The sequence below is a fragment of the Acipenser ruthenus genome, chromosome 20, assembly GCF_902713425.1.
Source record: "Acipenser ruthenus chromosome 20, fAciRut3.2 maternal haplotype, whole genome shotgun sequence".
NCBI classification, from domain to species: Eukaryota; Metazoa; Chordata; class Actinopteri; order Acipenseriformes; family Acipenseridae; genus Acipenser; species Acipenser ruthenus.
In genome coordinates this window covers 28,408,408-28,530,303 of record NC_081208.1, presented here as the reverse complement: position 1 = coordinate 28,530,303, position 121,896 = coordinate 28,408,408, and the positions used below count along the sequence as shown (strand labels likewise).

Genomic DNA, 121,896 nt, shown 5'->3' with positions numbered 1-121,896 from the left:
AGGCATTATAGCAGGACTCTTCTAATGCCATAGTGTGTATTGTAATTTGTATTTCACAATGTAATGAGCTGAGAAGCCTGCAAATATGACTTGTGCAATTACAGATCCTGCATTTTAAAATGGCTATATACCTCCCAAGACTGGGGACAGCATTTAATGATCTTCCCATCTTAGCAGAGTCACCACTGACAGAGACAATCATGTGCAGTCCTTTTGCTACCTGCAAGAATTTCAATAGATCTCAAAAAAGGGGTATTGCTTTTTTTCCAAATGTTATTGTAAAGGAATACCTACATACCTTTTGAAACATATTAAACTGTATAGGACAATGTGCAACCATATCAGATGATACTGGAAATCTGTTTTATATTGTTGGGTAAACAAATGAGGTCTAATTGGTATAAATCACCACTAATTGATTAGATTGAGTGTGAACGAAGTTCCACTCCACATTTCATATGCAATACATAATGAATGTGTTAAGATGAAAATGTTTGGTGTGCCTACATTGATTCCTCGCAATGTAAATCATATTGATGGAGATTTTTTTTTTTCATGTCAATTAGGACACTCAGATCTCATGAGCTTCGGTGTAGGTCCTGGCGGGACATTGCCCCTCGGGCACTGCCTAGTACAGTATGTCCTTGTCTTGGTAATGGGCAAAGTCTAATTTCCAAAGACCCCTAATGTGCACACGTAGAAGAACGGCAGTTTAACGTGTTGAATATAGCCTCTTGGTTTATTTTAAAAAGAGAGCAAATTTGAAATCAATGTGTAAAAAAAATTAGTTTTGGACAAGAATGTAGTGCAGTATTTGCTATTATTATTATTATTATTATTATTATTATTATTATTATTATTATTATTATTATTATTATTATTAATAATTTTTTTTATCAACCCCCTCATTGCACCTAAGCGACACCAGAATATCATTCAGTATTCTCTTATATCGTTGTCTGGAGACAAATGGCTATTACAGGAAGTCCTCGTGAATTAATAGGCATGCGCCCGAGCTGCCTGCTCGGAGAACATAGATTATTAGATACCTTTGAAGGTTTAACATACACAGTATAATATGCTGTTATAGAAGACCCAATTTGAGTGTATTGTTGGTATATATAATGCAGTAAATGACGGCAAATGCTGCGGATTAAAGTTGTGTATATAATATATTTCATGCAGAAAAGCAACTTCTAATCATGCCACTATAGTATCATTTAGCTTATACCTTTGGCAACGTAATACATGCAGTTCTGAAACAACAATAAAATCATTTGCTAACATATCTTAACTAAGTTAGGATACCAGACGTGTATATTTCTTATCAACAAAATAGTCTACTGCACTTTGTGGATACTAGTAATGCTTTTGGGTCTGCATATTGTATGTTTAATGTGAACTTTTTAAAAGTTTATTATTATTATTATTATTATTATTATTATTATTATTATTATTATTATTATAGGTCTGAGTCTATGTAAACTGTAGGCTTTTGGTTTAATAGCACAGCACAATGCAGTAAGAACAGCAAAATACCATATCTGACTACTGCTGTAGATAGGCACAAGGTGACAGTCACGTGGGGAGGGGTTCCCCCGGGATTCCCCAGCTTGGAGACCACACCCCCTGACTGTGGCGCTGTCCAGCAGAGCTGATTCTGAATGCTGATAGAAATCCCAACACACTCAGCAGCAGTGCGCACTTGCTCTGAATAGGGAAAGACGACTTGCTTAAGCTAGTGATATGAGAGACAGCAGCAGAGAAAAGTGCAGTAGCTATGTCAACAAGAGCAACTTTTTTTTTAAATGGTTTTACGCGATAGATTAACGTGTCAATAATTTTGAAGAGGATCTGCATTTCCAGCAGGCGCCCCTGTGACGATCACCGTGGATAACCTTAGTTATAAACATGATCTGGACCATTTTACTGTCGTATTTCATATCCTCGGTTTTGGGGGATCAGACAGAATTGAGGAAACCCTTCTTCCATGGCCACGTGTTTGAAAACTCGCCACCCGGGTCCAAATTAAACGGACTAAGCATTCCTATTAAAAGAATCGACCCACAGAAATGGTGCTCAAAGGTTGGAGGGGTGCACCTGATACTGCTTGGAGAAGGTAGTGCTGCGTTTCATATGTATTACCATCACAAGCACGGTCACATTTTAATGAAAACCACTAAAAGCTTGGACAGAGAGGTCCAATCAGAATATGTACTACAGCTCGGTATATGCTGTCAAAGTTGTTCGTCAAAAGACAGTATAGTGGCCGCAGTTGCATTGCTAAAGGTTGATGTCTTGGACACTAATGACCACGAACCTACATTTAATAATACCAATATTAAAATTACTCTGGACGACGCCACAGCCTTGAGATCAGTGGTCTACAAAGTAACCGCATGGGATGCAGACACCGGGAAAAATGCTGAATTATTTTACTCTATCCAGCCTAAAAACGGAAATTTCTACGTGGTACCCAAAACAGGAGAAGTTTTACTGGTAGATTCCATTCTCGGCTTGGCAAGCCCGGTTACATTTGACGTTTTCGCAAGAGACCACGGCAAACCGGCTCTTACTAGCCCAAAAATGGAAGTTGAGATCTTCCCCCGGCGGTGGTCCCTGGCTGCAGCCGAGACCGAAGATCATTACCCGGGTTTACTGAAAAAGCGGAGGTCGCTGTTACAGTCAGAGAACCCGGTGGTCATAACAGTGTCTGAAGACGCCAGCATGGGTTCTGTTGTGATTAGTTTGAACCCTGTCCGGTTCAAGTCTGCTACTTTCGAGTTGATGTACCCTGCTGTCGAGAACCCTCCAGTCACTGTAACCAGAGACACCGGGGACATCGTGATCGCCAGACGGCTGGACAGAGAAACCGAGCCCGTGGTAGAGATTACAGTTAAAATACAGGATAAAAGAGGTCAGTTATTTTAAATAGTTATCAATCCTTACATTCTTTTTGTCTATGGCGTCTCTTATTTTTCAAGCAGGAGAGACCAGAGATTGCTGAAAATAGTCTTGGTAATACTAGGATTAGTGTGAGGTCGGTTACACTGCCCCCAAAAACTGTCAAGTGGGTTTGTATCGTTAGCTTTAGTTAAACGGGGTACTTTGCTGTTAGGATGCCCATTAAGATCGGCGTAATGGGGTGTGTGTTACAGTAGGTGCCTGAGACATCGTGCATTTCTCAAACAGTTGTATTATAAAATATAATCTGAAAAAAAAACGTTCAGATTTATAATAATTAAACGTAATGTTCATCTTAATATTTACTCTTTGCATAATATTTCACAAGCTGTGCGAGTTATTTGATCAGTATTATAAAATCGCAAAAACTTTTTTGTGTTAGTATCTTCAACACACGTATTTCTCCTTCGATTTCCAATGTTCATTAAAAAACTGTTAAAATATGACAGTGGTAGAACACACACACACACACACACACACACACACACACACACACACACACACACACACACACACACACATGCATTTTTTAAAGTTATAGTTATTCAAACTGATAATCAAGTTCTTCATAGCCACTCTATTTAAATTAAATTAAGTCCCTGTTCCTTACGTTCAATTAAACCTGTGATGTACACCTTGGTTAATATTAGCATAATTATACCCAGCGGGCAAGTTTTTTTTACAACAGCTTGTTAAGTGCTGGAATTGCTGCTGACATTGCTGTGAACAGACTGTGCAATTCCCCCAGGTCCACACAGATTCGGAGCTTAGGGTAAAAAAAACACCTTATTGCAGATAAGGCAGCATCGCGATGTACTGGATACTTATAAAAGGTGTGGCCCCCTGCTCACAGGGGGGTATATATATTCTGTGATATCTATTTTGGTGACACTTGTCTTTTTATGAGTCTAAAGAACATTCTCAAACAATTCAAAGAAAATAACAATATATACTTTGCATAAGATTTCTAAACATTTGGTTTTTGCAGTGTACTGTTTTTGAAATTGTGAATTAAACAGGATCTGAACTCAAACCTTCAATGCTGATCAGTGCATTAATCAACTGTGCCACCATCCAGTTTAAACATGTGACTCTCTTCCATTTGCCTGATATCAGAATGTTTTGTTAAAGCTGTTTAAAATGTGATCCCTATTGCATTGCGGTTTACCATACTACACCCATATGAAAAGTTACTACTGACATATATTATAATTGAATATGCTAAATATTATAGTACACAATTTTACCAGAACTATATTGTTTTATTTTTCCATTATTGAGGGTTAAAACTGACTTAACTTTTTTTCCCCTACATATCTTCAATTTATAAGCACATAACGACCTAGCCCAGTGTGCTCATAGCCATACAGTATTATTGATTCCTGGTAGGGAAATCCTAAATGACAGTAAAATGGTTTCAGAGCGTCACGCTAGCTTCAAATCCAACAAAGTGTCTTAAGGTTTACTTTCGGTCCTGGTCCGTTGCCACTGATGTTGTGAGGAGGCATGGTTTGAAGATCTTGTCTGCCTAAGACTCTTCAGCTCAGATCCTTCCTTCATCTCATGGCACCAGCCCTGTAATCCTCTCATTCAATTTTTCACATTAGGGATTTGGAATTGCCGGATGCAGTGACAGCAGGTGGACCCCTTAAATAGTTCAGACAAAAAAAAAATTGTAAACTGCAACATTTTTGTTTAATAAAGGCTGTTAATAATTCAATTCCCTTGCATTCCTTCCAGCATTTTAATTGTGACAAGTCAGGGGCATGTGTTGATTGTATTTTCTTGGATTTAAAAGGATCAACACAAAGATCAGCAAGGAACAGCTGTTTTCAATCATATATATTTATTTATTTTTAGTGTCTGGCTGTTTGGTAATGTGGGCTATTGTCCAATGATAAAATAGGACATCAACTAATTTCACTTGTGACCTCACTGTATTTGGATTTAACCCTTGGCCTCCACAACTGAAAAGCCGTAAAGTACCTCCTAGAGTTTTGATCCCTTTAAGTTGCCTGTCTGCAGCATGTGGTATAGCTGTTGTCAAAGCTTTACATTTTGAGAAAACCTTAAACCTGTTTATTGGTTACATTTGTCTCCAATGTGATGCTTATTTAACCTGCCAAGAATATCTCTTATCTGTACAATGGGGCTGTGAGCAGGAGTAAACCGAAAGAGCATTCATCAATGGCACAGACATCCTCTCTGAAATGGACATCAGATTGCAAAAGAGTTTCCTACAGAATAAGGGCTTTTAGCTTATTTCACCCTTCTATTAAGATTTGTATAAACCAATTTATCCAATTCTCTTTTTCTGTATACCTTCATTTTCTGCATGTGAAATATTTAATGCAGTTGAGTAATACCTGTGATAGACTGGAGCTGCAGTGTTATGGAATAAGTGCTTGAGGGGGATGCATGAAACACAGTTCACTCCAAGATGTTTCTTATCCCATTCTGCTTGCCTTGAGAACAGTCAAAGCTGTGTTTCTGTGATTTCTTTAAACATTTATCCCCACAGAAGTTACAGCTCAAATCGGAAGAGACTCCAACAAAATCTGTTAATCTGGTTGAAAGAGATAGGAAATTACATGGCATATGGGCTGCATCTTTCCTTAGTAATTCAGAGAGCTTTTGATGAATGCATTCTTTAACAGAGCCCAGTACATTAGCAGGTCCGTCTGCTATTGCAAGTAGTAGTGTAAATTATTCTTTAAACCAATATTTTAACAATATTCTATTAAAGGCGATTGGGTGTTGATATACTAGTAATCTATTCTCAACTATTAAAATTAACCTGAAGTTTTAATAATAATTAATTCCTGAAGTTTAATTTTAAATATATTTTAACAGTATAGCCAGTGAAATACAAATATATATATATATTTTTGATAAGTGACAGATACAGAATGATTCTTGGTGATAAATCTCTCTCCCGACCTGTGAGGGTGCTGTGTAAAGGGAACAGAGTGCTCTGGACTGGATGGCCAGGCAATTCATTCCCAGGGTTAGAAGGAAGGCAGTCATCTAGAAAGGGGGCGGAGCTACGATACACAAAATCATCGACCCAGAAGGGAAACGACGTGGCAGCCGTGGATTGGAGGAGTGGTTGCACTAGTTAACCAAGGGGTCATGATTGACGGTACAAAAGGGGGCGTAGCGAAGTGATCTATTTCTTGTTATGCTTAAGCTGAACCAGAAGGAAAGACGTGTGTTGTTATTGTGTGTGTTTTGTTTGTTTTGTCGTTATTAAATATACTGTTTAGATGGCTAACACGACCAGGAGCTGTCACCAGAGGCCAGCACAAACCCGGACATCACTGCACTATGTTTCACAAATAATTGTATTTACACCACAAGCACTTTAGCACTCCCTGTGGACTTGTGTTTGTGTTTTGTGTTACGTGTGCTATGTTAAGATCAGGACTATTATTTCGGGACCAACCCGTGGATTAAAACAGTGCAATATACCCCGCTGTATTGCCTGTTTCTCATTGTTATCGTTTACTGCCGTTTTGTCATCAGACTTTGGATTATAAAAATTAATAACATTGCACCAGGATTACCGTTGTCTGCCTGGTCATTGATCACTGCTGCATTCCTGCACCTGCACACTGTTAACCACTTTGCCACAGAAACTCTTATTATATATATATTTCCTTAAGATTAATTGAATACATTATAACAGGCTCATTCATTTTTTTCCAAATCATAAGACTTGCAATATTTCACATTGTAAATGCTTTACATATTTTTTTACATTCTCCTAACAGAAGAAAAGATACTTTTCATCTAAGTACTTCTTGGCAGTTATTATCACTATACCTCTACTGGGCTGCTAAAGCATGTTGGGTGTAGACCACATGATTCTTACCCAAATTCTATTTTCTGGGTGTTGTCAAGTAAAACCGGGGTCTACTGATCCAAGCAGATCTAAATACTGGAACTATAAAACTTGTAAACTTATTGCTATGTGCTTGTTGTTTCTCAATAAAGAGTTGCTTGGGTGTCTCTATACAGCACAGTACCACCCCATAAAAGTCTGGTTACCAGGGAAGAAGCTGACTGATTGCTAGTGAGTTTGGGACCAGCAACCGCGACCTACTAACCGCTGCCTTATGACTTAAGAAACAATCACCTCAGCCAGTCTGCTGCAAGACAGATGGAGATATGCTGTAGTCTCTTTACAAAATCATCTCTCATGATCACGAAATGTGGATGTTTTGAACACTCACAGACAATGCTTTTTGTGACCGTGGACAGTTTATGAGTTTCAGTCAGTTCGGAGCTGTAATGCATCTTTTAAAAAGCTTGGCAAGACTGTCTGCGTCTATTATGCGTTGTCAGATCCCCTATTAATGCTACGGATTGTAAAATGCTATGTCATGCATATCAGATAAGATATACATTCATTACTCACGCATGGCTTTTTTTTCTTTCTTTTTTCAAAGTTGGTTGTTTAAGCTATGCACATCATCTGAGTTTGTTTTAGACGCTTGTGTCTGCTGCTTCTACGTTCTCTTTTCTCTTTTAAAGAAGGTTAAAGAGGTTTCACATATTGTCTGGGTTCCTGTTACTGGCTTTGTCTATGGGCACTCAATGCATTCCACACTCCTGCGTTCAGAGAATGCACAGCAATTAAAATACATGTAACCATCACATGACTCTTTGTGCTGGTCTGTCTAGTGGTAAAGAAGTCAGCTAATTAGACGGGCTGCTTAGACAGGTTTTCCTTTTGAGCTACCTCATCTTGAGGTGTGAAAGCAGAGACAGGGGGCCTTCATGGCATTTCCTTTGGGAAGTCAGACTGATCACAGCAGGACCTTTGCAAGACTCGCATATGCCTGTGGGATCCTCATGTTCTGTTTGTGTGACAATCCGAATGGAATGAAAAGGTCCAAGTTATGTTGAAAAAAGGTTAAAGTAATGTTTAGATAACGCTATGATTCTAGTTAAGAATCCCTCTCATTTTCACAAACAATACCTTCTCTGAAAGCTTAGAAAACAAGTGATCTTAATAGAGATGTGGTTCATGCTGTATGTACTGCATTGGATTTCTGTGTTTTTGTAAGGGATAAATAATTATAAAAAGTGTTGGAATCTCTAAAATAACAGACTGTGCTTTTCACATTGATTCGTGATGTGGGGCACTGATTTCAAAATGAATGAAAACACTGTTGTCCTAGCCATGTATTGCAGCTGGATTTTTTATTTATCAGAAAACCTTGCGTTTAGAATTTTTTTTTAAATCGTACCTTAACCGAGAAGTATAATAACACCCACCGACACAGGGATCATAGTAGGAATACAAACAAAATAACGCTGAACTTAACTTATGTTTTTTTTTTTTTAAATGTTTGCCCTCACAATGTAGTTTGGAATATACAACTTCCTCCAATTAAAAACATGAGTTATGGTGGAATTAACGAGGTTCCTTGCCCAGGGACGCCTGTGTAACTCGCACATCACATTGATTGTAATTTTCACCTGATGCATCAGTCTCACAACCCAATAGTACAGTGTGGGGAGTGAAAATTAAAAACACTGTCATGGAGCTAAGGGAGCTCATGGCTCTATGGTGAGGTTCCTTTGGTCAGTTATTGCATCTCCCATCTATTTTTAGATGTTTTTGTTAGCGATGATCTGTGGTCAAAGTACTAAGCCAAACAAGCAGTGTTGGTGTTTATATCAAGAGTCACAGTTAAGACAAAAATGACCCTTACAAAAGTTTACCACAGTATTTTTGCATGGTGTTTTTGCAATTTTACCATGCTTTTCCCTTGGTCTTACTATGCATTTACCATAATACTCTTTACCATAACTCACTATTCTTTACAAAACAATATGCTTTCCCATGTTTTCCCTATGCTTTATTACACTTTGCTATGCTTTCACTAGGGTACACTTTTATATGAGTAGTTACCGAACTTCTAGCATTTTGTCTTCATGCCAGACATTTTAAATCTTCATAAGCAAGTTAAAAAAAAACTGAAATCTCTAAAATACATCAGAAAGCTGGGAAATGAGGCATATTCCCACATGGCAGAGATTTCACTATTTATTTACCACACATACAGCATATAAACGAGTTGTACAGAGCTAAACCAGTGTGTCATTGCTTTAGGGGATTATTAAACATGCTTTTCAAGGCTTGGTTTTTGCTATCAGCTAGATATCAAGGTACTATGGTCTAGATAAGTATCGATGCACAGCAGTGGGGTGCTAGCTGGAAAACTAATAATGCTAGTGACAGAAATAAGCTACACTGTTATCCATAATAAATGCAGATTCCTCTTGAGTAGAAGTAAACCCTGAAAATTGGGTTTAAAATGGCAGAAAATAGTTAACCTGAAATCGTTGCTTAACCCAAATTCCATCACATAGGCACATTGATAAATGAGGCTTGTGCTTTGGTTAACCATGCCTTAGTAGCGTGTAGTTTTACTCAATTAGTAATCTGAAGCCTAGGTGCCCATTTAGTCATTAGATGCTTTCTGGAATAGCCCTTATTGTTGTCAAAGTTCTGACCTGACTGGATATCTGAGGTCTCATGTGCAGTACCCTGCACTGAGTAGAATTTTGTTCACTAGTTTAATGTTAACCATTGTACTGCTGGATTCAGTGGTGAGTGGCAGATGACACTTCTAAGTAATGTGTTTAATTGGAATTATCTGAAATTATCAGAGGAATAATATCTCATACATTTTTTGTAAACCTTTAAATTTCGTTAATATCAATGTAATTACATTGTGCCCACTTTGTAATTACAATGTAATTCATATGAAATAAACATTAATCACAATACATTATGAACCTCACAGATCATCTCATCCAATCAGCAGTCATTATTCTATGATGCACTCCCTCTAAAGTTAACAGGACTTTTGTAATCTTGAAACTGGCTTTGAACAGTGGCATACATTTCAAGCAGATTAAAAAAATATTTTCAAACACACAAATATTTGTTCAGGTTATAATAGAAGACATTGTGTATAAGTACATACTTCACATGTAATAACATTATAAATTCTACGTGAATTTCCTGTTAATTGATGAAATAACATTCCTGAAATTCATATTGAATTCCTATAGAGCTACTGCAGCCATTATGTTAAAATGTTCCCATCATTTTCCTTCCAACATAACGTCACATTTCGTACAGATTATTCAAGCTTATGTATTAGTTACAGTGCTTTTTTAAACAGGGGAGCGTTCAGTAATGGAAGCAGATTATGTTTTTAGGTAGGCTCACTGCAGACAAAGAGGCTATAGAGGTTTAGCAAGTGCTCTCATGATTACTGTAGTGTAATTATTGGACTTTCTAAATGTGTCACATCAGTGCTGTTTTGCTGTAGATTTGCCTGTTTACTGGCAGCAGGTATGACTGAGTGTCACAGTTTTACACACGGCACTCTATCAGGGTCAGTGATTATTATTATTATTTTTTTGTTATCACAGTCAGATTGATTTTCAATTAATTTAGCCCACAGTGAATATACAACTAAGAAAATGACTTTATTATTATTATTATTATTATTATTATTATTATTATTATTATTATTATTATTATTATTATCATTATTATTATTATTATTATTATTATTATTATTATTATCATTATTATTAATAATATTTACTTTATAGTTTGCACATACTATATATGATGAAAATAAAGTATTAATTAGGTTGTTATATTTTACAAATGACTCATCCGAAACTTTAGCAGCAGTTTCATATATATATATATATATATATATATATATATATATATATATATATATATATATAAAGTTAAGTTACCATTGTAATCTCAGCAGAACTATAGTCAGGCCAGCACAAGAAAAATAATGGATTTGGAACAAATATGGCTGTAGGGTAGCAGTTATTGGAATTACCGCTATTTATTGGTTCCAATCATAACATAAAGAAGTTGGCTCTGTGGGACCATTGGAAGTGGAGTAGCTTGAAATAGTTTTAGCAGAATTTACGATTTGTGGATTTGAGCGTCACACGGTATTTATACAGGTGGATTTCATCAGCAGTGGCTTGCCCTATAATCCCTGTTCTTCTGACAGATTAAAACAGTGTGTGACCATTCAGGAGATTTGCCAAGACACTGATTTAAAACAGACACCAGACCATTACAGAGGACTGGCAGGTAGAGGTTCATGCTTTTGGAAGTGCAGGATGTGTTTAAAATGACAGAACTGATTACTGAAATACAAGAGTTGAGTTCCAGAGACATCAATGGCTTGATCAAAAGGTTTTATTGCCTTGTTGAAGCCAAATGCTTGCTGGAGGGAATGTAATACCATTTATTTATTTTTTTTGTGACAGGTTAAATAAAAAAGACAATCTGCAAGATTTAGAATGTACGTTTATTTAAGAATCAAAATGGGGAAACCAGGAGAACCTCATATGTACTATACACGAAAATCTGTATATTCTGTATTAACAGATACTAACCAAACTTTTAAAATAGACAATAATTGCCAACAAAAATGTTAATTAATAAAATGTGTTTGTTATGATTAAATAATAATAGATTTAAAAATAAAGGTTGGTTGACTTCTATAAAATATTTGAATTTTTTTTTTACATTGACTAGACTATGATTTTACCAAGATTATTATACATTGACAAAATGACAGTATTAGAAGTGTTATAATCCCGACATGGTCATCAGTAGGTTTGGACCATAGGCCTTCAATCAGAATCTTTTTTAGCAGTATGCTTGTTTTATACTTTAATTCAGATTTTTTTAAACACAGTACAGTAGAAAAAAATGTAAATGTTTATTTCTAGTATATAAATAAACTTCCTGTGCAGCCGGTCACATGACTTTGTTGATTTCCACATGATTTAGTACCAACAACTTTTACATAGACAGCATTGTCTTTAATATAATTGCATATTCCAAACTAATGTATAAAATACACATGCAAAGAACCAAAATATCTTTATGAGAAGAAAAGGAGGACAAGTAATTATGATACTATAATGCAATTAATTTTAAAATTTTGGCTAGCACTCCTTTGAAGTATGTTTGCAAGGCTGGTGTCTTCGGTGTGTGTGATCCGCTTGTTTTACTAATAGTTTACCAATAGTACTATTTTACTATTAAAGGGTACATAAGGATCTTTTATTTTATTGTGTTACATGTTCCCATGTGTTGCTACAACTGTTTACGTAAGGAGTGTGTATTGTTTTAATTTTTTTTTGTTACATTTTGACCACTTTTTTAAACTTTTAAATTGCATTCTCTGCATCAAGATGGCTTCCCATGTACCCGCATCGACCTCACAGAACTACATTTCCCATCATCCTCCTGCTCACATATGTAAGTGAGATGGATTTACCATGAGCATGATCCATCCCCCTGATTGTGATCATTGCCCCTAGGCAATTTATGTAATATTAAACCATTGATGACATTAATTGGAGTTGATAGTGGTTGGTTTATTGCTAGGTACCCATATACAGATCTTTCTGTGCAGAGTTTCTCCACGAGCCCCAGGAGTAGCCTTGTACATTATATGAAAGCACCCGAGAGGCTAGCCTTAGATCCAATTCAAGGTTATGCACAGCACCAATGTAGGCCTGGGTTCAAATGTAGCTTTGGTCACAAATTGTCTCAATTTAGTCTCTCTTGGGCAGGCGTGAGGCTGCCCTCCTAATGCAGGATCTGGAAGTCAAAGAGTTTTGTGATGCAGCTCGATAGAGAATACATTGTTATGTGTAGCATGAATATGATTGCCTGTGTCTAGAATCATATTGTATTCTGCTTGGATACATAGGGCAATGTGAAGAGGTGCACATTTTCATGGCCTATGTTATCCCCGTTCTGTGGATAAGCAAACAGAACTTTAGAGCCCCATTTTTTGGTTTATATATATATATATATATATATATACACACTGTATTTTAAGTAAGGACAAAATGTGATTACAGCACTGTCTCTTTTTAAAATCCCTTGTCAGATATGCACATCGCTAAACCAAATGATTTGGTTTCCTCACAAAATGGCCTAAAGACATTAAGTGCTGATTAAATGTTTTGCAGATTCCCACTTCAGATACAGAGCGGCATTGTCTGGTTCATGAGTGGCCGGTTTGAACAGATGCCCTTTTAATCATTTAAACATGGTCATCGTGTTCGACAGACCTTGTAATTGTTTTAATATGAAAAGATCACCAGGTTCTGAATGTGCAGGCTGAAAATACCTGTTATTTCGGGTCAAATTTCGCTCACTAAGTAACTTTTGCTGTAGTTAAGCTGCACAGTGTGCATTAGCAAGAACCAGTCTGATTTTGTTTGTATCGTGTTAATGTGCAAAACACTTTCTAGTGCATTTATGCAAAGTCCCAGGGGATTACACCAGCATTTATATTTTATCCCACTGTGCTCCATTGGTCTACAGATGAGGTTAACCAAGACCTTGAGGGATGTGTTGTTATTCAGAAGCAGACTGGAAAACAGTAATCAAATCGACTGAACAATCACATCAAACACCAAGGAAGGTTTTTCATATCCGTCAAGAACTTTCCTATCCTTTGTGGCTTCTGGAAGGCATCAGATGTTAATGTTAAATCACACCTTTCAAAATAGACGTTTCCCACTGGGGAATAACCAAACTGGTATTGATATTTCAGTTAATACTAAAGTCATCTGTTGATGGTGTTATTTATATTGGAATCAGCGCTCAGATTCAAAAGTAGAAGGTTTAACAATTTAACCGTTAGCTTGATAAAAAGAGATAATTGCCTGGAGTGATTCAAAGTGCAATGATCTGGATAAAGTACATTGCGAGGTCTCTTCACAGTAATTCCCCTTTATACATAAAACACAACACTCATACAACAATGGACTGTTTGGACTAACCACCATACCACAAATACACCTATTTAAACCTGCAGGGCTGTCTTTAATCACTGTGTTTACTCTATTGTACTTACAGTACCTGAGGGAGAATGGGTGCTGGCAGCGATGATTAATCCTGATGCCTTGTAAACTGAAAACAAGATGCTTAACTGCTTGAGCTAAATGGGCAGGAAGATCTGCAAATGATCACCAATAAGAATCATCTCTCTCTTTGACAGGAGAGGACTGGTACCTGATTCGTGTGGAGCTGATAGTCACCGATGTCAATGACAACGTTCCGGAGTGGGCTATCAAGCCGTCTCCGTTCCTCACTGTGGTGTCTTCTGGAGCTTCTCCTGGCACCGTGGTCTTCAGGCTCCTCGCTCGAGATGGGGACGAGGGAATCAATGGCGAGGTTGAGTACTTCCTGTCAGACGGTATGTGCTTTGGTGTTTCTGGGATCTTAACTTTAAAAAGTCAGTTATCTGCGGTTTCCAGTCTAATATCAACTGAATCAGTCATTCGGCGACACACTGCAGTGCATTGTTGTCAATGGAACCCTTTGTGACGTTTGTTTATTGGAACTGTAAAGTATGGAAGTCCAAGATCATGATTCAAATTGTCATATAATGTATTGAGACTTGAGCCACCTACTGGACATTAAACACAGTGAATACCTTGTCAGTTAGATAGCCTTTAAATACTGTGTGAGTATAAACATGGTTCTTGGTTTCAGGAGGCGACGGACGGTTTGATGTGGACAGGAAGAGTGGCTTGATTAAAACCACGGGCCTTCCCCTGCTAAAAGACAAGGAGTACCTGCTGAACGTGTTTGCTGCAGACAAGCTGGGTAACAGGGGGCAGTCGGCAGTGGTATCTGTTATAGCAGGACCCCGGGCTCCTCAGTTTACCAACACTTCCTATTCCATCTCTATCCCTGAAAACACTCCTGAGGGACAGCCGTGAGTATATGCAAGCAGGGTTTTCATTCTGTAAAAAACAATTTCATAAAGTTCTTTCGAAATGCCTAGCTAGGTGTCACATAATCCTTAAATCTTAACTACTTAAAGCTAAACTGTTAAAAGTCCTTAGGCAGGATAATATCCCGCCCAGTTCTCTTAGAGAGCAGTCAGTGCAGACAGGACACGCTGTCTTTTATAAGCTACCTGGCTTTATTCAGCTGTTAAATTTTACAATAGTAGTGGCTGTGCATGTTACATAATCTTCAATTTTTCAGTGCAGTATTTCTTAGCAATTGTGATTGAACCAAATATTTTAGAAATGTATGATATAATTGCCATCTGCTAAATATGGGTCAATATTTGAAAGCTGAAAAAGCTGAATTGAGTCAGTAAAAGCAGATTTAAACCATGTTGGTTGCTCGTAGTGGCACTGCAAAATCACGGTTACTTAGTCAACTCATGAGATATACTGCAGTGTGGTAAGAAGGGGTGGAGCTGTTGAAACCGAATGTCACTTCATCGAAATGCTTTCATTACTGCCTTGTTTGTTCAATCATTGTTTTTCAAGATGGTTTTGTGGCTCAGGCATGAAATTATTTAGTAAAGTTGATATTTTGTGTTATCAATCACATTTGCTTTAGATCAGAAGTGCAATGAATTATGGTGTTTCGAGTCCAAGGCCCTGTTCTGAAACAATATATTAGCATGGCCAGAGGCGGTGGATAGGGAACGAGCTCTGGAGATCAGCCAGTTTGCAGACAGGGCTTTCTGGATAGTGCAGGCTCATGTACTTGACAGATGCCTAGGTGCCTGTAGGACACTGGCCTGTGCTGATTCAGTCCAGATCACTTCTGTTATTTAGTATATTTGTCCTCCATATTGCTTTAGCAGGTCCTCAGAAATGCTCTGGGTTTTGCACAGGATAGTCCTAATTATAACTGTGATGCACATATTAGTATGCAGATTGAGACTAAAGCGTGGAAAGGAGCATTTGCTCCTGATTCTGCAGCTTTTGTAATTTTGACCTTGTTTGAATGTTTAAATATTCACCCCTACACCATAGTTTTTTAGTAAAACTGGTTGAGAATGAGTGAAATAAAGCACTGTGCACACTACTCTCCGCTCCAGGTTCCTGGTAGTGACAGCCAAGTCCTTCCAGGAGAAAGCTCTCATCTACAGCCTCCTCATCAACCCCAGCAGCCTGTTCAGCATCCAGAAGGAGACGGGGGAGATCAGACTGACGCAGAGCATCGACTTTGAGAACGACCAACACCGTTACCTGCTGCTTGTGAGGGCTACAGAGAGCCAGGACCAGCTGAGCAGTGCAGCTGAGGTAAACCAACACACAGAGAGGCAACGCAGTCTCGTTACTGCTGCCTGTGCTGCTACTGCTCTGTGGATCAATCAAGGACCTTGCTTTTCAGTTGCTAATAAGAACTTGCCAGAACCATTTACTTTAAAGCAAGCTATTACAAAGACCGATGCCTATAGCAAGAGGTATGATTGCTGTTGTTTGGTAGAGGTGATTTATTTTTCCGCTTCTTGGCAATAAATAACGACAGAAGTTGGAAATGGGCAATTTAGTGCAATGCTACCTAGTAAATCATTTAGCAGTGTTTTCTTTCTGCCTTTCCCCTTTTTTTTGGACCCAACCACAAAACAGCAGCGGACGCTGCTAAAGCCACTGAATTGGTAACTGTAACAGCAAAGAGAGCAATCCAGCAAAAGCGGCTTTTCATAAATGTACAAAATCCTCTGATAAATATCAGAGACGATTATTGCTTAAAAACGCTAGCTTCTCAACTGTCTCTGGAAGAGGACAATTATAAGCATTAATACTTCAGATTTTGTCCGTCTCCTGTACCCCGTCCCCCCTTGTTAGGTCCTAGTTATGATCATGGACGAGAATGACTGCATCCCAGAATTCCTGCAGTCAATCTACAGCAAAGAAAGCGTCCTGGAGACTGTAACCACGGCAACATCACTACTTCAGGGTGAGTGTAACTAGGCCAACAGCCTCTTGTGTTATATATAATTGCTCTCTTTGTATTGCATTGTACCGTTTGTTCTAAGTGAGTAATCATATATTTTGTTAATTAATAAATGCATACATATATTACTATAATCTGTACACTATAACTATTAGAACAATACTACTGTATTTGTTGGAGGGTATTGTGTCTATTATTTTGTTTATAGAAGAGGAAAAGAGGATGTTAAAATTATAAGAAGGACCTTCAATATTTTAATCCCCAGTATTATACACTCCCGTTTTCCGAGTATCATAATCCCAATGGAATTATATAGTGATTTAGTTTCACATAGCAGGGGTATATCAGATGATATACCTTACCTGTCCTTTCTTTCAGTGTCAGCCAATGACTGCGACTCAGGGCTGAACGCTGAGATCTCCTACTACACGCTGAGCCCTGATTTCACTGTCTCCGCTCACGGCACCATCTTCCCAGCCAGGCAGCTGGACTATGAGAGGCCCAATCACTTGTATGAGTTTGTCATCATGGCGGTGGACAAGGGGGATCCCCCCCGGACGGGGACAGCCACCGTCAGGATACGCATGTCCAACGTTAACGACGAACCCCCAGAGTTCTCGCAGACCATGTGAGTGGAATATAAGTATCATTTAGTAATTAACAGTTTATAGTCTGGAAGGAGGTTAAATTGGTTCCATTAAGTAATTTAGGGTTCAGATAGAACAAACACCAGGAGGGTTCCGGATCTGAGAAAATGAACTATGCAGCTCTGCAGGAGAATGTTGAAGCTATTCAGGTTTTGCAGTGGTTGTAATGTGACCCCCTATTTTGTGCGGAACTGATTATAAAGCAGTATAAAATGGGGTATTTTTCCCATTTGCTACACATTCACTCTTAAACTCCTAACTCCTAACCACTGTGATTTAATGAGTGAATATGGAACAGGTTGCATCTTCAGAATCATTTCCTGAATTGCCGTAAATGTAACCGACCCGAAGGCTATGTTTGTCCCAGGCTCCTTTAATTGGCCCATTTTTTGTCAGCACTGTAGAGTGGTGAGGTAGGTTCACTCAGCCATGTCTTTGACTGTCCTGGAGAAACACCCAGAGTCACAGTTAAAGGACTGTGAGAAGGGACTGTCAGCCTAACACACTGCCGATATGGGGTCACGAGACAAACCTTGAAGCTCTGTGAGGGTTAAATGGAGCAGTGAGCTCTTTATGTCAGGACTAATTCAATTAAACACATATCCTAGTTACTGTTTATGAGCAGTTTATGAGTTGAAGCAGACCAGGCATGAAAAGGGGACTTTTTCCACTTTGTGTGTTTTATTAGCATGATTTTCAGAATACAATGTCTTTCAAATTCAGAAGAGTTTCTGTGTTATAAACAGTGCATGTGATATATGATGTACGCAGTATACTTTCATTTTCTATATAGTATACTATATTTTGGTGCAAGAGGTGTTTGCTATACAAGAAATCTAACCCAAGGCAGCTCAGTCACAGGGTGCATTATATTCTAACTATGATATATTAATTTATAGTAATTCTGACAGGTTTTAAATGTTCTTTAAATATATTGTTATTATTATTATTATTTTATTTCTTAGCAGACGCCCTTATCCAGGGCGACTTACAATTGTTACAAGATATCACATTATTTTTACATACAATTACATTATTTTTTTACACCTTATTTTTTTTACATACAATTACCCATTTATACAGTTGGGTTTTTTTACTGGAGCAATCGAGGTAAAGTGCCTTGCTCAAGGGTACAGCAGCAGTGTCCCCCACCTGGGATTGAACCCACGACCCACAACCCTCCAGTCAAGAGTCCAGAGCCCTAACCACTACTCCACACTGCTGCCCTAAACATGCTGGGTTGTTTGCTCTGTCAGTCACTTGTCACTGCTCATCATGATAAATGCCAACATGCCCCGCTATGTAATTACTGTATGAAGAGAAATCTGCACTGTGGCTCCTGCCAGCGGTTTCATTGCAGTAAGCAGATGATGCTTAAAAACCCGTCATCACCTGAAGTGGGTTGACGAATAACAGCAGCTCTGAAAATCTTGAATAGATTTGGAGACACTATTTTGTTAGCACCAATTACTTAGCTCTGATATTTCCTACCCATACCAAGTTGCCCTTTAAGCACAAGTCAGACAACTGATGTTTATTATAACAGAAATCCACAGAATCTTAGTATCGGTTTCTTGCCTTTTATTGACTTGAGACCCTTGTTTATCTCAATAAAGTGTTGACATTTAGAAACAGTTCGATTCTCCATTGCTGTTTGCCGCAGCTATCGAACGTTTGTCTCCGAGGATGCAGGGCCCAACACTCTGGTCGCGACGGTGCAGGCGAAAGACCCCGACGGAGACGGGCTCACCTACAAGATCACCACAGGGAACGAGGAAGGAAACTTTGTTATCGACAGCCAGAAAGGTGACATCAATTTTTCTGCTTGAAGCTTGTCAGTTACTTCCAATATTGAACTGAAGTGGGCGATCTTAAAGCAGCCTTCACAATATTCTAGTAGTCACTAACTATTCTTATAGATGAAAAACTAACCAGGCTGAGTCCACTAAGGAGTCTGTGAGAGTCCGTGCTATTCATGGTTAAGACTTGTATTTGTCTTCCATTCCAGTAGGGGTAAAAAAGAGAGGATATTTTTCTGCATTAAATTGGCATTGCAATATTTCTGTTGCTCTCCATTGCACTGAAATACCTCAGCTGCAATGGCTAAAGTAAGCATTTTGTTTTCCGATCTGCATGTAGAGATGTTGAGAACATGTGCACAGCAAATTTGAGGGTCTCCCTTACATTTTTAGTCAATCCTTCAGCACTGTTAAGAATGACATTGTAAAAGAGGATGATATAATATTCATCAGAACCACCTCTATGTGCGTAGATGTCTACATTTCTTTACCTTTATAAAGAGATCGGAGTCGCCAGATGATTCTATGGCAGTTGATTGGTGTCTACAGGACAGACGTGATATGAGATGGCGTCCAAAATAGCACAGTGGTCTTGTTCAAAATAATCTGAGGTGATGTGAGTCATTTTGCCCAGGAGGAACTTCTTTCCCATCTTAATGGGGTCTGAAGTTTGTTGGCTGCCATGCTGCTCTCAAATGGGATGACCATTGGCACTATTGACCACATGGAGATGCCCGTCAGAAAGGTCGAGTGTGTGTAGAGTGAGTGCTGGTGTGTACTGCAAAGTTGGGTAGTAAGCTCTCCATGTCTCCAAAATGTATGTTTGTATACAGGAATGTCATCTACATGGTGTAAGAAAGGCAGACAAAACTTAAATGTGATAGCTAACCAGGATATCTGATTAGAAAAAAACAACAGAAGTATATTTTCCTATCACATCTAAATGGCTACATTATACAGTATCTCCTACATTTTCATAATATTTTATTTATTACCTTCTAATATCCTATTTCTTACCTTTTAACATTCAGTATGATTCGCTATTGTTATTTACAGTAGATAATCCTACAGATAGTCTGTTAAATTAATTATTGATGTAAAGTAGTCCTTTATGGTGTCAGAAGTCAGGACACATTTTACTGTACCAAACAACAATGATAAAAGGCCATCATTCTGCAAATCCTGCAGATACTGTACCCACCAAGTTTTGTAGAGATGAATGACTGAATGGATTAGTTACACTGGTTTTAAATAGATACGCGTGGATTATTGAAAATGTCCTTGCCCCTCTTCAAGAGCACACGACAGGCAGTTCCTCAAATTCCACTCTTTGATGTATTATTGTATTGAGCATGCAACCCTGCTGTGAACAAAATAATTATAATACTGCTCTGGAAATAAAATGCTTCTGCCATGCATTTCCTCTTCAAAGCATACGTCTCTGTAGATCTGTAGTCATCGTGGATCTTTGATTTCTTTCAGGATTAATCCGGCTCCGGTCCAGCCCTCCCCCAAGCCTTCAGGGCATTGAGTACGTTCTTAATGTCACGGCAACGGATGACAACGCATCAGGCGGCCCACACCCCCTTTTCAGCATGGCCCAGGTGATTGTGGGAATTGATGATGTCAACAACAACAAACCTATGTTTGATAAGGTATATATATATATATATATATACATATATCTGCCGGCTTACTTGTTTTTCACTTGACCAAACCAAAAAATGGTATGTTGACCATACCAGAGCATTCAGTAGTCTAAGAACTGACCGATGTGCCAACTTAACTAATAGTCTTTTTGACTGGTAGACCAATATATCATAGATTCTATTACGAGCAGCTTATGACAGATTCTTTTAGTTCATCAATACCACCCAAAAATCATACTTAGGAGAAGGAAATCGAGACATTTTTTATAAATCTGTATGCATCATTATGTCATATACTCCAGAAAACAGAGTCCCTCATGGGCTTGATGTAGTTTACCAGGGATTATTCATTGATGTAAGACCGTGTGGGGTTTTATAACCTTTCAGAAATAAGAATGATTGGCTGCTGTTTTGATGATTAAGGAGAGAGACATACAGCAGTTAAGTAATGTCACAGGCCACAGTGTTTTCTCCTGTTATTATGTATCAGAAGTGAGTTGTCTGAAGCTTACTCATGGGAAACGATGTGGTTCACATTTAGCTGATGCAGTCCACCTAAAGTTAGCTTGCCATTCCCCATATTGTATTGATCATTGTCTCTTTTCCACGTGTAAATCATTAGTGGTTTGTGTGTGTGTGTTTTTAAATGGGATTTTCTTTTCTAGTTTTAATTTGATTCATGTTTCTAGCCTCAATTCCGTCTAGCTAATTCCAAGAAACACACACGACTATTCCCACCACATAATTCTGTTTGTAAAAGTACAATTCAAAATGTTCACCTCTAACTGTGAGCTTTGGAACTAAAAGAAGCATGTGTGTGTGATTTGGCAGGTGAAAGACAAAAAGGAGGGTTCGTTCTGGAGACTTCATCTAAAGATTTTATTTTTTCTCCCGATCAGTGTCAGAATTACCGGGAGCACGCCTCTGTGTTGGAGAACCAGCCCGCGGGAACCTTGGTCCTGCAGGTCCATGCTGATGATGCAGACGAAGGTGCCAATGGGAAGGTCACTTATGGATTCATGCATAAAGACGGCACGGTGCCAGCTTTCCGCATCCACTCAGAGACAGGTACAGTAGGGAGGGGGCGGCCCACACTGGTGCTACCCACCAGCCTGAACTGCCACAACAATTCATGGGCTACATTCTCAAAGATATGGCTTCAAAATGTCATTTTCAGACAGTAAAAACACGCCACTTTAAAGTTACCAGACCAGAAATAAACAACGCAGGCATTCAATTTAGAGGCATGTCAGTTTTCAAAAGATGTTTCTTATTGATATCTGGAATTGTAAAATAAGTTTTTGTCTTGGAGTAAATGGCTTTGAGAATCTAGCCCTATGTGAACACCCTTGTTTCACTCTTAAGAGATTTTTAGCAATGAAAAAACTTATTTTTATCAATTCACATGTACAAGGTACAGTAATTCAATAGCAGTGAGTGTGGAGCACTATTTAAATCTATTCAATTACCAACTTCATCAGCAATGTATTAAATCTGAATTACTGCTTTGTGTCTGTGTGTATTTATAATGTCAAGGCTAAATTTTAACACAGCCTAAGAATGCATTCATCAAATGTCTTCATCATTTGCTTGCTTTCTACATAGTATCGCCAATGAGGATACAGTATGTACATCCTGTCTCCATGAGGTTCACAATTAAATTATATAAATAACACTACTTCAAGGATCTGTCTGGTTTATCTGTTACATTCTATATCTTGATTATCCATGTCCAGTGTAACCTTGCAGGTGCTAATTGTTTTGGTTCTTACAGGAGTGATCGTCACCACAAGGAAGTTTGACCGCGAGCAGCAGAGAGAGTATGCCGTCACCGTCACGGCAACTGACAAGGCCACAGAGCCTCTCATTGGAATCTGCCAGCTCAACATCCTCATCCTGGATGAAAACGACAACGACCCCAAGTTTGAAAACCTGCATTATGAGTGTGAGTGGCTAACGGATCTTCTCTTACACACATAGATGTGTACGTTGTCTTTATAAAGGGGCAAAAGCGAATGTTAATGTTACAAAAACATTACACAAAGGAACAAAAACAAACACAAAGGAACTGCATTTTTAGCTTTTTCTTTTCAAAAGAAGAAAAATGGAATAAACTGTGCTTAAAAGTAAAAAAAAAGCAAAAACATATTATTGGTATGTGTGAAAAACCCTTAAAAATGTTTAATTTAGTTCTGAAGGGGATTTTGCATAAGGCACACTAGACGAATTGACAGAGTGCTGTTTTCTCATCTAGATTTTCTGAGAGAGGACACTATGATGGGAACCAGTTTCCTGCGTGTTGCCGCTCACGATGATGATTACGGCACCAACGCTGTCATCACTTACTCCATGTCAGGGGAGCAGCCAGAGTACCTCCGGGTCAGTCCTGTCACCGGCTGGGTGTACGTGAACGAGCCCATATCCCAGGTCGGTGGTTTTACTGATAGAATCTGAAATATACGTCGGGACACCAAACTTAACTTTTAAGGGGGGATCCTATGGGAAATATACAGCAGCAGAAATTGAACCCAGTACAGTGTGAACCTAGGACAAGACCCTTGCTGCTTGGGCTAAAGCAGGAATTCCCAAGACCAACAAGAAAGTAATTACATATAACTTCTATGCACTATTGTTACTGTTTCATAGTTAAAAGGTACAAATTGCTAGCGAAAAAACAAACTCATTCTCGCATGATACACACACTAGTTTCACACCTATTGCCCATTTTCCATTTGAAAAACAAAGCATAATTGGGCACATGAGAATCTCGCTGCATACTTCTCTTCAAGAGCTGTGTAAACAGATGTGGTGATAGTTAACGAAAAGATAGTCCCAAAGGAGTCTCCTTCACTGAGGGATCCAACTTGTTCTTCTCAGAGGTCCTACATCACTCGTGAAATCATAGCAACAGATGGTGGGAACAGGAGCAGTGCGGTGGAGCTGGCTGTAACTATCACTAACGTGAAGAATCAGCCCCCTCAGTGGGAGAAAGAAAACTATGAGGTCGTCATTCCAGAGAACACCATGAGAGACACGCCTATTGTGGTTGGTTTACTGTCTTTTAGTATTTTTTGTATTTTTAGTGAATTATTTATACTTTTACAGTGAATTTAATTATTATTTCCCAAGACTGGACTGGTGTAAAACATTAGAAATATTATTGAAAAGTCACGTCACTTGTTACGTTTGGCACAGAGAATGTAAGGGGTGACATAATTTTCTGCAATTAATTCATCCTTAGACTATAAAAGCCATATCACCTCTGGGTGACCCGAGGGTGACCTACAACCTGCAAGACGGACTCGTTCCTGAGACCAACAAGCCAGTGCGTTTCTACCTGACCCCTAACCGCGAGGACGGCTCAGCCTCCATACTGGTAGCCGAGCCGCTGGACTATGAGATCACCAGGAAGTTCATGTTGAGGGTGCGGGCGCAGAACATGGCGGCTGTTCCTCTGGCAGCTTTCACCACCGTTTACATCAACATCACAGGTGCACCCACTCAGTACACTTCAACTAGGGATTCGTATTTGTCTGAATGATAAGGCCTGGGCTGTCAGTAAGAGATAACATTGAGATCGCATGGACATATGAAGCAGTATGTTGAAGGCACTGCTATCACATAGAGTTCAAAAAACAGCTTTCAAGAGTGTATAGTATTGAAGCTCAAACCAAGGATGTTTTTACTCAGATAACATCAAGCAGCTTTAGCACAAATGCCACTCTGTACATCTGTAAATGTGGATTACTTAAGGCAGATTGGTATAAATTGAGATTTCGCAACATGATCAAATCAGAAAGCTCAGCACCAATGGATTGATATTGTTTGGTGATTCTGACTGTAAAAGAATGCTGTTTTGTATGCTTGACAGCTATGAGAATATTCAGTTGTATATTCAGTTACTCAAGATCAGCCTCTTTATTTTCTCTTCCATCTTTTACAGATGTGAACGACAACGTTCCCTTTTTTACCTCTTCGATTTATGAGGCTACAGTCACAGAAGGAGCTGAATTAGGGACCTTTGTTCTTCAAGTATCTGCCGATGACCTTGACTTGGGCCTCAATGGAAAAGTAAGTCTGGGTTAGTAATTAGAGGCTTTCACGCAAGGCTAAACAAACAATTTTCTTATTTTTTTAAATGGCATATGGCACATCGGTCACCCGAAGTTTGCAAACAAAGAAAATCTTATACTGTATGAATAACTATACATACTTATTGTAAATACAACATATCACCTGTAATCTAGGGACCCTTGCTTTGGTCGTTTTTCAGATTTCCTATTCCCTGTTAAAAGACCGGAGTGGAGACCATCAATTTTTCAGAATCGACCCCGAGACAGGTGCAATCTACACGGAAGCAGTTTTTGACCGGGAGATGAAGGGATCCTATCTCCTGGAGGTGAAGTCTATGGATGGCTGGGAGTCAGCCAGACCAGGAAAACATGGGAAGGCTAATTCAGGTACATACACAGAGCTGCTTCCTGGGTCACCGTTGAAAGCATTATTCTCAGGATGGGAAAATAAAAAAGGGTGGGAGGGGGTTAAAAGGGAGGTCTGACATAATCATCCTGTCCTGAAGGCTGGCATATATGAAACTGAAAAGCATGTACATATTATAAATTGTTAAATAATAATTTAAAAAGTAATGCTCAGAAACCTGTCAAATTTGGAAAAGCAGTTGAAGCTTGCTCTTTAACATTCACGCAATGGAGAAACGGCATTAAACAACCAGAGCACTTCAAATTGCGTTATGTAAAAAGTTTAGGTTATTGTTTTTAGCTGCAGGCTAGCATTACCCTAGTGTGAAACTGTAAACTCTCTGTAACCAGCATAAATAATTGATCTTATCTGGTGAATTATATTGGAACTTATGTTCTTTTTGATACCCATATGAAACTTAGCATATTTTAGCAGGGTTGGCCTCACTCCCAAGGGTCCCCCTTCCCATTTGCCTGCTTGTTTGCATCAGAAAAAAAGCCATCTTTAAGAAATGAAGCTGACAGAATAGGAGCATCCAAGTTTCTCATCTCTCACTTATCGCTTTTCCAGACACGGCATATGTGCGCATTTTTATCAGTGATGTGAATGATAACAAGCCCATCTTTGCTCAAAGTGTCTATGAAGTAAATGTAGATGAGGACACAGACGTCGGCTTCGTTGTTATCACTGTCAGCGCTAATGATGAAGATGAAGGTAGGTTGCGAGAAAAGAAGGGTTTCGGGGGCAAAATATATTGCATTATGTATTGTTGTTCATCGGGTGTTGCTAAGCTCAGTGATTAGACTACTGTTGTACACATTATGAAAGTAATGGTCAGGTATGACATGCTACCTAAATAGATGTACATCCCTGATTATTTGAAGAATTTTAATGAAGGCTTCACATTACCTATATAGGATAGATGATTTACATTGCCATGGAACAGATTGCATAACCTGTACCATCCTGTGTCCCTTGTCAGTATGTAACAAAGAAGCAAAAAAGGGCCCAACTGTGGCAATTAAATGAGCCATCCAGAATTAGTTCCAAAAGAACCGTTGGGGATTACTGTTATGTTTGATCAAACCCTTGAGTGCTCTATCTGTGAAAGTCAGCATTGTATTTGTTACTGTGCATTTAATGGTGAGTTAAAATATACTGCATGAGCTCGGAATAACAAAATATTCTGTTTTCAGCTGCCACGGTATCTTCTATGGTATTATCGTGCCTGTCAGATTAGGAGTTCTGTTTCTGTCTACAGTAACCCTTCCATAGTTTTCATTGTTTGGTTGTCGTGTTTTAGGCGCCAATGCCAAATTGAGGTACCAGGTTACGTCTGGGAACACTGGAGGAGTGTTCGATGTGGAGCCGGAGGTCGGTGCTGTCTTCCTTTCTCAAACCCTGGACTATGAGCAGGTCAAGAGGTACAGACTTCACCTGCTGGCTTCAGATGGCAAATGGGAGGACTACGCCGTTGTCATCATCAATGTCATCAATAAGAATGACGAGGCCCCCATCTTCTCAATGAATGAATACTACGGGAGTGTGACAGAGGAGCTGGATGGATCACCAGTGTTCATACTGCAGGTAAAGTATTGCACCTACTGAATTCAGCAGCAAATTGCATTGTTATCTTACTGGGTATTCATTTATTGGTAGCGTGTATTTCACCTATCTATTTGCATTAGAAATACTGCTTGACAGCTAGACAAATTAGCTATGTCAAAAATGATTGGAAGTTAATGGGTCCCATTTGATCTTCCAGGTGACTGCAATTGACCCTGACAAGGATGCAGACCAGGGTGCCCTGAGATACTCCCTGCATGGACAAGGAGCGGAAAGCGAATTTATAATCAACGAGGTGACTGGAAAAATCTATTCGCAAAAGACACTCAATCGGGAGGAACGGGCAGTCTGGCGGTTTGTCGTGCTGGCGACTGATGAGGGGGGAGAGGGGCTGACAGGATTCACAGACGTGATCATTAACGTGTGGGACATTAACGATAACGCTCCCGTTTTCACCTGCATGCCGGACAACTGCAATGGGAATGTGCTGGAGAACTCTCCGGTGGACACTTCCGTCATGGAGATGACAGCTACCGATCTGGATGATACGACCGTGGGTCATAATGCCGTGTTGACTTATAGAATTGTTGGGAATGCAAAGAATGACATTCATTTTGACTTGTTCAGCATTAATCCTACAACTGGAACAATCTTTGTAGCAATGGGGGCTTTGGATAGAGAAAAGATGGACAAGTACTTTTTTGTTGTGGAAGCGAAAGATGGGGGAGGCATGACAGGAACTGGCACTGCAACTATCTGGGTGACGGATGTTAATGACCATGCGCCGAAGTTCACCCAACATTCCAGCAGCGCAAGAATCTCTGAGAACAGTGACCTGAACTCGGCAGTGCTGGAGGTTTCTGCAACAGATGCGGATATAGGTGAGAATGCCCAACTGACTTTCAGTATCATCGCTGGAGACCCAGAGCAGAAGTTCTACATTGAGAACCACAAAAAGGAACAACATGGGACGATAAGACTAAAGAAGAAACTAGACTATGAGAAATTAAATGAGCAGCGGTTTAATCTTACCATTAAAGTGGAAGACCTGGATTTTTCCAGCGTTGCTCATTGCATAGTAGAGGTTGAGGATTACAATGACCATGTTCCAGTTTTCATTCCCCAATTCTATCAGCTCAACCCTTTACCAGAAAATGCCCAGATCGGTACCAGTATTACCAAGATGACAGCCACTGATACAGATTCTGGTCCAAATGGACAAATCACTTACAGTATTCTTGCAGAATCAGACCCCTACGGGCAGTTTGCTGTTTACCAAGATGGACATGTCACGGTTGCAAAAAGTCTGGATCGTGAAACGGTTGCACAGCATTATCTTATTCTACTGGCCACAGATCAGGGAAATCCTGCCCAAACAGGAAGTGCCACAGTGCAGTTGCCCCTGATTGACGTTAATGACAACGGACCAGAGTTCGAAGCCGCCTACATGCCTGTGGTTTGGGAAAACATCCCGGGGCCTCAGATTGTTCGAATGAACCAGACCTCTTTTCTTCTTCACGCGGTTGATAGAGATATCGCTGAAAATGGCTCGCCCTTTTCATTTAGCTTGCCTCAGGAGTTTCGAAACAGTACAGACTTTATCCTGAGGGACAATGGCAATAACACAGCCACTATCACAGCACTGAGGCAATTTGACAGGGAGGAACAGAAAGAGTTTTATCTTCCCATCATCATGAAAGACAGTGGGCATCCTTCAAAGAGTGCTACCAACACTCTGACCATCACCATAGGAGACGAAAATGATCACCCCCATGAGCCGGGACACAAGGAAATCTACATCAACAACCACAGAGGTAGGACTTTGTGTGTGCTTTACATTGCTCCTGTATTTATGTTGCTACTTCCTTTGGTAATGTATTGTTTACAGAGACATGTATGTCTTTATTTTTAGTAAGGGACAGTTATACTAAACCAATAAATGTGAACGATTTCCCAACAGTGAATTAGTAGAGTATACAGACAAGAAGCTTATATAGTATAGTGGAAGGGAAATACAGGGATGATAAAAAGGATCTTTTTTAGGAGGAGGGATCAGAAAATGTAGTGCTTGTTTAAAGAATCTGTTAGAATATTGGGAACAGGCAAAACATACTGTGTATAAGAATGTGGCCTACTGAATACAGAAGTTCTCCCAATGTGAAAATGATCCTTGTTATCAAACTGTGAGTGGTGGTTTCCCTCGGTGAGTTAATGCTCCCCCAGAGTTCTAATACTGCAGTTACTGGGTTAGCCGGCCTTCACTGTGGCTGACAGTCACTCGCTGTGACCGAAAGGAAAGTACTACAGAGGGAGTGGAACATCTAACTCAATTAGTATCATCTTGCTTTCCAAACAGGGAGAATGTCGACAACTGTTCTGGGTAAGGTTTACTCTCCAGATCCAGATGACTGGGACAACAAAACCTATACCTCTGAGGGACATGTACCGAAGTAAGACACTTATTCCAACCAACTCAACAGAACGAACACAAGACAAACTCCCAAAGAGGAACTGACATACAGCTATTGTTTTTCTATGTACAGTACTACAGACTAGGAAAAAAAGTAATTCCCAGGCTATTATTGGAACACTTGTTGGAATAATTTGTATATCATTATAGTTTTGTACTGTAGATAAATGGCTAAGCCTACATATTACAGCTACTTTGTTAGCTTGTTATAAAATAGTACAAAGGGGAACTTCATAGATACACCAGTGTGAAATAAAATATTAAAGGTGGTCTTGTTTTATTTTAAGGGACTTGTTTAATAAGTGCATTTGGCCGCTTATTTCATGTATATAAATGTTACCCCTGTGTAATGTGTTAGCAAAGTAGTTGTCAGCAGTTTATAGAAAAGAAAAGCCCTGTGAACTAAAGAGGAACTTTAAAAGTGAATGAATATAGTGTTCATTTGGTATGTTGCTTGCTATTACATGTTGTGCTTTCCCAAATGCAGGTACTTCATTTTGAACAAAAGGACTGGCTTTCTTATAATCAAAGAAAATGCCCCTCAGGGTAGTTATGAGTTTAAGGTCAGGGTATCGGATGGACTCTGGCCCGATGCTGTATCGAGTGTAAAAGTCCATGTCAAAGAGCTCCGAGACGAAGCAATTTACAACTCTGGCTCCATACGTCTCTCAGGTAAGACAAAGCTTTGCCATTGTTTCCATTTATAAACCGTATGTCTTCGGTGTGCGTTTACTGCCATTTCACAGTAAACTCAATGAATCCTCAGATAGAGTTTTATTTGTTAAAGGATTCTTGTTTGTGTGCTCATTTGCTTCTGCTTGGCAGATTTTTTGCTTGTCACAAATGGATTCTGATAGGCCGTCTCAGCAAATATATTAACAAAAGCAAAGAACATGTCATTGAAAGGGAAGATCATCTGATTTGAAAGCTATTGTATAATTGCATCTGCAAGAAATCATGCTGATCAAACCTAAGCTTCATTAAGAAATATAATAAAGCTCTACTCATCTCTCGAGGCTTGGTTTCTAAACCAGCTTAAGTCCCTCCCAAAAGTGAAATTAGTTTGGTGCTTGCTTATTGTACAAAAAAAAAATCACTGTACAATTTAGCATAACTTATAGTTTATCGTTGACAAATGGTCAGCAGGGAATTGGAAAAGCTTCCATGGTGTCCACCTATTACCTATATTACTGTGTAGCCTGACTATTAGTCCACTAGGTTTTTTTGTTTGTTGGGATTAAAATAGACACAGCTGCTTTAACAAAAATTTTACCTGTGTCCTAAATTTGCACAATTTTTGAAAAAAACTGCCACAGAACTAGGAGGAAACACCCAAAACACGTGTAGGAGGTCTTAAGTAAAACCACCTGCTATTTCTGTGTATCATCAACATTTTGTTTTGAACACTGCATAGGTTTCTGAACACTTTGCATTATACTTGCAAAGTTACCATTTGATTATACCTCTCTTTTGCGTGGGAGGGGATCAGCCTTTGCTGGCTTTGAAGAATATGTTTGAGACAGACTCCACTGAGAGATTTTAATAGGATTCTTTATTCTTTAATTCTTTAAGCCATAAAAGTGCAGTGAGAATAGTAGTTTTTGGTGTTTTTACAATATTGGCTTGGGATTAACAGAGAGATCTAAAAAACTGTGTTGTGCCAATGTTCACACACACACACACACATATACAATACAGGCTCCGGCCGTATGTTTACGTTTTCAGCACAAGGGGCCGTACTCACGCAGCTGCATCCCCTTTGTACCACCAAACTCCTCCCTGCAATCAGCCCGGTGTCATGGTTTATCCAATCGCTCCCGTATGCTGATCGCAATGGAGATGTTTAGAGTACTTGCAGTTACGCACTTTCCCCAAGATGGACGACTTCCGGTTTCCGTCTACGGGGAAGTATACTACTAACCTTACCCGGCGTCCTTTTTGATCGGGAGGGAGATTTACAACATTGATTCTTTCTCTCTTTATCACACCCTCCTTTTTAGTAAAATGGCTTTCAGATTTGTAATATAGGAATAGTAATTAGTCTTGAAAGGTACAGGACTGACAGCCGTGGCAGATGAGGTCTGATGCATGCACAGAGCTCACTGGGCAATACAGTGTTCTGCCAATATGACTCAGTCCAGCCCTGGAGGGACTAGCCACTTGGATGTCTAGAGGTCATGTCTGGTAGTACGGCCATCCAATCTAAGTCTTTGTCCACAGTTCGATTTTAGAATAGTTTTTTCATATCTCCCAAAGCTATAATACATGGCATTGTTTCTCTGTATTTGTCTGATTTACTGTCTTCTTTATCCTTTTGCACTGGAAGAAACAAATAACCTGGTAATGTAGAACTGGAAAGAAATGTCTAATGAATCTGGAAAGAAAAATATTGACCGAGTGCCCAATTCAATTAACTGTTAGCTGGGGAAAAAAGCATTTTTCGAAAAACATATATAATTTCACATAATTAAGAAAGTGGACGTGGTTATATTTTTTATTTCAAGGCCTTTTCAATGCCGTTTTATCGAACATGTTTAATGCATTTTTCCAAGCTAAAAGTTAATTGAATTGAGCCCCATGTCTTCTTTAAACCCCTCTTCAAGAATAGCCGAGACATAGGAGTGACAACAGTGAGCTGGCATTGATAAAGACCACAGAGCCATCATCTTTCCCTTTTCAGACTTTCAGCATGGACTAAACCTTTTCCCTTTTCTGGAGTGTGCATGCATGTTTTGTGATGGGGCCCTTCGGGTGCTATATTTGTGCCGTTGTTCAGATATCACGGCAGAGGAGTTTGTTCAGAAAGGGGAAGATGACAAGAGCAGGTACGAGACTTTCGAGGAGTTTCTGGCAGAGATCTTCCCTGCTCCCCCAGACAACATCAACGTGTTCAGTGTGATGAACGTGAAAGACAGGAGGACTGACGTGAGGTTCTCTGTGCATGGCTCCTCATACTTCAGACCAGAAAAACTGCACGGATACGTTGCAGCCTACAAACAGGAGGTAGGCACTGTTTGGCAACATTAAACACTTCGGATTGAACATTGTATGCTTTGTATTGACCAAAATGTACTGTGCTATTGCCCCCAAAATGTACGGCTACAGTATATAGTACCAAGCTTTCTACTTCCATGAAACATTACATTTCTGGTTTATGTGTTACTGCATGTGAAAAAAAACTCAAATGAGAAATTTGGCAAAAACAGAATGTCTCCCCCTCAGTGGGGTAAACAAAATAAACCGTAAAAGGAGGCATGTTAGGATGAAAGATTTTAGACACAATGTTACATTTGAACTCGGTTTTCCGGATACATAAATAAACTTTACCCTACTAGAGCATGTGGAGTGGGGAATGTGATGATGGCTCAGACTGATGAAATTGCCCTGATTCTCAGAACTTTGAACAGCTCCCTTCTGTGAATAATGACTTATTCTGTGCACTGAACCCTACTGCTCTCCAGCTGCACATTCACACACTCTCTGAACAGGCTGATAACACAGAGGCCGAGCAGGAGATCCTGCATTCACAGATGACATGAAATCTCAAGGGACATGTTGCTTACACTCTTGGAAATATTAAAGCCAAACGATAGCAATTCTTCCTGCTCCTCACTCTCTCTCTCCCCCGTAAACGGCAGTGTATCACACCCCCTCTGCCTCCCTCTCTCTCAGCTGCAGTCGGTTCTCCAGTTGAATGTGACCCAGGTCCATGTTGATGAGTGTGTACAGACTGACTGCAGAGACAGCGCTGGCTGCTCCAATCACCTGACGGTTAGCGACACGCCCACAGTGGTGGATTCTGGGAACATGTCCCTAGTCTCTCTGACAGTGGGAGTCGATGCGGTATGCACCTGTAGCAGCCGAGAGCATCTCCACCAATCGTGTTCCTCTTACCCAAGAAACCCCTGTCACAATGGCGGCATATGCATGGGCAGCCAAAATGGATACAGGTAAGACACATTAGAAAGGTAAGACATGGGGCTTTGCAGATTGATGAAATGTTGTTGTGACTTGGCTTTCGGTAGACTATGTAAAACATGATTTTAGGGTAAGAGGTTATAAGTACATTATTTCTTTCATTTATTTATTTTTTAAAATTTAGTCGTCGCCAATTTTTTACCCCGGTTTTTCTCCCCAATTTTGTATGCCCAATTATTATCTGTATCCTCGGCTCACCACTCGCAACCCCCCCACTGACTCGGGAAACAGCATCTGGAACACACGTCCTCCAAAACGTGCTCCTGCCAAGTCATTTTTCGCACTGCGGATCCACAGCGAGGCCACCAGACCTATAGTGCCGGAGGACAACACAGATCTGGCGGCTCCACTGCAGAACCACAGGCGTCCTATCTGGATTCGAACTTGCGATCTCCAGGCTATAGGGCTATTCTTCATCTATAGAATGTTATTTTCACTCTGAATTGGGTGAATTTCTAGGTCCTAATACCTAGGGAGTGAATGGACTTGATTGTATCAGAAATATAGAAGTCTGGAAAATGTTCTATGGAAAAATGTTAGGGGACTTGCAAGAAAACTATGCAAATGATTTTTTAATGCCTTGGTAAAACACATTTCAAATGACACAGTTTGCATGGCTAATTTGCTGTGTACTACACAGGTTTGCTTTTAACATTAGATACTGCAATATTTGGTCTTTTACCCATTAGGCAGGCCAGCTTTGATGTCCTCATGGTCCTTCACAGCGTAATCATGTGATTTATTTAAGAAAATAAGTCCTCACCACTGATCAAAGGTAACATAATACAGGGCTTCAGTTCACAGTTATGTATAAGCATGGAGAAATAATGATGAATCAATTGCTGTGCAAATGCACTGTGGTTAAAGCACATATTAATACAGCTGAATTATAGCACAGGTTTGGTTATATTGGCCCAAAGTGTTATTTTAGCATTTTGTTATCAAAATAGCTTTGGTCTAGGCTATTACTATAAGTAGCACTTTAAGAAGAAAATGTGCCTCTTTCTCCTCTACTTGCAAGATAATATACAGTAATTCACTTGAAAACATCAGCAAAAAGAACCACTTAAGTTGTCTGGTCTAAAGTGGTTATAAATCACTAAATTGGAAGTCACATATTTTCAGTGATCTCTCAAGCATTCGCAGCACACCACACTGAGCAAAGTCTGCAGATAACCGAGTGATGTTCAGAGAAAAGCACAGAAAAGGCTAAGTGAGGCATGTTTTTGATGCAGATGTAAATTGCAGCAGTCATTAGAAAGGTGCAGTATAAAAAGAATCTCCTGGAGGCTGCATGTACGCTGTGTTATCTACAGTGTGAAATATTGGGGCAGGGCTCATCATTTAGAGCAGAGTATGCAGTTTTAAATGAAAGGAAAAAGGAATGGCTTGGAACAACTAGTGCTGTGAACCTGCAATTTCAGGATTAAGCTACTTGGCCCAAAAATACAGACTCTTTTGTAATCCACATTATTCTCAGATACAGGTTTTATTTGTTATTTATACAGTGCATTATGGTTTATATTTGTAAGTATATAGTAATCATTTATTATTTTATTGAAGTATAGAGAGGCTACGGAAAAGAAATGCAGTATCATTTCCTATTGTAATACATGCATTTTTTTTTCAAATAATAGGAAATAAGGAGGTTTCAGCCACAAAGGCTTAAATCCACACAGGTTGTGACAAGTTTTTAGAGCTTATATATATATATATATATATATATATATATATAATATATATATATATATATATATATATATATATATATATATATATATATATATATATATATATATATATATATATATAAAAAAAGTGTTGATGTTTTTGTTTATGTGTTATTTGTTTCCTCAGGTGTCAGTGTCCTCCTCAATTTGAAGGCCCTGACTGCCAGCAGACCAAACACGGTTTCCATGGCAATGGCTATGCTTGGTTTCCCCCCTTAAGGCCTTGTTTTGAGAGTCACCTCTCTTTGGAGTTTATCACTGAGGTTGCAGATGGGCTGCTTCTTTACAGCGGGCCTGTGGCAGAGCCTGGGTTGTGGGACCCTGAAGACTTCATTGCAATAGGTATTTCATGATAAATAGATGGACATTTTTTGACACAGTTTAGATGCCAAGGAAACATTTTAGTTTCAATAACTTAAGCAGCAATTTAGGTAACACTATGGCAACCATTCAGTACACTCTCTTATTGTTTAGTATTGCAGCATGCAGGGAGATTAAGTAGTTCTGCGTGAAGTCTTTCATTATAAAACTGATAGAACTGTTGGCATATTGAATATTATTTCTGACGAATTTTTCAAGATACAGTAACTTGAATATCTTCCACATTGCTGAGAGCATACTGAACCTTGGGGCCTTTTCATTTCTCCAAGGTTACTGTAAATGTCTGTGTTTCTCAGCCCTGCTTTGTAGCGGGTGTTCTATATGAACCATTGTTCTGTCCTTCACTGCCTTGCTCTGAGAAATGCTGAAGGTGGCCCTCAGTGGCGACAGGCATTCAAGTAAATAGCAGAGGTTAACACACACACACACACACACACACACACACACACAAACACACAGAATATGAAATTATATATTTCATATATTAATAAGTAGTTATCCTCAACACTCACTAAATTGTAACAAATAATGATATATATACAGCAAAGCTATATTGATAGGGAGCTAAAGAAAAAGCAAAATTATGTACCCTTCCACTGTAATTGAGCAATAGGTCTTTGGCTCCTTTGTTAATTCTTTTTATTTTTACATACAGCAGCTCATTTTAAAAGCAGGACTGATGTAAGAGGAATGTAGACAGGGAAAAAAAAAAAGATTAAAAGGAAGCCTGTGTAGAAAGCAGAAATCTTAGTACAGTACGTATCAAATTGGCTCTTGTCAAAATGCATTACAATATTAATAAAAAAAGCCTAGTCCTGCTGAAGCAATTCTCAGTCACTCTGTAATGACTTGCAGCTGAAGCCCCAGTGCATTTTATGACACATCCTATCATGATTAATCTCAATTAGAGTGAGCAGAACTAACTGTTTGCTTGTTTGATCAGTTTTAAGGCATCTGCATTCATTACTTGTAATTACTTGTAATGTACACGTAAAGAGGAAAGCAAATTTAGTGAAGTCTTTTATCTTCAATGAGCCTGCTGTAGTTCTGTAGCACACAATTTATAGATATAGTCTATAGTGTAAGGTAGAGTGGACTAAAATATGGAGCAAACATACAGTAAAGGAATTATATCGTACTATAAAACTAAACAAAAGTGCAGTAGATTTCACATTCGAGCAGATCGACTGTAAATGTTGTTTACTGATAACAGTAATAAAGAAGACAAATGTTCCTCCTATACTGTGCTGTATTACAGATTAGACCCCAACTAAACAGGCAGTAAGTCAAAAGCCAACAAGAGCTCAGAATTTGTGTGTCACAGTCAATTCTCTTTTGTGTTGCCCTTTTAAAAGTTGTTATCATTTTTTTTATTTGTATTTTTTTTTGTATATCTTAGAGCTCATAAACGGTACTCCAACGCTGAAAGTCAACCATGGCTCAGGCACACTGGTGCTAAAGCTGCCGAGTCATGTTAACACAGCTGACAGAAGGTGGCATCGATTGGATGTGAGAGGCAACAGCAAGGTGGGGGCCATCATTTAAACCACTTGGGTCTACTTGACTTGTAATTTTAACTTCTCAAATGCTTACCACGGGAATGATAGTGTACCACTCTGCTTTTAACTTTTCTTTACTATATTCACTTGATGTTTACCATGCTTGTACGTTGTACTACACTTTGTTATGCTTTCAACAATATAATCTTTGATAAAGGTTCCTAGTGAACGACACAGTGTTTATATGGATGCCCACATAGTTAGGGGTTGGTTGTCTGTACTGCCTTAATCTGCCAGACAAGACAACCACCTTCATTGTACAGAGATACGACATCCCATAGCAGGGATATTCAGCCCCAATAGAGAGGCTATTGCACCAAATTCAAATCGTCATCTTGAAGTAAACAGGAATGTGTATTGTCTCCAGGAAGTGCGCTTCACTCTGGACCACTGCAGCAGTGGTGAAGTCACAGAGATCGAGGGTCTGGGAAACTGGCTGTCTTCAGAGGACCACTCCAACTGTGAGGTCACAGGGGAAACTCCTAATCACGACAGGTAATAGTAACTAAAACAGTAACCAATATGTTGTACACACTGTCTTGGAACTTTAATTATCTTTTCATCTCAACCACAATGCAAAAGAGCCGGGCTCGCCTGCATTCATGGTTTAAATGCTTTTAGTGCTTGTCTCATCTCATTGACAGGGAACAGGATCTGTAAACAGCAGTGTATCACAATACTGCCCATTACACAAGCTTACCAAAAACATTGAATTCCCATTGAGAGGCGGACTGTTAGAGGATGCTGAATCGTGTGTTTTTGTTTCTTTTTTTCAGGCACCTCAATGTGAACCAGGTGCTGCAGCTGGGTGGGGTTAAAGAGGCTCTCCCATACAGCTACCCTCAGCTACAGCACAAGCACTTCACTGGGTGCATCCGGAACCTCATCATGGACAGCAAGGTAAAGAGAGCTGCTGTGAAAATACGATGCAGGCAAAAATGCTGCATAATAATGAACAAAAGGAAAATAAAGGTGTGTTCATTGATGTGATTGAGGTGCCGAGGCTAAGTAGTGGAAATGTTGTTAAAGTTTCAGTGTGTTATCTTATGCTTGAACACTGCCTCTCTGTCAGCATCACTCGGGAGTTTATTTTTAAAAGCAGGGCTTGCCACTCATGTAACAGCAGCTGCTTCAATATTTCAAAGATATTCCGCCAGAGATACAAGGCAGCAATAATGGTTAGGCTTTAAAATAAATGCATTGTCTTGAAGAATTAACACGATATTTTCATCTGTGGTGTTTTAAAAGCTGTTTCCCTGCCTCTTTCCAGTATAGGCTTCAGTATTAATGTTATATAACCCTTGATCATTGTTGAAGTTTTCATTATTTTTAATCTTTAATCTGGGTCATTATGGCCACCTAAAGGGAAACTTGGCATTGTGAAATATCACAGTTATCTTAACTAATGTACAGTATATTTCTTCTTGTTTAAGCGGCGTTGAATGTCATTTTTGGTTTCATTCGTTACATCCTGGTGCATTCTTAAAACCTACCTCTGTGGCCTCAACAAGGTTCTCAAACAGGGCTGCTGGTACACCAGAGTGTAACCATTAACCTCTCCCCCCCTGCAACACTGTGCCCCTAGTTCATGTAAGAAGCACATCGGTAATAAATACAAGGTAGAAATGTTGCAGGGGGGCAGGTTAATGGTGTAACAACTGTATATAGAGAGAAGCCACTGTTGAGAGCCCAGAGTTGCTTTAAACTTCTTTTATAAAATCATCAGGAAGTGATGCCTGAAGCAGAAAACAAAATACAATGTGATATTTCATACCCATACCAAGCTTCTTTATATTCATTCAATATTCAAGATGCATCAAGAACACATTTAATCAAGTCTCTGAAAAATGTATTAATTTAATGCATAGAAAAAAAGGCTATGTGTATTGTAATTATTTTATCTTCTTCCCTCCCAGTTCTATGACCTTGGGTCTCCAGCCGAGTCATTGAACAGCTCCCCGGGCTGTGTGGTGACCGATGGCAACTGTGTTAGCATGGGCTACCCGTCCTGCGGACAGCAAGGGAGGTGCCAAGGGGAGTGGGGCTCCTTCAGCTGCCAGTGTCTGCCAGGGTTCAGCGGGCACCAGTGTGAAAAAGGTAACAGCTGCCACACAGGCAACCTGCAGACTTCTTCTTTATTGGAGTGCCTAAGCAATAATATACTAGCATGAGCGAGCATAGCTGCTTGAGATTTAAAGTGTGATTTAAAGCAGGAGCCGGTGCAGTGGATGGCACTGGCCTGCAAACTTCAGCACCTGTGCAATTAGGAAACTGCTGACATGCCTGATGTGTGCCTGCTGGTATCATTTCTCGTTACTTACGTTACTTACAGGCATTGCTACTACATTATTAAATATAAAGAAAAATAGAAAATAAACAATACTGTTATTGTAAAACTAACAGGTAGGGGGCATTACATGAGTTTTGAGTTGTTCCTTGATAGTGCTAATAATGTGTTATTTCTTTAAGTAAAGAATAGGGCAGGTATTCCATTGAAAACCGGTTCCATATTGCTAATTGATATACAGGTACTTGCACAACTTGGCCTCATGCCTACTAGTGAACAAGCACACAGTCTCTGTATTAGTATTGCACTGCAGGTATCTAAGAGCTACAGAGACATGTTTACCAGAGAGCCTGTTTCTGTCTGGCAGTGACCCCTGAGTACTCGCTAGATGGCAGGAGCTACATCCAGTACCAGCTGGCTGCCTCGCTGCCTGCCAGGAAGACCCAGTTGCAAGTCTTGATCCGGACCCGCAAACACAGCAGTGTCATCATGAGCATGGCCTCAAAAGAGCGAGCCGAGTATGTCAGACTGGAAGTGAGTCCATCATGAGCAACCCTTATCACTGCCTTCCCACCTCCTTTCATGAAAATGTTCATAGATTTTTTTCTATAGATTACCAAAAATTAAACTGCTGCTTCCTTATACCTAATTGCGTCTTGTGCTGTATACCACATTCTCTGATTACAGCTGGGACATTGCAGTGGAACTGACCTACAGCACAGGAAGTGATTAGGTATAGAAAGCACAAGAAAAGGACTACTGATATTTTAAAGCCAGGGTTGGTACTTCTTTAATCAGTGGTATATACTGTAGATTGCTATATAGTAGGCCATACTAGCGTAGACCATTGATATAGCCAGTTAACTTTCATTGGCTCAAACTTACATGACCTGCAACTTTAAGCTAATGGGTCTTTCCATGAAAATGGTATTAGAATTGAATTGATATTAATGACTTTAGCAAGGTATTAACAAACTTTACATTTCCATGAACAGCCCAAATGTACAAATATTTTAAAGTAGTTTTCCATTTACATAATAAGTCACAGTTTATAAGTTTTGTCTCAAGGGATGGCGCTCCCATTTATTTCCGGCCCTCTTAGCAAACTGACAGCTAAACAATAGTCTCTGACATGCATGTGTTTAAATAGCCATTAACCACAAGATGCAATGCATGCTTAAAATTCCAGTGCAATGCACTACATTCCATTCAGTCAGTTAGACCTTTTATTGTATCCCCTCTGAACATAAAAGTCCTCCTGTGTTAAGCCTGAATCCATCAGACCCCCTGGCCTCTTTCGGGCTTAATAAGATTCTTTTAATTTTTAAAATAGTTTTCCAGTTTATCAAGCGGAATCTTTAGTAATGCACATGAAGTAATTCGCACAGACACTGCACCAGTCTGTGCCTCATAATAAATACATGAGCTCCTAGTTCTGTAGCCATTGATATATCCCAGTTTGGGACTAAGAACTGGTGTAAACTGCAAATATTCAATACAAATTACAGTAAATATTACTAACAGACAATTGAATGTTGAATCTTCATGGTTAAAGGAAAACCTGTCCATTGACTGGCCTTCTAGCAGAAAGTACTGAATAGAAAAGTTGACTAAAGACTGACGTGAAGAATGTTCTATTGACAGAGATAAAATATTAAGCCAGACACCGACACAAATGCTGCCAGCAGTCTAATGCTAAAATGAGAAAGAGGAACGAACCAAGTGAGTTTGGGACGGCAGTCTCAGTTTTTATCTGAGGCAGGTATGAGCCCACTCTGGAAGTCATGGAGAGGAATATGTTTCACCTATTGTATAACATTCCATTCTCTTTTGAGTAGTTAAAAAAAAAAAAGCCAGATGTTTATATATATCGCTGCTCTTGATAGATGGCAAGTAATAAAATATAAATTGCTCCGTATTTACTCTAATTACTGCTTTCGTTATTGCATAGATTAACTTCCACAAAACGCTTTTTCTAAACTAATTGGGCCCTATGAGTGCACTAAGCGAATTTGTTTGTTTTTTGGCTAGGTGTTCGAGGGGCTGTTGTCAGTGTTCTACAATCTCGGAGATGGAGACTACAGCATGAAGCTGCCATCCTACCGGGTTGACAATGGGGAGTGGAATATGGTGCACCTGGATCGCCATGACAACGAGTTTACCCTGCGTCTGAATGGAGGAGTGGGGCGGAGGGAGCTCAGCTCAGCTCTGGGAACAAGCCGAGAGATTGTCATCGACCCTAGTACAGTGGTGGTCGGTAATGGCTTCCCCACCAGTGACAACAAGAGCTTTCAAGGTACTTTGGGCTCCCCTTGTACAAGTTTGCAGTGGTAGTAAAAGCATAGTAGTAATTCAAGGTTAAATATTCATAATGCCAGAAGACAGGCGCTAGAATGCATAGACTATAATAGTGTAAGTCAGGGCTGTCCAACCGATGGCTCTTTATCCATAAATTACTCATTTAGCTCCACAGTATGGTTCTTTTGGTGTATCCCATTTAAGGTTTTTAGTTCCTAGGTCAAAGCCACTACTCAAAATGCAGCGTATTGAAGTAGTGTTTAAACATGTATGTTTAATGAGCTAAATCCTACTGAAGTGGCATTAGTGTAGTTGTTACTACTTAGCTTTTTAGTAAATGTTATCAAACTGGTATGATAACAATAACACCCTTTCTTCTGTAGAGAAATATTCAATCTCACAGAGACCCATTATTTATTCTATTTGTTTTGTTTTGGTCACAGATGTATTCATTTATTAATTGATTGATTTATTTATTTAGTATTTTTCACAATAAATGTGTTGCTCTGTTGTTTTATTTATGCAGCTTTCATGACTAATTCATACAACTGAATTATTCATTAGACTCAAAGGCAGACCGTTGTAAATAAATAAAAAAAAAGGTTTATATTGAGATGCCTGAGTATTCTTTCACATGTTTTTGAAATCATTGAATTATTTTGTTAAAAAAAGGAAATCTAAAAGGAACGACAGAAATGGGAAAGTAGCTTTTTTTACTTCCAAGGAGAGGGTTTAGCAATAAAAAAATCAGTGTTTTCCTCTTTAAAATAATGAATACAATGTAAACCCATTAAGTAAACTAAAGCAATAATAACTCCCCTGAACCTCCAACCATCCATCATTTAGTATTCAACTTGTAACAATTAAGCTAGGGGAATAAAAAGCCAGCTTCTTACTGTAGGCTTTGCTTTGATTGTAAGAATAAAGAAGAATGTAAGTGACACCCATTGCATAACAGTATTAGCATTGACACCCTATATTATTATTATTATTTTATTTCTTAGCAGACGCCCTTATCCAGGGCGACTTACAATTGTTACAAGATATCACATTATTTTTACATACAATTACCCATATATACAGTTGGGTTTTTACTGGAGCAATCTAGGTAAAATACCTTGCTCAAGGGTACAGCAGCAGTGTCCCCCACCTTGGATTGAACCCACAACCCTCCAGTCAAGAGTCCAGAGCCCTAACCACTACACCACACTGCTGCCCACAGATAGAAAATCTGGTGTTTTTAAACAGTCATAATAATTATAATCTATAGTACTAATATTAAACAGGGTTTATTTTATTTTTTTTTAAACTGTGTCTTGTCTCTGTCCCGTACTAATGCTGAGGTATTAATGCATGAAAATCTTAGTATAACATGCTAAACTACACTGGTGTGGCAGTAGCAGTTCATAATCATTGCGTCTGTCTGTTTTCTGGTCCCGTCAGGCTGTATGCGGGATCTCCGGCTGAATAACCGCTACGTGCCTCTGGACTCCAAGAGGACGGAGCTGGCGTCCATCGTGAGCGCTCAGGGAGTCAGTTTGGGGTGCTCCTCTGACGCCTGTAAGAAGAACAAGTGCAGCCCCCCCTTTGTCTGTGTAGACCTCTGGAGGATGCACGACTGCAGGTAACAGACAGAGACACCTTCAAAAGAAACTGGCAAAGGAGCGTGTTCCACCCCAGGAAATACAGCTAAAGATCTTCATGTTAGATGAAGAACAAGGATACCTTCTGCAAAATAAACCCAGTTAAATCTAAAGGGTCTAAACAATTTACCAAAATGACGCATCAATAACAGTGTACGTTGCTCTTTGTAAAAGGCTGTCTCTTGCTCCATTTGTATAACAGGTGAATTGACTACCAAACATCTGCTTTTCTCTTGACAAAGATAGCACTCCTGCAAACGCAGGGTGTAACGGAGGGGAATGTCTCTTCTGGAAGACTGTGTGCATCGTCATGCCATGTTCTCTACCTCTTCCAGAAGAGCTTGTCTGCAGGATAGGCTTTTAGCCTAGAAGAACAGAAGAGAATAGGTCTTAAACTGCTAATTACAAACTTTTTTTTTTATTTTATGTCATTTTACCCTTCACAGACTGGTTAGGGGATGAACAAGCCCCTTTGCCTAGTAGTGGGAGAGTTGTAGCAGAAGAGGTAAAGAAATACACCCAACCTGATGATGTTGTGTTGTTTATTTCAGATGCCCTACTGGCCACATACTGATGGAGAACTCCACTGGCAAATTCTGTGTCTTCACCTTGTGTGCCAACCGGCCGTGCCACCATGGTACCTGCATCGCCCAGTTCCCGTCGAAATTCAGCTGCCACTGCCCAGAGGGCTACACAGGCCGGCACTGCGAAATCACGCTGGCTATATACCATGATGATGTGGGGCTCAGTTTCAGCTCCATGTTCGCAATCTGCATTTGCTTTCTGGCGCTCTTAGGTAGCTATGGCAACTATATTTTGTACTACCTGTGGTGATTTTCTTTTTTTCTTTGTCATTTCCACTGTCACCCTTGTGGGCCCTCATGATGTGTTCCTGTTGGGAAAACTGGTTTCCTTAACAAACTGGACACTCCTGTTTCCTTTAATCCTTTACCTTATCTGTTTCTTGTCTGTATATTTTTCTGTGAAAATGGCTATCTACCTCTGTTGTTCATTGTGAAAGCACTGACTTGAACCAGGTTAAGTTTGCATTACATAATGAGAGACACTGAATGCAGATTTATTTTCACGGATAGGAATTGGAGTTTTTAATTGATCAAAAAAAAATCTTCAGAGCAATTTTTTTTTCCATCCTTCGGTATTTAAAAAAAAAAAAAAAAAGTTTTGCTTTTCTTGAACAAAACAAGTTTTGTAGCTGTATTTGTTTATCCTAATCTTCCAAACACTACACCCCCACGCAGAAGCCTCTTTTGTAAAGACTCCTACATCCCACAGAAAATTCTAAAACTGTTAAATATCCCATTTATCAACACATGCACACATTGCCGGAAACATGCCTTACTCGGAGTTCATTGTTACATTTTGGCCCAAAGAAGCAGTTTAAAAAAATCAAATAAAAATGAAAAAGGATTTCTGTTCCAACAGTTTAGCTTTTCGTTGCTGCTTTTCCCTTAACGGTTGGCAGCTGCACAAACCAGAAGTAATCCTTCATTTTAAAGTACATTCATGCTCGGAGTGATACATTTAAAATGTGTTCAAAGGTTAGAAACAGACAGATTGAGAATTGTCTGCGGATACATCCAGGGAATTTATTGTGGGCAATAGTTTGTTCTCTCTACGTCAAGATAAAGACTAGACACAGAACTAATTCCCAGCTGAAGGTGATATTCTTCTGAATGTGCTGCACTGTAGTTCAGTTTTTTGGGGCTATTGCAGAGAGAGTTTGTATTGAGTCCTAGGCATGTGCAAAAATGGTTTATTGTCTTCCCCTTTAATGTGTTATCCATTACCTTTGATTTTAAAGGGATCTTTATTTACAATATCAGTTGCCTTGTACCATGGGTTAAATTTGTGAAAGAAACCAAGAAGAGCAAACATAAACATTGCAGCTAATTGGCTGCCAGTATTTTTGGAATTATAGTCAGAATACAGACAAACGTGAGTCTACCTGCCCACATTCTTAGCTTAAATTGCAGACTGGAGTAAACCTTAAAATGAAGTTTGGAAAATGGAAAATGGAAAGTCTTTTTTGGTAAATAGAAAAGATGGTTGCCTTTTATGTTATGGGGCATACATAGTCGTCTAATAATAACTCCATGTAATAATAATCAATTTGTTCATGTAATAACACAGTAGTCAACGTCTAAGAGCAGGGACCACTAGTAATGTCCTAGTTACTACAATGTAATTGCATGGTTATTCATGCCGTTGTCTAAAGTGCCACTGAAAAGTATATATATACTGTCGTGCTGTAGATTATTATTATATAATGTTAATATTATTGAGGCGAGCGTATGTAAATCCACACAACAACAGTTATTGTAATGCTGAACTGGCTTTATTAAGTAACAGGATGCTGGTACAATTACCTTTCAACACCTGTGAATTGCTCTAGCTCCAGCACGGAACGTGTATCCACGGTGAATCCACACTACTGTATAAGCCTGCAAGCAATCAACCAAACTGGAACAGGAACAGTATCCCCTTTTACTCTAGCTTTTAATTACATCCGGTCTAAACACGTCCTGCAATTGGACAGCAGACAGGAAGGACCGGTAATAGCACAATACAATAATAAACCCCCAGGGAAACAAACCCCTGTAACAATACTGTCAGAATGTATTCACCAGTTTAAATCAAAAAACAAATCTGTGTTTCATTGCAGAGTCATTTTTTTTAAGGTTTTGCTTTTTCTACACTAGAAGCCCTGTATATGTTGTAAATAAAGATTTATATTTTTTATTGAAGGTCATAGTCATCTTTGTTGGATGTTACATTTTTGTGGGAATGAGGAAACAATTATTTCACTACATTATGTAATGCCTTACGCCAGTTCTAAGGATACATGATCGCACTGCGTTGTGCCTGGAATCATTTTTAAATAAAAAAAGTCTGTCTCAAATCCCCTATCTGTCTCTCTCACTTATTTCTGATTTTCATCACTTTCTGTTTATCGCTCATCAGTCTCAATGTCTTTCCTTATTTGTGTATATTCGTTGTCTGTCACACAACTGATTTCTGTATATGTTGTTTAAATGTACTGTATATAATGATTTTTTAAAAAAATATATACCTTTGCTATAATAATTGATGACTTCAGAAACCAGCACGATGTGTTAGGGCATTTGTAATAAGACAGGAATTCTCCTCACTTATTGCAAAGCATTTTTCATATCTTGTTACATTTAAAGCACTGTAAATGGTATTTGTGCAGTTATGATGTGCATGGGATATTCAAAAAGTCCTTCAATTTCACAAATGTTTACCATTTTGCCAATTACTTGAGGGGATTTTTGTGGGGATTCCAGCTTTTCCAGCTGGTCTGTACAGTGTCACTGGCATGCCACATTGACAGTGTGTTACACATACTGTAGATACACAGTATTGTCTATAAGACACCACACTGGGGTAGCTGATGAACATATTAAGTGTGCTTTATAATATATAGCTATTGTTAACTTTAAGTATTGGGACAGCTGAATAAATGCGGAAAGACTAGGAATCACTATACTCACTTCTAATATATTCAAAACATTTTAATAAGCAAGCCATCTGTCAAGCGCACATACTGCAAAATGTAGAATCTTCATGAACGCAGATTGGGAATGGAGCATTTCATGGTTATTTAATTTGCTGAAACGCGGGACAGGGTTCAGCTTCATTTCATCAACTGAGATTTGGTGGTATTTCCATACATGTTTCATTAATGATAGTTCATATCGCGGTTTAGTCACGGTACTACAGAAACTGCAAAGAAGGTAAGTCATTTGTTGTAAAAATGTTCTTTCCTTTACTGGCAGATCTTTGCTATGAGTTTGTTTGATTCTCACCATTCCCCCCCATTCCCATGTGCGCATACAGTGCTCCTATTGGGTATTTTTCTATGGACCCGCTGGAGGAGTTATAAAGGATTAAAAGAAGGTGTTTATCATGTGGCTGCGCACCGTGACGGCTGGGAGGGCACACGTGAGAATGTGCTGAACTATGACGAGGAAGGGGGAGGGGAGCAAGACCAGGTAAGAATGGAGGCTAGTTATTCAAAAAGCAGAATAATTATAATAATAACCACGATCTGTGGATTTCTGTTGTATCAAAAGGCCCCTCACAAACTACACATCTTGGACCAAAGCTGAACCCAGATTTCTACCCAAACCCACCCAGCTGGCTAATGTAATGTTGTTATACATATAATGTATAATTAAACCTTGTGGTGTTTTACCAACATGTTAGGTTGATCCTGATGCTTAAATAGCAGGTCATGATCAACTCTTGTTTTTTCTTCATGAAATCTGGCAGACACGGGTTGGTCTTGTACATGAACAACAATACAATTACTGGTGCACACTCCTATTATTTAAATTTATAATTTTAAAATCACTTTCCCAGATCACACAACAACATAACAAAACTCACTAATTGAGCAATGACACTCAGAACTACACAGAACTATTGCAAATAACACAAAAAGATATAAAAAACGTATGAAATGTCACTTGAAGATGAATGCTGTTTAAGTATTATAAGCTTATTTGACCAACAGATTAGAGGTCCCACAGAGATAATTTATATACCCAATATAATTAGAGGCCCGAATCAAAATAAATAATAAACAGACATACACCTTTGAGTTTTACCTCCTCTATTAGTTCACTATTTCACCAGCTTTTGAACCTCAGTCCGCTGTTCTCTAAATTGAAAATGTTGTTTTTATCATGGTCCTTATTTCAGAATGCCTATAATATGGCTGAACTGCAGAAGTCTCTCCATCCCAGCCCTGTGCAGTCCGCCTACGCCAAACCTGGAGGGACCCACCATCATCACAACAATGCCCCCCTGCGGAAGGACGTCCCACCACCCAGGGGCCAGAATCGTGGTCTCTTCAACTCCTCCAGGAAGAGCCTGTCCTTCTCCAGCCAGGACCTGGCTCGCTACCTTTGTGACATCATCAGGGACGCAGACCAGCAGCAGGAGAGCCCGCCCTTCGACTCGCTGCAGGTCTACTCCACAGAGGGGGGCGGATCGCTGGCCGGGAGCCTCAGCTCATTCAGCTCCGCCGGCATGGAAGAGGACAAGGGCTATGACTATCTCAAGGAGTGGGGGCCCAGATTCGAGAAGCTCAAAGCACTGTACGAAAGAGCTGAGGCCAGCGATATCTGAAGTCTTCACAGGGAAAGACCACAGCAGACAATATGCCGAAGGAACTTCAAAAGCAGAGGAGGGCAAAGAGTGGCTCAAAAGTAAATCTCCCAAGTACTGCAATTTATGAAAAGAGCAGAGTTGGGTCAATCCCAATGATGTTTCAAAGACAGATGACACAGTTCAGTTCATAAGTAAATCTCTGAATAATTCAAGTACTTTTAAAACTTAATTGGTTCATACCATATAGAATGGCTGGAAACACAAAGACAAATGAACTGAAACTGAAAATACTTCAGTTCATGGTGATTATGATGCTGATGATATACTTCAGTTTATAGGGATGGCCTGTAAGTGGTCTTAATGCTCTGTGTGGAGAAGCTAGTATACTGTTTATATTTGGCTACATTCAGTGTGTATATCAGCACAATGTTCTCTGAGTTTTGTGTGCCACCAGTGGTAAATCTAATTTCAGAAATCGATAACTTTACTACATGCTGTACAGTGAGCTCAGCTTTTAATGCAGAGGATATAAACCACAAAACTCACAATATGTATTGACCTCATTTGTACATTGCAGTAACAGTCTGTGAAGTATTACATGCTACCAATACAGTGTCAGTGAGTGAGTGCATCCAAGAAATTAGACTTTCTCAAAATGACCTTCTGCTAAACAAAAAGGAAATCTAGGGGTCAGTTATTGGTATTTGTTTCAGTATGTGAAGTGAATATTTGATGCCAGTTTGATGCCGGTATTCGTTATTTAATATTTTTGTTTACCCTGTTTATCTTGTCTTTGGAAATATACAGAATCGTGATTGTTTTTTTTGTTTTTTTTGTTAAAATGTATTTAAAATAAATATCTCCAAATGTTATTTGTAAGTATTAAAGACTCTTTTTGTTGGCTTCATTCCTGTTCTTTGCATTTGATTACTATGTTCATACTGTACATGGCTTAATTTGTAACAATATCATTCCACTTCTCTGCTCGGTTTATATTAGCGCTTCCAATGACATATTGGCATTCTCAATGATCTTCTCCGGTTTGAAATGTGATGTGCACAGAGAGTGGAACTTACTGTAACTCACTCACACTTCATATAAAAGGGCCATTCTCACACTAACACAATGTGCTTAATTTCTTGCAGGTGTCAGACTTTCTCACCAACAATGTTGACAATGTTACATAAAAGCAGGCTTTTCATACGTGTGGAGCACTTACATTTTTTTAGCACCTATGTCATTTTATAACAAATGCAACCTGTTTTTATTAAAACTGTCTAGACAGGGGCTCCCGAGTGGCGCATCCAGTAAAGGCGCTCCTCGCAGGATGTGCCCTATAGCCTGGAGATCGCAGGTTCGAATCCAGGCTATGTCACAGCTGACCGTGACCGAGAGTTCCTAGGGGGCGGCGCACAATTGGCTGAGCACTGCCCGGGTAGGGAGGGCTTAGGTCGGCAGGGGAATCCACGGCTCACCGCGCATCAGCGACCCCTGTGGCTGATAGGGCGCCTGTGGCTCTGCAGCGGAGCCGCCAGATCTGTGTTGTCCTCCGGCACTATAGGTCTGGTGGCATTGCTGTGGATCTGCAGTGCGAAAAATGACGGCTTGGAAGGAGCACGTTTCGGAGGACGCGTGTTCCAGCCTCCGTTTCCCGAGTCGGCGGGGGGGTTGCGAGCGGTGAGCCGGGGATACAGATAATAATTGGGCATGCTAAATTGGGGTGAAAACCGGGGTCTAGAACTGTCTAGATGTCATATCTCAAGCTTCTTATTATAGACACCTACCTCTATATTTGGCATACAAGTGCAAACATATTCAGTATGTAATATATACTGGCAGATATGTATCCTTAACCTTCAGTGAGAGGTGTGATTATTCCAGTAAAAACACAAAACAAGTATGAATTAGGATTTTTTTTATTTGTTTTTACAAAAAACTATATCCCAAACACAGGCATATATTGCACTTTTTGAGTGAGCACAATGATGCACTTACTTGGGATTTTTCTACATGAAACAATACAGATTACAAAAAAGTTACATTTTTTTTTTTAATTAAAATACTTTAGTAGTGCTAGTGCAAATTATGGAGTATAATGTATGCAGCACACGCAGGTAAGAACTTTGAATTCTGAGATCATACATATGGATTGTTTGACTCAATGCTAGGGAATAATACCAGTTAATAGAGTTTAAAATTGAATGGTGTTTCTACCTATTTATGTGAACACTTTTGTGAAACTTCAATACATTAAGGCACAATGGAATAGGTTCTTTATTGTCTAATAGTGCTACAAATGTCATTCAAAAAACAAAACCAATGTGATGCTAACCTAAATAGCTTGAGCTATGGGTCCTGACTCCGAAGCTAGTTGAAGCTTAACTAGTCACAGGGTGCAAGAAATACCTACTTAGGGAGCAGCCCAATCAAAATGTACATTTATAAAGTAGCAACTGGCTTTGCATCTACAGGGAAGGCCAAAAAGTGTGTGCTCCGAAAAGCTGGTTTTCAGAGAATAATGTAAAAGATTGGTTCAAAAGCTGTATGCTGCATATCATCAACTACTAAAGAAATGACTGTCAATGTTACTGTTATTTATAAAACACAACAAAAACAAACAAACAAAAAATACACTGGTGAACACAAACAAGCTTCCTGTATGGCACTAGTTCCATACACACCAAGCAATGTCTTATGGTTTTAAGAGGCAAAAAACAGTTCTAGTGGAAGAACCTTGACGTCTAAAATTAGTAACACTAACGATGTGGAAAGATAACTTTACATCCAGACATACATTTGAAGGCTTGTTTCAGCCTGAAACCACATGTTCCATACATTTGGTTGCTTTTTTCAGCATTTTTATAGAAAGTATAATTCTAACAAATACTCATGCAAGACCAGTAGTGACTAGGATGAATGACATTAAATATGTAACTCCCATTTTCTCATGGGGAGAAACTCACTGACAAGAAAGCAAAATAACACAAAATAAAAGCACTGAGGAATAGAAAGTTAATTTCCTGTCGATCTTACAATTAGATTTGTATTGCTTTAATAATCTTACAACTGCTAGGAGACCAGCAACTAACATTTACCCTTGCACATCTTTTTGAAGAGTCAGTATTGTAGATGTGCTTGTTTTCAACAAAGAAAGGACTGAATCAATCTGAAAAACAAACAGCTGAGCACCTACAGTAACTCAAATAAAAAATAAAATGTGTAAAAATGTCAATTTCTGGGCCAACATGAATAGCATTATAAGAAAGCATGCATGTTTCACCTTAATGCTGTTTTATTTTTTAACCTCTACTAAAAATATTACTAAAAAAGACTTAAAGTGGATGCACAGTGTTTTCTTGAGCATACAGGATAACATGATTTATGGATCAAATTAGATTACAATTACAGCAGTCTCAAGATTTTAAAAAAAAATGCATGCAATCCAAAAGCGAATGCACTTCAACATTCATTACTCTACTCATGACAAGAATGCTGGTGGCGTTGATCCTGAGTTTATGCTTTTTATGGGCTTCCTTCTGACACAGTTCTACAAAAATGTTCTGATCAGTCAGATATTATAACAGTTTGCGCACAAAAGACTTATGTAAATTGAGCATATGGAATCCAATACACAGTGCACCTGTCACAAAAGCCCTATCTCAGCACTGCATGAATAAAAAGCCATTAGATATGTTGATCGCTGTTATGATGGCTACCTGGACCTAAGACTACAATCTTTTAAAAGCTCTTTAGTTTGATTTTGTTTTCTTCTTTCCTTTCTTCAGCTTGTAAACGTGGAATGTTTTATTTGTGAATACACGGGTGAAGTATGTAGTGTACGGAGGCTGATCTGTTCTGATTTCATCACAGAACCGGGGGTGTGGGGATGGAGTCAAATCAACCTCGTTCTCTCCTGGGCCATCCATAATCTAAAAAATAAGTAGGGAAACAAAGGTGCAATATTAGAAAGAGGGCACATACATGTATTCAAGCCTCAGCTCGGCTAGTGGATCTGAAGAGCCCCTTTTTAAAGGTATTTTTAATCTTCTACTGGTGCAAGTACAACCAGCACCCTACAGAGAGATGCAGTGGCTAGGAGGTTGTAAGGGAGGAGGAAGCTTGGGTCCCTACAGCATCAACCATCTTTAGGGATACAAACAAACAAACTGCCAACAAGACCTGCTTTTTGATAAAGTAGTGCACAAAAAAGCATAGTAAAGAATGTAGAAAACCAATGAATTATGTTTCAGTGCAATATTGAACACGATTGTGGGACACTGCAGCTGTAATTTAGCTTTGTCACATGGTTGTTTAAATGCCTCATCTCTCTGAAGTGTTCTGAGAGTGAAAGCTGCTGACAGGCAGTCTCATATAATTTACAGGATATACTGCAAGCACAGCATATTCCTAAGCATTCAGAGGTAAACTGTCACATAGTACATACATGGCCGTTTGATACATCAAGCAGATCCCGCAAGCGACACCCTCGGTTGTGTCTCCTCTCATAGCAGATACTGTCCTCAAGGATTACATAGTCTGTGCCAAAGGACCGCAGGATCTTGTGGACATCTTCAGGGGACTGGCGAGCATAGATCTGGTAGACCTGTGTGTCAGTGGTTAAAAAACATACTCCATTGCTAGGATATACAATAGCTTCAACTTGGTTTGCAGTTAGAGCTGCTCCTATAACAATACACAAGCAGACAGGGCTCTTCTTCAGTATTGTTCTAATGTATACTGACTTCACGCTTAGTGCACAGGGCCACTGCTACTGTAGATAAATATTACAACTGCAGCACTCTAGAGTTTTGAGCAAAAGCACAATTTATCATAAATAATGAATCTAAAGAAAGTAAAAAAAACCACATGTTTTATTTTTTAACTAGCAGTATTAAATGGAATGTGTAATACGCACAGCAACAAACATAGAACTAATGCAGCAAAAATGTAATGCCAGCTTTACTTCCTCCTTGGTGATGTGTTCTGTTCCACTGCACACAAAGCAGTTCCAACAGTTAATATTCTGTAAGATCTACAAGCCTGCATAATGCATTGGGGAGCCTACCTGTCTGGTGCGCTCTCTCAAACTCTTGTCCTCATAGTGGGGGTGATTTGTTAAGACTCTTCCGGTACACAGTTTGACTCCTGCTAAAAGCTGCATGCTTCCTGCAAAAACTGCTTTCTTGGAGGTTTTTGTGCTTAAAAAACAAAACAAAACAAAACAGGCTTACAAAACAGCTGGCAATAAACAGTAATAATTTGCGTGGCATCTGTTTTAAACATTATACAGTTGGTCTCTTTTCACCTTTTACATTGTACAGCTATCAAACAATCGTCAGTTAATCAATAAATGCAATCATTGAGAGAAACACAAGGGCATGTATTTGCTGATGTACAGAGCTAAATTGGTCAACAGAACTGAATCACCACCTGCTGGTGGACATTCTCCTTTAAAAATGCTAAAAGTTATCCTACCTCACCCCCCCACACCCATCCCCATGGGATGCTTTTTACAATTGCCCTGCAGAGAACCCTTTCCTTCTTTAAAAGCACTGTATTTATCATGGGTCATGTTTTTCCCCCAAATGTATCTTGAAGTACAGAATCATCTTCTTACTTGGAACAGCCTTTAATTAATTCTGTGTTGGAGATGAGCTGTCACACTGAACAGCAATCTAGCTGAGGCTGACTTGAGCTTTAGTGTACAATTTAATCACTGGAATTAAAATTACTCAAGAAGCAGAAATGCTTATAGTGCAGTGTTCGTTGTTATGGCATGACTGCGTGTGTGTGTTCTCAGCCACAAAGACAGCATTGAGGTTCCTGGCTGTAAATTCATGCATCACATATTCATACATTTTTAAATGTTCTTTCCACACAATAATGAAAACTGAAAATGATCAGAATCAATCCTTCTTGGTTTGCCGTTTTGATTACATCCTACAGCAGATCTGCGTTCAAATGTTTAAGGGCTGTAGAAGACAATAAAAAAGGAAAACAAACACTTGAAAATATCCAATTTATTAGAATATTGTTTGTTCTTTCTATCATCCTTCAGCACACATCAGGATCCTGTCACTCACTTCTGTTAGATTACAGTTTAATGACACAGATTGAAAGCCATGGCATCTGACGCACACAGTTTCCAGGGCTTGGCTTCATCACACATCCTTTGGCATTAAAAACTGGATGCACAATAATTCATATATACTCTAGATGGACTCTGCATATGCCTAGAAGTCCATTGTTGATGCCAGTATCATTTTCTCCAACAAAACCTCAAGATTACTTTTTTTATTCTGTGGCTTTGTACAGATTCGACCTTCATCTGACATGCTGAACTAGCATTGTGTTTCTGATGCCCACACCTTCTGTCACTCCCTCCCAGACGCTACAATTATAATAACCAAGGAAAACACTGGAAACATTTCATATTACTGCCATGTTCAAAACCCTCCATCTTTGTATCACCGAAGGTAATAAACGCAGTCATCTATCAAGAGATTCTCTTGTATAACAAATTAACAGTTGCTATACTTAACTTTGCCCAAACGAATGAAGCCTAGCAGGCCGATTTGTGTTGTAGCCACAATTCCACGGTTCAGTGCCAGGGTCCTTAATCTCAATGTGGCTTCTACACTTTATAAATGATTACTGAATAGTCAAAAGGATTTTTATAAGCCAAACTGATTTACATTATATAATGTAAACATCATTGCGTGCTGGGCGGCATTACAATGGCATTATTGCAATTGATTAGTCTCATTAATTTACAATGCTGGAGGCATAGCAGATGAAGGGAGGTAAACCATCTGAATACTTTTACAGCTCAGTTTTACTATTACTTAAAAACTGCACTCACTATATATATGAGGCAGCCTACTGTCACCATGCTCCTATGCGTTTACTCTCACCCAGTCTCCACTGTGGCTGGAGCTATGGGATCAAACAGCTCACTGAGGACCCCAGGCAGTTAAGCCTGTCTGGGGAACTAATGCACAACCTCCAAATGCACAGAGACCTCTGCTGACTTAGTTCTGTACCACGCGTTTGAAACATTAATTGCTACTCTACATGCAAAGCACACTGCTTAACTACACAGCACAAGTGGAAAAAAAAAATGCTACATTCATTTTTGGGCACGGTTCTCATTTTAGATAGCTCCAGTTAATGCAGCTCTGATTTGTTCAGCTTCCATCCTGAACCACGGAAATCAACCTGATGGAACAGTAACAGAAAGTGAATCACTGCACTATGCAATGGGGGTGTTTAGCTGTGGACTGTCTGACAGTTAAAGTATCCCTGCTCTCCTGACTAAAAGATACCAAGCAAGAGTTGTATTTAATACATACATTAACAGAAGCCTCATATATTATCCTCAGCTGAACACTATCGCATCTCTCTCTCTCTCTCTCTCTCTCTCTCTCTCTCTCTCTCTCTCTCTCTCTCTCTCTCTCTCTCTCTCTCTCTCTCCTGAACAAAGCTAAAACACACTATTTATGTTTCTTAAAGTATGAGATGACAAAAATGTCTTGACAGATTTAGTAGTGCTAAATTGTAACTGATGGATGAAAGCTTTGAATGCAGAAGCAATTGGAAAAGTTAAACAAGATAAAAAAAAAACAAAAACAATTGCTGAATATCCCTACGGTCTCATTATGTAATACTGAAGCAGCCAGACTTTTCTCGATTTTTAAATTCAGATTCTGGTTGCAGTACAAAACAATAATAATAACCAATGCCAAACACTGGGCCAATTCCAAGCCCAAATATCTTATTCGTGTACTACATCCTATCCTGCATTTCATGCAAGTACTGTCACTTGTATTACCATATAACTTTAAAAGAAGCAAAACAAATGTATTCTGTCTAAAAGATTAAAACAAGCTTTACCTAATCCAGTTCATAAGATCCACTGTATCTGGGTCATAGAATTCTCGGAGTTCCGACATTTCTTCCAGGAGTTTGGGTGAGAACTAAATAAATACAAAAGCATAATACAAATTATTTTTTCAGTCTGATGCAAGGTCTCATGCAATATCTATCTATCTATCTATACACACACACACACACACACACACACACACACACACACACACACACACACACACACACACACACACACACACATATATTATGAAATCCAGAGGCACTGTATTTATTAGTGGTACTGGCATTCCTCACCTTGTAGTAAAGGAAACCAAGGAGCAGAACAGGTACAGTATATCTAATTAGCCTTTCCTGGAAAAGATGTAAAAGTCATTAATTATATACACTAGTCTTGCTTTTCCATCATGTTAAATATTGAGTATCAAATTAACCCATTGCATACCAAATACATTTTTCTTTGAAAAAAAAAGCAGCAGGTCAGGTAAAGTGTTTTTTTTTTTATCGTTATTATTATTTTTTAAATACAGTTGTATCCGAATAGAGTTCTTTACCCTGGCTGTTGTATGAAGGCGAATCACTTTAAGAAACGGTCTCCACACTTCATCGCTACAGATTCCGTACGCAGCAAAAGCACACATGTGGCCAGCCCACAAGTACTTCATTCTGTAGAAATATTAAAAACCAGCGTCAGATTTGATGAAAAGGGACTGTATATTTTCTGTGCGATTTTTCTAAAGTAAGAAAATTAAAATAAGTACCTCATGGTACTATAAGCTAACAGTCCAAAAACCACAGTGTGTGAAAGATTATAGGCCACGGCTGGCCTTAAAAATGTTTCTTCTTCCTTTCCATTAGGGAACGGAGTGTTTGTGGAATCACTGCAACATAAGAAAGACAGAACATTAATGTTTCATAACATTTTTTAAGGTCAACGGCATTAAAAAGAAAGCAGTTTGAAGATGAATGTGTGTGTGTCTATGTATCCAGGGTGAATTATTAATGCACCATATGCAAATACAATATTGTTACAGAACATGTTAGAATTGAGCTCCTCTATTGGCCTGTCACTGTACAATTTATACTAGTTCGCAGCCTGTCAATGTGATGTTTGCACATTGCGTCCTAATTCTGTCCTGTACTTCGGCAACTGTTCCAGGGTTTTAAAGTGTACAATATGAACTTCGTATTCCCATCCTCAGGGCTCGAATCACCTGGCAGTGTGCATGTGCATTAAAGACATGTTCTTTCAGAATGGAACATTGGTTATGACAGAATGTCCAAAAAACAAGAAAAGAAAAACATTGCACTTTTATATAGTGCCTTTCAAGACCAGGTCCTCTCAAAGCAACAAACACATTTCAGCATTACATAACAATGAGAGATACAACCTGTGTAATTGCAAGTTTCATGAGGCTCTGACGTTATGACAGAAAATAATAAAGAGTATACAATTACCTGAGATTGCGTACAGCTGCAACTGTTGCTACGATCGTCATTATGGAGACAGCCCATATGTAAGGGTATAAGACTAAAGAGTCTGAGAGTCGCTCAAATGTGTCAAAGGGCAGCAACCCAAAGGCTTCCTCACAAAGGTATAGGTTGGCATCAAAATCTCTGTTGAAGAAAACAATAAAAGATGTACAGGGATTAAGGACAACCAAAAAACATGAAACTACTGAATACATAATAAGCTCCTGAAATTACAGGTGCACATGCATGGCCATAAAAACAGTAACAACATGCAGGCTGGTAAAATGTGCTTTGCAATGTATGAACAGCAAGGAGCCTCAATTCCAGATCTAAACAAGTGTTAAAAAGAAAATATTCTCACCTTGTTGATCCAAGCCCAAACTTCGCCTTTATGAACTTATAAATGTGTTCATCCGATCTGAGCTGCAGTGCTTTCTGTAAATTAAATTAAAAAAGTAACACAAATAATATTAAAAAGTAAAATATTCAACGCTTTAATTGGAATAAACAATTTTTAAAAAAGTGTATTTCTATTAAAAAATGTATTTTAACAAACAATTTGTAATCATGAATGTATCTTACTGTACCTTTGTTAAATAGTTCATAATAATAGTCAGACTGATCACAAAAATCAAATGGAGGATCAGTTTGCCTATCCTGGTAAGGAAGCATCCTGATCTCAAGTTTTTCTAAAGAAAACAGAACAAATAATGGAGTAAATGTGTATTCCTGCATCAGAGAGTATCAGAAAAACACAATAAATAACAGTCCCAATAATGCACATAAAGCAGTATTTGAAGAACATTTGAGGTCCTTGTTTCTTAAGATTCTGAACCCTTCTGAGAGATGAGGGGCTGCAGCAGCCCAGGGCCCCCCTCTCCATTGCAAGAGCATCCTAGCAAGGGATAACTTTGCAGAGAAATATATTCTCTCCAGCACAGTCCTTAGCTTATATCATTGTGAATTTAGTGTTTATAGTGCACCACTAAAAACAGTGCAGATGCTATGCAGACTTGCCTACAAAGAACTCACCTGTTCTGAGTCCAGTATTTATGATGTTCTCTACTCATTTATGATGTTCTTTAAACTCAAGTCGCTTTTGATCAGACTCCAAGGGAAATACCGACCCATTAGCTTAACACTCATGGCCAACACTTACCTGGAAGAAGTTTACTGTAAGAGCAGCTACAATGAAGCTTAGTGCTAATGATCCCAGGATCATGGGGTTGAAGAATTGCAGTAACCAGACCAGCAGCAAGCTGCTCACCTGAACCAGGTACAAACAAGTCACCTGCAGATAAACACACAACACGTCTGTAAGATACACACACAAACAATACAAAGACACTCCTTTGAAAAGTGTCTACATGTTGTTATTAAAACAAGAGACAGAACTGCTATCATCCTTTTAACATATCTCCTCTAGAACCCCTGCTTTATATATCATGATATAAACACGCTGTTCAATATTTATACCTTATAGGGCCAAAAGAAGCACTATTAAAATGGCATTAATGAAAAGCATGCTGACATTTAAGCATTACAAAGTAGGGATGTTGAACTAGCCATGTAAAAGCATTATATAAATATATCACAGGATGGAAAATTTACGAGCAGCATAAATAATATCTTTAGCCAGCCTGGAAATAATGTAGGAACAATAGTGCCATCTGGTGGAAACAAACTGAATGTCACTCTACTGGAAGTGTTCCATTCTAATCTTCCTCTTCTAACAACCAATTAAATCAAGGAGCATTTAAACCAAATGATTTCTCAAGAGTAAGCCATGTAATGGATCCAAGTATTCTATAAGCACAATAGTGTTAGCAAATGTGAAACTATAGAAATAACTGTATATCCTCCAAAAAGTTTACAATATACCAACAGCGCTTTCCAAGACGTTGTACTGTGTGTACTAATTTATCTCAGCAATTGCACCAGCATCACTATTAAATGCATGAAGGTTTCTTTTGTTTTTTGGAAAGCAAACTAGAAACTTAAAAGAGGCACCTTTCCTGTTGAAACCAGGTCTAAGCAATCCAGTGCAAAGAGGGCAAGAGCTTGCATTAGCAGTATGAACTGATTAAACTGCCAGGTCAAACTAAAGGTTAGAGTTGAGAGGAAGATCAGTGAAAGGGCCAGTTTCTGAAAGAAAAAAAAAAGACAACAGATTTGAATTAAATGTTTTCTTACTTTCTTTTCAAGTAATCAGTAGGTATAATTTTGCAATTCATCAATTATAAAAATGTAATACTGTAAACATTTCAATTGTAATAATCAACACCATGTTGTGTATATAAGGCACTGTATATATTATTACAGTGTTGTAGTTTTCATATCAAATATTTAATAAGTAATATTGGCAAATTCAGACAGAAAAACAAACAGAGACACTTGAAAAGACTGATGAAAAAACATTACTCTCTCAGTACACCTATACAAGTTTATACATATTTTCATGTCAATGCTTACCTGCTGCAGTGGCTTCAACTGTGGCCTTAAGTAGTAAGTAATAGCAGCTACTTGAAGTGCTAAAAACGGAATAGACCAGTTCTCCCTAAGCGGAATGGTGAACTCCACACGGGTGGTATCTATTCTGCACAAGAACATAGAAAAGAGCATCTCAGAGTGCACTGCATTTTTATTTACAGGAAAACAGATCCATATTGAATCAGTTTTCATTGGTACAAACTGGCTACATAATCTATAAAGTGTCAAAATACAGTAGTCTCCTCCTTAGAGAACACTTCAGCTGAGGCAACATCCTTGTGGTGAAACAGATTTTTTCCCATTGTAAATACTCCACCTAAAGGAACAGGAACTTCGTTTAAAAGAACATTGTTTTGGCACGGTAGCGATTCGTTGCTAACCTATTCAAAACTGATACAGTGCTGTTTTATAACCTAGTTTATTAACATACGATTGCCTATTGCTTTTCCCTTACCTATTCTGTTAATTTCATATGTTGATGCACGTGTAACATGACATAAGTAATAAATACATTTGTATTTATCAATTCATATTGTGATTGGCCTTGGCATATTGTGTCCGGTGGTCAACTCTGTCTTAGAGAACACTTCTGCTAAGAGAACTTGCTCTGCTCTCAGCCAGAGACTACTGTACTAACTTTGTTGGTTAGCATTTAAAGGAATAACTATAGAATACATTAATGACTACATACTGCTTTACAGTCATGGTAATAGTGAAGTGGGTGGTTTCCCAGGTGAATCTACCTGTTCAGAATGAACCATACTGCAGTGAGAGCTCCTGACAGCCAGGTTCCACTCAGGAGCCAGCTGGTGACGTACAGCGCAATAACATACACAGTCTGGAGGCCGAACACAGTGTAGATGTAGAAATACACAGGCTCCAAGGACGTCTATGAAAAAACAGAATGGTTTCCATTTAAATATTATCATTTATTTGAGAGTTTTTATATACAGAGAATGTGTCCTATCCTATGTGCAAGCACAGTATATTGCAATGTAGGTACGTAACTACTGTTTGTACGAGGCAGTATAAGCATTACAGAACAACAGGGTGGTGTGACATCTCTACGGCAGGGTGTGTTATGAAGACACACAGCACAGGTGAAAGGCATCTAATTCCCCACTGCTGTGATATCAGCACATCACACCACACTGTCCTACCATAATGCTGCTGCCTGTTACTTTTTATAATATTTATTAATGTTTGTATCCTTGTAAAGTGCTTTACGACAATCTATCGTGAAAGGCACTATATAGAAAATAAAGATTGATTGATTGACAATGCTTAAGTATATAATGGCAGTCACCTTTGCAAAGCATGAACTAGTAATACAATTTAGTTTTATGGTACTTTTTTTTTTTTTACACATAACTTAGCAAAATACCACAATAATAACAGTCTTTAAAAATAAATTGTATTTGTTACAAACATTACTGTATATAGAATTAAAACAGTACGTTGTTACTTTGTCAATTTCTACCTGAATAGGAAGGATTCTGTAAAGGACACCTAGAAACACTTCTTGATAGATGTTCATTCGCTGGAGAAGGTTAATAGTTCTTTTGGATTCCGTGGTATTGTCGTTGATTAGTTCAAACAACCCTAACCAACCAACCAAAAAAAAAAAAAAAAAGACAGAAACAGAAATTTAGGAGTAGCTTTAGTTTTTTTTTCATGACATATACTTTCAAGTGCTACAATGAGCACAGGGTATCAGGCATTACTGACATTGTAAACGAATTGATTCTTTCTGAACAGCTGGTGACGTGCTGTGAAAAGGAAAAGAACAATGGTGTTACAATGTATCAAAACTAGACTAGGCATTTATTGTACAGTACTGGTGTTTTTGGAGTAGTTAAACCCCCGATTTCACAGATGGAATCTTTTTTTTTTTTTTTCAGTAACGCTGGTATATTGCTGTATGACAGAGCGCTGGCATTTATCACATGACTCACTATTTATTATTGCAGCCCACAGATATCCCTTTTGACAGAATTCAGGCATTAAACTGATACATATATTAATTGGCTACAGTTTAATCAGGGCAACAGATACAACTACAATTGAATTGCAACTAAGGTCTTAATTAGTCCCACCTGAGCTTAATTGAGGTCACAGTGTAGGGGTTGCTAGATTAATTATCCAGACTTAATTGTTGATAACAAGGCAATAGTAAAGCCTAACAATGACTTCAACAGCTTAATAGTTTGTTTTATTAATTTTTCTACACTTCAACCTTTTCACCCCCCCCCCCCCCCCCCCCCCCCAAGAACAAATCTAAAACTGATATAATTTTAACAGCAGTAAACTGTTTGCTTACAGTCCATATACAGGTATAGGACACTGGTTACCTTCTTGTACAGACGAAGCTTGCAGCATCTGTTTGTAATACGAATAGTACAGACCACATTCAGTTCGGAAGGAAATTTCCTGCTCAACTTCCTGAAACGAAAGCATCATTTAAGACGTGCAAGCCAAGGTTTTTAAATACATTGTTGTGCTTCTTAAGTTTTCCACTAAAATACAGGCATATAAAAAAGACAATATTATTCTTTGTTGCTTACCGTTAGGTTTGAAAACCACAGGAGGTTTTCATGTAAAGAATAAACACACCAGGAGTGAAATAATCCAATTCCTATTGCAAATGTGAGTCCTATGGCTTTCAGTAAAGTTATCTGACCTTTTACAGTCACCAAATACAGTCTCAGCAAAAATGTGTTTAGTCTTTTAAAACTACCAATCCTATGACTTGAATCTCTATCTTGCGACCGTGGAAAATCTGTTTGACGTTTATTTTTTCTTCTTCTCGAAGTCATCCTGTAACAATCGGTGTTGTTCTAACTCTGTTCTTTCTCGTTCAGTGATTTCCTATTGGCCTATTCTAAGACTTAGCACATGCACTGTAATAAATCAACCAGAGAGCAATAAAAAAACACTGCTGACTTAATATGGTGTCGTACAGTTACTAAAATACATTCACTTCCACATGATGATACTAAAAGATTACTAGTCAATACCTTCTCAAGTGTGATACTATGAGATATTCCAAATGGAAACGCATCTGCTAAAATTATTACTTTTCATCTATACATGCCAACGGGAATTCCAAAGTTGTCCAGAAATCGTAGTTTGCACAAATCTGTTTCATACTATTTGTACTGTAAGACTGTTGGAAAAATAAATGTTCTTTAACAAAGCCATCTCTTAAAACCCTTAAAATCTAGTCTAGATGAGACTGGACTCCATTGTCTGTAGGTAGAAAACTTATAAAGACTGTTGTGATCATCTATGAACTGGAAAGTACAGTATATGGAAAAAATTACGTCAGAAGCTATAGAAATTTTGCACTGCTTTTTAAATGCAGGAATTACTTTCCTAAGCCCTATAAAACAGTGAGGGCCTATAAATGTCACCGACATGTTTTGTGGGCCAGGCAACAGCTGCATCCAACCAAACTAAAAGTTTATGAGACAGCCACTAGGGAGGGAGGATGACATGTGCTGAATATTTAACTGCATCCTTCAGAAGTGCTTTTTGTCTCCAAACTAGCTAGGATACACATTTCAAGGGTACAGAAAAAAAATATCTATAGCTATATATATTTACCATTTTTCACCACTAGGATAAAAAGCCTCTTACTGATGTGAAATTATTTTAGCAATAGCTATGTGTACAAGCTAATGTGGTGCGCAAAGCCATCTGATGATTTACAGACAGCAATTCTGTCTTTTAATCGCTACAATCCACATATTTACTGAAATGCTTGGTGGGGCATCCCAGCCAAACATAATAACCGACCTGGGTTATTCTAAATAAGAACAGCTGTTGGCTTTCTTGGGATAAATAAAACATGGTTTATGCATAAAAAAAAGAGAGATGCAAAGAGTATGCCGAATTTGGAAGCTGACAAAAATCCTGTGATTCGATAGGAATTGCACAGCATGATTATAAAGTCACTTAGCCAATTCTCACTGCTGTTGTGGGGAAAAAAGAGAACATTCAGAGGAACAGAGAATAAGGACACAGGGATGGCAACCTTCAAATTCTTCAGTTAGGAAGACCTGTTCCCCTCCAACATAATCTGTATTGGTGTTAATCACCCTTTTAATAAAAAGGCCAATAATTCAAACTCTTACCTTGATATTGGAAAACCACAGGTCATTCTCATGTAAAGTTGCTACATAAATGCAAGTTAGAAGACCAAGGGACACTGCTACTAGTCCGCCAACTACTGACCATAAGACACTCCACAGCACACTGCCTGTACAAATTACAAATGTTAGGCTTACAACTATTTCTTCTCTCAAGCAGTATAGTTAAATCAATGATTTACAGCAACACTAGGGGTGGAGATTGTATTGCCCATTTTTCCTCACTCAGACCCCTTACTACTTTCTCACTAAATATATTGGTATCCCTGAAGATATGATGTCATTTGCTACAGACTATCTGATACCAGATGGCTGTATCTGTCTGATTTCAGGGGGCTGGGTCACATCTATCAGGGTCTACTACATTCAAAACTGACAATAAATTCTCACCAGCTGGAATCCTAGGTTTGGTTTCCAGTGTGGTCTCTGGCTTCTGGAGCTCCTGGCTGCCTTCTTTACCCTTGCTCCCTTTTCTTTGCCTTAGAGCAGTCATGGTTCACTGCCATGTGCAAATTTAAAAGAGAAAAAAAATATTGTTTAAGAACTGTCCCCAAAAAGGGCACTTATTCAACTTTAGAATGTCCATGTAACCATAGTGCACTAGCCCCGAGGATGCTTTTGCTACAGTGGAAATTTTTGCATATATTCTCTTTTTCTAATGTTCTGTAAATAAATCAGTATTGCGCTTCTCAGAGACCTCACTACATCCTCACAGACCAGTCAAGGGACAAGAATACACAGATATATACCGTGAGGGTATGAGAATTAAACACTGAAACTACACCTTCATTCTTAAAGACTTGTCATGGTACAGGAATACACACATGTCAGACAGGCAAGAGTAAGTACCAATAATGAAACTATCTTGCATCCTCACATGAAACATGATTCCTTCCTTGATTTTCAAAGAATTGGATCATGTTCTATATAGACAATGATATAGGAGGTTTTTCCATTAACATGAGACGACACAGATTCACTAGCATGCTGTGCTGTTTATCCTTGGAGGACTGTGCTGGGTTCCTTCCTTTATTTTCAAAGAATTGGTTAATTTACCTTATATTGAATAAACAATGCAAGCTCTTCCATAGAAATGAGGTGGCACAGTAGGCTAATTCACTAGCATACTGTGCTGTGGAAGGTATCAGCAGGATTTGAACCCAATCCCCCAAGGCAAACAGCGCAGCAAACTGTGCCATCTCACTTTCACGGAAGAGCTTGCTTTTTCGTTGTCTATATAGGACATGATCCAATTATTTGAAAAAAAAGAAAGGAATCAGCTGGATTTGAACCCAGTACTCCAAGAAATACTAAACAGCATGCTAATGAAACAGCCCACTGTGCCACCTCACTTCCATGGAAGAGCATGCTTTTTCATTGGCTATAAAGGTAAATTAACCAAGTCTTTGAAAATAAAGGAAAGAATTACTGTGGATTTGAACCCAGTGCTCCAAGGCAAACAGCACAGCATAGCAGTGAATTAGCCCACTGCACCACCTGGCTCCTTGTGATAGTCTAGTAGTCTAACTTCGTACTTGAGATTAACTTCCCTTTTCAGATTGCACACGTGAATTGAGAATTGTGGATCTTATTGCACAATTGCAGAGTTCTATGCCACTGAAGAAAGCAGGGATTATCACTGTGTGTGTGTGTGTGTGTGTGTGTGTGTGTGTGTGTGTGTGTGTATATTGTTTGTGCATAGCAGTGTGCTTATTGTGTTCAGTTCAATTTACTTCATGTAGCTGCTCCAGCACTCTCACTGTGTTGGCAGGGCTGAAGTGTTTGTTCAGAAAAGCAGCGCAGGCTGTGCCACACTGACCCAGAGTGAGATGACTAGATGAGAGGTGGGGTGAGGCAGGAAGTGGTGTTCTTGCTTGGTTAACACTTTCTCTTTTGTGGGCGTCACAACGAGGTTCGGCTTTGAATTGGGACTGATGGGACTGGTTGTGCTCATCTGAGAGAGAGGGAGGGGGAGAGAGAGTGGGGAGATTAAAGAATCCAGTTAGATATGCAATTCAAAGATGCTAAACGATTTAAAACTTTGTTTGTAAAATATGTACAATAACATACATGCTTTGTGACTAAGTGCTGTGCTGAGCCGCCTACCTGCCAGCGCCTTGCCTTTGTAGAGGAGTCGCTGTTGATTTTTGAAAAAAAAAAAAAATTCACTAGGTTCACTAGGTTCTTTGTTTTTTATTTATCTTGGCTTTTTCTTTCCTGAACACAAAGTTCAGACTCTGACAGCCGGTTTAAACTAGTTATTTCTTAATAATGTATTTAAATGTTATCAGTTACAGCACGTTTTGTACATTCAGTAGAAAAATAAAACCACAAAGCTGCCTTAGTTAGTTTCAGGAATAACGGCAAGTTATGATGACGTACCACTTAAAATAATGAACCACGCAGTTAATACAGGTACAAACCACTCTCATTCCTGGCAGGCTGTAGTTTATTTATGCCAAAATGAAATAAATAAATAAATAAATAAATACATATCGAAATAAATGAAAGAATGAATGAATGAATGAATTAAACGAATGAATAAATAACTATAGAAATACATAATTAAATGTCTATATATTTATTTCAATATGTATTTATTTAGACATGTATTGATTTATTCATGTATTTATTCACTTATTTAATTACTTCATGTATTTATTTACAGTATGTATTTATTTATTTCGACATTTAAATTTACAATTTGTCCAACGGTCAAAGTATAACGGCAAAACTAATTCCCTCACAAATCTTGCTCTCCCAGGCGTTTGGCGATATGAATTGCACACCCCTGAATCACGAATCAATTTTCCTTGTGAAATAGTTATTCTGTACCAGTTTAAAACAAAACTTTGCACCGGGCCAAACAATTTATTGTTTCAATCCTGGAAACTAGCCCGTAGAAGAAGATGTGTTATATATGAGTGTTGAATTTTATATGATACTCTTGGGAAGCTGTCATACTGCATTCGCCAAAACAAACCAAAGGCAAGGGATGAGAAGTGACTACACACAATGCATGAAATCGTACTGTACTGTACTGTACAGTACAGTAGGCGTCTAAACTGATGGAAATGATAACACAGAAACTAATACCGGGGTTCGTACTGCTTTATTACAGGGCGATTAACAATATGCCACTGTCATGTTTGTACAAGTGGACAGTGAGGGGCACATAATAACAATAACTAGAAAAAAAAATCTGCAGTTACACTTTCAAAAAATTAAATACACTAGTCTCTTAAGTAAAGTAAATTAGAAAATGCCACTAAAAAGTAACCCGTTCGCATAACTGCATCTTTCATTTGTGCTCGGCCTGCTCTGCATCGGACTTTCCTACAACCAGCTGCAGCAGGGATGTCAAGAAACCCCAGGTTCAATCACTGCCTCGGCCGTTCACTTCTAGGTCTCGATCGCCTAACTAGCATATGTTTACATGACATAAAAGAAAAGCCATCAATCAGTGTTTTCATTTATCAATAGATATTAAGTATCAGAAGCTAGTTACTTACCGGTTATCAAGCGGTCCTGGTACAGCAGACGCTGTCTCAGTATTAGGTCTGGTCTAGGTAGGTCTGCTGATCGGAACAGAAAAGATGAACACACGCATCAATTGTTTAGTTACAAAGCGTCTGTGTACATTTCAGCTAATTGTTCCTTATTTGGGAACAATAATGAATCACGATTATTTAAAACAACACATAGCATGTTGAATTGTGGCTACTTTAAATAAAGATGTAATTTTAACCACCGGAACGACAGAGATTTAGAAATATTTATTTTTTATTTTTTTATTTTTAAAGAGAGTTACCGTAGGGTACTATCCGGTATATTTCACATTCAATAAAACAATTTAAAAACACTATACTTATCAGGAACTATTTAAAAGTGAGTTTGACTGAACATGCTAATATTAGTGCAAGTCTAAATTAAAAGCCAGAAGTTTTAAAAACGTTTTGTATAATTGGGAACTTTCATGCTTCTGTCTACCAAAAATACTACTAGTAAATATAATAAAGTGTTGAATTAGTGCCGGTATGTTAGCAACCGTAATAAAAATGCACATGTTTACTCAGCCTAACACTTATAACAAAACAACTTCCACATCTCTATTCATTAATATGGATACATACACGACATATCTGCAAGCAAACTACAACTAAGCTAACAACAGGAAAAGATGAGTCTTGGCGCATAATGCTGAACCGTGCAAGTTCAACTATAGTTACCATAGCGGTGCACTGCCGTCTGAAAATTTGACGATCTATCAATTTATCTATCTATCAAACGAGTTTTAACATGTTAATGTATCTATGCTACGTTATCATTATTACAGACAAGGCTCAAGGGTGATTTGCTGTACCTGCATACAGAGGAAATGTTTTACTGATTCAGTTGCATGTAAATCATTACTTGATTAATACACTGAATTTGCTTAATGCTCCTCGTCACGCCAGTCACCTGTTTTTGCTGAAGCTAAATAAACAACACTGCAAATCAATTAAGGTTAAGTAAACTGTTGCCTAGCAACCGCCTGACACCCCCCCCCCCCCCCCCCCCCACGCTTTACACAAGTGAAAATGTTTTTGTTCGAAAATTAGCAATAGCCAATCCAATGTGCTCCTATGAACTCTATATATGTGTGTGGAGTAGTGGTTAGGGCTCTGGACTCTTGACCAGAGGGTTGTGGGTTCAATCCCCAGTGGGGGACACTGCTGTTGTACCCTTGAGCAAGGTACTTTACCTAGATTGCTCCAGTAAAAAACCCAACTGTATAAATGGGTAATTGTATGTAAAAATAAATAAATAATGTGATATCTGTATAATGTGAAATAATGTATAATGTGATATCTTGTAACAAGTGTAAGTCGCCCTGGGTAAGGGTGTCTGCTAATAAATAGTAATATATATATATATACACACACAATAGATAAGACACTAGTTTCATTTATGTTCAACATACCTCAATATGCATTGTAAAAGCAAGTATGCTGCACTTGTTTACAGGCTTGAGTGATATCCAAACATTATATTGACTTTGTACTGTGTAATGTATATCTATGGTGTATGTCTTTCATGCTGGCTGGGCCACCTTGCCAACAGCTGCCACAACAGTGGAGTCACTGTTGAATCAAAAGGCTGCACAGACAGAAACGTATAACCAAAAGCCCTTCCTCCCCCGTGCTTCTGGTGCACAAGCTGCAGGTTCTTTTTAACATAAAGGCAATCTTGAAAATGTCTGACAGGGAGTCAGTATCAAGTGGAAGCAGTACCTCAAGCCAGAGCAGCAGGTCCAGCAACAGCAGTGCAAGTTCTAAAGACGCAAGAGCAGAGAAGCAAAGAAAAGGCAAGGCACATCTTTTAATAATAATAATAATAATAATAATAATAATAATAATAATAATAATAACAATGTCGAATTTTATTCAAGACAGTTTAGTTATACAATGTTGTTTAAAGCCTGGATTGAGAAATTGGCAATTATTTTTTATTTCTTAAAATTTTAATGCAGACTTTAGGCTACAGATGTTGAAAGAATAGGCTGCTGCGTGGGCTGTCCATAGACCGCTTGTTTTGTGCTTGTTTTTTGGCAGGGATTTCAGAAAGCATTGCCAAATTGAAACTGGTTTTCAGTATTTTTACTGTTCACAGGCAAATCAGCTCAACTAACATATTTTTTGGTATCCCCCCGCAGCTTCAAAAAAAAAAAATAATAAAAAAAAAACGTAACTAGAGAAGCAAGGAGCTTAACAGCTTTCATATATTGAAAAACAAATATTGATTATAACAGTAATATTTGCATTATCTTTTACAAAAGTACACAGCAGTATTACTGAAATAAATTGTTTTGGGGACAGTAACCTTTGTGTTGTTGTACAATTCTGCGCATCACTTTGGATACTAAAGGTATTTTGCAGTATACTTTTACTGCTGCAGTAGTACTGCACCTAAAATATGTTTTTTTAAATTTTTATACAGTAATCGCATGCCTATGATCCACATTTGAAGTAGATTACAGTTTCTGGCTTTTTACTCAATCCATTTTCAGTATCGCCTGACAACAGCAGAGAACTCTCAGGAAACGAGAAGGAAAGAAAAAAGCACCCCACAAACTCTAACCCCACCTCTGATAACAGCATCAAAGCAGACCTAAATCAGGGCAACAAAACCCAGGCTCAAAACTCAAAGCCCTACTCAGCCAGGAAATGAGCAAGAAGAGACTGCTGAGAAGAAAAAGCCATTAAGCCCTTCTGGGGAAAAAGAACACTCTCATGGAAATATTGTGAAGAAAATGGTTAGTGGTAAGTAGCCTAAATATAGTTTGGGTAATTTAATTATTTAATTCCACCATTCAGGATTTTCAATGCAAGAAAATATTGCATCATAGAAGGTGGTGTAACCAAATTCCAATCTTTGCGACAACCAGTACTAATATATTAACAGATTGGGGCGTTATGAATTGACGCACTTATACTGTTAAATGAATTGTTTAAAAGAATCAAGCATGCATCTTATGCCACACTTTTACATTTTTTGTGCTTTAAGTGTTGACAGCATAAATGACAGAGAAAAGTATATAAATACTAAAATGTATTTAAAATCTATTGCATAAGATTTATGTTTAGTATATTGAGCAGGTTTGGGCTGTATTGCAGTATACTTCAGGGAATCAGCTTTTGATGAACACCTGTTTCTGTTCCCTCTGTTGTGGTTTTGGTCTTTGCCAAAAAGGGAAATCCAGTTCAAATTATTTAACTCTTTTTGGCAGTGTATCTCTTCCTGTGGTGTATAAATGTTTTCTCACTTCCTTATAATATTGCAAACCTCCTTGATTTCTCTCTAGACGAGCCAGAGAAAGACAGCATTAACGATGGGGAAGGGACAGATCAGGAGCCAAAGAGACAGCCTCCAAAGCAGGCCAAGAGTGCCCCTTCCCAGGTGAAATATAAAGCACGGAACCAGTTGCTAGAGGAGGAACTGAGCAGAATCAAAGCTCGTATGAACAGGACACGTAGTGCAAACTTATTAAAACAACCTCAAAGGTGAGTTCACAAACCTGTTCAAGGCTTCAGAAGATTAAAAGAAAAGAATGTGTTGTTACGAAGTTCAATTAATAACAATGTAATTACAAAGTACCTACAGTATATTTACGGTATTAAACCCCAAACTTACCATGAATTAATCATGAACAAGGATAGTGTTGTCATAAACAGACATACATAGATGAATATGGAGCATATTTTAAGTGTGGCCTCCAGTCTTTATTTAAAGACCATGTTTATTAAATAAGAAAAATATCAGTTAATACAAAAAAAAAAAAACATAACCAAACAACTGAACATAATTCCATGTTTCCATAGCACTTTCAAGTTGTTTGTTTCTCAGTTTCGATACATTTGCATTGAATTTCCTCTTTTCAAAAAATAGGAGTTATTTAAAGACTTCAGTGAAATGCTTTGAACATATGGACCTATTGTATGTGTCTAGTGTATTAATAAGTGATGTGTGCTTCACATGAATGTGTTAATATTAAAAAAAACAAAAAAAAAAACATTTATATTTAAAAGAACTTACAATAGAGTATTAAATTAAGTGTACCTAATATGTCAGAGGCCTTCCAATATTTTGTAGATTCTTGCCTGGGCGTGTCCAAGTGATTACATCAGCAGGTTGCTGGACAAAGCTTTAAGTGATGGTAATTCAGGCTGTGCAGTGTATGGAGGCACTTTTTTTTTTTTTTTTAATTTAATACAGCATTTTAAATAGAACAGCAAAGTTTTCTAAATGAAAAAGTCAAATAGGAATTAAGTTGTGAATTCCCAGGTCTTCCTTCACCTGGTGTGTGTAATGCCTTCCTAATTAACTAAGGTTTTGGGGCTAATAGGACATTTTGATTGCTGTGCAAATTTAGAGTTATTATTAGAGTGATTCTACTTATCAGAGGCTTTGTATAATATTTCTTCATTATGAACGGATTTTAAAGTGAGCTTTGTAATCATCTGAGCTCAAGACAGACCTAAAGTAAACCAATTACCTTTGAATGAGAGCATATTATTACAGTAACGTATACGATGCTAATGCAAATAACTAGAGCTTCCATCCGGCAAATACAGAAAATCGGATGTACAGTACATGTCACTTCTCTTCTGGTATATTAATAAAAAATAGACATATACCGGTAGTATGTGCCCATTCCACGCAATGTGTTGATTGTCATCTGATATAAAGTGCTCTAATCCACAATGTAATTCTTGCTTTAGTTTGGTGACCTTAACACATCGGTTGTTGTAGTATCAAAAAGATTGAATGGGGTTCACCCTAATAAGAGAGAATTAACAGATCAGAAATGGATGTGATATTGAGGACTGTGAAACTGGTCCTTACTGGGTCATTTTTTATATCTATGTCCTTTTTATATTTGAATGTGAATGAAGAAATGAAATGTGCCTTTTCTTGTTCATTTATCCACTGTACTGTAACATAAATACATTTAGTTGTTTAGTGTGAAGTGCAGCCTCTGTGCCACTGACTCGTCTATATGAATTAGAGTTTATTCTAATAGAAAACAGCTTGATTCCCACAGAAAGGACCTCTATCAAATCTGAGTAACTGACTCAGTAGGAGTCTGGATAAACAACTCCTGTTAATTCTGTTTCATTTAGCATAAAATACCCAGAATGAGCTTGAAGCATGATTATGTTCTTAAGACAGATATTCTTTGTAATAAAACAATAAAAATCAATTTAGCCATGAACACATTTCCAAGATAGTGTCCCCATTCATTTAAAGGGGTAGAGGAGAGGCGAACTATCCCCCTGTTGCTTGCCCACCACATCAGGGGACTCCATTTAAATGACCTGAAATTAACTGAGCAGCCTTTTGTTTTCTTTGTACTCTGCAGGAAATTGTATCATCCATTTGTGTGGAACAGTTTACATCCATATTCCGACACATACGCAATAGACTATCTTCTACGTCTGGTAGGTCTTTACTTTCTGTGCCTATGAAACCTGGGCTCTGTCATGTATGTAGTAAAAAGCATTTAGCAAAGTACTGTTTAAGGGAATGATTGATTTTGAAAAGTTGTTAAGGCCGTTTGTACCCCAGTATATGACATGACTTTATATTTAATGTTTTTTTTTTTGTTTGCCTTTCATTCTTATGTTAATTTAAGATAATGACAATCTGGAATAAATTAATTTTGAGAATCTAGCCTATTTAGAACAAATTACCTTATAATAATAATAATAATAATAATAATAATAAAAATAAAATTAATAATAATAATAATAATAATGCTTCCCTCCCTCTCTCTACCCCCATTTAGAAATGAAAAGAACATCTTGTAGGGATGTTTCTGTTAGCTTTGCCCGTAAGAGGACAGAAAGGAATTGCACAGAATGCACCTGGATAACGTACCTCTTCACCACCCGGCACTCAGGGCCTCGATGAAGAGAGTGTGTGACATACATGGGTCAAACCCCAGGCTCTGCAAAGGCCATTAGGAACTAACTAATAGTTATCCATGAGCTCAAAATAAAATGAAAAAATACACTCTTCAAAATTTGCGAATCACAGTTTTTGTTTAAAGAATTTGCTATGATTTCATTATATATGTTTATTTTATGTTTGCAAATAAAAGTAATTTTTTTCAGTGGAGCAATTGCTGTACAAAAAGGTCTAGGTCCAAGTGCAGCTATTTTTTTTTTTTTTACAGTAGACGAAAGACAACAGAAGTTTGCACTTAAGGAAGATATTTATGTACATGATTTGCATAAGAGGAAATTATAAAGCTGTATTGGGTAAACATTTTAAATATAGCAACTAGTGTCTCATTTACATTACCACAACCTGCAGCTGCTACTTTGTGTGTGTTTGAGTCTATATATACACATTAATTCAATTCTTACTTTACACTTGTGAAATCTTTCTGCTAAAATCATGCAGTAATAAAATGTTATTGATCCAGGCAATTGATAAAGGCAAAGTATTTTAACTGCTGTTAACATTGCTAGTGTTTTGGGGTGTCCAGTTACAACATTCTGATCTGTGTGTAACTGTGATTTACATTCATTCACAAAGTTTTAACCTGCGAGTTATTTAAAGTCTGCTTTTTTATGAATGGTATTTATGGAACTGTTCTAGATGGCTGTAAGCTTCTATAAATAACTCATGAGTTCAGACTGGAGAAGGGCCCAAAGTCCCAGCGTATTAAGAAAAACAGATGTATGAGACTCTTTCAGTAACCTTTAAAATGTAGTTTGTCAAACTTTATGCATTAGAGGTTACACACAAGTCAGACACAGCTTTTCTTTTGAATTGTTTATTACCAAAATACAAACGGCAAAGTCATAACAGAAGACTAAGTCCTATGAAGCAAAATAAATTATTCTAACTTTACACAGCATTCCACCCCTCCCCTCCCCCAAGGTAGTTACAATATGTACTGTATTACACACCTTGCTTTGTTAACAACGAATAGCCATGTCAGTTCAGATAAGAATAGAGTTACACAACTCCTTTTTGGCACTAAGGCATGCAGCTTAATGTGCTGAATTAACTTATAAATACAAACCTATTTCCAACTACCTACAGTGTAAGAATAACCAACAGTATTTCAAAGTCAGTCTTGTGGAAGTGCTATACTTTGGCTAAAAATGCATTCTTAGTGTCTTTTTTTTTTTTAAATAGATATTACAGTCTTAAAAAGCATCAGTTGCAATTTATAACGAGCATTTCTATATAAAAATCACACTGCGTTCTCAAGGACTACAGATGCTAAATTAATGTGTGGGAGAATTTCGTAAAACAGAATACACAGAGCTTAATGATTGTAATATTTCCATGTTCTAGCTGCTTTTCAGTTTCAACCAAAAATCGAATTCAGTGTGCTTCATTTTACATATTTTATATTTAGGAAGATTTATGGACTTAGAAGGTTCGCCAGGTTCAAAACCACTCACAATAATGGCCACTTAAAATACTGTGTCTTATTAAATTAAACCTATATAATTTAAAATATACCATGTAAAATAAAAGCACATCCCCAAAAAAAGGGTTAGAAATTGTACTTTTTTTTTTGTTAAAGTTCAGATAGTAGAAACAAATACAATTAAGCTAAAGTCTGTACTCCACTATGGTCAAGAAAAAGGAAAAAAGCTGCAATCATTGGCAGATTCAAACCTTTGTTCAAGACTACAACACTCAATGGTAAATCTCAAAAGTACAATTAGGGTCTTTGCATTACCAAAAAAAAAAAAAAACAGTTCTTGGGGGTTTCTAATAAACCATATTGCAAATGTAAACCCTCTTCACTTTAACCTCCAGCTACTTCTACTTTCTGCAAAGCATGCTGCATTTATTTATTTATTTATTTATTTTACAGAACAATGATTGTATGCAGTAGCTAGAGAAAAGTGGATTTAAAGTGTGCATTATGTGAAAGCTTGGAAGGATCAAAATAGACTGAAATGAAAGGGGATTAAAACATTTATAAATCACACCCATCTACACATTGGGTTTAATTAATAGGTCACTAAAATAAATATTAAGGCAGATTTGAATTTACATGGGTTATTGGAAGAAGAATGCTAAAATATCTATTTATCCACCCCCTCAATTTTACATGACGGAAGAATCAGACTTTTAAACTTGGTGGCCGGTTCAATTCAGCACCCTTAATAAACTAATATTGTATCACATACTACACACAAGAATAAGGTAGTACCAAGTAGAATATTTCAGATGGTCAAGCAAGGTTGCTGTTTAAAGACTTAGGCACAACAAGCATTGTGCATATAAATCCCACAGCATGACACCTGCAAAGTAACAAACAACCTAACTGATTCAGAAAAGTATATTGTACAACCAAATAAGGTCTCTCACCACCACCCCCCCCCCCCCTTTAAAGAAAAATCACTAACAAAACATATCAGTATTGCCAAGGCAAATGTGAGTTAAGAGCACCAATAATGTATTTTTGGCTGTTTTTTTTTTTTTTTTTTTTTTTTTTAGATACAGTATATAAATCAGTGTGAAGTAATTTAAATGTCCAAACACTGTAAATTGCAGTATGTTCAAATCAAATTCCACATAAGGTAGACAAGAGGTTCTTTGAGGCACCAAAAACAAAATAGTACCTTTAATAAAATGTTTCTTACTGTGGAGATGTATGCTAATTCTGAAGACACCTTACATATAATTGCTTTTAATGGAATAAACTACAAAATCACAGTGGTCCTGTCCTATTTTTCGAGAGTGCGACCTGTCTTGGTGGACTTCACATAAACTGGAAGAAGCAATTAAGTCCATATATTTTTTTAGAACTGAAATACTTCTTGAAAAGAGTATTCCACTCCTTAACGGAATCAAGTTTATAAATTTGTATTCTCTATACTAAACATGTGCAATTTAATGCAACTTTAAAAGCATTACTTACTTGCAGTTTGCCAACTACAATAAAACAGAAACTTTTTTGTGCCTTGTAACAAATGTGCAACGGTCTATTTGGATTTGATTTAAGAATTAAAATACTTAAACAAAACTATTCTAAAAGAAAATACTACTGTTGCAGTATAGATACAGTGTGTGTACAGATATATCTTTAGGTCAAGGATCCCTGGCATGATGTCTTGACAGCTGAAGCACCATGAAGACAATGCAAAGGTGCATTGTTACATTGTTTTGTTACAATAAAACTGAAAACTACATGCATAAATAGAAAATAAATAATAAATACCAAGGTATTTACACACTAAATCACTGAAATACACAATCAGCATATTTTGTATAAGATATTTACAGCTGGAGTACAACCCAATGTTGCCTAGAGTCTATGTTACAGTCACTTGTGAAAAGCTGCCTTTATCAACTTTAAAAAACTATGATTGCTTATTAACATAGCTGTTTTTTTACAATGAGAAGCTGGTTTTATGAAGAAAAGTATATATTTTTTTAAATTACACCAAAACTATACAAATATAAAAGACTGCAGTTTAACCTTCAACATTTTGAATGTTTGAATTTCAATTTTAAATCTAGAACCTCAGTGTACTCATTTTCAAAATCTGAACTGCTCTCTTTGTTGAGTGGAAGTCTAGAAACAGTACACAATAAGAGGATAGCCAGCACAGCTATGGAAAGAGGTCAATCTTATATCATTTTCAGATGTGACAAACAGTAAGCTTGTCAAGTTTTGAATACACTGTAAAAACAAAATACAAAATATGATATTATAAAATGCTCTGCAAACAAAACACATACACCTAAAAGGCCTTATAAAAACCTGCCTGCTTCTGTATAAAGCTGAAGCAGTGCATCGTGGTCTACTGCGTGCTGCGCTGGGGCTCCTGGGAGCTTCGCTCCTTGTTGAGAATGATGTTAATGATCTCGCCCTCGTGCTTCTTCATATGCTCCATCAGGTGCTCCTTGTTGGTCGATTCAAACCCACAAATACAGCAGCAGAAAAGCAGGACACAGTACTCCATTCCTGCCCGGGACTGGCTCACGCTTTTTTCTGAGCTGGTTTCTGTTGTAGAGCTGGATATCTGTGATGGTTCTGTAACTCCCGTGTCCTCCTCCGAAGCCAAGGACGGCATTTCAGGACCCAGCGTCGACTTCTCTGCAAGTCCAGAGACCGCTCTCTCAACGGGTTCACTCCTTTTTGGTACAGGGCATGGAGACCTGCAACCAGGATCGAATATTCTATTTTATACATCGTGGGCCACGGTATATTCATCATGACCAAAAAAACACAGGAGTTGTAGGTTCATGTCCCTCCCCTCTCCGCTATGACTTAAGCATTAGGAATTCTAACCTTACCCCCACCATTTTAGGATTCTCCATTTATCACCTACCTGCTGCTTTGTGAAATTGCTTCATTAATAGCTTTGTTTACTTGCTCATAGTTATAATTTTGGTCACCAGCGTGCTTCCACATATGAGACTTCAAAGAAGGGGGGTGGCTACATACATATCCACAGAGCGAGCATCTAAAGAAACAAGATCAAAATCAACACCTCCATATACAAAAATTTTAATAAACAGTCACCAAAACTGGACTTAAAAAGGTAACACTGAATTTGCTTAAATCTATAGCCTCCCACAAGACTGCTTTATGGTGATTTGTAGCAGGATAAACAAAAGGTGTGTTACTGTAGTAGTGTGTCTCAAGAAACATACTGGTACTGTTCCATGAGCTGTACTGCTTGATGCTCCTGTGGATGGCGTCTCATATGGCTTTTTAGACTGTTCATGTTTGTTGTGGCGAAGTCACAGCTGCTGCACCTACGAGCAAGCACACAGGAAGTTTCCAAATTATGAATCTATCGGACAGATATGCCTCCACACTGGACACATATGCAGGGCGATTCATAATTCATGCACCATTGTCAGCGCATGGAGGGTACATGGAGGATGACATGCAAAGGAAAAATGTCTGACAGATGCACACTGACACACCGTTTAGCCACCAGGGGGTTGTTCAGGTATGAAGAGGCTGGATGCCTACAGTTCCTCAGTGCCACAGCCTCTACTCTGCAAATTACACACATAATTCTGTACATTGCTAGTCAAATTTAGGTATCCAGAAATGAAGCCACTATTGTTGCTACCTTGTGATCATTGGCAGCATATCTCCTAATGGTTAAAAATACTGTAAAAAGTATTAAATAACACTGGGAAATTCTTTGCTTTAAAAGTAAGCAAACGTTAACGAGATTAATTAGGCTACAATACACAGTATTGCTATGCGGTCTACTATAAGCCACCTCCATGCAAAGCTTAAAAAAAACCTAAAAAAACAAAAACAAACAGTAACCTGCAACTGATGGCTTCTTTCTTAACTCTAGAAGTCCCTGCCTCTCTGGTCCTGCTTTCTTAATATCTCTGTCACAATACTTTGCACTCTTTCTTGATATTGCCAACAGCCAACAAGAAGCTCGGTTTAAATATTGCTTTGGCTATTTAAAACAAACGGCCGGTAAACATTGCATTTATGAAGCTTGCTTTGTTTAATTCAAATGCATTTAAAAGCTACAACAACATGCTGCCAATATCTGCAACCGTGCGCTCCATCATATAAACACATTGCACAAAAAAAAACAAAAAACACAAAGCTTTCTCAACTGGTGTACTGAAACGTCACTGCTACACACAGCTGACTGGCACACACACACAGCCCGTCTCTCTTAAAGGGGAATGCACCAAAAGACTGATTGCTATAACACTTTCTTTCTGTTTCCATCACAGAAAATGCATTTGCTGCCAATGCCATTACTCTTGTAGCCTAATTTTAATATTTATTTATTTATTTATTTAACGAGGCGGTTAATTGATCAGGGCTGTTATGTAACGGTCGGATATGCGATGTTCCACTGTAGTTTGATTGCAACATACAATTTCTTTGCTTTGCTTTTGCAATAATTCCTTTTGTTTTATGGAGGGACAGAGGTCCAATTTAATAAACTTCTGGCTGGGAAAATCTGTTTAAGGAAAATTGAAATAGACAGTTTACGAGAAACAATATTTACTTGATGCCAAACACAAAGTCTGTCTGTTTGTTGTATCAATTTGTTTTTAACCCCCCCCCCCCCCCAAAAAAAAATAAAAGTTAACTGAATTAATTGGACACTCGGTCCTTTACAAACCTGTATGGCTTATCAGAGTTGTGGATTCTCCTGTGGTTCCGAACACCAATGTATGTCAAGCTTGTGTAATCACAGACATCACACTTATAGACTTTCTGGGTAGAGGCCAGATCTGTAGGAAATAAAAACAAAGTGATCACTTTCGATTGAATGTTCAAGATAAACTACTACCTTGCATAGGAATCAACACAATGCGAAAATGAACATACATGAAGATACAAGGGGGGAATGCTCTACAATACTACTGAACAAGTTTTCAAAGCAAACATATTTAACATATTTAAAACTATACAACAACCACCCAGTTGTCTTGCTCTGATTACATATATTTAATCAATTTGGCACCTTATCATCTACATTGAAATTCATATATTGGTAATTACCTTCTTCTGTGTATTTATCTTCAGCAACAGACACAGTGCTCTCATTAACAGACGACAGCACAGGCAAAGTATCAGGCAGCCCATGTTGTTCTCGTTCGTGATTCCTCAGTTGGCTCTGAAATTTCATTCATATAGGGGTTAAAAAACAGACTTTAGAACCGATACCATGAATCCTACCAACCAATAAAACACATAATCAATAAATGGCCCTGGATAGAAATGATAAGAAACTTTCTGGAGGTGGTCACAATTTTTGGCTTTGTCCAACACATAAAAAAAAAATGCATGTTCCTACCTTGTAATAAAAGGTTTCTTCACACTGCTTGCAATGGTACATCCTGGTCTTGCAGTGATTGACCATGTGGTTCTCGAGATCCTTGCTGTCCTCTGCAAGGTGTTCACAGATGGGACACTGGTAAGGCTGCCTCTGTTTATGTACCCTCAGATGCTGTTTGATGTAGCCCTTGTTGCCACTGGTGTAGAGGCACAGACGGCACCGGTATGGCCGATCACTTTCCGGAATATACTCCACCAGGTTGCCCCCAGACAAACTCGCGTCACTGCTCGGTTGGCACTGCGCATTATCCTGCAGTTCCTTCAAAATATCTTCATCTGAGGTGTTTTGATCAGTCCGTTCTCTCAGCTTCTCAATCACCGTGAGCAGTGACATGCTGATTCCCATTCTGACCGGCACCTCCGACAGCCCAGGCTTGGCATTCTGCAATTCCAAGTCGACCGGTGCAGTGCTGGCCCGTTTCAAATCGGCAAAATCCTCTGAGGTGTTATGAATAGCAGATATTACTTTGTGTTGGACTGAATTGGTTATATCGATGTACCTTTGACCAGTATCAGGGCTTTGTGTGCTCAACTCAACAATGCTTTTAATACTGGCCACCGGAGTTCTTGTGGGCATAGCAACAAGGACTTCGGCAGCCAAGGAGTGCAACCTCAGCGACTCTGAATGTGTCCTTCTCCGGACTGGGGGGGCGTTTTCATCAGACGCTGTCAATTCTTTAGCCTCCTCGCTCTCGCACTTTTTCTCATTGGTGCAACAATCTATGATCACCTCTTCGGCAGCAACAGTACCTTTGCTGGCATTATAAACCTCTGGATTGTCTTCGTAATAAGTCATCTCAGGTTCATCAGAGATGAGCCTCTTCTCGATGTCGATGTCGATGTCGGGGCTCATCAGGAACTGCTTGCTGGCTCCTACTTCTTCAGCTACTGGAAGTCGCTCCACTATGACATTGACATGACCTACTCTGTTGGGGCTGCAGCTGATTATCTTTTGCGCTGAAGAGAGAAGGCTATCCGAGGTGGTGTTATCCTGTTCCAAATCGGAAACGGCCTGTTTCTCAACTACTTCCTCCTGGGATGTTGCGCTTGCGACCTTCGGCAGACACACTTCCTCCAAGGTTTCTTGAACAGTCTGGCCAAGAATGGGCTTTCCACTGTCGCCTCTAAAAGAGGTACAAAGCTGTAGTTGAAACGGAGGAGTGCTGTTGAGGTCTGCTGGTTTGCTTACTGGAGCCAGCACAACAACAGCTTCATCAGCCTGAGGCAGTGGCTCTGCAGGTACACTAGCAGGCTCAGATTCGTCTTCGAATATAGGGTAGGAGCAATCGACTTCACCGGCATGCTTCCATGCGTGCGTCTTCAACATTCTCTGCTGACCGCAGGTGTAGCTACAGATCAAGCATTTGTACATGCCATACTGCTCATATGTGTACCATTTTTTTTTCACATGGTCTCCCACTGAACTCTCCAGATTTCCTTTGACCTCTTCATCTTCCATGTTAATCTGCAAGCCTCCGAGGCCCCCTGCGTATGCGAAACCTTTCCCGGCTGCCGCTAAGAGATTCAGATTCTGAAGCCCATGATGTTGCACTACACTTGTGTGCATCTCCTCAGTATCTAAGTGAATCTTGACATGGGCTTCCAGTTCCTCTTGCCGTTTGGACATGAAGCAGCATTCGGAGCACATCAATATGACCTCATTTTGCCGGTCATGTAGTCTTATGTGCTCCTTCAACAGAGGCAGGGTTGGGGAAATGAATTTGCAGAGGCTGCACTGGTAGCAAGTGACTGTCCTGCTACAGGTGTCCTGTGGGTCCTCTGATAAATAGTATTCCTCCTGCACAACAGATGGTGCATTTCGCTTAAGTGTATCCGAATCTTTTGCCATTTTTGCAGGGATTTCGCAGTTCTCTTTGGTCTCGATAACCACAGATTGATACAGGTGAGGGCGTTTCTTGCCCGCTAGGGTACATCTCCTCTTCCTTTTGTTTTCCACTATCTTGCTCAGTTTTTCTATGACCTGGATAAGAGAGTCAGTAGCTTTCTGTTTTTGTATGCCATCGTTGTCCTGCAACCGGGAGCCCACAACCCTGTCAGGTATTAGAACTGTTTCTTGCCCCCTGCTGTGTGGCACCAGCACTGAAATACTGCTGCCCTCCTCCATACCTGAAGTACAAGAGCAATGAACATAGTGTTAGAGTATAAAATCTGACTACCTTTTTACATACTGTATATACAAATACCTCAAGCATGTACGAATGTTTATTTTACTTTTAATAGACTACACTAAATCGATCTACACAGTTTATGGGTGCACCCAGAATGATTATAGTTGATGTAATCATTATAGAATGTATCTGAGAGCAGTATCTTATTCATTTGCTTTGCTGGTACTTGATCAGATCGTTTTAGTATGCTTCCTAAATGGGGGAGGAATGTTTTAGCAAGTTTAAATTAAACACTTTGTTATTGTTAGTTTTACTTTCTGCCCTAAACACCCCAAATGAATTTGAAATTGCGATATTTCATTGGGGGTACTGCTCAGGATCAAGACAAAGGACAGAAAAGGGAAATCTTTGATCAAAAGGTTTGCAAAGATGCCAACAACTTTACATTTTGGCGGCAAGAAAATGTCAAGCGTTCATCCACAGCAGAAAATAAATCAACAGGATGTACTTTGACCTGAATGACTAAGCATCTAACCTCAGCACACAGGTGTCCAAATCTTCAAACATCCTTACTTGCTGCACTTGTTTTCTAGTGTAAAGGGGTGCAGGCAGCAGTGTGATGCTACTCGACACCACAATCACACTACTGTACATCAATTATGCAATTGAATATATGGCAAACTTAGTCTCTCTCTCCCTCAAAACACTAAATCCTCTTGCCTGTACAACCTACCCCACATGGGCAAGTTATTTGGGCTCCAAAATGTTCCAAATTACACACGTGAACCTTTCGAAGTTATCACAAATTTAGATACTTTCTTTGCTTTACTTATTATTGTCCTCCTCATGGGCCATGAACCACGTGGGTTTATTTATAACAGGGTTTTAAATTCACTGTCCCTTAACATTGTTACACAAAAGATAAAATACCACTGGAGAATGACTGCACAACAAATGCTTAAAGCACACCTTTGTAAGTACAACCTGCAGGGGATAAACAGGTGATACAGTATGGTAAGGGCCAATGTGACCCCTTTTTACTTTGAATGTGTTTTATGCAGTAGCAAATCAAGAATTAATCAGGGTTTATTTAATTTATTTTTTTAAACCAAAATGTTGGGGCATCTTTTGGGTACAGTAGTCATTTTATACTTGCATCCCTTCGTCTGTCACCCAACCCTGTAGTTATTGTAAAAAGTGTTGTTTTGCCATTTTCCTTCATATTTGGATGAAGATAAATGGTAAAACTAATTTTAGGTGCTGTGAGGCAGCTAGACCCATGGCGCCAATATGCTACAGTATCCTACAGTGACTGTGCAAAACACACACACACACACATATATATAAACTGTCCAGGCCTATGAAGCTAAAACACACTTTTTAAATAAACAATTAACTTCAAAAAGTAAATACAAGTCAGGCTAGTCTATTGGTCACTGTCTTGCAGCACTTTTAGGTTAAATTGTTAACCCCTATGGCTTGTGGTTTAAGCCTGTGGTACACTTCTTACCATGACTAACCTCAAATCACAAAAAAGAGAAACTATGGATTGCATAACCAGCTAAAGCCCTGTGTACTAAAACCACTTCAAGCTGTATATGTCAAGGGGAACTACTGGACATATAAGCATACTTTTAAAAGTTTTCCTGAGGAAAATGGGACTAAAACAGCTTGCAACATATTACAGAATACATAGCAAAAGGTACATTTGACTTTGAAAAGGCCTACATTAAAAAAAAAAAAAAAAAATAGTGTTTATGACACTACGCGTTTTTTGGGGGGTGGGGGAAGGGAGGATTTAACCCCATTTACACATCAAATTCTAAGAATTTCTTTCTGCATAACTTTTTGTAGTAAAATGAGCACATTCTATCTGTTAAAAATGGAGAATTAAGTCTGAGAACCGCAGCTAACATAACTTGGTACATTATTTCAACTGGCAAAATAATAAACGATGGGAGACAAACCACTTCAAGTCAATGTAACTATATACATCTATATATATATATTATCGATATCTATATATACATATACATACACACACATACTTTTTTCTCTCACTATTATACACAAAGATAGCGCTGAATGTTTGCTTTGCAATTTAGAAGCATGGAGCCTCTGAGAAATGCCAAAGTGGAGAAGGGGGCAGGACAAATTCATGACAACTGGATATCTCCTCACACACTCGGCACACGAGTCAGGTACACACACACATTCACACTTAGCCCATGTAGCTCGCTTTCCCGTTTAATGAGTGTCTCAGGATCGTAGGATGTTTGTGTTTAGAGTCAGTACTTACTGGTCCAGTAAAGTAATTCTTGCTGCTCTTTGGCCTCCGTAAATTAAAGACTTTGATCCTTTCCCTATGCAGTAAATCAGACGGCTTTCACACTGCGCGCAAAATGGCCGAGATGGAGCAGGAGTCACGTGATCCTCTCTTCGACGGGTCAGGTGATCAGAAAGGAATGTGTCGTCACTGCCCCAGCCTCGATTTCGGCATCAAACACTTTCGAATGTGTTGCTTTGAATTTGTTAATTTCGTCAATAATTTGCATAATTCTGGTGTCTAATTACTGTCCCAGCGATGAAAATTTGGCGCTGTGGTTCTAGTGCCAGGGTACCTCATATAGCGCGAGCAACGTTACATTCTGGCGCCGGTAGACAAGTTAAATTTTATTGTATTTTTTTATTTGTATTCCTGAGGAACGATAGATGATGATAGTTTCTCATTGGGTTTGGACTACTCACATGACCCACCCACACAGGAGATAAGATTCGTGTCGTCGGGGTTTGAGGATTTAGCACCGTAGGCTCTTTGATGCTAAACTTTCAAAACCGTTTAGAACCATTTTGGAAAACGATTTGCACCCATCCCTGTGTCGGAGGTGGATTGTAAAAATTCAATACAGAAAGCTTCAGAAAAATGTCCCTTTGAGTGAGACAGCGCATTCACCAGTGTTTGTATTATCAACGACACAGTACTGTTTGTCTTTTGTTAACATCCGAACTGTAACTAGATTGATACCGATTGGGTTGAAGCTTGCAAATCAGAATGTTAATGTATGGAGGGACAATATTTACCTTTCTCTTTCTTTGCTGTACATTTTGTCGTGCAGTGGCACCATCTAGTGGACTGACTATTATTGACTCTGAAAACCCTCAACTGTGGGCATACAAATTAAGACATTCTATAAGGGCTACATTAAAATACAAATAGACCACACCATTGAAATATTGCAGGTGTTGTATTGTATTTTTATTTTTTATCAAACCACCCCTCTAACTCAAGTGTAAAAATGTTTAGTCTAAAGCCTTCATCAGTCCACTGATGTATAAAGGGATTTTACAAATATAATCAATATTTATGCATACAATAAAGACTCAGTTTGACCTATGTTAGAATTATGTTTTCTTTAATTATATTTGAATTATACATTTACTTAATTACTTCATGTGTAACGTAACTTTTTTCTTAACAAATTATTTTTATCTCTTATATTGCTTAACATGAGATGTTTGCAAAAGTGTATTCCAGCAGTTTCAGGTTTGAGTCATCGCATCTTAACTCTGTCAATATAAACACAACTGTAAATTCCACAAGGGTTACACATTCCTCATGTTGATAATCCCTCACCGTAAGCAGTCGCATCAGCATTCAGTGTCGCAATCTAATCAAGCTGTTTTCATATTTGAAAGGGATAGACTTTTTTACACTGTGTGAGATTTATTGAGTGGTTTCCATGCTGTAAAGTACTTAATGGAGTGGCATTGCGCATGATTACAGCAAGCAACTGCTTGCCTGTGGAAAGCTGTCAATTTGCACCTTATTGCTATTGAGGCTGATAAATGTCATTTTATTAAAGTTGCTGTGCTGGCTAAATATGGGTGTTGCTGTAGTGGGGTCAGGGGTTGAGCCAATATGTAACCTGTTCTGTGTAGCAGTAAAAACAACAACAACAACAACAACAATAATAATAATAATAATAATAATAATAATAATAATAATTATGATTATTTTAAATGAAAATAACATACCTTCCTATGTCTATTTATAGGAACTATAATAGATAGATAGAACCTCGGAATGTTTGATTTCACAATGACAGCTTACTTAAACAAACAGCAAGACAGCACAGCGCTGGAAAGTTTGGCTTCTCTTGACACTGCCTGCTCTAAGGATCACAGTCCACACAGAAAGGTAAACAGGAGTTTGTATTTCCGTAGTATGAATATTGCAGTCATATTTTATTACTTGTAGTGGTATTACAGCCATAAGGTTAAGCAAGTGAACTCAGCAGTAACAATAGTTGGATCCAAATCATACGCATCATACACATGGGAGGAGTCATACGCAAAAAAACACTCATTATCATGACAGTAAAAATAGACATAATGAAGCGTTCTTACCTTTGTATAAGTTAGTGATCAGCAGATGTGTCAGGAAGAGCACAGCGTGTGGTTTTCACTAACTGTACTGTGCGGAATACATTATTTTTTCTATGGGTAAATATCGGGACTTTCTTCCTATTCATCGGGACGCGGGACATTTGCTAGGAAATCGGGACTGTCCCGACCATATAGGGACTGTTGGCATGTATGTATTCAGACTTTATGAGATTGGACCTTATTGATATTTTGATGTGAAAACCCAACTTCGTGAGACACCTTTAACGCACCAGTTACACGTGCTGGACATTTATCAAATTGCATCTCACTTGTTTGCAAATTGCATCTCACAATATTATTCATAAAATTGTTCAGGATATAAAAAATAGGTTTTTAAAGATTTTTAAACTTCAAAATGATATTTAATTGACATGTTAATGTTGTTGAAATGTCCACATCAGGGTCTGTTGACTAAGATTTGTGAGAAGAAAAAATCCAAACCACATAGTGTATATTGAAGATGTCCACGTTGACCTTGAATTAGGTGCCGGTTTTGTACTTTGCTATACACAAGGAGCACAGATTTCAAACTCTCAGGGGCTGTCTGGCAGCCTTTTGTGCTCATCAGAAAATATTGTCGATGTCACCCAGTCCAGTTGAACCCACTGCAGCAGACACCGGTACAGTAATAATACGCCTGTTGTTAGGTGGCTGCATGCAATGTGTAATTGAAGTCTCCTCTTGGCTGCCGATTGTGATGACTGTGAAGAAGGGCAGGTGTCCCGAGTCCCAGACGCACTCACACATTTCAAAGGAAACATCTGCCGCCATGCTCCCAAGTGAATCCCCAGCGCTCTTCTACTCAGGGTTTGAACAGAGTTTAAAACATTTCAGAATCTGCTCTTGGCTTTGTATCCACATCTTTAAAATGGCTATTTTCACTTCAATTCTTTTGAACATAGTCTGGCTATGTCGATGATATAACAATGTGCTAGTATTAACTTTTAAATGCTATAATAATACTGGGAAAGAGGTCTGAGTGTAAGAAATTAAATAAATATGGTTCTGCTGCTGTTTAGAATACAATAACACACTTTTAGCTAGTTATCTATATTTTCCTCCCCAACATGATTTGTTTTTAATTATTTACAAAAACAATCCAAACATGTACCAATTTCTTTTCTTTTAACCATACCTCCACCGTTTTAAAGCAGCAGCATTGCTATACCCCTTTTTACTCAAAAGTGTTATTTACTCAATTTATTTTTCAAAATGAGATGAAACAAAAAAAAACAAACATTTAAGGCATTAAGTACAGTTATGTGTTTATTTTCCCTTTCATAACTTAAAGGGGTGTTTTCTTAACCTAAATCACCCCTGAAGAAACTGTGATTGTAGAGTAAATTGTAGAGTTCCTCGACTTTATTCTGTCCCCTCAAAGTAAATTGTAGAGTTCCTCGACTTTATTCTGTCCCCTCAAAGTCTCCCTCTGACTTGCCACCTTTTGAACATCATTGGGATCATTCTAGAAGAACTGTCCAAAGGTACGAAGAGACAATAGTAACACAAGGGCTGGTACAGTAAAATAATTTGTGGAAATGATAACTGAGTGATAGCAGTAGCAATGTGCTGCTGTGTCAGGACCACTGCACAATATATCTTCCAAATCCTTGGCTGGTCCAGTATAACATACTGGTATTATAATGCTAGCCCCCCTTTGGTATTTTTCCAACTTTTCTGTAGTGGGGGGGGGGGGGGGGGAATTTGTTTGATGTGGCCTGATTGTTGTGCCTGGATTGACAAGGCAGTGTCTGCACTGGTGTTGTCAGGAGGATGTCAGCAGTGATTTAGAGTCCCTCAACAGCATGAGTTTTGAGCAGGAGCGATGTGTCGTGTCAAATGTGCAAATTAACATATTAACAGTTAATGTGGAGAACAGAATTGAGACAGGCCATTGCAGATGTTTCAGGAATCCCTGGCTGTCTGTCAAACAAGAGGAACTTCTCGATGGGAGAGAGAATGTCACTCCCTTTAGATTATAGACTACTGAAGTTCAAAACTGATTAAAATAATAATAATAATAATAATAATAATAATAATAATAATAATAATAATATATCCGAAATAATGCTGATTTTTATCTTCAAAAACACACAAACAAAGTATGTTTTTTTTAATAAGCACAGTAATTTACATTAGTATCTGCCACTGACACATTTCAATTCTATTATTTAGGGTTAGTCTTATGGTCATTAAGCAGTGGCATAGGTCTCCAGTGCTTGTGAAGATTCTACCATAGCAGCTGAGAACCAGAAATGTGCATTTTTTATGCATAAGCTCCAACATAGGTTTTTATTAACCCTAACCCTAACCCTAACCCTTAGCTAAAAATTAACAATGTTTGTTAACAGTTAATAAACTAAAAAGGCCCTTAAAATAAAGCCTGACCATTATTATTATTATTATTATTATTATTATTATTATTATTATTATTAGTAGTAGTAGTAGTCGTAGTAGTAGTATTGTTGTTATCCAATATAAAATGTATGTAAATGCAGAATTGTTGAAAAGTCACATTGCAATGGGTAACAGGGGAGAAGCATCCTATACACTTTACTATTTATTTATCATTTTGCATGTCTTTGATTTCTGCTCCTGCCATCCCTCCATCCAAAGTAAATACAAAGTGTGACTTTAGGTTGGTGACTGGTATGATTTAAGAATATGTGTATATTTACCATTCATATTTATTAATTCATCAACCCCCACCCTGTGACTCCTTTTATTTTACTTGGTATACCCTAAAATAATACTCAAGTAACTGGTAACTGAGCCCACAGTTTAAAACATGTTGTATTCTTATGCTGCCCACATGTATTATTTTGATAAAGCGACACTTGAGTTTTACTCAGAATTTATGTGTAGTAATGTGAAGAATATGCAGCATAAGCTATAAACCGATCCCAGGGACTGTGATTTAGGTGTGGATGGAAGCGTGTAACTTGTTTTTGACACTAGATGGTGTACACAATTCACAAGCTAGCTTATGCTCAAATGCTTTGATAGTAAAGCAAGACGAGCATACACTACGTTTTTGAACGGCTGGGAAAACATGAATAGATGCACAGATTTCACTATATTCCATGATACACTCGGAAGAACCCATGTGATATTTAGGGGTCTTCCAGTATGTTTTCATATAAGAAACACAATTGTGCTACCAGTACTGTATACTGTATATTCAGAATTGGATTATTATTTTAGGAGCGTATTTATAGAAATAGCACTTATTTCAATTTTAGAGGATAAAATAAGCCTTGTGACCCCTTTTTAATAAGTCACTGGGACTGTTCCCTGTGTGCCAAGCTGTAACAAGCCTGATGTAAAGACTACTATTATATTCCATAACCTGTAAAATATGAGTTGAATTAATTCTAAATGCGGAAAACAATGGCACATAGGCTGCTATTTTATCTTTAGTACCTTATATATATAAATATATATGTATCTGCTGTGGTCTGGAGCAGAGCGCTTTGGAAGTAGCAGAGGCTCTTCTACAGCACCTCTTGTGGTGGATAGAAAGAGGCAAAGGTCAAACAAGAGGCTGCACAGATATTGTTTCTGGATTTATTGTTTTAATTAAGCGGCTGGCAGTTCATCATAAACAGTTTATGGTATTTTGTGCACCGTAGCCTACAGCAGTTTTAAAAAACTGCCTTAATGTCATATCTGTCAAAGTTCTAAATACCGGGCAAATGAAAGGAATCTGTTAACAAGAGCTTATAGGACTGCAGACCCACTGTTGGAAAATTCTTCCTGAAATGTCATACTTTACCATGAAAAAGGCTTGGCAGCGTTTTGCTCAGCATAAAGGTGCTGCGAAGGAAGGACAATTGCCTTGCATAAAAAAAAAAAAAAATATGACTTTGTTTTCCTAATATCGTAGATAAGATTTGGGTTTAATTCTAAAATCAATAATGTAATCATGCCAATTACATGTAATAGCGTGAATATGTATTTATTCTGTGTAACAGTCACAGTTCATAAAACAATATACTTATTTAAATTAATGTTTTAGTTCAGTATTTAATTTTACATTTTAAATTTACACTCGTTGTACGTACATTTCTGTTAAATGATTGGAACAACTTTAACATTTCTGATTTTCTAAATGTTTAAACTGTTATATCCTCAGGACAAGCACCATTTCATTATCTGAGGTTTCTATTTTTTTGAGAGGAGCAGCAATTTGCTCTGCTATGTTATCTCTATGTTGTGATGTCGTGCATCTTCAAGGATTGATATTATTCCACTGTTGGATTAGGGTCATAATGTCTCTGTTTAGGTCTGTTACCCTGCAATTGTGGACAGTGCGAATGTCAATGGAATGTGTCTCATTTGCCAATGATGGTAACTATGATACAAATAGAAAAACAGTTTTGATTGAAAGGGACTTTTTCATGACCTTTGAGTGCTTTTAGACCAATCAGAATCAAGTACTTCCTGAAACGATTGAATACGACTTAGCAGAAAAATATGAGATATGTTTACTGAGTGTGTATATCAATCCGATAGAGGGTGAAAATATCATTAGAGGTTTGACTACAGTAGCTGAGCAAGCAGGCTAATATATGTTCCTTTCAATGCTATACTTGGTCAAGTTGCATATATACTGTATTCCACATTATTTTATTAACTCTAATATCTACACTTCCTATTACCAGACATGTCTTTCATTCAAAGCACAGAGGCACAGTTCTCTAATCTGAAGTGACAAGCTATATACTTTCTTCAGCCATTACCCAGTAGCCTAGAGCAAGGAGGCTGTTTCTTTGAAAATGTTTGAATTAGGTTATTTTTATTGAAGTATTAAAGCAATGCTTCAGTTTTAGCTATCATTCCTGGGTTTCTTTTTTTAGTTGGGGGTGGGGATTGTAATAATCTGTAATACAATATGAGTTAAACAAAGTGTAGTAACCTATAGTTTATGTGTATGCAATTATTAACAGGAATCTGCCTTTAACATGAACATTTATCAATACATAATATGTGATGGTTTGTTTGGAAGAACTTATATGTTTGGCAGTTAATATATCTGGTCACCTTGTAAATCAATGACTTGGTTAACATGAATGTTTGCTTTCTTTGTATTTGAAAGATAAATAAACATGCTTAGTTTATTTCTCTTTCAAATACAACATTAAACATTAGGCAAGGGCATTATGCAACGTAGCACACTATGAAAAAAATAACGAATGTGAATAAAATGAATAAAAAGAATAAATAATGAGTAAATGGTTAAACTTGTCAGCTAAAAGACGATACCTGCCTGCCTGTATACGTGCAATGGGACCTCACAGTAATCTTCTACAAAGTCCTCTCAGTTGCAGGTAGTGTTGTATAAATATAGAAAGGACTTTTACAGGAACAGTTTTCACAGATTTTACTTCTCCAATGTATGTTTTCCTGAAAGAAAAAAATAAAATAAAACACTTAAGTGTTATACAGTAGTAAGTTCTTACAAAAGGTGAAAGATGAACTGGGGAAAATAAAAATAAAAAAAGTTTCATTCCAGCAATCCGCCAGATACAATTATTTATCAGATGCATCAGTGAATTTATTTGCTTTTGTAAAGATGAAAAAAGCAATTTTACCAGAAAGAATACTCCCTAATCAGTTTAATTGCAGCATGGCCAACTGTGCGAAATCATTTGAAAGCTTACATTTTGGTTCATAAGTATGACTTTTATTTATGCAATTATTTTTTTGAATATATAAAGTAAATTACAAGTGTACTTTACAAAGCAATTACACACTTCAGAAGAAAATATTGTCATGTAATAACAGAAAACAGCTTATTTTGTTTATAAATATATAACTTCAACATTTCCCAACATATATATATATATATATATATATATATATACACACACACACACACAATGTGCTGAAATATATTAAGATATATGTGAATACATTGAAATTTCCCACTATGGATTTAGATTGTATTGGGAATATATTTCAAAATATTTCATAAAATGTTGACCTGCTCTCTATAAACTTCAGAACCTCAGAAAATAAATTTGCATAAAATGAGCTGATTTATTGTTATTAAGTATCAAAGACAGTATTTTTTTCCCCTATGATAGAACATTGGATGCAAAAGGCATTTAAATGATGCCTATCAGCCAAACGATGCACACTTAAAACATGTTTTTTTTTTTTATAGAACACACTACTGGGAGCACATCTTTTCCTCTAAAAGGCACAAACATTACATTCCTGATTCATGTGTTGACATGTGGCATATCCAAATGTGTTATGGATCTCAGAGGACTGAGGGGGGTGGGGGGTGGGATAAAACAATCACCCAGGGATGCTCATTGAGTGAATATTTTACAGACTTACGTCTTTTATATTTAGACAATAATTTAGTGTTATGACATTGTTCTTTACCAGTGTTAGCTGTTTTTCTTGCTATAATGTTATTATATGTCTAAGCCTAATAGAGTAAATTGGTTGCACAAAAACATATTTTTCACAATTCCTCAGGGATGCACATGCCTTGGAATAAGATTAGCGCAAGACTGATACACATTCAGGTGCACTATGACTTTGCTAATTTCTGTGTTCTCAATGGTAAATGAGGAGGACAGCATTGCAGGAAAACAAAATGAGTTTGATCTGTAGCATATCCTTTAGTTTTCACTGCTTTTGTAATCTTTCTGACAGGAAACCCATGGATTTAAGTGTTAAGCTCTGCAGTCAATTAATGTTTCCATACAATATCACAGAAATGTTAAGTTCATGGTCACAGTTGACTTCTTAATGCACAGCACTGCAACATTAACAGGCAGCCATATGCTGGGAACCCATAGCAACATCAATTATAATTTCACATGCAATGCAAGACAAAGAGATGTCACTGAGACATGTATTGACTTGAGCTTTATTGTGATGAAAATCTGTCTGCTTTGAAGCAATACCAGAAAAAAAAAATCTTAGTCAATGCATGCTTTTAGGGGCAGTGTAATAATAACACAATATAATGTAAGCATTTTAGAAACATCATACAGCATTCGAACCAGCCATATTCTAATATATATATTTTGAAATCTAAATGCATAAGTTCTGGATGGTTTGTGAATTTATATATTTTTTATTAACTTTTGCTTCAGTTCAGGTAGAAACTGAAATGAAGTGGCTTCAACACAAAATTAGATATGCCTGAGAAAAAATAAGCTGTTTGACATGCATCAAATGTGATTTGATATCGACATCCCATTTATCTATGTGAAAGTATTTGGAGCTGTTTATTTCCAGTTTAAGCCACATCAGCAGGTTAGTTTATGACTAGACAAATAAACACGAAACTGGACTCTGTGGTAAGGATATACTATACTGTTTTTGGTATTCAGTGAAATTAAACATTTGCAAGATGCAGTTTTAATGTTAACCTGAGGGGGGCAGTGTAGGCCAATGTTCTTTTCCAGTGGCAGTCATGATTATAAGGTGGCCAGCAGTCGTGACCTTTGTCAGACACGAAAGCCTTTCATTTGTTGAATGAACGTATTTAGCCGTGTTTTACTCCCCACTTATATAATATCTGGTAGCACGAGAGGAAAATGAAAACAATTGTTCATATGGTAAATGTACGTGCTTCATCTTGCAGCGTGATCTCTGCGGTTCTACCAGTGCGGCCACTGAGGGACTGGTATTGCTTTGTGCGTCTTTAGGCAACAGAGGAAGTATGTTTCCCATTTTTTTGAAAAACAAATAAAATCTCTTTCCTGTTTATTTTGTTCATTTCTAGTTGCCTTTCTGGAAATTGGCAGTTATTTCGCATTTCAGTTTAAACATATTTAAACGCCTTTTTTTTTAACCTAAGTATTGTTTTTGTAAATAACTTGCCATTATGTTAATTTAATTTAAAAACTGGCATAACCCTTATACAAACAGTACAATAGATTACTAGAAATAGGGTTTTGGATGTTAATGGATATGCTGTACATATCTTTGAATGATAATGTATCATATAATATCCATGTCTATAATCTCTCTCTATATACTGTATCATTGGATTCAAGTGTTAAGGAGATAATCAATGATCATTTTGACCTATATTACTTGGTACAATTTGAACCATGTGAGCATCTTTACAAAGAAAGATTATTTATTTATTTTTTTTAAACTTCATTACCATTCTACCACTCTGGCGGTGTTTTGGTATACATTTTTCAGTTTTCATCCTGTGGGTGGGTTTGGTCAAGAAATACAGCCCAGTTTCTTAATCCCTGTTTTCTGGTGCTGAACTATCACACTTCCAAATACTGGAGGAACCACTCCTGAGAATACAAACAATTTGTATTCACTTTTGATAGAAAGTTAATTGAATACAAATATATGCTGCCTATACCACAAATATGATCAAAAGTTGACATAAAATAGATCCTTTTAATGCAGGCACTGTACTGTTTGAATGGATCCAGCCCTCTGCTGGTACACAAACACACAACATGATCTGTGGATCACATTACAATTCCTACAATCCTTAAGAGCTGACTGATCATTAAAACCAGTACTGAAAATCAAGGTCCTAATATTCGTTTTGCTGTGAATATTTCACTGTTTTGATTGAATTCAAATGCAGTATAAACTTTACATCAGAAGTGTAAACCCCTTTCTATCTAATAGGAACACACACTAGAGAAGGATAAGAAAGTGTTTAAACCTGAGCTCATATATGCTGTAAGCTACAGTACCACGACTTTCAGATCCCACTCACTGTTTTTGTGATGGAAAGTCTGCATGATGAAGCAGGTAAAGCTAGTCTCTTTAAGGTGCACTATATTTAAATGCATGTGTATGTTTGCATGTGTGTACGTTTGCATGTATGTATTCATTTATTTAAATGATTTTCATTTGAGATTCCCAATTAAAATGGAACAAGATGCTGCAGCATCTTCATCTAGTATCATCATAAGTAGATTACAGCTCTTAAACTGAATTAATTTCATGCAACATTTAAAGACCTAAACATATTATGTACTTGCAAAAATGAGCAGTGGAATTAAGGACAGAGTAACTGTCTAAAACAGAGTTTTACATGCTGCAAACTTTTGAAAAAATCTAGCCCGAATAGATAGTAATTATAATACCCAACTGTACCTCTTGGTGCCAAAAGACTATCTTGTACTGGTACAATACTTTAAATCTGAGCCCCTGCTTGTTTACAGCTCCCGTAAGATGCACTTAAATATGTATCATTAACACTTAGGACAAGAGAGAGTCCAGCTAATAAACAGTTATTTATTGCAAATTAACAGCATCCGCTGATTATGATTTATACGTGATGTAAATCATATTTATTACATTTACTTAAAGTATTTAGTGGCACACATTTTCATATAAAACATATTTATATATATATTAGAGTTTATGATAAAATGTGTAAGATTAACAACTTGTACTATGTTTTTGTTTTTGTGATTTATAGGGTCAATAAAACTTGTTTATTAGATTGGTGAAAATAATTCAATGGTAGACTTTTAAGTGCTGTATTTATCTAATGTACGGATATAATGTGAAAGAATATTACACTGTAAACCAGAAATTACCATTGGAGTCAAGGAGTCAAAATATTTACTGCTATAAATCTGCCTTTAAAGTCATGATTACTGGAGTCACAGGACATTTCAATTGCAGTCCTTTTATACCTAATACGGTATGAGGGACGGTCATTTTAAATGGCTTGCATTTTCATCAGCACTAATTTAGTGTAAATTGTTTGTGTACCTTTTAAAACAAAAGCCGAGAACACCACTTTATAAGTGTTAGCAGCATTCAGAGGGTACTACTCAGGAAACAATCCCTTTACACCAAAAAGTACTGTAGATAAATACTTCTTCCGCAATATAAATGATTCAATATGATACTGAAGCAGAGACCCTGTATCAAGTCTTGGGACAGGATTTGATGGTAGCATATGTATATGGTTAGGAAACAATTACACTGGTCTACAGAGTACCCCTAAAACTGTGGACATGTTCCTGCAGATCACATGATCAGGAATATAATTAGATGCATTGCAAAATTAATTTAGTAAAGCCTTTCCAAGCTAGCTAACTGTTGCCTGAAACAATTTCAATCCTGATTAGCAAGTAAGCTCTTTCCAAACCACATAGGTCCCAGGATCCCAGGGCTGTAGCTTCTACATGCCTACCTGTACAGGACGATAAATGACTTGCAGTTCAAAACTAGATACAAATGCAAATGCAATGCCATTTGGCAGTCTGTGTTGTATTATCTGGACAGGAGGAAACTTTTATTCAGTCACAAAACTCATGTGATAGATTATTTATTTAGACTAAACAACATTACAGCAGTGTGGAGTAGTGGTTAGGGCTCTGGACTCTTGACCGGAGGGTCGTGGGTTCAATCCCTGGTAGGGGACACTGCTGCTGTACCCTTGAGCAAGGTACTTTACCTAGATTGCTCCAGTAAAAACCCAACTGTATAAATGGGTAATTGTATGTAAAAAAATAAAAATTGTAAGTCGCCCTGGATAAGGGCGTCTGCTAAGAAATAAATAATAATAATAATAATTACTACATGATACACATTTTCACACTGCATTCTTTGGCCTCTGGCCTTGCCTTTCGAGGTACCCCTGCCCATAAATTAGCTCGCAGATAAGTGGAGAGGCTGACCATAGGGAAGCCATGGGCAGGGACAGGATAGCTGCCCTCCCCCTTAGGCGAAGCCGAAAAGCAGGTGGAGGCTGGTGAGGAGGAGACGAACTCTGATGCACAGCAGTGATGTAACAGATTGAGTTAAGATCATTGGACATATCGTTTATTGAATGATGAATAAGATACTAGCTATTCGACTGAATGATTTGTTCTGAGTATTGGAAGTGCCTTAATATGCTTGATGTTTACCTGATTTGATCTAAGGTCAAAAGTGAGTGTCCTGCCTGAACCACCGCTTTGCTTAATAGACATCTGTGTGTCTAAAAAGCTGAGAGGCTCAGTCAAACAGAAACAAAATAATACTGAAAAAGGGTTCAGGAGCTGATCTTTATGGATCATGCGGTTACTTAATAAGCAATGCTTGATGTTAAAGCTTTTAAAAACATGTGTCTGCCTGCCCACACATTTTAGTATATAACAAGTAAGTGAGAGTTACAAAAGTGGGAATCTTTCATTACCCAACTGCGGGGACAAATTGGCACAGTAAGAAAACAGAATATTGTCCTCCTTTTAAAGGTGTTTTTTAATTACTTTTGATTGTAATTGTAATTTTAATACAGGACTATCCTCTTGCGACCCAAGGTGTGTAAGGAATGCATTTTGTACTGCACAGTATACTGTATGGGGTGTCACAAGAGGATTTTCTGTACAGCTTGCTACAGAATGAACAGCCATTAGCTAAATATATTTCTCTGGAGTCACCAAATATTGCAATTGTGCTATTAATATTACAGGCAATTGGGATGTTCTTTCTAAACAGAATGGCTGTGGAGTGCTCAAATGGGAAGAATGTTTCTATTCGGCGTTTTATTAGTTACAGTGATATACTGTAAAAAAAAAAAGAAAAAAAAAAGTCTAAACTAAACTAAAGTAGGATGCAACTGCACTGAATTTTTTTTTTTAATTAGAATAATTAAATAACAGTTTTACATCCACACTCCAGTATGTAATTGACACTCCGAGAAGTGACTTAACACTTGATTAACACAAATAGTTATTCAGTACACAGAGTAGATTGCTGTTTGGTACTAACTGAAAGTAAGTGTAGGTGCATGAGCTAACTGTATCATCACAAATGGACGTATTTAATTCAAATAACGCTCACTGAATCACTAAATGTAGTTAATTGTAGAGTAAGAGGGTTTCATTTTAAATTGTGGTATGTTTAATGAATGTAATCTTTTCCACAAGTATAAAGTTACCAAGGGTTCTGATCAACCTTTATTTTGAACAATGTAAACACACACACACAAACATCACCACAGCAACAAATATACAACAGTTATTTTAACATTTAATGAGCTCACATTTCAATTGAGATCCAGAGCACTGACCCACTGCATGACCAAGCCCTCACTAAGCAGCGCTTCATTGTATGAACAATGACCTAGCAGTAGCACAGCACACAGTTATAGCAGCGCGAGGCAATGGTTATTCCCACACGTATAATGGTTTTGTAAGTACAGTATCTCTGAAGCCTACAGCATGATGTGGGTGGTATTGATACTGGGGATGTTTGTGTGTGTGTATTTTTATTGTTACTCAAAAGCCTTGATGCTTGAAGTGCTTTAGTGAACAAGTGTGGCTTTGAGGAGGTGAGAGACAGTGGGATATAAACTCTTAATAAAATTGGTGGAACAGTGTTCTAAGTGTTTCAGGTTCCTAATAAAGTAGCCACACAGTCTCACACAGAAAAAAAAAAAAAAGTTGCATCTTGCATAAGATTGTGATGCGCCTACTTTATTTCCTAATAATTAGAAATAGCAGTATAGAATATGTACATATACTCTAGTAAGAAACAGTTACATACCTTATATTTGATACAGAGACTAGGGTGGCATAATATTATTATAAGTGGTGTTGCATATTAGATTATTATTTGGCAGCTTTAAGCTGAGGGAACACAAAGTCACTTTTTCAGGAATAGCGGCTTGAAACCTAGTTTGAGGCAACTTTGCTGTATCAAACCCCAAGTCCCCTGGTGGGCCATGCAGCAGCCTGAAACTTAATCTCCTGAAACCAAGTTCCAAGCCTCAAAGTGGCTTTGTGTTCCCTCAGCTTTAGAGCGTTTAGTGTGTGCTTGTATAAATCTGTGTCTAAAACTCTGTGGTTCTGTGTCACCCTCCAAGCTAAAGTTATTGTTCTCAGATCCACAGACAAAGAAAGGTGGACTCATTTTCAGTGATCTGCTTAACATAAACACAGTGTAATAGGTGTCTCTATTGTTTAGTCTTCTTATCAACTGAAATTTGGAGCTGGCCCTGCAGCTAAAGTAGTTCTCACAAGCAATTTTCTTTTCTTTTTTCAGGTCAGAAAAAAAATGTCTTGTGGAGAACACAAACAGATGTTTATTGTAGCAAACTGTTCCTAATACTTGGGGGAGCCTGTTGAGATATATTTGTAGACAAGTGTAATTTAAAATCAAGTTAGAAAAGTATAGTTCTAGCAATGTTTCATGGCACCAAATAAAAGTTATGATTGATTATAGCAACAGCGAACGCTTTGTACAAATTTCATCTTAGCAGAGAAATGACAGAGGCACTTCTGTACACCACTGAAAGCATTGCTTTTTTTATAAACGTGTTACAAGAGTTGTCAAGAAAAATTAGTGCAATTGACTTGCCCTTGGTTGATTGATGTGTTTCAGTTGCGTCACATTGTAATTCCTTTATAAAAGACAAAGAAGAACAATACTTTTCTAGAGCTGTAAACACTGGCTTTTTCTCACAAACTGCTATCAAAAAGACCATAAAAGTTATTGTAATAATATCATGCATATTATCACACCTCAACTGCAGGTATGCAATTCTGGTAATAATGGTAACAATTTTGTCACAAAATGATGCTACATTTTTGTTAGGATTGTCCAAATCCGTCCTATGCAGAGCCTTGAAGGCCAAAAACACTGGGTGTCTATGCAGATTAGTCTATAATGATATAATGCGATGCCACGTGTATTAACTGAAGTTTACACACAGTGTTTTTAGACAGGCTCACAAATACATGAAGATACCAAGGCCTGTGTCAGAATCCAATAAGGGGAACAAAGATTGATTATATAACTAATGCCAAACAAGAAGGAAAGTGTGTTCCATGAGAAAATGGCATTTCAAATGCAAAACTAGTCTCATTTCCCCCTTATTCTGGGCCAAGAGATTCATTATGCATAGACTATCAAGAATGCATTTCAATATTGTGAAATCTTTTTTTTTCCCTATCCCTATAATGTCCAAGACACTACTACAGATCATTAATATGATGCAAGTTTAATTTCGAGTTTGAAGCATTAATTGCAAATTGTACAGTAAAGCAAATTATCATCTTTCATGTTGGTGTGAAACTGTTGTTTTACAAAAGCCCCTTAATGTAATAGCGAAATAATCAGAATGCAAAACTATATGGTTTCTAAAATGTGTTTGGTCAGAAAAAAAATATTGTGTAGGTTGGAAATATTAATTTATTGGCTGCAACAAAACAGCTAGGTAAATCTGCTTCACTTGTAATTAGTTTTGGATTATTGCTGACTTAAAAAAAAAACTTTTTATAATATTTAATTTGTCATGAGAAAAGGAATTTTAAAGGGCAGCTAAACCTTTGTTCTAATTGGGGTGAGCTGAGAGCCATTAACCATTATGGGGATTTCATTGATAATGAATTTGCGCTGTGTTGCTGACTCCAAGGTTTATCCATTAACCATGTTTCAATTTCCAAGTAACTACTTGACCAGTGACACACAATGGAAGAATGACATTATAATGGGTTACTAACATATCCGCTTGCCATACAGAATGGACTGGAATACTTGAGTGTGTGTGTGTGTGCAGGTATTACTATCAATGTGCGGACACATTTTGAGAAAATGTTCCCACAAAGATAGTAACTCCTGAAAAAACTACGTTGTGGGGATGTCCCCATTTTGTAAAACACCTTTTTAAGAACTAAATATGCCTTCCAGAAAAAAAAAAAAAAGTGCTAAAATATTTTGTTTGTTGTCGACCTTCACCCTGTGTGGAGTTTTGTTTGACTGGAGTTAGAAATAGTAAATACAAATATAGTGAAAGTCAGTGAGAAGTCCCCATAAATATAGGCATGCAAACATGAGAGAGTGTGTGTGTGTGTGTGTGTGTGTGTTTGTGTGTGTGTGTGTGTGTGTGTGTGTGTGTGTGTGTGTGTGTGTGTGTGTGTGTGTGTGTGTGTGTGTGTGTGTGTGTGCTTCTCTTTAGAGTCCATCAGGAGAATGAAACCTTCAAAACAGTTAAAGAGAATGAGACAAAAGCTGTCACTGGAGTCATTAAAACTCTTGATGTGACTTCGGAAGATTGCGAGAATGAAGGCTGACATTCCCAGCCAAGTTGCTGGTTCTGCGTTAAGTTTAGCAGTGTCACCAGTGGGGGATGTGTCCTGCCACTCTGTGCCTGGGGCTGCAATTCCCAAAATATGACATGAGAGTGAATCTCCCTCCGCTCGGAGTACAAAGTGGCAGTAGTGGCAGCTTTATTGAGATGTCGGCAGATCTGCGTCATCGCTGGTATTTATTGCGTGAATTACAACTGAATAAATGAAAACTGATCATTATTGAAGGCATCGAAAGAAGAAGGTCATCTGATGTATTTTTCTACCTTTAACACATTAAGGGTGTGCAACATACAATTACAATTAGCCATAAAGTACCGAATGTTAAAAATAATAACAGAAATACTATATTAAACTTTTAAATAGATTTGTGCAACTATTACAGGAACTGTGGACACTATAATATAGACATAAATATGTATACATATAAAAAATAAACTAAACTATTCATAGATGCATATTTACTTTATTTGTCAACTATTGCATCTGATCTGATATCTATTAACCAATTGAATGGGATTTCATCCCATTCTTGTGAACCAGAAGGGACGTCCTGCGTCCTACTAGCAGGTCAAGATCAACGAATGAATGGGCTGATCACAACCTTCTCAGCACAGTCATTTGAATAGGTTTATAAATATGCTTTAAAATTACAAATGCTCCCCTTTTTACTGATAATCTCCACTCGGAGTTGAGAACGTTAAATAGCATTGGGAGGTATCACTAAAAGTATTGGCATCGACTTACCTGCTTACTGCTAGTAGGTAGGATGATATACCTTGATAATGTTCCACTCAAAAGGTCGGCGCATGTGTGGGTATGTGTTTTTAATATGCTATTATTAATCTACTTCTTTGACAACACGATATCTAATGGCAAATTGGTTGCAAGCAAACCTTCAGATACAATCCTTGAAAGCTATGGTAACCGTTTGACACACAGTATTTTTGCAGTCAATAATGGTTTCCTGTGATGTTTTGTAGTGCGATAATGGGTTAACATCTCTTTCATGCATTATCTACCCTGCATGCTGTTACAGCCTTGCCTTTCTATCATTTTTTTTCCTTTTTGTACACTACCTTCATTCTAATGCAATCTACTGTGGCAGTGCACAGTGCAGACTGCGTTTGCATCATCCTTTTGTCTCTGAGCATATTTACCAGCCTCTTAATTTGTCATGGCCCTGGAGGTATCAGAACTAATGAGCTTTGTTTGAATAGACTTTTTCCAGTTCATCAAGCACACTTTGGGGTAATCATTCAGTTGCTGTTTGCTTCAGACGGGAGGGTTGACAAGAATTGTCAGGAAATGATTGGCGGGGTGGGGGGTTGAACTCTGCACACACACACTCAAAAGCATTTAAATTGTAAATACAGTCATTTGAGGCTTTCTGGTTAGACTCAGTCTTAGACTGTGGGTTTTTTTATTCACAATATGTTATTTAAAGAATGTTGATTTACTTGAAGATTTTTTTTTTTTGGTTTGCTTTTTGGATTTGAAGTTCATTTTGTCAGGATGACTCTTGCGTTTTATTAGAGAATGATAACAGTTGAATTAGCATATACACAACATTTTTGACTAGTTTTGCCACTTAGACTCACCTTTCAGGTGTTGCCTCCAAATCTTGATATCTTTGCACTGAGAGGTAGCCCCCCTGGAGAGGTTGAAAATGAGGTTGTGGAGGAAGAGGTAAACTTACTAGCATGGCACAGACTGCAAAGAAAAGTAGGTTTAAATTAAATCAGACTTATTGGTAGCTGTTAATCACTGAAGAGTGACGTGTGTTTCGTCTTTAGAGCAATGACTGCTTGACTTTTGTTGATAGTTGAAGGATTTTTCCTTCCAGAAAAAAAAATTAATTTAGAATTTCCTGTTTGAAACGTCCCGTATCTTTTTTACATTTATGAATTTGTTCTAGAAAAGACAATTGACAGTCTAGAGAACTGTCTTTTCACAGCCATGATTTTAATCTTTGTGAATAGGGCACAGTGTTTTAGAGTATGTATTGATTCTGAATTTGTATTTGTTTGCTCCAATAAACAAACAAAAAAACATATTCAGAAAGGAATGCAAACCTGCAAAAAATTATATGCAACTTAAATATTTATGGATAATGTTGTTTGTTGCATAGCACACATTACCCCCAATTGATCTAAACAGTCTAGGATCTAAATACCACAGATGATGATGCCATGTTCATGATACAGAATGAGAATAACTTGAGAAATTGAGAGTTTTTAAGAGACCTTGAATTATATCACTAAGTTGTTTTGGTCTCAGTTCTCTCAGATTTAAATAGCAGGTGTTTTTCTCCATTCAGAAACGGACTGGAAATTTGGCCCACTGTTTCTGCTACTCGTTTACAACACATTTCAAGAGTTAAAACAAGCACAGAGTCAGCCTAGCCATAACCATTCACTGGTTGTGTTTTTCTGTCCATGCTGGGGCAGTATATTCACAGTAATTAGATCACAGTTGCACATCTTTTTTCTTGAGACCTGAATACTGTGCCCTGTCTAATAGTATTTCTTTTTTTTACATTAAAACATCTCCTAGCAGTGCATTGTAATAGTAGCAGCATTTAGCGATCCATTGACCATGACTCGACCCATTTGGTACTAGCCTTGTTGGTTAAGAGAGAGCTTGGTTCTGGTACTTTCCTGTGATTCTCATGTATAATTAGGGGTCATTGCATTTCTTTATCAGAATCCAGCCTAGGAAATGACAGATATTCATTTAAAGAACATGTACATTGCACACTAAGGGTTAGAGTCTCTAAGCTATTTACTGCAAATAGCCACAAGCTCAATTTTTTCAGAAAGGACAAATGCACACTTTAAAGTTAGCAAACCACAATTAATCAATTCCAACATTTAATGTTGGGGCTTTAAAGAAGTCCTCAGTTGTTTTTTCTTTCTTTTTCATTTTAGAATTGCAATTGGTGATTTTTTTTCCTTTCAGAAAAAATCCTAATGACGATTGGGAATAAATAGCTTTGAGAATGTAGCTCCAAGTCTGTAATTGTCATACAAGACTGATGCATTAACTGTGAAATCAAAATCATTTAGGTTCACTGTGTTGTTACGTTCATGCAAAAATAAAGAGAGATTATATTTACTTTAGGGCGACACCTGATCTTGCTAAGAAGTAGTAGATGTAGTCATCTTTGTGCTGGGTGTCCAAGTATGCTAACCCATCTAATGTGCAATCAATTTACAGTTGACGTACGGATGATGGAAGATAAACAATGGAACGGATCCAAGCGGTTTTAACTAGAACATTAGGTCAAATGTTTTGCAGTTTGCCTGCTTGACTTATTTTCTTAAAAGTTATACCTTTTAATGTAGTCCAAAGTTATGGACATTAGTTGAATTATTTTGAAGACATTTAGAAGGATGAGAACTGGAAAATCTGAACTAGGGCAGCTAATATCCTATTCAATTCCTATTGCATTTGTATGACTCAAATTTCTATTGATGGCACATAATTTGCATATTTATATTGAACCTTTAATCACCATTTATCCACCATGAACCAGCATCTCATTTAAAATGTGACCAACATATTTACTAATACTGAATACGAACTGAATTTTAATGAGTTAAAACCCCTCTGTTTAAACTAATTGGGTTTGCATATTAATACATTATTTTTGAAGACAGATAACCTGCATGAGGTGAACACACTCACCCAGAATATCAAGGAGCCAACAGGCAACCCTGTGCAGACTCCCTCCAGCAGGCTGAACTGCGCAGCGGTGATGTCTGTAAATGCTGGAAACCTGCAAGATGCTCATTCGTCATGCAGCAACGGGTCACTGCTAGCAAGAAAAGGGCCCAGGAAACGCTGCGTATAGGGAAATGTCAGAACAATAACCATTACCCCCTAACTCTTCAAATGTATTGAAACCAAACCACACACACATACACACACAAAAAAAAAACTTGTTGAAACAAATCTTTAACAAATCCAAATTATCCAACGGCATGTACTGGGAACTTGGCAGGGAGCTACCAGAGGAAGAGGACTGGGCTCTCTAACATGATTCTCAAACGTTGTACCTGACACGTATACTGTAATAAAGAAAGAAAGAAAGAAAGAAAGAAAGAAAGAATCGTTTCAGTCACAATGAAAAAGACAGCAGGTCTTACAGACTTTCATAGAGGGGCTATTGCAGCTGCTGGTTTGCTTCTCTTACCAAAGTCTCTGATGCTTATTGGGAAACAGTTAAGACTTCCACCCCTAACTTACCTCGCAGACAGTCAGATCAGTGCAATTGTGGCTGCCCACAGTGGCCCTACTCACGGTTGACAGTGTTATGGCAGGTGTTTTGCACATTTGTCCACCAGAGCACCAACTCTTCAGCAAGTACAGTATACACTGTGTCCCAATAATGTTCATATCAAATGGTATTGTACAATATACAGTAATTAGTTTTGCTGTTGCTGGTAGTTATAAATGTTTCATTTACAAAATGATGTACAGGTAACAGAAATCTCTGTGTGTTAATTCAAAATCCCATTAGGACGGAAGCTGGCCAATATACCCTTAAAAGGGGATATACTGTGCACATCCTTACTTAACAGTGATCAGTGATGCCTGGGAGAGGTTCATTGTTATGGGAGGTGTCTGTATTGATCTGCCTCGAAGTTTTTATTCTTCGAAAGTGAATTATTACACAAACGAGGTGCAAACTGTTGGATTTATTGCAGGACCCCTCGCTGAAATCAACAACCATCTTTTTAACAGGGCCATTATATATTAAAACCATATAAATGAACATTTAACCACTTCTAAATGTCATTCTTATTAAACATTAAATGCATCAACTGGGGGAAAAAATCCTTCCGTCACTATCTTATGAAATATAAAAAAATCCTTCAGTCACTATCTTATGAAATATAAAACAAATCCTTCCGTCACTATCTTATGAAATATAAAAAAAAGGAGAGAAACGTTGCTTAAACTGTGGCCGTGTTTTAGTGCAATGGCCTAAAGAATTAAATAAATCCTTTAAGCCAATTGTATAAAAATGTAAATGAGGAGGGTGCCAAATTAGAAACAGTCACAAAATAACAGATAAAACTGAGAAATTGTAAAGCAGAGCCTCACACCATTTTTATTACTGCTGAATCTATCTGGGGTCTGTCAGCAGCCGTCAGACCCGATTCTGATAAATAGCTGTAAATCTGCCCTTCTGCAACTGCTCCGAGTTGCTGCACATTTCCTTCGTGTTGAAGCTGTTGTAAGATCATTTGAATAATTTGGAGTTAATCATTTGTACTTCACGGCCCCTGATAGTCCTTCGACTTCTGGGTGAGAGCAGATCTGGGTTTTTAATCGCCTTGTATATTGCAGAGCTAGAGAAAAATGGCGCTGAAATCTACATCCTTGCCTCTGATGCAAAACTGTAATTAATTTTGTGCAGTGTTTCAGAATTGATTGTGGTCAGTTCTATTTCAAATTTTTTATCCATCTCCACAGGCTTTTTTCCCTTGTTTTCTTTTCCTAGAAAGTAACACAGTCGAAACGTATTGGGTGTTTCGTCATGCTATGACTAAATGGCAGGTTGTTTATGCAACAAAAGTCATGCTGTATTTCTTCTGTTTGTCCCTGTCCATTTTCATGAAATGCATTTCAAATCTGACACAGCACAGCTTCACTATCAAACAGACACAATTAGCTACAATATAGGTCTTTTAAAGGAAAGAGAGATGAATGAAATTCTTTGTGTGTGTGTGTGTGTGTGTGTGTGTGTGTGTGTGTGTGAAATCAGTGCTAGGATGTTTATAGTTTATTTCACTATATCTGTCACCGGAATATTGAACAATATAAATGTATTTGATTACGCTATTGTCAAATAGCTTGTGCATCACAATTTCTTGTTTTTAATCATTACTATAAAACCGCACAGCCCAAGGGCAATTTTTTAATTTTGGTGCCTTACTAACGAAAGGAAAAAATAATTGTTTTGCCAGGATTTAATAATAAGCAATAAAACCAGCCAACCAGGTTTTACGTCTGTATTCAATCTCTTTTTTTATTATAAAACATTTTTGTTCTTTTTTTTAGATTACCAGTGCAGATATTGAGCATTTTACTAATAAATATTTCAGTTTGCTTATGAAGTCTAATGCTGTCATATGAATAAGGAATGATATTTCTTTCATGCTTCATTATCATTTCACAGTAGTAATGACATTGAGGCGATGGGATATTTACAGTCTTTTCAGAAGACATTTATCTACTCTATCTCCCTAAAGGACACCTGCTTTTAAAGATGCACCATCCGCTTCACAAAAACACTGAACCTGTGAGTTGCATATTCCCAGTCAGATCAGCTGCTTAGGACCCCCCACAGGTCTTCATATACACACTGCGCTTGCTCACTTACCTAGTCAAAAAGCATCTGGTATTTTATTGCATAGGCAGCAATATGCTGTACAAGATAAAAAAAAAACACTAGTATGCTTGTGAATTCAAAACATTCAAAAATCTTATAAATAACCTGTTTGCTCATAACTGTTTATCATTTATATCTGTTATTAATTATTCTTTAACACGGTGTGTATTTATTTATTTTTTTAAATTCATATTGACTTCTAATGTGTTTTTTTGTGTGTTTTTTTTGGCATAGAAGACAGTGCCACTACTGACCAACTTTTGTTATTGCAGTTTAGTTGATTTGGGATTTTACTTTTTAATCTTTAATACACGTTTTTATTACCTAAAACCCAAGGGAGCACATAAATATACAATGTACAGTCTTGAGAAGAGAACGATAAGTTTGATATGAACATTAAACAAAAGGAAAAACTGTGATTGTCGGCGTCCCTACTTTGGTAATAAAAGTGATCATTGAGTTGGTAACGGTTAGTTCTAATAACGGCAAATTGCCTTTTTTAACTGATATAATGGATTCGGATATGACAATAGAAGGTTTACTTAAAAAAAAAAAAAACAGGTTTGAATCATTAACGATGGATTGCTTAAAGACAGCAAACCTCTCAATATTCCAGAGGCTAGTTGACAAATAATGCTGTGTAAGCAAACAAATATTTAACAAAGTGTCTGGACAAAGTTTTGACTTTGGAAAGAATCAGAGAACAAATTCTTATATCCCCTAATCTGTATTAATAGTCATGGAGAACTTTTGTATAATAATAATAATAATAATAATAATAATACTACAACACAATGTATTTCTGTAACACTACTATAAACATGTTATTAAGTGTGCTATTAACAAATATAAATTATGATTTTAACAGATACCTACACTAAAGTGTCACCTATGTATTTATGCAAGAAAATCTGTCCCACAAGTCCAGTGGTACCCCTAAAATGACAAATTTACAATCAATGCATAACAACTGGATGAGGTTCATGTTACCCCAGAAGATTTTGCAAAGGTGACCTAAAATCCATCAAAAATAAAAAAAGCAGAGCTTTTCAATGATATATAGTCACCCTCCACAACGGTTACCAAATTTAAAAGATCAGTTTGCCAAGAAACGTTCAGACCCCAGTTTATAATCCCTGCTCATTCCCCTTGCGTGTCTGCTTTCTCTTATTAAACTCACATCCTGTACTAACGCTTTAACAGTCTGGTGACAGCGGAGCTGAGAGTGATGTGATAGTATGTAGATCCACGGGCTGCAATGAGGAAGTGCCTTTTAATGTCAATTGGAAGTGGACTGGTAATAGAGCACTAGAAAAGAAAGGAGCTTTTCATGCTGTTGTACTTTCAATTGTATTTTGCGATCGTAGAAAGAAAAAAGGAAAGGCCTGCTTAATTGTATTTGAATATATTGCATGCAGTCCTGTCTTATGATTAAGTAGCACTTACAGTTTTTGAGTTTTGACCTATAAACAAAATATAATGTATAAAATAATGATTTTACAGTATGTGTATTTACGTTTTACTCCCTCCCATCCCCTCCCCCCACCCCCAAATACATTTGTAAGCACCCCCACTCCTGTGACTGACTGACATGGTAGACAAGTTACCAAAGCCAAATAGCTGAATAGGACCATCATCTTTAACAAGACTAAAAACTGGTCGACTCAATGACCTTTTCAGCCATATAAATATTACTCCAGATTAGCTCTATTGTAGGTATTGTGGTGTAACTCAGTGTAAATGAACACCGCAATGTCATGTATAATGTAATAGGAGCATTATACTGTCATTTGAATCCAGAATTCACATCAGCTTGAAATCCATCCAGGTAAAGAATATGGAAGGCCAACAAGTGGGTAATACTGTAGGTCCCGAAATAAGCAGAAGGCACATTTTTCTTTTAAGACAGGAGTATATTATTCAAACAAAATGTAGGTTTTATTTCTAATTAGTTTTATTTCTAAATCCCATAATGTTCCCAGGGTTATCCATCCCTTATCCAGTATGTTGTTTCTCCTCATCGCAATGACAGCAATACATCACCTCCATCATGGGTAGATTCTGTGAGGATAGAGGCCACATTATAATGTTTCTCTCTGTGCTCTCTAAAAGAACTTTGTGCCAGTTGGCAGGAGCACTAAGCAGTCTGTAGGCTTTCCTTCAGTTTACTTTGCATGCTTATGTGTTCTTCCCTGATTTTATTTGCCTTCCTCAATAATTGCTTCTTCACCACAACAAAAAGATCCTTTTCTTCCAGGCATATTTACTCTCTGTAATTGCAGACAGTGCCTCTCTGTAAATATTATCTGGAGCAAGTGCAGGTATGCAATAACCCAACATTTTTCTTTACTTATCAAACCTTGCATTTGGCTTTAGGACTGACACTGTTACAGAAAACACTTAAATTGCTTTTACAAGTGTGTTATTCCTTTCAGCCGCACAGCACTCATTAGGGTTTCCAAATTTCACTACGACAGTCTGATAACAATGCAGACTTTGTTAAGAGTGGATGTACTTTGATTTCACAAAGTTAACATTAAAAAGCAAAGGAGTCCTGTAAAAAATGTTTTTGAAATAAAACCAGTCACAGTAACTTTTATACTCAATATACAGGACACCAAAGAGAGGGAGGCTCTTATATTCAATGCACTGCATGGGGCACAAGTCTTCCTCCAACACAGAGACAAGGAAAGCTCTTATACTCACTATATTGAAGGACAGTCTTGAGAAGGTAAATTAGTTCTAATTATGAATACCCTTACAGTACATTAACAACTCTGTAGATACACCTTTGTTACAAGTACATACAACAAAATATGATAGGTAAAGTACCTTGTTAATGTATGGAGTATATGCAAAGTTGTGTGCATGCATATACTTCATATATAAATAGTGTAGTTCACTTACTTTTATTTCCAATTCCGATCTTCACATATTTTTACGGCTGATAGTTAGTATGGCCTTTTGAACACATAATCAACATATGTACTCGGACATTACCACCATTATAGCTAATGCTCCCCCCTTACAAGTGAAGGAAACCCCTCCCTCCACCAATCACATGATCCCTGGTGAATTCATGACTGTAAAGAGGCCCATTGCATAGCAGATATAATGTTCCTGACACAACTCCACACTTGCACAAATGTTGATGACCAGTGCAAATGTATCGATTTGTTTTTCTCAGCATACCAAAGTGTTGTTTGTAGTTAGGGAGCAAGGAAAAAAAAAAAAAAAAACAGTGAAACAGAATTGAATCTACTTCTATGGAAGCCTGGGTTATCAAACTCATTAATCTACATGTCAAGGGGCTGGGAATGAATAATTGTGTGTAGAATTTATCTGCCAACATGATAGCTACTTTTCAGCTTTCTGTTCAGAGCACCTCTATTGTGCTAGGCTTTAATTATTATATGCTTTGTCTTTTCTATTTCTAGTCTTTTGGGGGAGGCACAGAAATATGTACCTCAGCATTCGGAGGACAATTTCTCCTCAACATGACACACTCGTAGCAAAACAGTCCGTCCCCCAGCCCCCCCCTCTCTCTCCAAAACTCATGTTTAGTATTAGGTTTCATTTCCTTCTATTTTCTTACATTAAATCGCTTGTTCCTCCCTCCCCACCGCCCCCACTGCAGTATTATTACCTGATACCATATTTCAAGGGATGAAAACTGATGCAAATAGCAAGATATTTGGCAGAAAGAATGCACAACCAGTTTCATGCAGTATTATGTTTAGCTCACCAGTGTACACTACATGAACATCAAATCCTCTCTGAGCTCTCTCATGTTTTGTTTTCTTAGTACAGTAGTCCTAGTTATATTTTGGGTAATGTTTAGCAACATTTCCTGCATGAACTGTACCAATATATGTACATATATATGACACACAATCAATTTATTCTGAGACAGTGCAGTCTTTAGAATTTTGAAGCTAACACTTCATTAATATTTAATAGATGCTTAATGTATTATGTGAAATGTATAAATGGTGCATTATATATCAAGTTATAAACTAGTAATATAATAGTAAAATAATATGTAAATACTATATTTTTACAGGCTTACTTTAACCAAATATACTGGTTAAACTGTTTTACTGTGTTTTAAGGATTAGCAGGTTCATTCATGTAATCAACACTCAAACTAAATATTTTGCATATCATAAAACTTTTCAGACCTTGATGCTAACAGGCATTACAGAAATAGTTCATGAGATGTCCATGCAATGCCATTGATAACACTTTTTTCATGCAAAAACAGTATTAATTCACAGACAAACTGCGTAAGCCAAATAAAAGATGTGGGTCTCACACTGAAGACCGAAGAAGCAGCAATGTATACTGTTAGGAAAACAGTGAATTGATAGAGTTTCAAGAAGGCTGCACAGTTCTGTTTTCAAGTAGTTTACAAAAATGTTTAGCTTGTCCCATGGGTCCTAGATCTTAGCTTTGCCTTGTCAGCCACATTTATGATGTGTTCATAATTAAATGCCCACCAAGCTCACAGTGTGCTGACCACAGAGGGGCCATAAGCAGTAAAGATAAATGAGATAGGGAGATGTAATATCTTTGTACTAGTGGGACTTGCCTGATGTTAAAGATTGTCAGGGTTCATTATTAATATGTGACCAGGCTACGTCTTCTGTGTGAACAACAACAATGTTAATCAGTAGATTGCCTCTGGTTTTTCAATACTGTAACTATGTGTGTTTATTACATTTCTTTTTATGTCTTCATTTAGAAATTTAAGATAAAAACAACTGTTTATGCATGAAGTCAATCGCAGTCATGAACCGTACAAGCGTAGAAAAAAAAAAAAAAAACCTAGTGAGGAGTTTAAAGCTAGCTAGTCTAGGATTGGATTCGGGAGGTTATGTGGATGCCGTTGTATTGGAAGTAAAGCAGCAGGGCACACAAAAAAGCAATCCTATTTGAAAATACCTACACAGGGATTCCATGCCTTTACATTTTCTTTTTAAAAGGCATAGGAGCAGGATTCATACTAAACACAGGTAGGGTGCATTTTTTATCAAACTTACTGAGATAAAGTTGGAAAAGTTAAGTATATGTCAAATATAAAATAGAAAAATGGGAGCACTGCATAGAAGTGCATATATATCAGCAAATATTACATTCCCTTTACATTTTTTTCTTTGTTTCTGTTAAGATTTAGCACATGGGAGAACAAGAGAACTTAATTTTTGCTTAAAAGGAAAATAAAAAATGAATTGTCTGCACAATTTTACTGTAGTCAAAGTGAAATATAGCTCACTTTGAAATTTGCTAAAGCATAACATTGTACGTAACCATATAGCTTGTCACATTTTACACCTCAACAATGGAAAACAATCTTCCTTGTAATCTATTTACACTTTTGAAGGTATAGAGGCCTTTGATAAGTTGTGAGTGTGTATCCTACCCCATTGCCCACGTTTATTTCTATTCACTTATTTCCCATTGGGGGGGGGGGGGGGGGGGTCTACTTTAGTTATCCATCGCTGTTTTGATCAATAAAATAGAACCTATAGTTTGGTAAAAGGAAACATTGCTCGCTGCTTGTACTACATTACTACACACACACACACACACCACTCAAATCTTATAGAGGTGTTTCTTAATCTAGACCTGCAGGGTTTTGCCATTGTCAGCTCAGAGTTCCTAGCGAGTAATGACAACAGCCTCTAGAGGGTTTATGGATCTAAACTTGCTGGAATTGGGCTTGACTGCATTAAAGGGGAATTACATGCCACAAGCTTTAGATGAGTGGTTTATCTACTTGCAATGCTACTTCAGCAGTCAGCTTCCCTTTACAGCATGTTACCTTAGGACCAGGGGGGTCACTCTGGTGTCAGCTGATATGTCAACCTGTTAATGATATCAAAAGAAGTGTAGGGTTAGTGCGTGAGGGACGGATTAACTCTTGAGTTGCCAATCGTTAGTTAATAATGTTGAGTTGAGATGCACGTCAATGACCCACCTGCCCAGGCCTCATTAAGATGGCTGTGCGAGAGTATAGCTTAGTATTTAAGAAAAAGGCCCAAAGTCCTGTGTTGTAATGCAGCCTTGCATCTTTAACACATTGGTACCTTGTAGTTATCTAGGCTTTGGGTTATTTTCAAACATGGTCAATGGACTATGAGTAAATGTATTTATTTTATTAAAACCAGTTTTAATTTTGTATTTCAACTTGAGTAATTCAAATAGATGTTTTGTTTTTCCCAGTTACAGAGAAAATGTTTCTTACTGATTTACTCAACGTACGTTACCAAGAAGATGACCCTCTTCTTGGTGTGAGATTCGTATGTCCTTTTCTGTTTATAATTCGACAGGCTTCTTATTCTGGAAATGTCCTCTCTTTCAGAGGCCCTTCTCTTGGTTTTACCACACAAGCCTCATTGCATGCAGCACTTTGTACTGTACAGTAGCAGACTTGTCGGGGTACAGATATTTCCACAGTAGGCTGAAGCACTTTCAACTCTGAGGTCCTGGATTCAAATTCAGCCTAGGTCAGAAATTGAGCTAGATGTTCAAAACATAGCCCTCAATGGACAGAAGGCTACCCATCCACAGCACAGAACTACCATATGATTTGGCAAAATGTGCTGCTGGTAGGCTGGAATGGATGGACATGAACTGCTCTCTTAACCCCAAAGAGTGGAGTCCTCTCCCAGGCAAATTCGAGCAGTTGCTTACATGGCTGCTGCTTATGCAACCACTGCTTTTTGAACTGATAAAGGAGACTCCATTCTCTGGTGTTGCTGATCCAGCACCCTTTCATGAGCCCAGCATCCTTCACATTTGAGTAATTGATGGTGTAATAAGAAACTGTATAATTGAACTGAAGTGCATGCGCTGTTGGGCTGTTAAAAATAATGACACTGTTTAATTACGCTGCTGTGCACGATGCTGTTGTACTTGGAAAAATAATTACATGCATGTGCTTGGATGATTGACATTGCTGTATATGTATCTTGAATGTTACATAAACAAGGATGCTGACACTGAGCTGAAACCAGGCTGTTTTTTTGGTATTAACAACCTTTTAAAACTGTTTTTGCTAAATCTCTGGGTATATAAATTAATGACAACAGAGGTCAATGTATGTTTGGAAGGAAGCTGTCATAAGTCCATGGACATTCTCAGGCATGATATTACAAATCCTAGTAATGGCCAGCTTGTTCAAACACAAATGGCTTTGAAATTGTTTTTTTTTTTTTATTAACGAGCTGGTTCAGAAACCAACCAGTTACTTAACCCCTGACAATGATGGGAATAGGTAAGACATTTGGAAACAATGTTATAGATTTATTATTAAAAGAAAAAGCAAGAAAGACACTTTTAAACCAAAATTGCAAAAGATATAATTATCTTTCTTCATTAAATTCTTTCTGCATAAATGTGATTGTTGTCTTGTTATATTTGGTTTAAAACTACTGCATAGTGCCCCAAGGAGCAATAGGAAGTGAACACTTATTTCTTCTTTGAAGATTTTTCTTTAATTATATTGGATAAATGATGTAAAGAAAACGTTGTGCAGTATACATTTATTTCAAGAAAAAAAGAACAGAAGTAAAACATAGCAGTTGTTCTTTGTTAAAAATAAAAGACTGCACAGTATGGTCCATTCTGTCTGTAACACTATTTAGTGGGCCATAATGTAGGAGTCAAAAATTTGCATGTGGATACAGAGTTGGGGGTTTAAATATACAAAATGCATTTTCAATATTGCAACTGCATAGTAAATTCCAGTCTGTGGGTGGTGCTGTGGTAAAACAACTCACTACACACTCACATCATGCGAGGACAGAGATCTGTTTCTGTTGCCATTATAAAAATGTCAGTAAAAACAATTGCCAGGACATTTCAACAGGGATTTAAAACCCATTCCACCTCTCTCAATGCGATTCCTGTTATAATCGTACATCTCGACAAGGATTTAAAACCCATTCCACATCTCTCTCAAAGCGATTCCTGTTATAATCGTACATCTCGACAGGGATTTAAAACCCATTCCACATCTCTCTCAAAGCGATTCCTGTTATAATCGTACATCTCGACAGGGATTTAAAACCCATTCCACATCTCTCTCAATGCGATTCCTGTTATAATCGTACATTTGAAGCCACGGTTATATGATGTTGAGAAATGCAGTCTTCGGACTAGCTGTAATTTTACTGTACGGTGTTATAGAAACATTCCTATTTTATTTTACTGTTAAGTTTATTTTCCTGAATATTTAAAATGGTACCATACCTTGTAGATCAGACACTTAGACTGTGAAATTCCAGGTAGCAGCAACCTGGTACAAAGATATTATTACTGAAAATCAGAAGTCTCACAATCTGAGCACATACTGTACAGGAACTCCTTGAACTATTGCGTGCCACAAAGAAATATTATATCGGATTAATGGAACTCCTTGTCGAGAGTTTTTTGTTTTTCAACAGCAGGGGGTGGTTCGTTTTAAGAATGTTACAAAGAGTTTCATTACGGTACAATCCACTTGAACAAAAATGTTACACAATTAAAATATACACATCTGTAAATTCCTGCAGCCATGTTAGACAATTATACTTATTAGTCCCCAGAAAAGAGAAACCACAGCATTAATAGTTCAAGCAGTGCTTATATCTCAGTTATCTCGGTTCACACTCTCAATTAAATTCTATTACACCCATTTCTAGCCAGCAGAAATCATTAGGCAGGCTAAATATGAAAGCGTGTCTGTAACTGCTTCTCCAATTCGGGGGTTGGCCCGGAGGCCCTCGGATTTGGCCGATCAATAGGAATAAGATGGGGATTATGACTGGTATAATTTCTGTGTAGGCAACACTGTTGTGTACGAGGGTATACATTTATTACCTAGTAAGTGATGTTTACAGTATATTGCTGAGGAGGGGGTGAGGTATTGCCTCCCTCCATTATCCTTTAAACTAAGTGCTACTGTGTGTTCCACAAGCAGGGCCCTGGCAGCCTTCCTTTGTTCCTCTGAATGAATGGCCTATAAATCTGCCGTGGCTGATTTCAGCGGCGCTGTCGGAGAGCAGGAGAATCTTTAGGTCTTTGCATGCCTGGCGGTGGAGTGATCGCATCTTATTTAGAAAGTGATGCTGTCCTATCTTAAAGGCCTTGCTAAAAGCCCTGTGCAAAGCAATTGCCTATGTTTATAGGTTTTTAAAGATAGAACCACACTTCATGGGAAAGGTTTGTGTTTTTTAATCCTTTCGTGCATGACGACCTCATCAGGGGATGGATAAAACAACTCTCTTCTAGTCTATATGGAAGACGCAAATGTATGATGACCATAAGAGGATGCAATTTTTCCCCCCATATAAAGCAATGGAAATAATAAATATATTTTGCATTGAAAATGATGTACCAGCTATTTAAAAAAAAAAAAAAAAAAACATTTAATGCATAAAAGGATTAAGGATATTTATTTCACGAGGAACTGTATTTTTGGCCTGCATCTTTAGCTTCCTTGTTTCTGGAATCGTTAGATGGGATGAAATCACATCATTTATAGATGACCAAATGCTGGAATATGACGTTTTGAAGAACTGTATCTCCTAGCATCCTCTACAGCCACAACTAAATCACATTTCAGGTAATAGGTACCAAATGAAAGTTAGTTCTTTGAACTGTCACAGTTAATCATAGGGCCCAATTCATGCAACAAACAAATTAAATTTATTCTGGTACCAATTCTAGTTTTGCTTTGGTTAACTCACAGCCTCTATCTTTTAAAAACACAGACTCAAGAGATTTACAGCTGTTTACTCAAACCATTTTATACGTTAGTACAAAGCCAACTGCCATTTAATTATATCCAGATAATCCAACTAAAATGGTTCCTTATGAGCCTCTGTCCTGTTTTTCCTACTATTATAGACATTTGTTCTTAATTCATGTTAACATGAAATCATGTCGCCCCAGCATACCTTTGGTCATTTGTATCTATAAAAAATACATGGATATTCCTCATCTTTGTAGCCACGCCAGTCTATCATCTTAAACTTTGTAGAACTTTCTTCTTTGTTCAAAGGCTGTGTGCTGGCTCCTATTGGTATGCATTGTCTAGTTCCTTTCATTAATGCCTGCTGCCACTCTGGGTGCTCAGATGAACAATAGCCAGGACTTGTAGGGATCAATACCAGATTGCTGATAGTGCCCATCCATTCGAAGAGTAGATATCATGATAAATGGGAAGGTCCATATGCTTTGACATTCTTACGCTGTAGAGCCCAGACCGGGCCTGCAGCTTCTCTAGGCCATCAGAAGAGGCTGGAGATGCAAACACAACACTTCCCCTCCGGCACAACCCAATCCTGCAATCTTTAAAGACAGCATCATTTTCTTTTGTATAACATTCCAGTGCAGTTTGCTTTACTTATGTTATTTTGTTAAATTAAAAGTATTTTTGATCATATACATTAAAGACACAACATAAGTAGGGGGGTTTGGGATCATGAGGGCAATTAAACCCGCTTGTATTTTTTTTTCTGCACCCCAACTTCAGTATAATAATTTGGTCAATATGTGTAAACAACATTGTATAAATTGCTCTAAAGCGGGATTATTTGACAAGTATGTTGTTGTAGCACTGTAGCGCATACATCCTAAAGGATATATATATATATATATATATATATATATATATATATATATATATATATATATATATATATACTGTATATATATACTGTATATATATATATATATATAGATAGATAGATAGATACATAGATAGATATGGAATCGTCATTTATTTTACTATTCTTTTTGGTAGACGAGTCTATGAAAAATGCCTTTTTCCCAGAGCTTTTAATCTGTAGCATTTTATCCTCCCTGATATTTCCCTCTCAATCAGCTAAAAGCCAATTTTTGCTTTTTCCTACAGTGAGCCTCTCAGACATGAATGGCTGGACTAATTAATAATTTAGTCAGCTTGTGTACCTGAATGCAACATTAGTTAATTTCTGACCCTGAAGCCATTAGAAAAGAAAAGCACAAACATGTAAAGACCTTGCCAATCACATAACCCTTCGGTTTCAGCTGTGGAACTGGGAATTTCAAAGTGAATTCATTTCACGGTAGCTCAATTCAGATTGTGCTTCTCTTTCTTTTTCTGCTTACAGTGAAAGTAACTCTCTTTGGATTTTCAGCAACTCAATCTATACAATTAAATTCTGTCTAATTAGTGCTGAATTAAAGCCATAAATACGGCATGATGTGTCCTTAAAACAATACCCTTTTCTGTAGCCCCAAAAATGCAATTCAAATAAATGTCTGGTGGTATAAATTGTGCTATATACCAGGGGAATGCACTGCACTGCTGTAATGAAGATGTAAAGGCAATTAATTCGAATAGGAGTTTGGTTTCTTTGTTTAATATACTGTATATATTGTTATTTTTTAATCAGGTTGTAGTGCAGAATATTTTATTTGTTTATAAAGACATAATCTGTGGATTTCCGAATATACTATAGAGAGCTGGCTCATACCAAATAAACTGATGCATTGTCCACTTGTGTACACCAATGCCAGTGAACTACCATAATACAACTAACTATTTACAGACCAGCGTAAGTGCAGCATCATTTTCTTAACTAACTGCATCGATGTGGAGCTAAGAAACTAAGTCAAATTGTGCTTTAAGTCTGTGGTTTTAGTCTGTGTATTACACACCAGTGCCCATAGAACACTGAACTCTGGTGTGATAATTTAATAATCATGATAATTTAAATGCATTGGAAGTTCAAAAAGTAAAATGCAAAACCCATAATACTATTAAGTATAAATGAAGGTCACCATGAAATCAGAACAAATACATACAATTAGGTCAAGGGAATTTTTAGCCAATTAAAGAAGATATACCCTTTCTACATAAATGCAAGGCATACACGACAAAGGTTTTCTTTCAGCTTCTAGTATTTTTGTTTCTAGACTTATAAAGTAATAGGACCTTCTATTAACCTAAAGTGCAGATATCAATTTTTGCCTCTTTCAAAATCATAGTGCAGTGCCATTTGACACAAGCAAGAAAGATGATTTATGAAGAAGCAGAATGATTTTCCATAACAATTTTAATAATAAATATGCTCAGCACTGCCTGTGGAAGTGTTATTAAAAGGTAGTTTTAAGTCTGCATGCCTTCTAATTTATTTATTATTTTGTTTCACTGTGATTAGACAAAAAAATAAATTGTACTGTATTTCAAAAATATCTCAACAGGCATTGTAGTGATAAAAAAAAAAGAAATGTATCTGTCTTTACAGTCATTTAATTGAATATTTTATTTACCCATTCTTAATTTTACTTTGATATGGACAGAAGCATGTAAAACATATCATTTACTTTAAAAATGAAGAAAAACAGATATGAAAGTGCACTGCTCTGGTCCAGAGAGAGTGGATACATGCTGCACTTACATAAATACTAACAGTTAAATAAATAACAGTGGTTATGGAATCAATAATAAAATAATCTATTTGGCAAATGAATATATATACTTTACTTTTTAAATATTGAAATCTAGGACTGCGATTTCTTCAAGTGTCATGTTTTTTTGCTTGGATTGCTAGCCTCGATGCCCAGCCCTACCTGTGTAATCTCAGGGCGTCTCAGGTGCCAGAGTTTCCTGTGGAGATCTCATGTCTCCTGTCAAAAACGCTTGGAGCAAGACAGGGACGGCATGACCACTGGGCCCACTGAGCTGAATGGGTCAGTTTTCAAGTGGAGACATGTGGCAGTGATGTAGCAATGACAACCTGTCAAGTGAGCTTGAGTACAAACCCTGTCATTTTCACTGAAGGCAAGCAATGCAAGGTATTACTGAATCCAAATCTTCATGGTGTGGATTTACCCATCCTAAAATATATAAATAAAAATAACCCTTTAGGATCCTCTGGCTCTTCAGCCCACAGAATGAGCACATTTACTGTGAACCCCCCACCTCCCCAAGGGAAGTCATACTGTACATGGGTGAGGCTAAAACTGCAGGTGCATGAAATGCACACAACCTGATTCTTGAACTACATTTGATGTTACTTTGTTAACATTTCTGTTCATTCCATCAGAACAC

General features: G+C 37.7%; 3 protein-coding genes across 11 annotated transcripts; 1 reads left to right on the top strand and 2 right to left on the bottom strand.

Annotated features, from left to right (window-relative positions):
- The first annotated feature begins 1,724 nt into the window (after positions 1–1,724).
- LOC117425402 (neural-cadherin-like) lies at positions 1,725–49,318 on the top strand. The gene is made up of 33 exons (XM_058993802.1): positions 1,725–2,917; positions 14,064–14,261; positions 14,561–14,786; positions 15,915–16,119; positions 16,669–16,780; positions 17,156–17,405; positions 19,088–19,230; positions 20,706–20,878; positions 21,772–21,940; positions 22,647–22,817; positions 23,127–23,299; positions 23,750–23,917; positions 24,114–24,363; positions 24,816–24,943; positions 25,146–25,332; positions 25,922–26,065; positions 26,655–26,938; positions 27,117–28,731; positions 29,274–29,367; positions 29,875–30,059; positions 32,164–32,390; positions 33,060–33,337; positions 35,223–35,437; positions 36,876–37,003; positions 37,403–37,530; positions 37,812–37,935; positions 38,952–39,132; positions 39,690–39,856; positions 41,354–41,618; positions 43,064–43,244; positions 43,815–44,059; positions 47,143–47,297; positions 48,010–49,318. The coding sequence occupies exons 1-33, from the start codon at positions 1,912–1,914 to the stop codon at positions 48,436–48,438; spliced, it is 8,604 nt and encodes a 2,867-aa protein (XP_058849785.1). The 5' UTR covers positions 1,725–1,911; the 3' UTR covers positions 48,439–49,318.
- Positions 49,319–50,322: 1,004 nt separating this feature from the next.
- On the bottom strand, positions 50,323–68,901 carry dpy19l3 (dpy-19 like C-mannosyltransferase 3). Of its 9 annotated transcripts, none has more exons than XM_058993797.1 (21): positions 68,785–68,901; positions 67,934–67,999; positions 66,155–66,375; positions 64,812–64,920; positions 64,407–64,531; positions 62,622–62,712; positions 61,751–61,872; positions 61,014–61,159; positions 60,253–60,376; positions 59,791–59,925; positions 58,940–59,071; positions 58,368–58,469; positions 58,142–58,215; positions 57,766–57,924; positions 57,069–57,188; positions 56,862–56,973; positions 56,605–56,661; positions 56,314–56,396; positions 53,486–53,618; positions 52,865–53,023; positions 50,323–52,349 (listed from the first exon to the last, which is right to left on the bottom strand). In XM_058993797.1, the coding sequence occupies exons 4-21, from the start codon at positions 64,912–64,914 to the stop codon at positions 52,170–52,172; spliced, it is 2,157 nt and encodes a 718-aa protein (XP_058849780.1). In that variant the 5' UTR covers positions 64,915–64,920; positions 66,155–66,375; positions 67,934–67,999; positions 68,785–68,901; the 3' UTR covers positions 50,323–52,169. The 9 variants fall into 9 exon arrangements, with proteins under 9 accessions (XP_058849780.1, XP_058849777.1, XP_058849779.1 ...); XM_058993794.1 differs by having other exon boundaries at positions 66,241–66,375; XM_058993796.1 differs by having other exon boundaries at positions 66,241–66,375; positions 67,934–67,996; positions 68,785–68,884.
- Positions 68,902–75,783: 6,882 nt separating this feature from the next.
- Positions 75,784–85,427, bottom strand: LOC117425971 (zinc finger protein 507-like). Its single transcript, XM_034043316.3, has 7 exons — positions 85,216–85,427; positions 80,747–82,914; positions 80,452–80,566; positions 80,069–80,180; positions 78,603–78,707; positions 78,278–78,412; positions 75,784–78,104 (listed from the first exon to the last, which is right to left on the bottom strand). The coding sequence occupies exons 2-7, from the start codon at positions 82,910–82,912 to the stop codon at positions 77,747–77,749; spliced, it is 2,991 nt and encodes a 996-aa protein (XP_033899207.3). The 5' UTR covers positions 82,913–82,914; positions 85,216–85,427; the 3' UTR covers positions 75,784–77,746.
- Positions 85,428–121,896: the final 36,469 nt, after the last annotated feature.

Coding starts and splice junctions, on each gene's coding strand:
- LOC117425971 (XM_034043316.3), bottom strand. CDS start 82,912: ATGGAGGAGGGCAGCAGTATTTCAGTGCTGGTGCCACACAGCAGGGGG. Junction 80,181..80,451: donor AGATAAATACACAGAAGAAG/GTAATTACCAAT, acceptor TATTTCCTACAG/ATCTGGCCTCTACCCAGAAA. Junction 78,708..80,068: donor AACTCTGATAAGCCATACAG/GTTTGTAAAGGA, acceptor GCTTGCTCGTAG/GTGCAGCAGCTGTGACTTCG.
- dpy19l3 (XM_058993797.1), bottom strand. CDS start 64,914: ATGACTGCTCTAAGGCAAAGAAAAGGGAGCAAGGGTAAAGAAGGCAGC. Junction 58,470..58,939: donor TTACAGTAAACTTCTTCCAG/GTAAGTGTTGGC, acceptor TGTTTTCTTTAG/AAAAACTTGAGATCAGGATG. Junction 53,024..53,485: donor TGAGAGAGCGCACCAGACAG/GTAGGCTCCCCA, acceptor ACTGACACACAG/GTCTACCAGATCTATGCTCG.
- LOC117425402 (XM_058993802.1), top strand. CDS start 1,912: ATGATCTGGACCATTTTACTGTCGTATTTCATATCCTCGGTTTTGGGG. Junction 26,939..27,116: donor CACCAGTGTTCATACTGCAG/GTAAAGTATTGC, acceptor TTGATCTTCCAG/GTGACTGCAATTGACCCTGA. Junction 33,338..35,222: donor GGCAGCCAAAATGGATACAG/GTAAGACACATT, acceptor TTGTTTCCTCAG/GTGTCAGTGTCCTCCTCAAT.